The sequence below is a fragment of the Aquila chrysaetos genome, chromosome 7, assembly GCF_900496995.4.
Source record: "Aquila chrysaetos chrysaetos chromosome 7, bAquChr1.4, whole genome shotgun sequence".
Classification (NCBI taxonomy): Eukaryota; Metazoa; Chordata; class Aves; order Accipitriformes; family Accipitridae; genus Aquila; species Aquila chrysaetos.
Window position 1 is genome coordinate 12543118 of NC_044010.1, and position 141275 is coordinate 12684392.

The 141275-nt window shown below is 42.6% G+C and overlaps 5 protein-coding genes and 1 long non-coding RNA gene across 15 annotated transcripts; 5 read left to right on the forward strand and 1 right to left on the reverse strand.

Moving 5' to 3' along the window:
* The first annotated feature begins 2084 nt into the window (after window positions 1-2084).
* TMPRSS7 (transmembrane serine protease 7) lies at window positions 2085-32937 on the forward strand. Of its 4 annotated transcripts, none has more exons than XM_030020591.2 (18): window positions 2085-2190; window positions 6451-6649; window positions 7419-7549; window positions 9954-10021; window positions 10837-11030; window positions 12026-12064; window positions 14428-14656; window positions 16045-16175; window positions 18035-18147; window positions 19775-19881; window positions 23947-24083; window positions 25231-25338; window positions 25988-26098; window positions 27257-27373; window positions 28640-28817; window positions 28997-29265; window positions 30289-30425; window positions 32699-32937. In XM_030020591.2, exons 1-18 carry the CDS (start codon window positions 2140-2142, stop codon window positions 32867-32869), a joined length of 2490 nt encoding a protein of 829 aa, XP_029876451.1. In that variant the 5' UTR covers window positions 2085-2139; the 3' UTR covers window positions 32870-32937. The 4 variants fall into 4 exon arrangements, with proteins under 4 accessions (XP_029876451.1, XP_029876452.1, XP_029876453.1 ...); XM_030020592.2 differs by having other exon boundaries at window positions 12029-12064; XM_030020593.2 differs by having other exon boundaries at window positions 2131-2190; window positions 6614-6649.
* A 1532-nt stretch (window positions 32938-34469) lies between these two features.
* LOC115343973 (suppressor of tumorigenicity 14 protein-like) lies at window positions 34470-58636 on the forward strand. 4 transcript variants are annotated; one of them, XM_030020596.2, is made up of 18 exons: window positions 34470-34584; window positions 34663-34772; window positions 35102-35270; window positions 35943-36067; window positions 36981-37048; window positions 37829-38010; window positions 38107-38145; window positions 38913-39132; window positions 41931-42070; window positions 43122-43219; window positions 44241-44353; window positions 45269-45402; window positions 49237-49344; window positions 50426-50545; window positions 51167-51350; window positions 52075-52346; window positions 53952-54088; window positions 56754-58636. In XM_030020596.2, exons 2-18 carry the CDS (start codon window positions 34692-34694, stop codon window positions 56910-56912), a joined length of 2349 nt encoding a protein of 782 aa, XP_029876456.1. In that variant the 5' UTR covers window positions 34470-34584; window positions 34663-34691; the 3' UTR covers window positions 56913-58636. The 4 variants fall into 4 exon arrangements, with proteins under 4 accessions (XP_029876456.1, XP_029876455.1, XP_029876457.1 ...); XM_030020595.2 differs by having other exon boundaries at window positions 34566-34772; XM_030020597.2 differs by having other exon boundaries at window positions 34566-34772; window positions 38916-39132.
* LOC121233430 lies at window positions 54195-56737 on the reverse strand. The gene is made up of 2 exons (XR_005932814.1): window positions 54638-56737; window positions 54195-54368 (listed from the first exon to the last, which is right to left on the reverse strand). It is a non-coding gene; the product is annotated as an uncharacterized LOC121233430 (long non-coding RNA).
* A 41-nt stretch (window positions 58637-58677) lies between the features above and the next one.
* On the forward strand, window positions 58678-69896 carry C7H3orf52 (chromosome 7 C3orf52 homolog). 3 transcript variants are annotated; one of them, XM_030020985.2, is made up of 8 exons: window positions 58678-58932; window positions 59034-59249; window positions 59897-60760; window positions 63673-63796; window positions 64372-64505; window positions 65387-65457; window positions 67363-67562; window positions 68590-69896. In XM_030020985.2, coding segments are annotated over exons 3-8 (699 nt in total). In that variant the 5' UTR covers window positions 58678-58932; window positions 59034-59249; window positions 59897-60592; the 3' UTR covers window positions 68592-69896. The 3 variants fall into 3 exon arrangements, with proteins under 3 accessions (XP_029876845.1, XP_029876842.1, XP_029876841.1); XM_030020982.2 differs by having other exon boundaries at window positions 58678-59249; window positions 60542-60760; XM_030020981.2 differs by lacking the exons at window positions 58678-58932; window positions 59034-59249 and adding an exon at window positions 59258-59691 and having other exon boundaries at window positions 60542-60760.
* A 17706-nt stretch (window positions 69897-87602) lies between these two features.
* Window positions 87603-97492, forward strand: CD200 (CD200 molecule). The gene is made up of 5 exons (XM_030019451.2): window positions 87603-88137; window positions 89757-90092; window positions 95236-95547; window positions 96084-96229; window positions 97154-97492. Exons 1-5 carry the CDS (start codon window positions 88047-88049, stop codon window positions 97256-97258), a joined length of 990 nt encoding a protein of 329 aa, XP_029875311.1. The 5' UTR covers window positions 87603-88046; the 3' UTR covers window positions 97259-97492.
* Window positions 97493-115850: 18358 nt separating this feature from the next.
* LOC115343507 (OX-2 membrane glycoprotein-like) lies at window positions 115851-132567 on the forward strand. 2 transcript variants are annotated; one of them, XM_041124759.1, is made up of 6 exons: window positions 115851-116170; window positions 116778-116859; window positions 117645-117971; window positions 118513-118779; window positions 120638-120754; window positions 132356-132567. In XM_041124759.1, exons 1-5 carry the CDS (start codon window positions 116102-116104, stop codon window positions 120748-120750), a joined length of 858 nt encoding a protein of 285 aa, XP_040980693.1. In that variant the 5' UTR covers window positions 115851-116101; the 3' UTR covers window positions 120751-120754; window positions 132356-132567. The 2 variants fall into 2 exon arrangements, with proteins under 2 accessions (XP_040980693.1, XP_040980692.1); XM_041124758.1 differs by lacking the exon at window positions 132356-132567 and adding an exon at window positions 129401-131907 and having other exon boundaries at window positions 115852-116170.
* Window positions 132568-141275: the final 8708 nt, after the last annotated feature.

Consider the following 141275-nt stretch of genomic DNA (forward strand, 5'->3'; position numbering starts at 1 on the left):
ACTACTGATTTGGGTAGTGGGAAACAAAAAGGCAAACATTGAAACAACACTGTTCCTCCCCCCTTTCCAGACTCAACTTCATTTCTTCACTCACAACTCCTCCACTTGCTCACCCCCCAAACCCTGAGTAGGACAGTGGGGATAGGGGTTATGGTCAGCATACAACAGCTTCTCTCTCCTGCTCCTTCTTTCTCACTCTTTTCCTCTGCTTTCCATGGGCTGCAGTCCTTTAGGAATACCCATCTGCTCCAGTGTGGTATCCTCCACGGGCTGCAGCATGGATCTCTGCTCTGGCACCTGGAGGACCTCCTCCTCCTCCTTCTCCATCATTTTATTTTTAGCTTCATTTATTTATTTCATGCAAGCGGCCCATATGCACCTTCAGTGTGTGAAAGGTGTATAATAACGTTATTTACCTCGTTGAAGGAATGGAAGTAACTTCCACGTCAGCCTTTCTGTGTAATCTAGAGAAAATAGCATATAATTTTCTTACCAGCTTTAAAGCACACATTTAATGCTATACTTTTTGATTGACTCTTGTTGCTGCTTCAATAACAAACACCATGGTTATTTTTACCTTCTCAGGAGAAAAATATGTGAAGTTAAACAGCTGAAGGTAAGTGAAATCTGGAGGTGATAACTGCTGCCTCAGAGCATAAAGGACTTATTGAATAAACATGCAAAAGACTTTGATACAGACAAAGGGAAAGTATTTTTATGTACAGTGCTCTTTTAATCTATGGGCCAGCTTCTGAAATGCCATTTGTATCCTAGTAACTCCCTGTGTACAGGATAGTGGAAGGCTTTGGGGAATTACATGGACACTTTAAGAGAACCACAGTAGTCCCCAAAAATTAAAGTATAATTAAAAAAAAAAAAGTGGGAGTTGGAAGCAATTATATATAATAATATGCAATAAATTAATAGATTTTCCTATGCTACTAAAGCATTAATAAAGCCCCGAGCTTAAAGTATCACTTCATGTGATTAAAATATGTTGCAGTTTTAGAACAAATAACAATGACTGAGGACATAAATATTGTGCTTCAAGGCATAAGCCAAAGACTAACACACAGATAAGAAATATTTTAGTTTACAAGTAAGTTATCTAACTGTAGGATTTTTTGCCTTGTAGCTGAAGTCATCTATTGCTGGTTACTCAGATGGAGGATCATACCTGGAGCTCACCTTTTATGAGGTCTGACTACCTCTTTTCTCTTCTATACCTCTACACCACTACGTTGCTGAAATTTTTATGAATGTTAGTCTAAGTTTTATATCTTCAAAGATAAATTAATAGAAGGGTTTTATTTTTTTAATAAAAAGTTGGCATTTCTCCAGTGCCAGTTCTGAGGTTGACCCAAGAAAGGCACTGAGGTTGTTTATCACTTAAAAGTGAAGACAGGTCTATACTTAGCATCCATTGAGGAAAGTACTGGTTTACATCCTCTATAAATATTTAATTACCAAAGAAAATAGGATGGAACTGTTATGGTACAAGTGACTTCCTGCATCTGATTACAAAAAGGATTCTCAGTTTGAAGCCTGATCTGTTTTAACAATATGAAATATGTTGCCTAGAGCAGCTTATTTTTCTGTTAAAATAAAATAACCGAATTTGAGTGTTCAAAATGTATATTATGAAATTCTGGGAAAGAGTAAAAATACTATTCTTGGTTTGCAATGGTTATCTGCTATTTGCAGCACTCTTACTCAAGGTGCTTAAATTTATTTTCCTTCTTTAGTTGCACGATTTTGCTCTCATATTTACATTTTATTTGCTACTTTTCTTGTTTATGGCAGCTAATTTTGTGAAGTTTTAATGATATATAGATTTAAGCACTGTGATTTTGTTTCAACAAGTTGGAGTCTATTTCAGCTTAAAAAGACTATGGAAAGTCTATTTATTCAGTCCCACTTTGATGTCTAAAGTTACTTGATAGCATCCTTCTAATATTCACCAAAGAGCAACAGGGCAGATGAGATTACAATTGGAAACTCATCAAAGTAAATTGATGCCTCTCTTGGTCCTGGACATTGCTGTTAGTGGTCTTCAGCTTCAGAAGTAGGAGTAGTGCCTGGGAAAAGGTGCAAGGCTCTTTTGCAGCTGGGACAAGCAATAAAATTAATTCTGCTGGAATGGATGAAAAAAATGATCACCCAGCAGCTAAACCTGAAGATGAACTAAGTGTAAGTAGGTGACTTAAGTGTTCTTGATTTCATACGCTTCTTGACAGTATTAGATCTCTTATTATCTAATTCTCAAGTATTAAACTTAACATCCCAGTTGATTTGTTATAACTTTCTGGTTTATAACTCAATCTGAAATTGTCAACATATGTTTGCATATCTTCAGATTTGCTAGTAACAAGTATTTTCAGACAACTGAAATGATGGGAATGTCAGTGTGACAATATAAAAAGCTTTTATTGGCGTCATGGCAGCACATTTTCCCAAAAAGAAATCAATTTCTAGGCAAGAAAGGCAACTTTTAAAGCAGGTAAAATGTTTTGCTTTTCCCTGAGAAGATACAGAAGGGGATTACTGCATGAGTGTTAACTCTTGACAAAGAAGTAATTAAATATTTAGTGCATGGTGATAGTCAAATTGCAGCTTTAGCTGGAAACCAATTCTAGAATGCAGGAACTCAGTTGCAGTAGAAAGGAAAGCTGAATTAAGAGCTGTGATCCTTACTGAGGGAAGGAAACAACTTTGCCCTTGTTTTTCGTACTATAAAGTGTTTATGGTAAACTAATGTAACCTTGGGAGATATTTAAAATGCAGAGCATAGCATTCAATATTCCTATGAATCCTGTGTAACAGACAACTTTGCCATGCAAGCCTTGATTCATGAAGTGAGTTTTTTAAAAATAAGTTTAGAATTGCAGTAGATGCAATGAAAACATTATTTGTTTCAAGTGCATCCTTATAGCCCAGTGATGTCAATCTTGAGCAGTCTTTAAGAATCCTTGATGGGAACTTGGTATCTAATTTTTAAGAATAAATCTGTCTGGTTATCTACAGCTACAAAAAGGAATGACATGGAAAAACTCAAATATAAAATATTCTTGGGGGAATATTGATGAAAGCAGAAAATGTTCCCATTGATGCATAGTGGCCCAAATCTCAGATGTCAGAACTGAGCATTCATTGGGCTCTCTTAAGCTGTCCTGAGTGTATAAGGGAACTTTACATGACAGATCAGAGCTTTAAACAAATAGGCAATTCTGTTTTCATCCTTACATAGAATTGTACTCAATACGGTTTTTAAAAAATACAGAAGACGGACAAATGGAGTCCTTCTTGAGAACGTGCAAAACAAGTGCAGTTAATTACCTAGATAGAACATATGAGTTTGAGATCTTCTGGTTCAGTGTTTTCATGTTTTCTTTGAAGAAATTGTGAAGTGCACTACCGGGTACACAGAGCTCTTTTATTGAAGGCATTGTCCCACTGAGTTTTGAATATCTTCAGGGATGGAGGTTTCCTGACCTCTCTGGGCATGGCTCAGGTGTATGGCCCTCATGGTTAAAATCCAATTTTCTTTTTTTTCTTTTCTCCAACCCTCCCCTCCTCCAGCTGGAATTTCCCCTGTTGCCATGTGTAACTGTTGTGGCTGTCTCTTCACTGTGCATCAGTGAGACAAGTGGGGCTCTGTCTTCTCCATAACCCACTTTAGGTAGGGAAATCTATAATTAGATTTACTCACTGACTATGCCTTCTTGTCACCAGCTAAATAACCACAGGGATCTCAACTTTTTGCTGTACATCATATCCTCCAGGCCCTTGCCTCCTGGTGGCCCTCTCCTGGAATCACTCCAGTTTATCAACATCTCTGTTATACTGATAGGCCCAAAACTGGATACAGTACTCCAGATACAGCTCTAGTAGTGTAGGGCAGAAGGAAACATCCACTTTTTGTAGATTATTTCACAGCACTGCTTTTGCTAATGCCTAGTAATTGTGTTTGGCATTTCCTGGGCATCAAGCTCCATCAGCGCACAGTTTTTGTAGCCTCTGTGTTAAACTTAGCATCCCATGTTGATAACTTGGAGTGCAGTTCTTAGCTGGGTACTTCCTGACTTTCATAGTCTTCTCCCTCCAAGTGAAATACAGTTTGTAGGGATGAAAACTGAGCCTTGTGTCCACACCTTTTAGTCTACATCAGGCCACAGGCTCTTGCAGTGTACCTTCTGAGGCTTCAAAGAATGAAATGATGGTAAATAGCCTGGCAGCTGGTTGCAGCCTTTCTCCTCGCTGCCAACCCCTTGTAGCTCTGCAGAGGCTAAGAAGGGTCTATTGAGTGTAGGGAACAGCCAGACCTGCCCAAGTCAAGGTCTGTGCTGTTGTACGTGCATCCGTTCTGGTGTGGTTGTGAACTCTTTGGTGTGTTTCTGTGTGGGCGCTGAAAGGGATAGGTGATGGGACAGGGGTGTGTCCCTCAGCAGAGCGAGGCTATCTGCACCTCGAGAAAATCATACGTCAGTTATCGTTGGTCTTTGTCAGAGATTCCTGACTTGCATTGCTGAGAGATGACGTACCTCCGAGTAGGTCCTAGCCCACAAGTGGCATAAAATCAGCTGGGGGCGGGGGCACCCACTTTGGAAATGCCCTTGAAAGGAGTTAAGCTATTCCAAAGACTAAGACCAAAACAAACAAAAAAGCTTTTTCCTTATATTTAAGATGGTGAAGTTCAGATTTATCCTTGTATATATGAGGTCCTGAGCCAGGTCTTTTTGTCTCAAAGTCTGTTTTGTGCTTCATGGAAGACTTTGCACTAAAACTCTTGCTGCAGCTTGCTCACTGGTGTTTGTCAACACCTCCAGTCTTGGAGAACCCACAACATCCTAAGGCAGCCTCTTGAGAGCTTCCATCTCACTAGCATCAACATGGTTTTGGAATATTGTTCCTGAGCGTTCCGTATTGATGTGGCAATATTGTGTAACTTATGTTATAGCTGTGATATAAGGAAGACAGTCAAGGGTTTTTTTTATAGTTCTAATTCTGGTGCAGCTGGGTATCACAGCTATGCCTCTGTTCATGCCCAGTGCACTTGGTCATTAATGCCCTGAGTGGTCCAGGAATTTGCCAGTTAACCTCTGCAGAGATGAGATAATGAATTGACTTGAGAAAAGGTGATTGAGCCTTTAGCTGATATCACAACAAAGTATTTGACTGTCACGGAAGATCTCCAAGAGGGAATTTTATGAAGTCCCAGAGATTTCCCCAGGCACCTCTTGCTGTGCCTGCAGTGACTGATAGACGTTATTTGTATGCTTAAATGCATGGATTATTTCCTGCAGAGGAAAATGCATGGGGGAGTGTCTGGTACAGACTTTCCAGAACAGACCAAAGTGTAGATAGATATGATACTTACAGGAAGGAGCAACTGCTGCTGCAAATACAGAAATGGCCACGTAGTAGTCTTTTGTACCTAGTTAAGATGGTCAAGAGATACTTTGAATCTAGCTTTAGAAAATCTGGCACTGTAGTTCAAAATAAACTGTCAAAGGACTGGATAACCAGGTGAAGACCTTGTCCTTGTCCCATCCCAGAAAGACTTGTGCTGTTTCCTCCTGTTCAAGGGAGGGAACTTCCCACAGGGAGCTGGGCATGCAGGAGGAGGCTGTCCATACCCACTGCTCCTCATCCTCAAAGGAAGTGGAACTTTTTTTCTGAGAAATGAATGGATTGAACCCACTCATATTGGGACAGTTCTGGTCTGAGAAGAAAGTAGCTTTTTTAAAATTTTTTTGGGGGGAACAGCAGTGTCATGTTGACCATGAGCTGGAAGGTGTGCATGTACCTGTCTCCTGGTTCCTTAGCAGGGAAGTGACAAGCCATGCTATTGGAACAAGGATTGACTATTTGAATATCGTGCTAATCCCTCCCTCCCACTTCACACAAAAGGGGGAATGAATGGCTGAATGTGTGTCTGCTTCTGCACCAAACTTGCATAAGCATAGCAAAGGTTTGGGTCATGAGACACCTTGTTAGGTTATGTTACCCAGCTGCTGTTGAAGAGCTGCCGTTCTACAATACTTGTCTGTGTATACATCTTGGCTGCAGACAGTGCAAGGTAATTCAACGTTGTCTACCCTCTGGTCTAAAGAGGGAGAGTTTACTTTACACTAATGAGGTATGCACAAGGATATCGGTGTTCATTCATATGGTTAATGCTGGGTAGCTGTTTCATATTGAGCTGTTATCCCAGGATATGTTGTGTTTTTACATCCTTATGCAATAGGGACTGACTCTGTGTTACATTTGCAAGTGTTTGGAAGAAAAGGACCTTACTTTCTGACTGGAGTTTTAAACAACTACTAAGTTAATTATAGTTGTGTATATGCAGTAACAGACAGATTTATGTGGGAATCTCTTCTAGCTGTTGCTCAGTCAATTGCTCTTAGAAATGTTCCACATTTTTTGTTGTCTTTCACCTTATTTTAGGTAGTCAACATCTCAGTCCAAATGGTAGCTGCAGAAGATAAGTTGGCAAAGAGGATTCTGGCAAGGAAAAAACATGGCAAATTGAAAATGAAGAAAAAAGATAAGTTGCTGTGGAATTTTCAAAACAAAATAATACTCTTTACCCTCATTCTATTCATTTTAGGAGTTGTAACCTGGACATTACTGTGGCTTTTCATTGGTGAGTTGCTGAAAGCTCATGCCAATTTCATACATCACTGTCCCCAACAGCACTTTCAGTTGGGTTTAGGATCTTGCTTGTCCTGAAGGCTGTTTCTAAAATAAACATGGAACTTATTCAAATGGGGCCTGAAAGACTTTTGTGTGCCTTTGTTAAGACTTAACAAGCAATTATAAAAGCAGGCAGAGCTGCCGGCTTTAGGAAGTGTGACTTTTTTTTTTTAAGTGTTATGCAAAACATTTTTTTATGTGCTAGCTAATTGCAGAGACCTGACAGTTCCTATGAGCTTGATTGCTCAGAAATTTTGACTTCCACTGTGTTTCTTGGCTTGCTGAAGGTCAGGTAAGTCCTTTGTCTCTCATGCAGAATAGATTTAAAGGCATTAAAAGGGAGTAAAATACAGATGTGTCTAATTGGGCAATAAAAGCTATGTTCTCCTTTTTAGAACCCTGATGCCGATACTGGCTAAGATTCCTTAGGGATGCTCCAGCACCTGGATGTTGATATTGCCTTCATTATGCCGGTTCATTTGTATGGTGATATCTTACCTTGTATGCGGGGAACAGGTGCTCAATTAACCTTCATATTGTGGTACTTATCTAGAATGGTTTAGCTGTGAAAACGTAGTGTTCTTTTGGTAGTTGTTTCCACTGTAAGGCCGAACAGGTTAATTTGGTTTAGAATTTAATCACAAAAAAAGTCTCTTTGTTATTTTAATAAAAAGTTTAAAAAAAAAAAAAAAGCTAACTGACATCTTTGTTTCTTGCAGTTCAGGCAGAAAACAAAGATGCACTGTATTTTGTTGGACTGTTTCGTGTTGCCAACATAGAGTTTCTCCCAGAATATAGGCAGAAGGAGTCAAAAGAATTCCTCTCCATGGCACAGAATGTGCAGCATGTGGTAAGATGAGTGGGCTGCTTGGCTAGCAAAAAGATCAGGGCTGTGAACAAGAGGTGTGACTTTCAGGTGTCATTGAGTCTGCTGTGGTGTTCTGCTCCCCCCCCCCCCCCCCCTTCTTTTTTTGCCCCTCTGGAAGACTATGTACAAAGGGTGGCTATCTGGAGGTAGGAAGGAACTGACTGCTTACAGTTTGTTAGTCACAAACTGAGTTTTGAAAAGGTCTGTTTGACTTTTACATTTACTGAAAATTGTACATATTTCCCCCCACAAATTGGGGTCTATGAATAGAACTCTACAAAAGCCCTTCAAAACTTAATTGCCACTTTTGAGACATTATACCAATGAAGTCTTTTGCATTTAAATTGGTATCTGCTGCCAGTCTTCTGCCTTAAAGCATCTATAATTACCCTAGAGCTCTCAAACATATTTACATTTACATTTCCTTCTGATGCTAGGTATTCTAAAGACCATTATTATTCCCAAACACCTTGCATCAGTCTAAGCAGTTAAGGCTGCTCTACAGTGGGAAGAGAGGGGTGGGAATCTTGGTTAAAAGGGAATTTGACTTTAAAGACATTTGGTGTAAGGAGGAAAAGACATTAATGCCAGGAAATGCAGCACTGCCCGCATAAGGATTCAAGCAATAGTACAAAAACTGCTGAACAAACAAAAAAATAACAACCTCAGATGCAACCAAGAGATTTTCGAATAGCTGCAAAGTTTTTGTCATCTTATAATATGAACTCACATTCCTGTTTTCCAGTTCTATCTTTTTCTCTCCCCCCTCTAAAAGCTGAAGCCCTCACAAAGGACTTGAAAGCAGACAGTCTAGTTTTCCTAGTCCTGCATGTTAACAACTGAAGTGCTTCCAGGCAGGGGTGACAGACAACAAGCACAAGAAGTGTCCTTTTCCCACTCTCCATGGAGCGCCTCTAACCTGCCCTGAGCCTTGTGTCTTGCTCTTGTCCCAGAGCATCCTGCCATTGTCACACATGGTGAAGAGAGGTGACAGACAGCAGGTGTGAACTGCCGGTGTCACCACCTCCTACCTGAATGTAACTTGGAAATTGCTTTTTTTGTCTGTAAACTTTGCCTGAAGTCACCAATGGATTTTACGTTGAAACTGAAACTGCACTTCTTGGTGACATGACTGTTGGCTAAAATTGCTAGCAGGGATGTGGGGGACTGGGGTTTTTGTTTGGTTTTCTCCTTGAAACCCTTTTGTTCGTGGCTCCTGGCCCAGAGACCCCCTGAGTGGTAGTAGAAGAACCTCTCAAGATAGGCTCCTTTCCCCTTTGATAGTAACAGTAATATATAAAATCCCTTGTAGCCTAATCTGGAGAAAGACTGAGCTCCACCCATTTTATTTAGGCCCTTAAAATAATTGTTCAAACTTACTGTGTCAAATACTAAATGTTAGGGACTAATATTAATGTGATTTTTTTACAGCCTTTGCTTCAAAATAATCCATGTTACAGTCCCTTGGGCACTAATTTTAACTATTAAGGAGCAGGAGGAGGTCTGAACAGCTTGAGGTACATGCCACCTTGTGGCTTTAGAAGTGTGCCTCTTTGAACAAGAGGAGTGAAGGTTATTGTCACCATCACACACATACAAAAAACTGGTGGAATTGAGAGCTTGCTTTCCCCGAAGGCAGTCCCACAGCATGAAATGAACAGAGTTTTTCCTTCTCCACATATATTACACTGTGTATTGGAAAGAAATATGTTAATATGAAGCTGTTAGTGAAGAAAATAGACACAAACTGAATTGAAATGCAAGAAAATTCCACATAAACATTAGAAAAGCCACTTTGACTGTAAAGGTGATCAAACACTGGAGCAGATACTCAACTGGACGTGGCCCTGAGCAACCTGGTATAGCTGATCCTGCTTTGAGCAGAGGGGTTGGACTAGATGCTCTCCAGCAGTCCCTTCCAATCTCAGTCTTTCTGTGATTCTGTGGAAAAAGCTCTGATATGTGCTGTTAACTGCACCTTAGTACCAACACACAGTATGTGCTTATTTCCTGAAGACTGGCCCTAAGTTTCAACACCAGGATAGGGAAGCCCTCCGTGTTTGGGGTTTGCTGGGCAAAGAATGTGCGCTCTTTTAAAAACTCATTTATTTGGGAAAAAGCATTGCTGTACACGTCAGTGGGCCATGGGCAGAAGATTTGATGTTTCCTGGGAATACTGGACTTGTTATGTGTCCATTGCAGAGCTGGTCTGTTCTTGTCTGCTGCTCTGCCTATCTTGGCTGCTGTATGTCTGGAAATGTGTGCAAATTGCATATTCTTGGTGGAAAAGATGATGTTCCCAGGAAGCCTAGGCATATAACATCTCTAGGTATGGCTGATTTTCAGAAATGCTAAATCTTCATTGGCTTAATACTTTCTCTTTCAGATGAACTTGGTCTACACAACTTCCTCTTTCTCCAAATTTTATAAGCAGTCTACAGTTTCAGAAGTCAGGTAAAACTGTAGTTAATGTAATTGTATTTCTGTTGGGTAGTATATAACGTAATGAGCCCACAAGAGAAACTTATTTTTGGTGGTTATTTAATCTCTTTGCTATGCACTTGTACTAATAGCAAAATACATTTATAACCTGTACCAATTCACTTCACAAAAGTAAGGGCAAACTGAAGTCATATAAGCAGTTCCTTGTCTGCCAGGAGCATAATCTAAGGTAAACAGAAATAATGTCCCTAAAGACGTTTTGTGATGCTTTGGTTGATAGGTCACACAGAAGTTTAACCACTTAAACATGCTGTTAGAGCACAACTCTGTATTATTGACCAAGTTACATGTATTTTATAAGTAACGTTATTGGTAGAAAACTCTTTTCCACTGACACAAGAAGGGGAAAATCCCTATACTGCAATAAAGTACATTTACTCTAATATTATGTATGCAATTAATGCTAGAGGATTAGTTATTCCAATCCAGTAATCTCTAGAAGATAATCCAGCTCTAATTCAAGTAGATATGATGATTTCCATAAATCTCAAAAGTCAGGAGCCCTCAGGAAGTCAGCCTAGTGAAGATGCCCAACTGGCTGTGAGGAGTGCATTTTGGGCTTGCTTTGTTTGGGTTTGGTTTTGTTTGTTTGTTTGTTTTTTCTTATTTTTTTTAGGAAAGAAAATACATTCAGGGTGTCAAAGCAACAAGGCAAGATGGAAATAAGCCATACTCTTCTAAATTTGTACTTCAGAAGCTTGTGTTGAGAGTCCAGCCTTAAGAAAACTTTCAACATGATGGTAATCTGTAGGACCTTTTTATTTCAGTAACAACAACAATGGAGGCCTCCTTATTCATTTCTGGATCGTATTTGTGGTACCACAGGCGAAAGGCCAAGCGTTGTGTGAGGATTGTGTGGCTGCCATTTTAAAGGATTCCATTCAGACAAGTGTCATTAACCGGACCTCGGTGGGAAGTCTTCAGGGCCTTGCGGTTGACATGGACTCCATTGTACTTAGTGGTTAGTATTAGCACATACCCATATCCTTGAGGAAACACTTCGTGAAGCACACATTTTTTCTTGCAGTAGCAAATTCTAGAAATAAACCAAAATCTTTACCCAGCATCATTAGCTTCTAATACTATAATCATTAGGGGGGGGGGGGGGGGGGATTAAAAAAAAAAAAAAAAAACAAAAAAACCCCCACACAAACAAACAAAACCCAACAAAAAACCCAAACAGATTTGAGGTCAAATCAAGGTACAACGTATCCCTGTGAACATCCATTGCAAAACTTACTTTACTTGGAGTGCTTATGTTCCAACTGGGGAGCTAAGCCTGATACCTTGTAGCCAGCTCAGATTTGGGTTAGTCTGTGGCTTTATAAAAAAGATGAAGGGCTAAGGTTTCCACGTGGACGAAACTTTTTAGCCCCTCCATTGAAAGTGAGATTCTTGCACCCCTTTATTAAAGATTAAGAAACAGATTATAAAGCTGCCTATTCATTAAACAAAGAAACAGATTATAAAGCTGCCTATTCATTAAACAATTCCCATGCCATTCCTGTCTGGGGAAGAAATTAGCAATGTAGGATTCAAGTATTTGTTTAATATAATTAGCTACAAAATGTTGTATGACTTTTGAGCTGTGTGAACAAAGGACAGAACAAGCTTCCTTTGAACAACTCTGTCCAATTGAAAGCTGAAAAAGACTCTGGTGAAGGGTGAGAAAATGATCTCCTGGGTACCTCTGTCTCAGTCCTTCAATTAATTTGACTGTTTAATTGACATGCAGTCCCTTCTTGCCTCAGGTGCTAAGATGCCTGGGAACATGATACTTCAAAAGCTGCTTGCAGAATTTGGAGAAATTAAGGGGGCTTGGGCAGCCTCCCTCGTTGAGATAGCTGTTTTGTCCTGCGTGTTTAGTGTTATGATTAAAGAAGTGTGATTGAATTAAACTCTGAATTCTGGATTTTGGGTAAATGAGAAGACTCACACAACTGTCTTTCTGTGTAGCAGGTCTTCGGTCAGATTATTGGTCAACAACAGGAACAGGTAATTCACCATTTTGGCAGCTTCCTGGCAGAGGAGAGGTGGAGAACAAAGCTTTTAGTTCATGTCTTAGACTCAAAGATACTGTTTGGTGTTAATTTAAGAAGGTTGAATTCAGCCTTGGCATTTATGTCCTGAGGTGCTGTAAGAGTGACCAAGAGTCTTGAGTGCGACAAATACAGAAAATCTCTGCGTTTAGTCTGACTGGTAAATTTTTTAGGTGTACCTAGTGGCATGGTAGGAAATAAATATTGACATTAAGGCTTTTTTAGGACTTTTATGGTATCTTTGACACAAAGGGAGAAGGGTGACCTGCCATATTCTAGACGTCTTTCAGAGACTTAGTGTAGTCAACCACAGGTAGCAACTGGTATCTGAGAAGCACGGTGCTGGTATGCAATGAAGTTGCAGGGGAACAACGTGGATTGCCACAGGAGTTGAGAAAGTCTTATATTTGTTGTGGTATCTTGTGCTTATCTGCGCAGGACCATAGAATATGGTGCAGAAGTGAAAGTGTTAATGCAGCAGTGTAGAAGGAAGGTGCATCGCCTGGTTGTATTTTGAGAGCAATGGAGTTACTTTGGCATGAAGATGCACCTAGTTATTAGTTCAGGTACAGCACTGGAGTGCAGATTTATTGAAGATTGGGTTGGAGAAGGGATTTGTAGAGTTTCAGCTACTGCGAGTGACTGGCATTGCTATGGTACCTGGCTATGCAGGGTCTGCTTGGGTAAAGACTGTATCCAGCTTTGGTTTCAAACTGGTATGCTTGCATTACTTCTAGTTCCAGAGCCAGCTCTAAAATCTCTGCACCATGCTCCTCACCAGCAGTGAGCTCATCACGTTATTAACTACTTAGTAGAAATGATTGCAGTCACATAATTCTAAAGATTATGATCAAAGCCAGCTTTATTAGAAGCAAGTAAATAAGCACAAATAACTATTACAAAGAAGAATGTTATTGGGAAGAGATAAGAACAAGAAGGAAGAGCAATGGCTCAACCAAAGCTTTAAATAGTTATAACTGTAATTCAGTTGAATGGTATGTGACCCTTACAGATTGTTCATGAACATTCATAGCATTAGTTTCAAGACTGCAAATTAGAAGTGGAAGTCAGACAAAGCCTGCCACTTCCTGCCTTGATTAACTGCTGGTTAAAAGGCCAACATTTACTTTGAGTCAATAATCGACAGTGAACTTTCACAGTGCTTTAATTGGTGTTCCATGATAGTAACTATTTCAGAGACTTGTCTTTTTAATAGGCAGAAATTAATGCAAATATTTACTTTGGATCTTATTATCCTAGTTTGCATTTTCCTCCTCCTCACCTTTCAAAGAGTTATGTTAAGAGTTTTAGATATGACCAAACAAAAAAATCCCTAAGCTATTTGCTGAATAGGAGCTGCAACATTGAATTGAAATAAAGACTTCAATATGTTTGACTTGAAAGCAACAATTGTTTCAGCTTAATTGGAAAATTGGGTGCAAGTAGGGTAATTTTCTGGTGATTCTTATCTAAATTATGACACAGCCTTTTTTTGCCCCCCTCCCTTTTTTTTTTTTTTTTTTTTTTTTTTTTTTTTTATTTATTTATTTAAAGAAAGTGGCTTGTAGGTTAGTCTGTATTGTTTACGTTTCACAGTACTTCCATTTCTAACAGTGACTTCCAGTGCTGCAAAAGTTTTCAAGACTTGACAGGACAAACTCCTGGCCTGAATTAATTTTGACCCTGCTTTGAGCAGGGCATTGAACAAGAAAGGTCCTAGCATCCCTTCCAACCTGACTAAATTGGTGAATCTGAATTTAGTGGTAGCACTTACAGCTCATTTCACAATAAAACATTGAGAAGCCTGATGTTTGAAAAATGATCTAAAACACCCAGAGTAATAAAAAAATGTAGCTTGATTTTTATTTTGTTTTATTTAGTATAAATTTCCTAATCTCTGTAGGGGTGAGCAGTTGATTTCTGCCTTGACGCATGTTTCCCAGTGAACAATTATTTGATTTAAGTACTTCATCCTCTGGGGGCTCTACAGATCTTTAACTGAGAATACTTGTACAAAATGGCAGTGCTTTTGTGCAGATACCCTACAAAGACTTATTTACAGCACTGTTTGCAATGTTCTGTAGTTTTATGAATAGACTTTTCCTTGACCACAGACTTGTAACTAAGATGCAAACAAAGAGTGGCATACACTACTTTGTTTTCACGTTTAGCTATGCTTTCATACGTTGCTTTAGTTTAAAATTATTTCTAGGTGGGGTTTTGGGGGGTTTTTTCTTTTTTTTTTTTTTTCCTCTACTCAATGAGGATTTAACAGTTTTGTAGTGAGTGTCCAGTGTTGAAAATGTGACATTTCCACAGGAACAAATTGTATGTATGATCTGTATGCTGATCACCTACATGAACACTTTCCTCTGGATATCCACGCTACCTCAGGGGGAACGATCTGCTATTTTAAGCTGATTGCATCAGTGGGCCATCTTATTCGTCTTTCAATAGTATCCCTTCAGATTGAAGCAGACAACTGCATCACTGACTCGCTAACCGTTTATGACTCTCTGATGCCAATCAAACATAAGATACTGTACCGGTGAGTATAAATTTTTCATTGAGAATTCATTGACAATCATTTGGGTTTTTTTCCTATAGATTTGTCAACTGCGTTTTTGTTGGGTTTTGGTTTGTTTTGTTAAAAATACTCTGCTTTTCATGCATTATGCACACACCACCTGGCAAACATTTTTTTCTTTTTTTTTTTTTTTTAAGAAATGGAAAAGTTGATCTTGCTAATAAAAGAAACAAATATTCTTTAAATCCTCATTTCTTCTTCAACTGCAGTTCATCTTCACCTAGCTGCAGAACTATAAGAAGTTCACACATTACTGGGCGGAATTTTCTGTTTCTTATCAGGAAACAGATGCTAACTAAAAGAAAATGTCAAAATTTCCTCCCCTAAGCAAACTCTTCTTCCATATGAAGATTAGTGCTCTTCATATGAAGACTGAAGTTCTAAAACTAAGTCTCGTGATTCTTTGGATACTTACCACTACTCACCAGTTCAGCGCTTTTTTTAGCTGCTCTATTTGAGTAGCTTAGAGGGTTGTTAAAATCTGGAGTTGAAGCTCTAATGGGTTGAGGGATGTGGACTTTTTTCTTTTAAAAATTATTTTCTATTTTTTTTTTCCTCTCTTTAATGATCCAGTAGGCTTGTTTGGGGATTTTTTTGTTTGAAATTCCTGGTAGCTAGTTCCATAGGTCTCTGTCATACCAAAAGGTGAAGGCAGCATGTCCATCGAGTAGACGAAGAGCTCAGTGTTTTGACCCCTGAAATCCTTTTCTCTGGCCTGTCAGTGTGTGTATAAGCCTCAAAAAAGAGCATTGGCTTTTCAGTCCTCTTCGAGAGCTGTCCTCTAGTAATCTGAATCACTCACTGACTTGTCTATAAAACAGCAGATGGTGTTGACTTACTTGTTAGTATTTGTAGAGGACTGAGGAGATCTGCTAGGTAATGCATATGGAAAGTAACATTTTTTTAATGAGACTAATTGATTGGTTCAGGTTCTTAATTTCTGACTTGAAGAATAACTTGCTTGTCTTTCCCAGTCTCCAACCTAAATCTGTTGGTCTAATAAAATAAATTTTCTTCTTTCTACAAGCCTTTCTTTACTATTGGCTTCATTCATTTTTGCTTGGAGTGAAGGCTGAAAGTCAGTATTATCTCCTAGAGCTGACCATCTTCCTTTTCATGTTTGCAATTTCTTTCTTTTTTGTAAGAAGTGACTTTCCAATACTGTTTCTAACTGGCCTTGTAACAGGTACTCCTGTGTTTAAGAGCATAGAGCTTTTACTAGCCTTTGAAATAGGTAAGCTCTGCACCAGTGGAAAACTTATGCACAGAATGAGAGCGATGTAGTGGGTTTTTGATTGTTTGTTTTTTACTGATTGCTTACATATGTACTCTCCTTTCTTCCCCCTCAGAGCTTGTGAACCAGCCAATTCATTGGTGTCACTTGTGTCCACGAATAATCTCATGTTGGTAATGTTTAAGGCAGCACAAATAAAGGAATGGAAGGAATTCCATGGCTATTTTGAGGTCATTACACAAGAAAGTAGGTTTGTTCTGTGTTTTGAAATGTGTTTATTGTATTGTTTCTGTCGAAGACCCCAAAGTGGCTGTCATATTCCTGAGTATGGAGAAATGACTCCTGTATCTCAGTTTCTTTTTTTTTTCTACATGCCTGTCTCTTTCCTTCATCTCCTCTGGATTACTGATGTCTGCCTTCCTCTTGAGTAATTTAATCTGTGCAAATTAGCTGTTCTTAAGTGAAATATGAAGGTAGAAGGCTGAAACCAGCACTGACTGAATCCAGCTGGTCAGGACTGCAATGTGCCAGTAGATGGAGTTGTTATTCCAGGTGTAGCACTGCTCTGGCCTCTCTCCTGGTTTGGGACTCACTGATGATGTTAAAGGTGGAAGGAGTTCAGCACTAAAAACTACTTTCAGAAAATAAAACTTCAGTAGCTTTGTCTGCGTTTTCTATCGGTCCCTGCCTCCTCATTAAGACAAAGGAGTCAGTTAGTTATGTTTGTCCGTCAAGTCCATTATCTGTTTTTTATTGCTTTAAGCTTTAAGAAGTGGTTAGATCATAATCACAAATAGTACAAGGGACATCACGCTAGTAGCACAAGGAGAAAAATCTGACACAATCCAATGCAAGGAAATTCCAGCTGCTCAGAAAGATGCTGTATACTTTCCATGTTGAGAGTAATTATATATTAAAATACCATCATAAAAGCATGTGATATTCTCCATCGTAAGTAGCTTTAAATTCAGGGCTGTTATTTTTGGTTGCTTGGTTTAAATTCAGGGCTGGGGTTTTGTCATGGTTTAACCCCAGCCAGCCAGCATCTAAGCACCATGCAGCTGCTTAATCACTCCCCCCGATCCAGTGGGATGGGGGAGAGAATCAGAAAAAAAAAAAAGTAAAACTCAGGGGTTGAGATAAGAACAATTTAATAGAACAGAAAAGAAGAAATTAATAATGATAATAGTAACACTAATAAAATGACAATAGTAATAATAAAAGGATTGGAATATGCAAGTGATGCGCAGTGCAATTGCTCACCACCCACTGACTGACACCCAGTTAGTCCCCGAGCGGCGATTCCCCGCCCCCACTCCCCCCAGTTCCTATACTAGATGTGATGTCACACGGTATGGAATACCCCGTTGGCCAGTTTGGGTCAGGTGCCCTGGCTGTGTCCTGTGCCAACTTCTTGTGCCCTTCCAGCTTTCTCGCTGGCTGGGCATCAGAAGCTGAAAAATCCTTGACTTTAGTCTAAACACTACTTAGCAACAACTGAAAACATCAGTGTTATCAACATTCTTCTCAATGCAAACTCAAAAACATAGCACTGTACCAGCTACTAGGAAGACAATTAACTCTATCCCAGCTGAAACCAGGACAGTTTTCTTTGTTGGCTTTTGTGTGTGTGTGTTGTTTTTAATGAATTCTCTAAATCCATTGAGCAGTCATAAAAGAAAGTTTTGGCTTCCAGGAGGCTGATTAGATTAGCACATTGTCCATTTCTCTTCTAACTGGCTGCATTTTAAGACTAGAGATCCTCATGTACTACTGCAGTGTGGATGTGTTGATGAGCAACACTGTTCACTGAGACTTGTTTGCAGAACTGCCTTCAGTGAAATAACCGATATAAAACTTCACAATGTTTTCTCCTGGTCCTGCAGAGCCCAGCAAGCATTCCTAGTTTTTTTACATCCCTTGTCTGTCTGTGTGCATCATTGGGAAGGGTATCTTTTTACAACATGAATCCAGATAAATATAATTCCTAAGCTGCCCTATTTTGCAGTGGAAGACTTTTGATAATTTGGATGCTTAGCCCACTGAATAGCTTTGCTGGAAGCATACTAAGGTTTACCAACTTTTGCCTCCTTTTTTTCCCCTAGGGTGTGGAAAAGCAATAGTGACAAAAGAGAAGATTGGCTATGAAGGGAGAATCACAAGTCCCTATTACCCAAGCTATTATCCTCCAAAATGTCTTTGTGTATGGAACTTCCAGGTAACACGAATCTCTTTCTCTCTTAGGCACTGTTGCATGTTTTGGGCACACAGAGCCTGTAAGTATAGCAGACACAACTGTGTAGGGAGTAACCTGCACCCTTACACACGTGGCATTTTATAGACATGATATAGCCAAACAGCTGGCTGTGCTCAGTTTTTTTTGTATTGTTTTTTTCTTTTTTTTCTGTGCACTTATTTTTAACAAAGAGAACATAGTTCCTAAGCTGGCCTACTATAACGGTGAAGAGCTGAGGTAAGTTTAGATGTTTAGCCTGCAGAATTACTTCACAGCAAAGAATGTAAGACTTTACTGGTTTTCATTCCCCTCTTCCCACCCCCAATAATTTGGAAAAAAATTATCTACAAAATATTCCTCTAACCTAGTTATTACAGTCACTTCTCTATGCTTAATAAATTGAATTTTTCTTCTAAGATGGTCTGTCCTATCAGCACAATCCCACAGACAGTTTTTTCTTGGTATCCTTTTTCTGCATCTGTTCAGGTACTTTCCTGAAAGCAAATGACTGAAAGTTTACATCGGTTTAAAATAGTTTTGTCATGCCTTGTCTGATGACATTAGTGTTTTCTTATTGATGCTGCTAAAATATGATCTTTGACTTATGGTTTGCCCTTCAGTATTTTCCTCTCTAAAGAATATGGTTATGGATACAATGCAGTCCACTGTTTACCCATCTTTCTGGTTATGCTGCTTATGTCTGGTGAAGCTAGTGGTTGCCCACATTGAATCACACCAGTCTGAATGGAGTCCAGCTAGTCATGACCTACAGCCCCTTTCTCTTCTAAAAATCGAAGGCAATTACTTTTTTGCTAAACTTCAGGTCTTCAATTCACCCTGGACTTCTGAGGGAAAAGTTTCTGGACACTTAATATGGGCAACCCCCAAGACTTATTTCTCAAAACAGTTTAATTTCCCAGTAGTTCAATGCTGAAACTTCCCTTATTTCGCATATCATGTTTTCTGTAAGAGAGGAGGAGAAAAATCTCCGTTTCTGGATTCTTGTCCTGAACCAGCCTTTGTTTTTAAAGGAACACTGCCTTGTCTTGCAAAAAGGTTCTGTTCCTTTTGATAAAGGAAACTCTAATTAATTATGAACCCTCATGGTACTGCTGGGTTTAAAAATCTTTTGCAAAATGCTAAAGAAAGCTTGGCTGAGCAGGTGCTAGCAGAAGACTACAATATTGTGGTAGAAGTAACTCCTAACGTTACAAAGGTGACACAGGTATTCAATGCAGTGTCTTAGCTAACAATCCGCTGGGGCAGTGTGTCCCCGCACAAGTAAATTTGGATGCGTCTGAGTGCTTTGATCTTGATGCAAAAGCTGCTTTCTATGGCCAGTGGCTTTTTGAAGGTGAAAGGGTTGTTGGCTAGAGGGGGAGAAAGCCTGCAGCTGTGGCGGGGCTTTGCCAACCTTTGCTTTTACTCCAGACTGAATAGCTGGCAGGTGCCTCAAGCGCTGGCTGTTGAGCTGGTGAAGTCAGCACAGCTCCCAGAGCATGGCATTGCCAAGCACCGTAATTGCCGAGATAAGTTTAAAGACTTTGGTGTACTATGTCCACAAAAGGAAAAAGATGACTGTTTGCACTGTCTTTCTTGCTCACAACAGACTCCACAGAAGAGCCTTGGTATAGCTCTGAAGTTTCATAACTACACCATCAGTGAGAAGAATATTAAAGGCTGTGAACGAGGATGGTGGAAAATTAATGAACACATGTAAGTACTTCTGCATGGGTTATTAAACTAACATTACCAAAATAAACCTTCCCATCACTACTGCAGCTCACTCAGTTTCCATGAAGACAGAGATACTTCACTGGTGTCTTTTGCCATTCTTTCACTTTGGTTGATGATGTAACTGAATCTTTGTAAAAGACGAAAACAAGAGCCTTTGGTCCTCTCTGGAGAGAAAGAAATGGGAAGAGTTGGGTGAAGGCAGATGTCCTGTGAACCCTAAAATAATTCTGGGTTTTCTGGGATCATTGAACAAGGTCTGTTAAAACCCTTTTAAGTGTAACTTAATTCTATGATTGCTTATGAGGACACAGGACCTAATTAACTTCTCAGTGAAAGCTATTACAATGAGATTATTGGGAATAGAAGAGTAACTGCTTCCGCATTCCGGTCACTGGCTCTTGAAAGAGAAACCACACAGATTGGCTGCAAAGGTACCACTGTATTTCTTAAGTGTTTTTTATTAAAATGTTGCTGCTTTTTTTTTTATTAAAATACTGCCGCTTTCCCATGTGCATAGTCCACCCACTTTTTCCTCAGTTTTTTAAGTAATCTTTTGATCACGGGATGATGAGGCAAGGTTAGATTTAGGATGTTGGAATTTTTTTTTAATTTTTTTTTTTTTTTTTTTTTTTTTAAAGCTGTTCAAATGGAAACCTCAGTAAGATCAGACTTGAAACTGAATTTCTGAACTTGCTAGTGAAACTGAGAAAAGTCAGTCAGGCCTTTAAGAGTGTAACTGAAATAATTGCAGACTGGAGAAAAAACTTTCTGTATTCTTTGATACCATGTCATACTTAGAGAAAATTCAGTTTGTCTGAAGGTCCTAAAATTGTGCCTTGATGGGAATTCATTGCTGGACTAGATGGGCACATAAAAACACCAGTCAAAACAGACAGCATTTGGTGTGTTTGTGGGGATTTTTTGTGTTCTTTTTATGACACAATTGGAAAGATCTGAGATATTAGGGATGGCTGAGGTATGAATCAAATAAAGGCAAAATCTGGAGAAAAAATTGTTGATGGGTTCATATGGTAAGGACTCTTTATATGAAAGAGCAGCTTTTAAACAAGCTTACCAATTATACATTCCACAGAATCAAATGTCAGAGTATGACCCTCTAGAAATGCACTCTGGGTTACTTTTGAAGTACTGCACAGGAACACATGCTCCTGCTTTCTGTTGCAAGTTGCTGATGATATAAGTAGACCAAGACAAGTTTTCCTTTTAAAGTGTCTTTTTCACTAAAAATAAGGCTTTTGATCCTCTCTGACTTTCTGTTCTATGTGTACTTTCCATGGAAAAAGTATGATTTAAAGCATGAAGCATTTTTATATTTGATTCCCCCTCCCCCAAATTTTAATGGTTAATGAAATGGGGGCAGAGGGGAAACCCACCTTTTCAGGTTCCTGCAATTGCAGCTTATAGTATGCATATTCTGCTATCTTAGGTAAAAAGGGTTAAGAAGCTTCAGGAGACTGATCTTGATAAATAAAGACTGCTACCGTGAAGATGGTGCCAATAATGTTCCTTCAAACCTCTAGGGAAAGCTTTATCTAACCAGAGACGCTGAATGAAACCATGCACTTCTCCCTAGTCCAGTGGACATGCAAATGCTTCTCTGCCTAGTTATAGGAGTCACAGCTGATGAACTGCTTTTGCTGAAATTCTCATAGGCAGAAATATCAATGAGTCTCTGTGAGCAGACTGTTAGAGGTTTATGTGAGCAAAGAGGTTGCCAGTGTTTTATTTTCCTTAAAGCCATTGGTGCAACATCCCATTGTCTCTGCTACAGGATGCATGTATCTACTCATCCCCTGAAAAGGTATCCTACTCCCTGCTTCAACATATGGGACAGGATCCCCTTAATTATTTTCTTTCCATAGCAATGGCACAGAATTACAGATGGTGCCTTGCAACCTCCATTTGTGCTGGAGAAATAGCTAGTAAAACATCAGTAGAAGGCTCCCAAGGATCTGTAGCTCTGTCTTACAAATCCCGCAAGCATATGGTGTTTCTCACTCTGTACAGGAGATAGCTTCCTTGGTGTAGCTGTCTCAGCTCTTCCACAGGTGGGCAGGAGCTTCCTCTACTTCTGGAGAGGTGAGGTTGTTTTATGTGGCTGAGAAGTGGTTAATGCAGCCTGCAATTTTTTTTGAAATGGTGCTAAGGTTTCTTGGAGGGAAGTTGTCTAAGTCACTGACAGAAGGAGAAATGTAGAAAATGTATGTGGGCTAACTGAAGGGAATCAGATGGTTAGGTGGCATTTTGTTATTCACTTTGGCAGGCTGTTTTAGGTTGGGAACATCGACAGAGACACTAAAATGAGTGAGAAGATGACTTCCTGCAGCAGGAAGTCTTCACTCTTAGCCCTGATAGTGTTATTTTTTTTTTGTTTTTTTTTTTTTTTGACAGTTAACTTTACTATAGCAGAAAGCTGTAAATTAACTCTTTTTTTTTTTTCAGCTGTTTCCAGGACGTATAAGAGGAGTTTATTTTTTTTAATTTTTTTTCTTCATTTATTTTTCACATTGCTAGAACAGAATCTCCTAGGTCTGTTAAAAGGATATTTCATTTTCATAGGATGAACCAAAGCACATATGGAAAGGTATGAATGAGCATGGCCATTCCCTATGGCGTGCTTCAGTGGGGTGCACAGGACATCCAGACACATCTATCCACAGGGAAATCACTGACCAATTTCCCTGCATTCATTGACATGAAGAGTAGTCCTGGTGCAATGCCTGGTGTTGCCAAAATAAATAAGGGAAATATTTACCTCTTGATAATAGTCCATTTAACAATACAGTAATCTATTTTAACGTTCTTCCTTCTAACTGCAGCATATGACCTTACACTGCTGGTCAAGCAAGGGTGTGTGCCAAGTGTGCTAAGAATCAATACAGCTGCTTCTGCTTTTAAATCTACTTAGACTGATAAGAACTTTTCTTGACAGGACTCTTAAAGCCAGGTGTTTTTCTCATAAGTGCCACATTTTTGGGGCATTTTAGTGGAACTGAAGAGAGGGTCCTTATTTCTACTTCTAGAGCAACCTGTACTGTCAATGTTCAGTGGTTTGCTACATTTAAAACCAACTCCAATTTTCAAAGCACGATCCAGCAACCTTTCCCTGTTAAAGATTTGTGGTGGGGTTTTTTCTGGGGGGGGGGGGGGGGGGGGGGGGGGGGGGGGGGGGGGGGGGGGGGGGGTTGGGGGTTTGTTTTGGTTGTGGGGTTCTGTTTTGCTTTGTTGCCCCCCCGCCCTAGCTAGAGTAACATCTAATGCCATTTGCAACATCTTTGGCATCTTTGATGAAAGAGGCAAGGGAAATGCATTAGCAATGGATGGATTAAATGTTTGCTGGCATCAGGGAGCATTTAGGTTTCTCTGAGTTAAGTGGCACCTAGGCAGAAGTCTAAGCTCTTTGCCAAAATGACAGCTTAAAGTAGAAGCATGTCCAAGGGATTTTTTTTTTTTTTTAATCTAGACTAGTTATTTGAAGACGTGACTTTCAAAGGTAAAATTCCAGAATGCTAAAGGTGGTTGAAGGCTGGGTGACTACTTAGAAATATTTTCAGTTTCCCTAAATCTATTCCCCTCTGCCTTCAAAGTAGTTGGACCAATTTTATCCCAATGCCTTTGTGCACTCTTCTTTAGGGGCAATCGTCAAAATCAGAGCAGCTAAATTTGCTCTCCACTGTGCTGACTGTTTCCCTCCCACCAAACTTACTTAAGTCTTCCCAAAAATCCAAATCTTTTGAAAACAGATATCAGAAGTGGTGACAAAAGTACCCATGTTTGTCTTGATAAATTTCTTCATTACATCTCCATTCCTCTAGACTTTCTGTCAAAACATTCTGCTTGCATGTGTGTGGTCATGAAGGATTATGATCAGTATTTTGGGGAATTTATGTACCATTTCAGATTTTGGTTCTTAAAGTATGGCAGCTGACTGTATTACTGAATTTCAGTGATGTTGACATTTAAATTGTATGTAAGGCAATTTTGATTTGAAGGCTGCTCTAGAACTCCAATGAACACTTTTAGGTACTGCGGTTACTATGTTGATCACCAAACAGTCTTCCACATTGCAAGTTCTGCTGTCAACATCGAGCTTCAGTGCAGTTCGAAGGTCTCAGAGAAGCCACTTCTGGTGGAGTATGGCAGCTATAACATCAGCCAGCGTAAGATGGATTTTATCTTTTTCAACCCATCTTTGTATTTCAGACCTGTGAAGCAGCATTTTTCAGGCCTGGTAGGACTTAATTGGGTTCACAGAGGAAATTCTCTGTTGGGTTTTTGTTTCTTTTCTTTTCTAATCTTACCAAGTCAGGTAACTAGCAAACAAAGAGCCTTTTCTAGTTCGTCAAGGCTATGCAGCTAAAGTTTGTGGGCATGTGCAGCATGCTCTGGTTTCCTGTACGCACGCAGCCTGCTCTGTTCTGCACAGTCCCTAAAGCTTCCTGCACGGCTATGGCCACGGTGCAGTCAATTGAAGTCTGCTGTTCCTGGCTGTTTTCACTCCAAGGTTCTGTTTGCAATGTTTCTATTATGACAAAGGCTTCCAGGTAACGAACAGAGGGTACCAAATGTACAACTGCCTGTTCCAGTATTTCTATCAATTTAAATACTTGGTGTGCAAGTAGAAATCTGAGCTGAAAAACTTCTTAAAAAAAATGATAAAACAGTCTACTGACTGCAAGTCTTTTCAAGTCCTGAAACAGTTTACCGATACTTTTTCCCCTGTTTTAATCTCATACGTTCATGTTGTTAAAGTAGTAGAGAGGCAATGGTTTCTAGTCATAGTTACTTATCACATTAGAGCAATTTTATGCATTGCATATATGTGGAGTATATAAAAAGATGGTAACTTCATGATTTTATTTTAAAAGGCAAACATTTATGTAATTCATAAGTCACCTCAATACAGGTGACTAACCAAAGTTGCAAAGTGCTGCAAATTTTGGTTATTGAAAGTGAGAGTGTCCTTTAAAAGAAGATGGCTGTCTTGTGTTGCACCGTAAACCACTGGCTGATTTGGTCCAGTCCTAGTGTAGAGTCTGCAGTACAAATTACAGTAACAGCTGAATTGGAACATTGGAGATGTTTTTTTCTTCTTTTTTTAAATCTCACTTTTCAACATCTGAACTCAATTTAAGTGCTGGTAATGCATACAGACTATTAAATTTAGATCAACTTTATCATTCCTTGGAACAGCTTAGTGACTGTAAATTGAAATGAGCTGGCAATATTTGGGAAAAAGAAACTTTTAAGTTGTGTGGGTTGTTTTCTGTTGGTTGTTTTGTTTTGGTTTTTTTTTTTTACCTCCAGCATGTCCACCTGGACACTTCAAGTGTTCTACTGGTTTATGCATCCAGCAGATGCAGCGCTGTGATGGGATAAACAACTGCTTTGATGAAAGCGATGAGCTCTTTTGTGGTTTGTATTCACTTACTAGACATCTTGACTGGAAAACCCAATGCATGTATTCTCTAGTCTTAGAAGGCAGCTGAAACAACATGAAATTTTTTTTTTGGGGGGGGAGCGAAGTTTCCAGCTTCCTTTATATGTCAAGGTACAGACCATCAGTCAGTCTCTTGAGTGCTCAATTCAATTTAATTAATTAAATTTAATTAGCAAGGGGAAAAACTGAGGATGAAGAAGGTATGGCACTGGAAAGCAGGAGGAAGAAAGTTAGATGTGCAAAAATAGCCATAATAGGCTATATTTTAGTTTTTCCTCATGTGATAAATGCTGGTAATTATAAAGTTTTGTTCTATTTTGAGATGAGTCATTTTATTTTCATCGGGGAATGACAAATTGGGGTGAATAGAGTAGATGAGAGTGATAATAAATGTCCATGGTGAAAGAGGATTAGAACTTGGGCCACTTCACTTGGGGCAATTTGTGAACTGGGATAGGTCACTGAACTCCTTTGTGCTTTATTTTCTCCACGCATAATGTGGCACTCTTACTCATCCTTGTATTGTGCAGTGAAGGTATAAAAGTGGTACCTGGGCATAGTCAGAAGGGTAGTGTTAACATTACAAGTACCCTTTGGTAGCTGATTTGACTTATGTTTTTAAAGATGTCCCCGAGTGGAACTGTAACTCCAGCTTCACAATACAGGATAACCTGCTTGCCTGCAATGGAGTAAGTGATTGTGAGAATGGAAAAGATGAGCAGAACTGCACCCACAGTAAGGTTACTCTCTTGATTAATTTTTTTCGCTCTTCTATCATCTATCCAATCCTGACTTGAATACTGGATGCTGTATTCAAAGAGTTAAGAAGCACTATCAAATCTAATTCAGGCCATACAATTCTGTTCAGTTTTCTGATATGCTTATAAAGCAGTCATTACTGATTTAAAACTGTTTCTTTTTAATGAGCTCATGAACATCTGTTTTAGCAAAATACTGGCAGAAGAATTAAGTAGTCTGGGTGCAGGATGGGGATCTAGGGATTTAAAGCCTAAATCCCAGATTTTCTCTCTTTAAAGCATAATCTGTGCAAATTATTTCCTGGATCTCTTTACCATCTGTAAAATAACTATAAAAATGATAGTTTCTCTGGAGCAGTTTTCAGGGTTATAAGGTTAATGTGTTTAAAATGCTAATGAAGCTATAAATTTAGCGTTAGGCACATGAAAGTTTTGAGTCAACCATTTCTTTAATTTTTTAGAATAAATGGACATCATGACATATGAAAGGGAGCACAACTAGGAAGTGCTACAAGTAACTTCTTTTTAAAAGAGAAGTTATGGGTTTTGACCTGCTTGACTAAACAGTCTGTGTAAATGGTTACAGGATACTTCAGTGTGTTGAAAAAAAAAAAAAGATTGGATTTGAGTGGCCTCATTTGTTGTGAGCTACAGGGAAATAGGAAAATGCCAAGGTTGGGGGTTGCAGTTTAACTGAATACATTACAATTAGTAAGACTGCTTTCAGTATGATCTTTCAGTTCATATTTAATACTGAAATATAAAGGAGAGCTTTTTTCCAGAGTACTGGATGTTTTCTCTTTCTAGCCTAGCACTTGCTTTACAGCGAAGTTTTTGCTACTATATCCATGTTCATTAGTGCTATGGGAAAGGATGGGAGGAAATCTTTGTTCAGACTCAGCCAACTTGATGCAAGCCTTAGTACAGATGCAGTCCTACTTGAATAGTTTATTCTACTTGGAGATTGGTTTAAGCCATTCCAGCCAACATGCTCTTTTGCTATGTTCACTCCTATCTATTAATACATGTATGAATCTTTTATCTGTGCAGGCATGTCTTCATGTGTTAAGCTGAGCCAATAGTCTTTTTTTTTTTTTTTTTTTTTTTTCCCCTCTCCCCTCCACAACTATTTCAGGTATTCCTTGCACCAACCACACGTTTAAGTGCAGGAATAACATTTGCATTAGGAAACAAAACGCAAAGTGCGATGGGACTGTGGACTGTATTGATGGAAGTGATGAAAGCAGCTGCAGTAAGTCCCTCTCAAGTGTTCATCTTTTTGAACTTTGAACTTTTTACACAATAAAGCCCTTTATTTTTTCCTTTTTGGAGTGGGTACAACTCAGGCAGCAGGTATTGAGTTTTTATTGCATACTTTCAGTGATAGTGGGGTAATGATCCACTATCACTTTACTTCAGGTCTGGTTGCAGAATTTCCTAATTTCTTGTGGGAGGGCAAGTTTACTGTTATGGGGAGTCTTAGACTGTCTAGTTAGGTTCTCATCTCTAATCTTCCTAAAGTAACCTCTGTACAAGCTTTTCAGTTTGTTTTGCTGTAGTGAACAGGTGATGGTTACTGCAGTAGGGTTAGCATTAGTTGCTTAAATAGAATATTCTCAGGTATTTCTGTCTAGCCCTCCACTGTTTCTGGCGTGTTACCTGTATGTCAAATCTGCCAGCACCTGTCTTGGATCCAGTAGGACTTCTTAAATGACTACCCATATGCCTACTTGTGTTTGGAAACATTAATGCTGCTTTTGACTCCTTGGCTGAGTGCTGGAAAGTGCCCAGAAGCATTAACACCTGTGTGTGGGAGTGTGGGACTAAAACTCCTGAGCAGAGGCTTTATGTGCATGATGGGCACGAGGCCCTACAGAAGGGTCTTTCTTTCTTGCTCTTCAAATTACAGCGTGCAGCTTTTTGTGCTGAGACATGAATTCTTCACCTGTGAATTAGTAATATACATTTTCAGACTTTCAGTTGTTTCCATGCAAATTAATAATTGGACCACCAGGTTTCTGAAATGATAAATGACCAAAGTCCACATATGTGGCTGCTACTATAAACATTTTTCTGGTATCATTCCCACTGTTTTGGCAAGAAATAAGTGTCCTGATGATGCTGAACTTCCTTACTTCCTGATGGATTCCTTTCAGTTCAGGGCTGACAGTATTAAAAAGAGATGAGGGACTGTCTGTTTTTATATATTCATTTTGATGCTTATTAAATCAGTGGCTCCTTTGACACTTCTGACAAGAAATATTTAGAGGCCAATTTCTGCAGCAGAGCTAGAAAAGAAACTGAATGTATTTCCCAGGCCAGTGCCTTTTCTTATGGAATCACCTCTTGTTTCAGGAATATAGCAGCCAAATAGAGAAATTTTCTGATTAGAGCAGGGCAAGGAAATAGATTTCAAAACATTTCAAAGTGCAAGACTCTTTCATGCCCTATGTGGGAAGCACTCCCATTAAAGGAAATCACTGGGGATGGGGATTATAACCTGAAATATCCCTTGCAGGCTGTGGCAGCAGCAAGAGCAGCAATGCCATCTCTCGGATTGTAGGCGGTACGAACACTGAGGAAGGCGAATGGCCCTGGCAGGTCAGCCTCCATTTTGTGGGAGCTGCTTACTGTGGGGCTTCAGTGATATCAAAAGAATGGCTTGTGTCTGCAGCTCACTGCTTTCAAGGGAGCAAGTAAGCAGCCTTCCCCCGAACTCTATCCCAAACATCGCCAGCGTCCCCAGACGCCTTTAGCTTCCAGAGTTTGAACGGCACTGAGGCGGGACGTGTCCCCCTCTTTCGCCTGCCCTGCTGTTGGCAGGCGTTTTGGGGTACGTTTTTAAGAGATATCTTGTTTGTTTGCTCCCAACCAGGCTGGCTGACCCCAGAGCGTGGCGCGCTCACCTGGGGATGCAAACGCAAGGCCGTGCCAAGTTTGTATCTGCGGTGAGACGGATCATAGTCCACGAATACTACAACAGCAGGAACTACGACTACGACATTGCGCTGCTGCAGCTGAGCAAGCCGTGGCCGGACACGATGAGCCATGTCATCCAGCCGATCTGCGTGCCTCCCTTTTCGCACAAAGTCCGCAGTGGTGACAAGTGCTGGATAACAGGTTGGGGCCAAAAGCAGGAAGCAGGTGAGTTTTATAGCTTCAGTTGAGCTAATTTTGTCCCCAGGCGAACAGCAGCCTTCGCAGCTGTGGGCGAGTGTGCAGGACACCTGCTCTTCTTGCACGGCTGAGGTGTGCAGAAAATGATAATGTTTTGAATTTACTGTCCTATGGAAGTAAGTTCCTGCATGCACATACCTTCATAGGCTCAGGAAAATTGGCTGCTGGTCCTGTGGGTCTCGAAGTCCTGTGTGCTCGTGTTGTTAGCTGAGACTTGCAGGGGAGCTACACTTACTCCGAAATAACACGGTATTGTTTTTCCCCTTTGTTACTCTTGGAGGTGTGTTAGCATGCCCAAACGGACCCTTTGCTGCTTGCCACAGGGAGATGAAACTGCTACGTCTCCTTCCTCCCGCCCTCAGCCTCTGCAGGCTCAACAGCCCTGTAGGGCCGACCCCGGCCGCGAGGTGCCAGCTCCGTCTTCGGGGTGCGGCTTGACAAAATGGCCACCCCATTGACAAAATGGTCGCACCTGCAACTGTGGGCTGCCCCTTTCAGATGGAGAGGACCAAATTTTGAGATATGTCCAAGTTCTTTTTGCTGCCAAAAGAGCAATTTGCATTCCGTAACTCTGACTCATAATCTTAATTTTGGATCGCACGCCTTCAGATGTACTGCCCTAATTGCAAATCTGTCTTGTCTATTTTACAAATACCTTTGTAAAATCTTGTTTCCTTTTAAAAATAAAAAGAGAACAGATTAAGAAGTCTTGAGACATTTTGCAAAAGGCATTAGAAAAAGCTTTTTGGCCAGCCCTAGTGATTATGCCATTTTATTTGGTGTGGCCAAAGGACCAAGACCACATTACACGAATGCCCGATACTTAGAAGAGGCTTTCTGCATTATTGCAGTTAGTTGTCTGGAACCTGGAATACCTTGGAGGTTAAAAGTATCTGTGGATATTTACTGAAAACTTCTTGGTTTGTATTTCAATAGATGAGTAAAATGCCAAGCTCTGTTGAATTATCCTTCTTTCAATTTGTTTTCCAGATGATGAAGGTTCAGCAATTCTTCAGAAAGCAGAGGTAGAAATTATTGACCAAACATTATGTCATTCCACATATGGGATTATCACAGCTAGGATGTTTTGTGCTGGACTAATGTCTGGGAAAAGAGATGGGTGCAAAGTATGTATCTTGGCACACTTTGCATAGAGTTTATCTTGTCTTTCATTGTTGCATGATGAGATGTAAGAATTGACCGGCAGACCACTTTGTGGTCCATACGTTTCAGTTCTGAAAAACAGCAATGCAAGAGTTCTCTATCAGCACGTCTGTCATCTGGGCGTTTTCACAGTTTTGCTGCTTTATGTGCATGAGTAACATCACTATGTTTCAGCTGCAGGCCAAGGGTCAGTCAGTTTCCAAGTCCCAATAACAAGTTGAAGTCAGGCAATTTTTGGCACAAGAGTCTCTCAGTTCACAGAAAAAACTGAGAAACTTGCTTGTCTCTTTTCAGGATCCCTCCCTGCCAACTTGGAACTACAGGGCTATCTGATGAGATGCAGACAACTAGGCACAATTTTTCAAATGTATAATATTTCTGATCTGGAAATGCTAAAAGATAAATAAACATGAAGTTCTGAATTTACTTCTAGTGTATAGTGGTAAAGCTATATATATACACACTATATATATTTAATATATCATAGTTTATATTATATATGTTATATAATATATACTATATTAAATTATATAGAACTTATATAAAACCTATATATTTACTACTAAAATAGTAGTAAATTTACTGCTAAAATAATAGTAAAACTACCAATTTTTTTATGATGGAGATGATCTGGAATATTCAAGATGTTCTAGCATTCACTGGTCTACAGAAAAGTGAGAGAGACCACAATGGCTCTCAGGGCAAGGAATGTCTGAGGGCTTTCTGAGGGAGTATAATGTACCAGCAGCTTTTTAGAGATTAGCGAGATCATTGACATTAAGCACCATTTTCACTAACTGGAGAATTTCTGCAGTTATCTGTATGGCCACTCAAGATTTGGCCAAGGAAAGACATAATCTACAGGTCTTTTGGCTGCATTTCTGTAAGGGCAAATGATTTGTGACTGTGTCTGGCAATTGCTGGAGCTGACCAAAATATGGGATTTCTGTTTTTTGAAAAGTGTTGGTGTTCTGCTTTTCTTTTGTCCCAGGAGTTAAAGAAAAAACTTGAAAATTTGACTCTCTCTAAATGCAAAATCTTAACTGTCAGGGAAGGAAAAAAAATTACCTTCCAAGATATATCTTTAACAGTTTTGTGAGGCAATTCAGGATAATTCTACTTTGAGCAGCAGGTGGCTTTGCTAGATCATCTCCTGACATCCCTTCCAACCTGCATATCCTAACATCCTATAAAGTTAAAGCAAAATGCTTTGCTATATCTAACAAAATAAATGTCTAGAAGGAAGGCACTTCTCTTGCAAAATATTTAAATTTTACAAACTCACCTTTTGCTTTTGGAAGTTCTTTATTGCATCCAATGTTTTGGTAAAGATTGACTTGCTACTAGCTGTCTTTTTCAGAGATGTGCGTACAGCGGAGTCTTACAGGAAAGTGTAAGCTTTGTCCAAGAAATTGTCCCCAAATGGTGGCACTTTTTTTTTTTCCCTGAACCTCTGCCAATATATTTCTACAAGAATACCCTATAAAGGAAGAGTACTATTTGCTTTGTCCTGTATTATGGAATTATGCCATCCTGTATAAAACTTTGAAGTCTTAAACTTCAAACTTAGACTTCATTTTAACTGCTCTAATTACAAAGACATTATGTGTTCCTAAACATTACATCTACTAGATGACAACATTAGGGTTTTTTTCCTTCTTTAAAAAAAAAAAAAAAAAAAAAACCAAAAAACAAACAACACCAAACAAAAACCCCAAAACAAATCAGCAAATCAGTTGAGGGATTCAATCTGTTTCCATTTATCTTTAATTTGAAAGAAGTTATATCACTATTAAATATTGTATTTAATTTATTACATTTATTTTATTTTTGATTTTTTTTTTTAAAAAGCTTACTATTTTTTGGAGTCCTTAGGTGTGTAACCTATAAATGAACATAGATATTAAGTAGCAGATTTGGGGTTTAGCTGTAAGTTTGAGGCTAGGAAACAAAATGTGAATTTCAAATCTAGTCCATTAAAAGTAATATCTTTATTAGTGTCTTTAAAGATTGAGAGCTAGCCCTCTTTCCTGTGAAAGAGCAAACTTTGGTACAACTGTGTAATCCCATCTACTTCAAGAAAAAAACGCCTGTTGACTATCTGATGGTTTGAACTATGTGAATGGGAAAATATAATCACTGTTGGAATTACTCAGGCAAAATATCTCCTGTGGAATTTTGTCCCAGTTTTCATAATCCGTATTGTAAACACATACAACCCATATTTTCTTTTTAGGGTGATTCCGGTGGACCATTGTCATGTCAAAGCAATGGAGGTGGAAAATGGTTTTTGACTGGCATTGTTAGCTGGGGTTATGGATGTGGAAGACCAAATTTCCCAGGTGTCTACACAAGAGTGTCAAATTTTGCACCATGGATTCACAAATATGTGCCTTCAGTCTTGTAACTTGAAAACTGTTTTCCTGAAATAAAACATGTCCTGGATATCTTAATTAAAAATCATATTTGGTAAAACTGTTCAGTGGTGGAATTTCTTTGCACGTCTTCCTGCTGATTCTGGAGTACACGTATGGAAGTAACAAATACTCTTCGTTCAAACCTTAGTGAAAGAGGAAGACATTGTTCTTTGTGGTGGTGGTTCTGTGCAGATGTCTGGAAACACAGGAGGAGGTGCAATAATAAACTTCTGGCACTTTGTGTTCATTTTCCAGGCACCAGCTAAGTGCGTATGCAATCAGCTGTCAGGAGGCTGAAGATACAATTGACCACCTACAGACAGAGCTTAAGTCTTACTCAGTCATCTCCTCTGAGATATTTATGGCCCAATACAGTAGTAACTGTGAAGTAGCAATTAACTGTTAGTACTCTTGCAAATACTACTCCCTACCTCCTCCACCAAAGGCAGCTGACAGAGAGAGAGGAAGAGGAGGGATTGCAAAAAGTGAACTCAATCCTCTCAAATCTATAGGGCCTTCATTTTTGGAGATCAGTTCTGCAGTTAAGCATGGAACAAAGCATTAGTCTTATTCCTTCTCCAACTTTCAGTTTAATTAACTGCATGATTTGGAGCTACTACCTCTTTCATTTCCTCATATTTAAGTTCATCCACTTGAAAATTTGAATTCTTTATCTTCAGGCAAACTTAACAAGATAAGTAAACATGGTGATGAGTGTTACTGCAATGATCTTGTCCTTGCCTAAGTAAAACTGATGCTTCTACCCTCTGAGAGGTACTGCTATGGAATTGGGCTCTCTTGAATGTATATAATTTTAAAAAAATCCTGTTACAATTTTTAGAGATGACACAAAAGATGTTTTATTTTCTCTAGGCTTTTTCTGTGGGTTTCTTTTCTATGAAGGAAGGGTCAAAGCATCAGTCAGTCAGCAGGTTGTGTGTGTAGCAGCAATAGGCTGTTGAAAAAAAGAGGACTTGAACAAAGCAGTCTGTCTACAGTTGTAGTTTGTGTTCCTGAGCTGTGAGGATTGCCTTCCAGTTAATCCCTTTTGTAGTCTCTGTGTGATCTGTGTTGGGGTTGGTTTGTTCCCTTTTTGTTTTCTGGGGCTGAGGTTTCTTGGGCTTGTTTTGGTTTTTTTTCTAGGTTTTGTTCTTTGTGCTCTCTCTCTCTCTCAACATGTATAAAATACGGTATTTCCCAACATACATCCTTGATTTTCTTATTTTACATGCAGAATACCCCGAACTTGGTTTGCTGACCTAAAACTCTCTTTAATTTCAAACAGGAAATGTGAACATGAATTGCTTTGCAATTGCAAAAGCAAACCACGTTTATTCTGTGGTACCGGCCTGAGGCTGGAAAATTCCGGTGGTCTGTAGAACTGCGCATTTCTTCTCTCTCATAAATATTTCTGTGGATTCCACCAGGTGTTTGTTAGAAGCTGCCTCATTTACCTTGCTCTGGGACTTTCTATCTGTAAATTGCTTGCATGTCCTTTGCATTGTGTCATAAATTATTTCCTACTCTTGTATTTCTGAAAGAAGCGGGTGATCTGTTTTCAAATGATGGGATCCATACCCTACTTAGAGAGTTAGGAAAACAAAGAGTTACAGTGATGGTAACTTTTCCTCTCCACCTTCTTTGATCACAGATCAGCTGGCTCCAGCTTCAAGCAGTATGGCAAAGGTGAAATGAGAGAAGCCTGGTATGCGTGGCAGGGAGAGCACCATGCTGTTCTGGGTTATGTTTAAGAAATGAGGTTCACTTAGGATTTTGTTATTAGGTTTGTCAAAAGGCATTTGTCAAGGCATCATGATACGGGCTTTCCCCTCCAGCCGGGTTTCTGTGTACAGCATACCAGCTCCATACGACTCTGAGCAGACTGCAGGGCAGGTAAGAGATACCAGCTAAACTTTACAGTAGGAACACAGTAAATGATCTCTCTGCCCACTCTGGTGTGTATTGACCTCTGTTCTTCATGTGCAAATTGTTCTTAACCAAAGTGATAACAATTCCCCCCCAATTACATAGCTTGAAATGCATGGTGCAAACAAGCAGCCGAGAAATATGTAGGTTTCACATGTGACATAGCTGATAACATGGAAGATATTTTCTCAATTTAAACCTCTTTAAAAACTAAAAGGGTAAATATACTAAAATATGGTACAATAGCTCTTCTTTTGTTGTCTTACTAATTGATGCCTTCCCATGTCTTTCTCTAGGAAAGTCTGCGTATTCACTACTGCCCATCCTACCGAGAAGGCTTGTGTCAGAAGTACTGTTTCTTCAAATGGATGAGGTTGTTTTTCTGGAGAAGATGGCTTCTAGGAATGTTACCTATAGTTTTTTTAATAGTTACAGTAATCGTGCTAGTCCTGCACTATTCATTCTGTAAGTGTTACTCCCCAGCATGGTCTGGATGGGATGAGTATTTTGCACTGTGTGAATGATCAGTACGAAAAGCTCTGCACTAAGCAGCTAAGCACGTAATGCGTGTATAAACTACTGACTTTCCCTTCTCCTTAACGTGTTTGCTAAAGCAACAAAATGCACAATAATTAGCAGTTGGTAGTTGCACGAGAAAAACGAAGGTATGTATTTTATCTCTAAATTTTTTGTCTCTGCTTGTGAATACCATCATTATTATAACTGTCATCTTTCCCAAGAACCTATAGGAATTAACTGTCTATCTTCTATTCAATTCCCCCAAATGGAATGGGTACCTAACTTTTGTATGTTCCTTCCCAGATCTCAACACAGCCATTAAAACTGTATCTCTTCAGGAGGATAGTGCTGCAAAAAATGGAAGTTTAGCAATTAAAGCTTCCTGGTAGAAATGCCTTTCTGAACCTGTACCTCATTCCTCTCTTTTCCTTCTGGGCATTATTCTGTCAATGGGACTGACTCAGCACTGTGGCTATTACTGCATGTTTCTCTTAAGAACTAATACCTATAGATGCCAAGGACAAATACATGCTTCTGCAAGCCTCTTGTTCTGGAAACTTTTCCATGATGTTATTAGGTGTGCTAATTTTTTTTATCCTTTTTTTTTTTCCCCCTCAGCTCCAGCTTTCTCCTATATTTATATCGGTGGAAGTGTAGAAATTCCTAATTTCACTTATACAAATGACCTCAATGATCCAAAGTCACAGAAATTCCTCCTGCAAGCAGAAGCAATCCAAAATTATGTAAGTTCCCACAAAAGTATAGCAATAATTTAAAAAATATTTATTACAGAATGAGACTGGGAATGAGGAGAAGACTCCAGTTAGTCACAATTTTTTTTTTCCTTCAAAATAATAAGTTTAAAGCTAGTAAATGCCTCAGTGGTGTACAGCTTTAGCAATGTAGCTAAACAGCTGCAGCTGTGTGTCTCACAGTAAGGACAACATTTTCTAGGTAATAAGCCTGGGGGTTTCAAGGTTATGGACAAATTGTTCTTCTTAAAGGGATTAGGAGTATGTTTTTTGTTTTACTTTACTCAAACACTCTTCCTTGCTACATTTTTCTGTTTGATTTTTTTTTTTTTTTTAAATTATAGCTCCAATTCAATGCTTAACTTTTTGTTTTGTTTTCCCTTATTCCCCACAACAATGCTTGCTTTCTTGCACTTCTTATGTGAGTTCCTATTTGTGAGATCAATACTGTTTCCTGGATACATGTGAACAGCAGTCTTAAACACAAAGCAGCTCTCTGTTACCCTGTATTTCCCCAAAGAGCTAATCTAGTGTCTCAAAGCTGCTTTGTGCACAGCCAATACAAGTTGCTTATGTCCAGATTATATGCTGGAAATGTAAAGACTGAAATAAAAATATAAAGGTATTCATAAAGGCTTCTTTTTCATAGCTGATTATCAAGAGCTATCTCAATGGTCTTGAAATGTGATGTGACTTAAAAATATTTTTTTTTTTTAGTGGAAATAAATGCACATTTATGATTCTTATTTGATACGTTTTGTGAAAATGATGGATAGTGCTTGTAATATGGGAGGGGTGAAGAAGAGGAAAGGAAGAAAAATTCAAATACTTTATAGCGTAAGAGATTATATTGTTACTAAAATCTAATGCTTTACATTTTCTTTTACCATTACTTAACTGTCAGTTTGCAGAAATATATGAGTCTTCCTCCTTGGGAAAGTACTACTTGAAGTCTGTAGTGGCTGCTTTCAGGTGTGTACTGTTCCAGCACATGGTATAAATCTGAGATATTCAGTTGTGTTTGTCTCATCTTTTCTTCATGCATTTTAAATTAGTTATCTGGCAGAACATGCAGAACTCTAACAGAGAATGAAAAGTGCAGAAATGCACATAAGTATGTGAGCTAAATTAATAGTGTGACTTCTGTCTTGCCCTATAGGATCAGTGAGAAAAATGAAGTCTGATTAATTGTTCCTTGGTTTATGGATTGCTTTGTAGTCTATTAATCTACTTTTGATTTTTGAAATCGCACTTCAGCAGGTTTTTCCTCTACCACTTGCAGAATCTTATTTGGGTTTTGTCTGTTTAAATGAGGTTCCTTTTTAACCTCTTTGAACTACTTAAGTAATACTTTGTATATGTACACATACAGATTGTTTACTTCAACAAGAGTTGTGTGAAATGTTGTACCAAAGTATAGGCATAAAATTAAATTGTCATATGGTGCTAGCCTCAGTTAAAAAAATATCAAGGAAAATGTGTCTGGAGCTGTAATATGATTATTGCAAGAATTTTCTGTGAGGTGTATTTTTCAGTCTCAGTGCATACCTGTTTAAGCAGCATATTTTCAAAGTATTTCTACTGTATAGAAAAAACAATTGTTAAACAAGAGAGCTTTTTGCCACCATGTTCAGCTGCAACACTTTGCACAGCAGTTCAACTGGCTATGAAACTGTGCAAGCCAAAAATGCAGACCAGTGGAAAGCATGTCCAAAACACTAAATAAAGCGATGCGTTTTTTTCCCTCCACAGTGAAGGAGAGTCTGGACTTCGAGCTTACTACTGGAATACATTCTGGGCACCACAAGATATGGTTGCCTCTCTTAAAAAGTTAACCCCAGTGGAACAAAAAGAAATCAGTAGTAAACAAGCATCTCAAATGTTCAGTTCTTCTGGGGAGGAAGATTTTGATCTTGTTGCAATGGAGCTTTTTGGTAACAATGTACCTGTCATTTAATACCTGTTCTGTCTATTTGTCTTTCTCCGGTTTGTGTCTTTGGCTTGCGTGGCTGATAGTTATTAAATTTCAGTTTCAGATTCCACAGAATATGATGTGATGCTAAAATCAGGTAATTATGCTTCAATCTCAACTGTTATCACTTTTGGGGAGAAAAATCCTGTAACAGAAAAATGGCAGTTTCCCAGTTATTCTTATACCTGTAGGGCTTGCAAACCAAACCAGACTAGGGATCTCCCTGGCCTGTGTTCCAAATAAAGGCTGGGACGAAAATACCTTACAGCTTTTATTCTGATATTCTGACTAGAATGGTTGAAATGTAATAGTTCCCGCTGAATTGCAATGAGCTGTGGCTCCTTTTCTTGGTATCTTTTAAAAAGCTACTATACAAAATTATATGTAATTTATTTGCCTTGTGACTAGATAATTTTGGTTATTCATAGTTAGTGATCAGTCATATACTGTAGAGCTTTAATTCCCTTTGCCTGGTTTCTCCGTATCAAGCACACCTCAAAATTGACTTCATATCCTTGGTGTTCTGGTTGCACGGAGAGGGGTGAAGAGAAAACGGCAAAGGAAGCAGTAGGTTTCAAGCAGAGGTGGTAGCAGTTGCAGCCAAGTCCCCTCCTGCTTGCCGAGTGTGCGATGAGCCGGTGGTGGTGATGAGGGATTGTGCTTCCTTGGCCAGAGCAGGAGAAGGTGATGCATCCTGGTAGGGAAAAGGGGATAGAGCTGGAAGGTAAGGGAAAAAAGAGACTAGAGCAGTCAAGAAGTGCGGGTAGGCAATTGTTGCCACCTCGTCTGAAATTTTACCCAATAACTTAATTTATCTTTCAACTTAACAGTTTTTCAGCCACTGATCTAGCTTCTTTTGTATAGCAGCATCCTTTGACCTGTATGCCAAGCCAGGTAACAACAGGACTCTAACTCTGATGAATCCCAAAAAGTCTTTTTATCAATGGAGGCTGCGAGTTCCTTCTAACTATGTGGTGAGACTGGTAGTTATCACTTTGCATGGTGTCACTCCAGAGAGCTGTGCATCACACCACTTATCAGCATATGATTTCCTTCTTCCTCTGCAGAACAAGATCATTACAAGGTATGATAGTACAGAACAAAGATGTTTTATTGAGCTGTACAGAAACTCTCTGAAACTGTAGCAATCTCAAATTGATATTAAACAGGCTTCCAAAAATGTAAGACTCCAAATACAATTTAATTAAAAATCTTGTATAAAGCAATAAAATATCTTCCATATTATTCCCCCCCCCCCTCCCCCCGTGAATTAGAATCATATAGTATCTTGAATTGGAAGGGACCTGTAAGGATCATCAAGTCCAATTCCCTGCTCCTCATGCAGGACTGCCTAGAACTAAATCATATGACTTAAGAGCGTCATCCATACGCTCCTTGAACTCTGACAGGCTTGGTGCCATGACCACTTCCCTGGGGAGCCTGTTGTAAATTCTTGTCGGTGTTAGTCTACATTATGACTAATTTTTAATGGTTTTGATTTCATACAATTACTGTCACAGCTTAAAAAGATACAGACTTTAGTATTTTTAGAGTACTGTATTCTATTACATTTAGAAAATACATGTTTTATAGCAGGCAAATCCCTGTTCATAACAGTGATGGTGTGTCTATGGAAGGCTCCATCCTCAGAGTCACTGTGTAGTCTATTTGCATAAGTGAGATCAGATGTTATTTAACTTTCAGTGGCCACACTGCTTCCTCTTTCCAGAGTCAAATTTCACATATGGACACGTTATCCACCATGAACATCTCTTCATTCACAAAATAAATAAACAAGTTTTAGAATCTGAAGATGGATGGTTTCAAGGAGGGAATTTTTTTTTTTTTTTTAAAAGAACTTTCAGGAAGAGGCTAGCTGAGCATGCAGATTCAGTTAGCAGTGTCTGAAACGCAGCTATTTAGTGGTGCTTTAACTTACTTGAGTGGGTGGTCCTCTTCAGCTCTATTAAAAGACTAATTTCTCTCCTTATGCAACAAGACACAAGAGCTTGCCATTGTTGGCAGACTGTCAGAAGGCCAGACGTGAAGTGAACACGGGGGTTTTGTAAGGATTTAGTCTCAGATTGTAGCATGGCATGGAGAATCCCGTTCCTGATGCTGGGCTGCATCTGCTCTGCTGCTGGTTATGGGTTATTGCTGGGACTGTTACTTGATTGCACATTATTAGCAATGGCTCGGCTTTTTAGGAACCAGAAATGTAGAGTGGGCCACATGCATGGAAGCACGTAACAAAACCAACACAGGTGTATGATGTAACATGTCCAGAGAACATTGAAGCAATCAGCTGTAAGACAGAAAGTTCAAGAATGTGCATTGATGTCTGTCTGTCAAAGAACCGGAACAGAATTTGGTGACTGAAATTATGTTAAAAGCCTGATGGTAGCTCAAAAAAAAATTGGCATTTTTTGGTTACTTTTATTGCCACCCTAGCAAATATGTGTGTTTGTATATGCCTGTTAGTTTTCTACTTAAGCATGTCACTAGCAGCTTTTAGCTTAGAACAGATGCAGTAGAATTAATAATAATATCTCCAATATTCATGACAGCCAGGAATTACTGTATTATACCCATTATTCCTTGACGTTCAGGTCTAGGATCACAAGTGGTGACTAAAACAATTCTCACCAGTTTCTGTCAACTGCAGTAATACAGCTATTCAGTGACAAATACTAAAGAGTGAGTGAGCCAAGATTTTGAGACCTACTGTAGAAGTAGGCGTCTCATGTGGACAACTCTTCTCATATGTGTTTGCCTTGCTATTCTGATGATACTGTGACAAAAGTTACAGCTAGAAGATAAGCCAGGCTGTTAGCTGGGTAGAAGATCAAGATGCTGAAAGATTTCCACATGGCACTGCAGAGGGGACTCAAACTGTTCATTTTATAAAGAATTTGACTGGAATTATGATAAAAAAAAATTAATAATGTCTGCAAAAGAGAGGTAAATCACAGATCTATTGTCTAGTGTCTCATATGGAATGGAAGCAGGGAATGACCTACTAAAGCAGAAGATGACTACTTTCAGTTTAAGGTTCAAAAATTTGATTTTAATACTGCCACTCTGGATCTCAGTGACATCAAAGAACTTAATGCAGGGCTGTGACGGAAATACTCTGTTACTGTGAGATGTGATCTTAATTGCTTTCGTTTGCTGTGGATAGAAACAGAGAAAACTGTCATAAATTTTTCACATGCAGATCTGTCAGTCAATGAAAAGAAATCCAAAATATGCTGTGGATTTCAAAATGGTATAAATATAAGAGTGAATTTACAGATGCAAGAAACAGCATCTCACATTACAAGTGGTAGTGAGTTTTCAAGCTTCAGGTTATAAATTAACTCATTATTTAAACAAAAAAAGCACAATAAGAAGAAATAGTTGCCATGCATGGGGCTTCACATCTTGTGTGACAGCTTTTGTGACATGAAACCAAGCTGAATGTTAATAGATTTCAAATGCTTTAGGCTTGTTGCATAGATGCTGCTCAACACCGCTGCACTGGCACTTGTTGCCTTTTTAATGTTACCCACGACTTCTCAGTGTCACTATCACTACTTAAGTACCGTAATCTGGCACTGCCTTTCTGATCCTTCTACAGGTCTGAGAACTCCAGGACACCTGTTAGGCAAGAACATCTGTGATGTTCACCCTGAGTGACTAAGCCTCAATGCTGGGGAAACTCTAGCATCTTGTGTCTTATCGACTGGGTGGAAGAATAAAAGGGAAGTGGTAGCCAGGGAAATACTTCTGAAACGCAGATGACAAGATCAGTGTTACTTCTGTAAAGTTTCTCAGCAAAGATGACTGGAATGTGGGAAATGTTTGGGGTTTTTTTTTAATGCAATTTTTGTAATATTTCAGATGGTGTGGACCTGGGGCCTGGACTCCTCCTGTTGTACGTTTAACTTCATCAAGTAATGTCATGTTGCTCACCTTCTCACTGGACCAAAGAGAAGAAAGCAACATATTAAAGGCTCACTTTCAAGCTGTTCCTAAAATCAGTAAGTAATTAACAGAAACAAGCATCCGATGTAAGCACACTTACTCCTGCTGTTGCCTCTAGAAAAGTTGATATTGCCTGAACGTATTTGGGGGGAAGGAATGTTGGCATATAAGTCAGGGAATTGTCACTCTGATCCACCTTAAAAAAAAAAAAAAAAGTCTGAGAACTGAACAAAGAATAGGGGAATATTCTTTGGTCTGGGAGATTTGTCTTCCTGATTACTACCCAAGCCATACTTCCCAGCCATTACTCTTACTGCCCGGGTAACACTCAGCAATGGTAGCAAAGCAGTCAGCATAAACTTCTCCAAAGCTTATACATTTTGCCTTATGTCTCTGTGGATGCTTCTTAGGCAAATACTCATCCCATGCACGTTAAAAATTAGAATTGCTTCATTGTTCTGAAGATGGGCATTCCAAATTATGTATAGCCCAGGTTTTGCTACAAAATATTGCTGTTTTCAAAATTGTCTTAATTTCTGTTATATTCATGTCTGCATTTACTATGTTATCTAAAGGGAACCAAACACACTAAGGACTGGATATCTAGGAGAATTCTTGGTGGAAAATAAAACCTCAAAGAGATTGTTCAAATGTGGCATGTATTTACAGACTGAGAACTGACACACAAACTTCCTGGTTTACATGAAATTAATCAGAGGTTTCACTTCATTGGGCTGATTGCTTTTTAACTTTTGAAAATGTCTACAGGAAGGTCAGAAGTAAATTGGAAGAGGAAAGTCTGTTGTGCCCACATTTAATTGCTGCTTCCACTTACCATGAAAGAACGTTTTTTAAAAAAACTTTGGTCAGAGGTGTTTTGTACTTACCCTTAATTGTAATTGGATCCAAAAATAAGAGAAATTCAGCATGCTGGGGAAGTGGAAGTTACGTAATTTTCTGTCAATACAGGCAAAACCTGAGTTTAGTACTGTCACAACCCATTCTTCTAACTCTGTACATAGAGAAGGGACCTAGCAAGTGAAGTAGGCTCTGTACTTTACCCCAGCTGAGATAACTGTGTTCCTTGCTGATATATTTCTCTCCCAGTGTGTGGTGGTCATTATATTTCCTGGAATGGGACACTGAGTTCCCCCTATTACCCAAGTTACTACCCACCAAACATTGACTGCAGCTGGATCATCAGAGTAAGTGCTGGGAACTCTTCTGAGTCACAATGACTTTGCTTTATGATATAGACATAAAATTGGGAGAAATGACTTTCAATGTGGGTGAAATGGAGGGAAAACCTACTAAGATCACTGCACCTGACTTCTCAGGCAGAGAAGTCCTGTCCTATGTAGAAGTGCTAACTATGGGAGGGAAACATTGCCAGCTTCCAAAAGTTTGAGTATTACTCCCGGCACAAACACAGTGATGGGTAAGATGACAACTCCTAGCAGCCAGAGAAAATTGCTAATAGTCAGAGCTTTGCTTCTGTGTTAGAAATAAAAAATGGTCATGTAAATCATGTCTCATATGACAGATACCACACTGTGTTTCCCTGAACTCTGCAGAAACAGGACCTTCTCTGGCTCAGAAATTCAGCTCTGGATTTCCAGCAAGCTGTTTGGCAGGACTTTAGAATCTGCTCATAATTTACACCAACTCCCTGGTGTGTTTATCTGTTGCTCCATTAAGCATTTAACTACTTCTTTTGCCTTTCCCTGGAAAAGTATGCTCTTCATGTCTATGAGTTAGTAACAGGCTCTACCTTTCACCTGCTCAATGAAAATTATTAGCAGCTTGTAGCACAAAACACTCATCTACATGCAAGAAAGGGAAGAAAAAAGCTTTCTAAACCAGAGAGGTCATAGCTAATGCAATCGAGTGACCAGCTTCCATAGATATCTTAAATCTCTTGTTTGACCTACTGGAACACGTGGCAGTACAAACGTAGCATGAACCTCAGATACAGTGCTTTGTGCTGGCTGCGGGAAGGCTTACACTCCTTTATCTGGCACAGTCTGGCCAAAGTTAGGTCTAAAAAGATTTCATATATGTTTAAAATAGCAAAGTTTTTTGGTCCTTCAGAGGTGCCAATTTGCATAATAAAAACTGCAGTATTTTCAATCTGATAATAAGTAAAGCAAGATTTACCATCTTAGAAGCACAGGCTTTTTCATTTTGTGGATGTGTGTGTCAGGATATTTATTCTTTGACTTTTAGGCACCATTGGCTGACTACAAGCTCTCATTAAAAATCCTCATAATACAAATTCAAGAGAAGTCTCCAGGGTCCAGTAAATGTGATAAAGACTGGTTAGAAATTGATGGGGTTAGGTGAGTAAATACACCATTCTCTGACATATTAATTTGCACTTCAATGTTCTGCGCAACATACCCTACTTAAGAAGAAACGTCTCACCACTCCCACTGCAGAAGGATACATTTCAGCAAAAATCGGCATAATTCCACTGAATTTCAGCAGAACAATGTTCTTAATCCTGCCCTAGTACCAAATATTTGTCATTATGTTAACTCAAGCATCCTGCCTTTTCTACGGTGGTAGGCATTTGCTTAATTTGTTGTTCCCCTTAAGAGCAATGACATAGAAAACTGCAGGATTTTAAGCAGCTGCAGTTGAACTGTAAATTCCTGGCAATGGTCTGAACACGGGTGAAGAGCTTGCATCATCTGAAGTTTCATTTTTCTATACCACTTACTCTTCAGTGATTGTAATTGTTTTCTGTAATTAAGACAAATTGCAATGTGTGTGCTTAAAACAAACACGACCACCATCTCCCCCCCCAAAACCCCCCATCAACCCCAAAAAACAGTATTCAGAGTAATTTGTCTCTTAGAAGGAGTGCATTGAAACCAGCAACAGCTGTTGGATTTGGCTGTATGATTCCGTTACTGGATTTGTAGCCTTTGGGTTTGCAAACCTAAATGGGAAATCTGAACTCAAGCATGCTGAAAAGCGGTTTGTATTTATACGGTAGATTCTGACATTGATCACCTTGCTGTATTTTGTTTCAAAGTCTGCTGGGCCCAGAAAAGTTGTGGGGTGGAAGGCATTTGTAAATAGGCTTTCTAATGCTTCCGTTGGGCTGTTTTAACACTAAAAAACAGCTGACCTTTATTGTATTGTTTTAAAGCTTTTTGGCATTGGTACCCTTGAGTAAAAGGAGAGGTAGCTGGATGGTAATGGTTGGTTTGGTTAGAAACTAATTATTCTCACTTTTGCCTTGTCAGATACTGTAAAGCACTTTCAGAAAACAACAGAAACAGAGAATATGGCTATTCTGTCACAATCAACTTCCATTCCGATGAACTGGTCACCCACAGAGGGTTTTATATTGAATACAAAGCCTTCAGTCACACAGACCGTAAGTGAATAAGCACGTACTTAAATTTTTAAGGAGAAACCTTTGAGAAACCATGCTTGACAGACCAACCATATACAAATCAACCTGCCTTTTTTTCTTAACCTAATTGTAAGAGGCGAATGTTTAAAATGTTGTTATGTATTTAATTCAACAAATAGATGTACAAAATTAGATAAAAGATGCTTTTAGAAGCATCTTTTAGTACTTATTTTCTAACTTTTAACAATACTTCTGTAAAATGGGAAGTGAAAGTAAAATTTCTCAATTTCTGTAGATCTAATTATTTGGCATTTTGCTAACATCTTAAAATAGCCAAACAGCAATATGAAAACAGTATGGCAGAGAGCCTCTAAGCATGGCTCGTCTGCCAACAGGAGTTAACCATGAATAGTTAGTCTTCTCTTTAAAGTCACAAATCAACATGCTATGGATCAGCTTCCAGGTTTAGACAAACTAAGTTTCCACTAAGAGTCAACGAGGACTCCCTGCTAGCAGCTGTTGCACAAATATGGGTTTCTTATAGCCCTTTCCTGACTCCCCAGTTTCTGGATCAGCGTTAGATTTGGGGGGGGCTTCCAGAGGGTGGAACAGAGATTTTCAGGAGATACATGTATTTACTTGTGTTATTTCTTAGAAAAGCTAGATCTGCAATATATTCTTTGTAAATACCTTCTCTTTCCTTTACCCAATTAACGTCTAGGTAGCTAAAGTTCCCTGTGATTTCAAGAGATCAGCTCAGTTGATGAAACCTCTTCAGATCCTCAGCTTGCTTGACTGAGTGTGGTTCTGGTCATTGCTGACTTAGAAGTATTTACGTATTAAGTTCTCTGGTACAGAATCTTGCTTCATGCCTTTCTTTAGAAATAAGTGGCAGATTTTGTGGTCAGTCATTCTATAGGACTCGGGTATTTTCAGGGATTTCTTTTTCCACCAATGTATGTCACTTTATACTGGAAAAAGTTACAAACTATACTGCGTCCTACGGTGACTCTGGTTACTGCTTTAAAACCAGTTCAGAGACGAGTCAAAGTGTAAGAATACCTTCTTTAACAGAGAAAATCCCCAGCCTTTATTGCGTGTACAAGTCTTTAATTTCTGTGTGCTCTGCTCTCTTTCTAGCGCTGAGCCAGCTATGAGCAGATGGCTCAAAGTCATGTAATCAATCCTTGGTCACAATCTTCGGGATCTGTATTAAGACTCACCAGGAGGGGTAGATTAGCTGTGATGTGTCAGTACCAAGTCAATCCAGTAAAGGTATTTGTGGAGGGCTATCAGAGAGCAGAATGTATTGAGTGCACTGGTCTTCTATGACAGCCTTGCCTGTAGCAATACTAACGGAGGGGGGAATAATTATTTTCTCCCAAGTCTTTAGTACCTGCAGTCACCCACCTCAAATTAACTTCTTCCCACTGTTGGGAGCCTACCAAAGCACAGTTATTAAAGATCACAGGCACTGCTATGAGTTGACCTCGAAAGCAAATGCTAGCCATCAGCTGAATAACTTCAGGGAGCGGTGAAGAGAACACAGAGAGACTCCTGCTTTGAGCTGGTGCTGGCTGTGCGGTGGGTGCTTTCCTCCCACCAGAGTCCTGTGCAAGGCAGCAAAGAGGACTAAATGACTCCAGATTGGAACTGATTAAATAAATGTGGGACAAATGTGTTTGGTTCTTCAATCTGATTTAGCTGCTGATTTGCCTGTGGTGCTAGTGGGGAAAAAAGAAAGTTAAGTCATCTTGGCCTGGGCAGAAAGAGTTTTTGGCTACTTATTCTTCCACGGTTCTTTTTTTTGTTTGTTTGTTTTTTCCTTCTGTCTGAAAAAGTAGAAGAGAACAAACATCATTGATATATTGCAAAGAAACACCGTAGCATCGATACTAGTTGTTAGTTTAAGTGAAAGTGAAAGAAATTCTTGGTGAAAGGCTGTTTCATAATGAAATTACTAGATTTGAAAAGTGTTTGATAAAGCACATATTCACATCAGACATGAAATTGGAGTGTAGTAGCACAGAGATTAATTTCTACAACATTTTAATGTCAGGAAATTTGTATTTCTAATACTACAGAGAATGCCTAGTTTTGACCTTTTTCTTCTCCTTAGATGCTTCTGTGTAAAATACATTACCTTAACAATTTGAAGAGGTGTTCGCTATCGGTAGTAATTATGTATCTGTGCTGAATCACTTTCAACCCTTAGAGTGAGGCAGTGAATGTGAATTTAATTCTCTAAGTCCATTTAGGTGAATATTGATTTATTTAATACAGGCTGCTTGATAAAAATCTTTGGCAGATTATGCCAAGTAAGATAGCAATTCCTTTTTTAACATGCAATTTAGTTTATAAATGACACTAGCTTTGGTTTTTAATAACCGTTTTAATATTTCTTCATGGTACACTCCTGCATTAATGCATTTAGACTGTAACAGCATTTCTAGTGCCATTAATTTCTTATTTTTTCTAGCTTGTCCTTGGATGTGCAGATAGAACATACATTCCTTCAAGTAATCAATCTGAAGGCTGGAAAGGCTGCTCAGAGGGTAGTAATGAAATAGATTGTGGTAGGGCAATTATTTCTTGTTTGTGTTCTCCTGTAAACAGTTTGTTCCAGGAAGTTTAGAGACTGGCTGAAATTATCTCGAAAATATTGGCTATCTTTAAGATCACATGAAGGATGTGGGTGAAAATCTAAAAGTCTGGAGAAGAGGCTGTGTAATTAATCTCTTTAAAGAGTGGGAGAACAGAAAAAATGAGAGGGGAATTTTACACCAATCTTTACAAGTTAAGCTTCCAAAAAAAAAAAAAAAAAAGCAACAAGTAGTCAAAGTGAACTATTTGTAAACACTGAAAAAGGTATTAAAAACCAGCATGGAGTTTTTAATTTTGTTTTAGCTCTCCTCTGTGAGAGGATAAAGAGAGAAGAGGTTATACTCTGACATAGTCTTGTGTGACAAACTTATCAGTAGTAACTAAAGGAAACACAGTGAGAAAAAAATACAGAAAACTGTTTCCAGAGAATGATTACCAATGACTCATTACCAAAATAGAAGGTTATTTTTATTGTCATTCTGCCAGTATCTGTTATTGGACATATTATAATTTTTGTTAGTGATCTAAATGATGGATTAGAGAAGATGCTTATGAAATAGGAAAAGTGCCACACAATAGAAAAAGGGACATATTTAAGAGGGATGTATTTATAAGTGATGCTCACAAGCTGGAGAATGTATATGGAGAAAATGATATTCCATTCAATAAAGACAAGAACTGAACTTAGGTAATCAAATACACATGTGGATTGCCTAAGTTGCTTTTCTGCTGAAAAATGGCTGGGGGTGATAGTGGCTCACAAGCTGACCTGAGAGTCACAAAGTCATACAATTTTGTGTGTTTTGTGTTTGTTTAGTGTTTTGTTGTTTGGGGTTTTTGTTTGTTTGGGGGTGTTTTGGGTTTTTTTTGGGTTTTTTTGTTTTTTGGGGTTTTTTTTAAGTGTCACACTAGGATGTAAGACAAAAGTTTGAAAAGATCTTCCCAGTCACCAGTAGGAAGGTTTCAGCTAGAGTACTGTATCCAAGTTGGGCACTGCACATCAAAGAAGATAGGGAACAATGAAAAGATGTCAGAAAGAGTGACCAGAAGGTAATCCAAGGTCAGAGAGTGCAGCAGAAATTAGGTAATGCAACAAGTCTCTCTGTCACTAGAGGCTATCAAAAGCAAGGTAGATGAATGTCTGGCAGACATGACACAGTAACATCAAGATGACAACTGGTAGGGAGCATAGCACATGGCTGCTAGCCAGCTATTTGGTTTATAAAGTATTTACAGACCTTTTTTCTTCAGGTTGTAATCCAGAACAGTTGAACTGTGGTGATGGGAAGTGTAAGCATCAGCATAAGACTTGTAAAGATTATGACAGTTGTGGGGAGGACAGTGATGAAAACAACTGCTGTAAGTATATACTTTCAGCTATTTTCCAAAAGATGGTGGAAGGCAGAAGCAAGAATATGCTTATTTTAATGGATAAATGTAGTATTTCTATATATTTTATAGCACAAAGCACAAGTTTTGTAATAGTGAAAACAAAACATGCAGAGTACAAATAGTTTTTGGGAGAGTCTAGACAAGAAATTAATGAAGCAAAATCCAAGATAACAGTGATTTTAGTTAGATGACCTAACCACAGCTTGCTGGTGATCCTGTTAGAAGAGCACTTTCTTTCCCAACTGCTGCCTGATCAGTACCAAATAATGTAAGGGAGAGAGATGTAATAGCTTTGGGACTTTTGCCTTTTGCCACATGCATGGTCTCTTTACTGTCGATCCACCATGGTTACAGGCATTGCTGGTACTACTAATGTCTCCCTAGTGACTTGCTGCATTTTGCCTTTATAATTTTTGCCTTGCTTGAATCTTAGGTCCTTGAGGTAGCCAGGGGTATGTCCTTGTTTGTTGAAAAAAAGAAAAAAAATCCCTCCCACTGTTTAGAAGTCACTGTAAGCAACTCATAATAAGAATAATAGTAATGGAAGCCTATTGCTGACATCTGTCAAGATTCCCACATAGTAAACTGTGATAGCCCTTAGCCAAAAACTTATTGGAGGGAGATGTAAAGCTCTTCCACAATTTTCTCAACTTCCACTTAAAAACAAAAAGGTTGACTTCCAGATGGTATCTGCTGTGAAGATTATAACTTGTAATGCCAGTAATGCTGGTGAAGGTAAAACAACAGATTTGACAAGCCTAGCTTGCTCACTTTAGAGTTAAGTAAAATGGGAGTGAGGACAGCTGGAGGCTCTTCTGTCTTTTTCCTCGTGGACAATGGAAACTGAAATTAGTGTGATCATTAATCAGAGTGGAACCTTCCTCCTGTCCCCTCTCCATAGAGGGACCAGTTTACACAGTACAGACTATGACTTCAAGCAGACTGGAATGTGTAGCTTTGAACAAGTAAATTGAACATGCAAGGTCTTTTTAATCATTTGAAACCATGGCTCCAAACACGTGACGCTATCTTCTCTCTCTTATTTCAGCCTACAAAAGTTGCTCCCCTTATGCATACAAATGCCTCAATGGAAAATGCTTGCTGAAACCAAATCCTGAGTGTGATGGGAAAAGAGACTGTGCAGATGGATCTGATGAAATGAACTGTGGTGTGGTAACATTTATTTTAAAATTAGTTAATGACTTGGGAAACTGAGTCAGGAGTTTGTGCTATGGTAAAGCATTATTGGATTAAGAATTCATTAAATCAGGTGTAAATTTAAAAAAAAATAATCTCCTGGTAACATCTGTATGAAAATATCTGTCTTGAATTTTGCACAGTGTCATTTTAAATCCACTGATCCATTCTGTCTATGATGACTTATGTCAAGCAATGCACACTTCCAGGATAAACTGGTAGGTCTTAGTGCTTGTTTAAGCTGAGTGAAATGCAGCCAAGGAGCTGTATATGTGAGGAGGGAAAAGATATGAAATTTTATTGAAGTGAACTTTTGGAAACAACCCAGCTTAGAATTGTGCTTAAATGTCTTTTTGAGTTACTAACCTCTTTAGAAAGCTGTGAGGGAGGATAGGCAATGATTGGTTCATTCCTGACCTGCCCATTGAGTGAAAATGGGCAAGTACCCTTACTATTTTACCAACTGCACAATAAGAAAATACTTTTCTTCCAACAGCTTTGAGGTTCAGGTATGAAAGTTTATGTATTAAGCATAGCAAAGTGCAATGACCTTGCGGTTTTTGTTACTATTTTATTTAATTATTTCTATTAGCTTGTGGAAGACAGCAGCTTAAGAAAAACAGAATTGTTGGAGGTGAGGATGCAAGATCTGGGAAGTGGCCTTGGCAAGCAAGTTTACAGATGGGGGCACATGGCCATGTATGTGGCGCATCTGTTATTTCCGATAGGTGGCTCATATCTGCTGCCCATTGCTTCCTGGATTCTGATTCTGTGAGGTATGAAGAAGTTATACTGTCATAGAGTATTTGCAGTTTAATAACCTTACAGTGTTGCTTTCAGAAGTCTGCAGTAGCTATTCCTTGTCTAGGTAAGCTGATTCAGGGTATAACTCTGTGACATGATATCACTACATGAACCCTCAATATTATATTCTGCTGGCTTCAAAAGTGTTAAGTATCTGAAGTAATTATTTTGCCTCCATTGCCAGTGATTCCTGCATGATAAAACACACTGTTTTGTTAGATTTAGGGTAAACACCTTTTTTTTTTTTTTTTTTTTTTTTTTTTTTTTAGAAGGCAGGGATTTTCTGAGTAGATGCTATGGCCTCTTCTCCCAAGAAAAGGACTATTTATTGATAAGTGGACTGTAAAACTCACCAATGTTCAGTTTAGGTAGTGTAAATTGAAAAGACATACCTTCTACGTGTGGCAAGGAGGAAATAGACTTTAATAATGCACTTTTCTGACTTCCAAAGCATGGTTCATTGCAAGGGATTGGTCTTATAGCATCAGGAAATTATTGTTTTCAAAATAGTAAGTAAAAACATTATGCAATGTTTTAGGAGACAGAGACTATAGTGCATCTATCTTCCTAAGTGGTATTCTACTCCATTCACTTTGGTTTTGATGAATCTCATTAAATACTGAAAAGTAGGTAAAATAAGTGAACTGACACTGCATTACTTTCCAGTAGGACATTCTAAAAACATTCTCTTTACAGATACTCCGTTCCTTTGGGATGGAGAGCATATATGGGCTTACATACAATTAATGAAAAGAGCAATCGTGTAGCTATGAGATCAATCAAAAGGATTATTGTCCACCCGCAGTATGACCAATCAATCTCAGACTATGACATTGCCCTGTTGGAAATGGAGACATCTGTATTCTTCAGTGAGCTGGTACAGCCCATTTGTTTACCCAGCACCTCTAGAATATTTGTTTATGGAACTGTCTGCTATGTAACTGGCTGGGGAGCCGTAAAAGAAAATAGTATGTTCATTTCCTGGATATACTTCTTGCAAGTTTGGATTAGTTTTAAACTCTAACACTGAAATATTTGTAGTTGTAAGAAAAAATACCTACGGTTTGCTTAGTAAGTCTATAAAAAGCTAGAAAATGTTCCCCTAGCTACAGTCTGTGAACTCTGAACGTTTGCCTGGGTGGCAGGTGATAAGTGACAATATGCGTACTCAGGTGTCACAGACCATTGAAAAGCAGATGACCGTAGATTTACAAAACTGTGCCCATTTTTATGCTCATGGCTCATTTTATCTGGTGAATAGGTCATAAGCAATCTTACAGGTAAAGAAAACAGCAACTTACAACTATTGCACAGAAAGAATTTGTCTCTAAGACTGTTTGATAATAGGGGGCTGTGAAATTGCAAAAAATATTGTGAAGGATTTTTGGTTTTTCTGTCTTAAACAAAGGCAACTTAATGTATGCCCCATGAAGAGTTCTGCCCCTGTGCAGCTTGGAGGAGCGTGCTGCAGGGGGAGGCAGGGAAAAAGCAAAACAGATGGAGAGGGGTGGTGGGGAAGCCCAAGGGATCTTGGCGCTGTCTCAGCATTAAATGGGAGCCAGCTTTGAAACCCGGGCTTAGGCAGCTCCTCAGCATTGCCGTGGTCCCCACAACTGCGCTGAGACCTAGTTCCTCGTGTCCAATCAGAAGTCATATGCTATGGTAATTCTCGCTTTCTTAATATGCCTTTTTAAAAAAAGATTTAAATCTAGATGATAACCTAATACCCTAATGAAGTGCAAACAGCTTTACAGTTGATGCCTTCTTACAATGTCTTGCTTTTTAACAAAATGATGTAGGTAATATTTAAAAGTTAATATAATGGCATGTGAAAAAAACATATTTTTCTATCTCACCCGTTTCATTCCCAACCCACCCTCAGAGTTGAACGAGCAAACAAACAAAAAACCAGTACTTCCTCCTATCATCCAGGTATTGAAAAAGTTACGTTCACTGTTGGGCCAAAACATGACTGAGGATATTTAGTTCACAATGACACCTTATGCCAGTACTAGAGTACAGAATTAAACTCTTAGCATCACTTGTGACTTACACGCTTGATTTTTTTTTTTTTTTTTTGATTATTTATTTTTCCCCTCTCAGCTTCATTCCTCAGCTCCTTCCCAGAAGTGAGAGGATGGAAAAGAATGTAGAAATTTCATTTAGTAGGACTTGGACAATGCTTGGAGCACAGCCGTAGTGTAAATAACAACAAAAAGCTTTGGGCATAGTTTGAAATGGCATTCAAAATTAGTCACGCTGTGTGGAATCTTGTATTTTAGGCATAATTTGCATGGCTTTTTTACTATTTTCTGGCAGAACAAGTTCATAAGGATAAAGACCAAGGAAATAGAGAGGTGGTGCATAGGGACCTCTATGTCTAGAGGGTAGTGTAGACAACAGCTTTCAAAAGCTGAGGGCAGGCAACGATTGAAGGGAGGGGAATTACTCTCCTGTCATCAGCTGGGTAGATTTTGAGTTTGGAGCAATTCTCTTTTGTTTTGACAAGTGGTATCTCTATTAGAAATTTGTACCGCCATAACCTCTGTAATACCATTTGTATTTTTTTCTAGGTCACCTTGCCAAAACCCTGCAGGAAGCTCGAGTGAGAATAATTAACCAAAGTGTTTGCAACAAGCTGTATGACGATCTTATCACATCACGTATGCTGTGTGCTGGGAATCTTAATGGTGGTGTTGATGCATGCCAGGTAATCTGGAACTTGTAGAAAAACTACGAAGTAATATTTACTTTCATTGGAAAACGGTTCAGAGTTGTCTGTTGTTTGTGGGTTGTTTTTTTTTTCTTAGTAATAGAGTGAGATGTCTTGAGTGGATGGTTAATTTAACATGGCAATTAAAGGCTTTCCAAAATGAGGAAGGAAATTTGGCATAGATAATCTCTGAATCTCTTGAGAAATGTTGCTTTGCAAAGTCAAGGGGTAAAATGTGTTGAAAAGAACTCTTTTTCCTCTTCAACAGTTACGTTTCCTATAAAAGAACAGAGCAGAGATGTAACGATAAAGGAATAAAGTTAGGGTCACCTGTGACTTTTGCTATTCATATTGATTTTTTTTTCCTTTTTTGATGTCTGGGTGTGGGATTAATAAAATACTGTAACAGTGTGATGAGTAATGTTAAAGGCAAAGGTAAGATAAGTTTGGTAAATGCAGTTGCAATGCTGCCTTTTAGTTTCAAATGTTCATTTATGTGTGTAATTACCAGTTTAGATTACATTGTGGTATCATAAGTTATATTACCTAGTTTATTTTCACACACGGTCAGAAACTGCTCTTTGGATGTACTTCAAGTGTCTTGACTTTGCCTTCTTTCTCCTTCTCAGTTATTAGAGTAGTTGTGTACTTTATCAGTATTTAAACTTATTATGATGAATAACCACTTTCAAAATCACAAACATAGTTGTTACACCAGTTACTGTGTAAAGGGAGAGAAACTTGTTACTAATTTTAGACTGCGGTAATTCGATAGAAATTTTGTGTAATATATAAATTCTACTATTTTAAGGTAATAGAATAATTTTTGCCAGATCATAGCTCGTAATGGGTCAAACTTATTTATACACAATAGACTATTCGCTGGATCTTCCTGCAGTCTCTAAGTTCTAATTCGATGAATTACTATTTTTCTTAAATTTGTGTAGTTTGTCTTCACAATTCCACCTTAGACTGTGGAACTGTTTTGCTAAAACATGTTGGTTTAGAGGCTTGATGTTCTTCCAGAAAGTGTGTTGCTTAAGCAATGCCCTTGAATTATTAGATGGACATTTTAACCAGTTTGGCTATATACCATACTGGTCATTCCAATTTCCAACATAATATGCAGTGTTTGAGTCCTAGCATGCTGGCCCTCTGGGCTCTTAAGTTCTTAGTCTGGGTAGCATCTTTGCTATTTCTTTCTCTTTTGTCACTAGTATATTTCCTGTGCAGTGCTAGAGAGGGGTGATGTCGGCAGTTCAGGAAATTCCCCGCAGCACCCTGAAACCCTTTTACTACGGTTCCAGACTTGCGGGCATCCTGATTTGTTTCATTTCTTCACAGACACGTAAGCTGTGCATGTACTGCACAGGTTCTGCGAAGCTTCCAAACACCTTTCATCTTTAGAGGATGTGATACTTACAATGAGAAATACAACATTTACTCTTTCAGACTCTGTTTTCTCATCACTCTAGGATGTTCTTTGATCTCGGTTCCTCTTTTTAGAATCCTTCCCCTCTCCACCAGCATACAGCCCCTTCGGTCTTTCAGAAGCGGCTGTGTAATTGGCTGGACTGTAGCCTCCTTTCTCAAGCCACTTTGAGATCAGTCTCTTGCATTATCAAAACTGCCAGTGTGACAGCAGCCAGCGAGAGAGGAACAACTGTTCTGGCTCCTTCACTTCTCTCTAGATAATTTTGTTTTGTTGGGTGATGAAGGCTTTCTATTGTTACTCTTTTTTCAGTACATGGCTTGCTTCTGACCTCTTCGATGTTTTAGCTCCAACTAGGAGCAGCAAACAAACCCCAGGGTCAACCTGGAGGCTGCTGATTGCCTTGTATGCATAAGGAGCAGCTGCAGAGATGAGCTGCATTCATAACTGCTCGGAGTTCCATTCACAGAAGGCATACAAGGTTAAAACATGAAGGGCACAAAGCATTTGTGAGCCCGAATGCATTTTGATCCTGTGAACTCAACTAAATGAGAATTTTTACTTTTCCGCATTGCTGTGCAGAGCTGCATTCTCCCTTTGTGAAGCCAGTTCTTACTTGCACATTCATTACTCTTTGTTCCTTCCTCTCCCTCTGTGAATGTAAACACAGTCTTGATTATGAAACTGCTGATAATACTTAATCATGCCTGGTTTGGTTTTGGGTTGTTCTGGTTTTTTGGGTTTGGTTTGTTGTTTGGTTTGGGTTTGTTTTGGTTTTGGTTTGGTTTTTTTTTTTTTTGATTGGGGGTGTCTGGTATCTTTCTGTTCTTTTTTAATACACGGTATAAGAGTTCTGCCTTCAACCTGAGAACAACTTACGGTCAAATGGTAGTAGAATTCCTACTCTCCATCCCTGCCTTCTCTTCTCCCCATTCAGCTTGTGATCAGTTGCTTCATGAATCCTGTAATGGGACATTAGCAATGAGTAATTTTTTAAACTTCTTGTCATTGCTTTATATTGACTAGTGTGCTACTTCCATAAGTTAAAATAAATTGAATAAATATGACATCTAGCTGGGTACATTCTATCCAGAAGTAATATTCTAGTATTAAATTGTAATTTGAGAAAGAGGGAGGCAGGTATTTACTGTCCTTAAACAACCGAACTTTTGTTACAGTGCTCTGTGTGTGTGTGCGTGCGCACTAATGGCTGAACTCCCTTCATTTCAGGGAGATTCTGGAGGTCCCTTGGCCTGCACAGGAAAGGGAAATAGGTGGTACCTTGCTGGCATTGTGAGCTGGGGTGAAGGCTGTGCTCGGCGCAATCGTCCTGGTGTATACACTAAGGTGGCGGCACTTTATGACTGGATTCGTCAGAATACAAACTGATGTGCCAAGGAGAAAATGCAGATCATCTCCCTTATAAAAGCTGCTTCCTACAGTAGTCTACCACGTCCATCTCTGATGATGTAACATGAAAGTGCCATTGACTGTTTCTTTGTGAAAGAATGCACTTTCTTAATGAAGAAACTATTATTTGTTGTTCACCTAGTAGTAACTGTTCAGATTCAGAGCAACTTCAGATTCCTTATGGATTCATCTTCCTTATCCCCAGCAGCAGAAACAGCACTGCCTTAAAACCAAAATAAAATGGGTTAGACCCTGTAACAGAAATCCAGCCAGATCTCTCTTCTGCAAATCTTCTCCCCTCCTTCCATCTCCCTTGTTATCTGTATATCCATATATGTTTCCACATACACATATCTGAATATTCACGGCTACATCCCATATATACTCATACATATTATCTTAGTGATGTTACAGGACTCTGAACACAATTATTTCAAGTTTCTTGAAAATACAAATACTATAATCAGTATAGTGTACAAAGCTGAGATTAATTCATTCTCTAGATATGCTGCCACTGCACGACTGTTCCTTTCTGGGCTGTAACTTTTGGGTTGTCTCCTGTGTTTTCCTAAAAAACATCAGATATACAGATCACAAATGTTAGGATGCAAGAAATTTTCATTAAAGAACTGGAAGAGCATCATTTAGGTTCTTTGGGATGATGTTTAAAGAAGAGGAGAGAAATACTCAGCTTTAATTAATGAAACAAAAGGAAACTTTAGTGCTTGCTTACATTCTCTTTACAATTTGAACATAGCTGTAGGGTCTGATGTTTGCAATATGTTACAAGTGTATTTCCCCAGCTCTGGCTCCGGCACGCTTTGTGAATTTTTAGCATGCTCCTGCTGAGTTTGCACTGCTTTTCCTGATGTCCTTGGTCTGCAGCAAGCAGGGTTTCAGGGTCAGGATTTTTGTTTTGTATCTTTTCCCGGGCTGTGCTCCCATGGCCACACTACATTGAAAGGGACACAAAAGGAAAAGGGGTTTATGTGGTTGGATGCATCCTTGGGGTCAAAGAGAATTGAAGAGGAGATGACAGCCACATTCTTTTAACTCTAGCAGTAAATCTAGCTTTGATAATTATAATCTCCTTATGAGCTAATCAGCCCAAATCTAGCTGATTTAAGGTTTCCAAAGCTGTTTATGGTACTTAAGAATGCTGGTATTCAGTTTAATAAAAGATATGTCTAGATGGTCTTAAAATTGTGCTCAGTATTTGGAAGTGTTTAGTTTTTACCTTTAACGTATAAAAATAAAATAATGAAGCTGGCAATTTGAATACCAGTCACTGCTGTCCACACAGCACACTTTTATTCTACAGTACATAAATATGCAATCCTTGTTTAGTTTTAGACCCACGTTAGCAGCATGTGGGGAAAATGTTGGAATGAGTTAGCACTGTAACCTGCATACAGTGAGATTCCTGTGTCTAGCACTGATACTGCTTTTCCTTCCTTTCTTGCACTAGTGTTGGGCATTTCCCTCCCCACAATGCTTGTGTCAAACTTACTACATAAGTTATACTCAAAGCTTATATTTGGGGGGGTGGGGTGGTAGTATCTTTAATGTCTAGTCAGTCATTCACATCTTCCTTTTCAATAAACACGTGCTAAAAACACAAGTGGCTATGTTTTATTTGTTTGATTGTGCCTCTGAAGCTCTAATTCCCAGGTGCAATCAGAACTGCATTTGTACCTTGGAGTTTCCTCTTTTTGTAAAGCTGAGCCTAACTTGCCCATTTTACTAAAGTGCACATTTCAGGGCACAAGTTTCTTTTCCTTATATTGAAACCAGAGATGCCTTCGCTACGGAAGAAAACAGTTTTCCTGCTGTTCTGTTTTAGATAAAAACCTAGGCCAGAAAGTTCAGATCAGTTCTCAACTTCCCGTTTTTTTTAAGAGTTTCTGAGCTCCATGCGTCAGAAGGGTCAGTTACTTCACGTGCAAGAAAGGCACCAAGTGTGGAGTCAGATCACCAGACGAAAGAAACTCAAGACTTTGTAAGGAGCTCCTTCACACATGTAAATAAAAGGACTTTGGCTTTTGCAGGGCGAGATCCATAATCATTAACTCACTTGACTTAAACCTGTTTTGGTTTCAGAAAATTCAGTAGGAAGGTAAGGTCTTTTACTGTGAGTGGAAATGAAATACATGAAGCTCATCTCAGCAGGAGTACTGAGAAACAGCAGGTAAAGGTTTTTCTCATGAAGATGTCCCAGGTAAAATTTTGTGGCTCCAGACACACGTTTTGATCTTGATGACTGTTCAGCTTCATCCTCAGTCCTCCGGAGTTTTAAGGATTCTCCAGAACCAAAAGGTGGGGTATGCAATTTGTATTTCTTTTTATTTGCTGAATGAAACCAAGCCGTGTGCTCAACTTCATGGAGTGCTTTGCCTGGATGGCTGTGACATGACATGGGGAATCGGAACCCCCGGGGAGTGTTCCAGGCATCGGTAGCCAGATGAGTTGCACAAAGAGAAAATGGGGGGGGGGGGGGGGGGGGGGAGAATTCTCAGCATTTGGCAGGAAAAAGGAGCAGTGCTGTGAGTGGATACTCAGCCAGCAGGGGAGGGAGCTGGAGAGAGAGGCTTTGTTTTCCTCTTAATGCATGATCTTCTCTGTGCTGGGACAAGAGAGTGAGCAAGAGTGCAGTTACTGGCTGCCTGCCCGACCCTTTTGATCCAGAGAGGGGAGAGATGCTCTGTGGGGAGGAAGGAGAAACAGGAGGATGGAATCAGAACAGGCGAAATGAGAGGAGGTAGGATGAAGGATACTGGGGAGGTGGGGGGACGAATCAGCCCCCAGCTGCAGTAAGTTGTTATGAGTGACTCTAAGTAGTGTGGGAGAGTTCATGCGGGAAGCTAGTGCAGACCAGACCTCAACTCACACCATGATTTGCTTCATAAAAATATGCCCTGTAGAGCACAGGCTGAAATTGAAGGCCAGCTTCCTCTTCTTTTCAGATCTGTCCTTCTGTTTTTTTGCATGGAAGGAGCTTCTCAGGTTTAGGTTGGATAGTATGTGAATAGACATAAATGGTTCTTTAACACCAGATGTGATTTTAGACTGCATAACAGCTAGAGAGAGGACAATTCATGGCATAAAGGTCAGTAGTGTTCGTTTCTTTATCGGCTATACAGGGAAACTAAAATTAGAAGTGTTGATGGATGTTATAAGTTCCCTTCACAGCCTAACCAAACCACAATCTATGTGATCCTTTACTCAGTTTGTGCTGTTCAGAACCACATCTGTTTGTTTAGCTGTGCAGATAACAGCAGTAGTATTTTACAGTTTCTGCTGACAGCAGCAGGGAAAGCAATCCGGTTCCTCTCAAAATTGCCACAGCAAATGACAACATTGCTGAAGGTTTAGTCACCTGCTTGTCAAGGGCTGGTACAGTCAGGTAGACAAACTGGAAAACCTAGTATTGCATAGCTGAGCGCTGTAGTTCTGACAACTAAGCAAATCGATACTTCCTCTGCCTCCCCTTTCTCTGTAGCTAGTGCAGATGACGTTATTTGTCCTTCCAAGTAATTCCCCTTATTTATCAGTGTTTTGAGATCACCCTTGTGAAAACTTATCCCAGCTCTCCCTGTCACCATCTCTAGCCTTATACCAGAACTGTTACTCACCATAACTGCAGCTGAAACCAGAAGGAAATGAGTTGCCTCCGTGCTTGCTTCAGAGACAGAGGTCCTCGCGCAGAGACAGAAGCTACGAAAAGGCAAAGCTCTGGTCAGGAGCATGAGATTATTGAATTACAACAAAGTAACGTGGAGGAAAGTGAGGCTGAGCAAGACAAGCCTCTAAATGCTCAAACAAGACAGGTAGGAATCTCACTTGCTCTCTTGATGCTTGCTGTTGGGGAAAATACCACACAGCAAGAGAAATGACACTTTGCAGGAACATCTTGTAGGGAAGGTTTAATTTGTTGTTTGAGGGAGAGAGAAAGGTTATTGACTTGAAAGTAACGGCTGAAAACCTGTTAAACGTATTTCTTTTCTTCTTCTCGATGAAGTATTCTAATACTGGAGCGGGATTTTAAGCTTTTATTTTTTGTGCTTGGCTGTTTATGAACTTTAACTTAGGAAATACAGTTGTAATTGGTACTCCCAGTTTTGCTTTCTCTTCTCATTTGCTGTCAGTGGGATTGGGCTCAAAACCAGAAAGGAGAAAATTTGAAACCCATATTAAAAACAGGCTTCCCTTCAGAACAAATTAATCAGAAAACAGCGCTGCCAAAACAAAAATAGGTTGTCCTGCAACAGTCCATGCTGGCTCTTTTTATCTTTAAGTAATTTGCAGTTGCTAACAATTTGAATTTGTATGAATAGAGTGCCCCAAAGCCTCAGTTAAGACCAGCACGTGAGTCCAGACAGATAGCTCCCAGCATTTAGCTTAAAGCTATGGAACAGACTAATGCTGGCAGAGGAGTAATATATACTTACAGGTGACTGTTGTACAATGATTTTCATTACTTACTCTAGAGCAGAGGGACTATCTGTGGCAGAGCTAAAAAGTTTCCCACTTTTCCGTACGGATGGCCGAGCCCTCCTGAGAGCTGGTCCGTATTAGTCACGCCAGCCCTCCCTTCCCGCTCCTGGCACGGCGACAGCTACTGCTTCCTTGTGTGAGTCCCGCTGATACCTCCGCGGGCCCACTCATTCCAGGGGCTAGGCAAAAACCCCATTGACTCTACTATATTGGGGGCCAGTTACTTCTCCTCCGGTCTGGTAAGCTGAATCAGCTTGCTGCAGGGTCAGACAATTTCTAGGGAGGTGCAAAGAGGAACAGGAGAGGGTGGAGGAGAGGCAGGGGTGAGCTAGATCCACTTGGCTATCTTGAGAAACTTCACCCTTGAGTTTCTGTTTAGCCTTCCCCTTCCCAGAACTGAGTTTTCATTTGGGCTGTATTTCTGCTGATTCTGGTAATTGGCTTCCTGTCCTATAGGGACTGCTGGAAAATTATCATGCTCTGCTTACTGCTCAGGTGGCAGGTTAACCAGAAAAACTGCCTTGCCCACCGGGGAGGGATTTTTTCTGCTGCTACTCCCTCCTGGCAGTCTTCTGATGTATATGGGTAATGGCCAGAGGGTGCTGGGGGTAGTTGGGGAGCTGAACGTTTACTTGAGATCAAGCCAGTTTGCTATGCGTGATTAAGAATTACACTTTTGTGATGGTCTAAATAATGTGGCTCAATTGAAACTTGGGCTTGAGAGCTGTCTGTCTCAACTCATGTTACTATGGCTGATGTCATAGTTGTAGTCTAGGCAGTAGTTAGTGGCTTTTTTCCTTTTTCAGTTACAAAATGATATGCTAGTGTCAAGTATTAAACTGAAGCTTCATTCTCCTAATACATTTTAAAACTTAAATAAAAAATATGCATACGTAAACACGATCACACCTGAAAGCATGCTGTAAGTGAATCCATATTCAGCCTTTGCCCTTCATCCTCCACCAAAGCAAAGCTCTGCATGCAGGGGTGTCTGCAGAGAGCGCTTCCCCTTTCTCTGCCCCCGCTCCTGGAGAAATGACTCTTGCAAGATCTTTCTGTGGGTGTCTGTTTTCTCTCCCTGTTCATCTGTCACCCCCAAAGAAGCTTTAAACCAGCTGGTGGATGTCAATTAAATTCAGTGAAAGGCTTTCTATTGTGCTGGGTTCTTAGAAAGTTCAAAAAGTAAAGGAAGGTAATGTGGGTTAGTGCCTCCAGCCAGCAGCTGATTGCTGCCAACCTGCACATGCGTGGCCCAGACAACCTACAGCGTGTGCTTTTCCTTGCCTGGTACTGATGTGAAAAAGGGGATGGAGCTTACTGCTGGGTTTGTGGTGGATGGGGAGGAGGAGGAGGAGGAATTAAAAAGGCAGCATGGTCTACTTGTGAATTCATGCCCTTCCTTCAGTCTTCTGGCTGTGGAACAAAACAGTTGGAGGGGTTTTTTATAATAGTAGTACTGCTGGGGTAACTAATTAAGAGACTAACTTCTGCCATGGTCTTAAATCTTATTAAAAAATTAAATGAAAGGCAACTGTTGTCCTTTCTCTGCTATATGAATGTACATGCATGCACAATTGCTTTGAAGAGAGTTTCCTTGTGATCTCCTAGAACAGGTGAGATTTGTAATAAGCTTTCTGTTAAATGTATTCAACAGCCTTCAGGTTTCCAATCTTCTGAAGAAACAGGGAGTCAGCTGTAAAAGTCCCAATTATTTTATGGTGTTTTTTAATGCAATAGTATCTAATTAATAGCGGTCCAATTCCTTTGGGTGCTGGCACCCAGGAGCTATGCAGATTGATATCATCAATGCAGAGTTGAATGATTCTGGAAATTCCTCCACAGACACCTTTTTGGTCGGGAGAGATGGCAAACATTAAAAGGACAGTTTGTGGAACATGCAAATCAAATTGATGTCGTTTTAAAAAATTTAGAAGCTATGAAAGCACCTTTGTAACACCTTTAACTTTATGGGCAATTCAGTAGTTGGAAATTCTGCACAAATGGGAAATGATACGTGTCTCTTTCAAGTAATAGCTTGCCTGTGAATGTCCTTTGCCTTCTGCAGGTCTATGTTCCCACCTGCAGCAGTAGTTAAGGGTGGGAACCCCTGGTGTAGGGCATTGCTTACCAGTGAGACTCTCCCATCTGAGGGGGGGTTGTTTCTAAGTGTGACAGAAGAGACATGCTTCAATATCTTTTCCTGCCTTATTTCATTAACCAATATACCCTTTGCTTTTATATCTAGGAGAGAGATCACTGGAAATCATGCAGGAATGTAGTTTTCTGGAAGTGTGAACTATGGATGGTTATAACTACAATTTTTCTAGTATTCTTCCTGGTCATTGTCATCAGCCTATTTCTTTATTCTAGTAAGTATTTCACTCTTGGTTCATCCTCTAATACAAATGTACAATATGTACAATCTAATATAGCACAAATTGAACAGTAGCATCCTTCAAACGCCTTCTGTAAACTGCTGAAGGGACTGGGATGCTGACTGCAGAGGGTGGTATGTTGAGCAGTGGATGTGAAGGCTTTTATTTTAGCAGGCAGCAAGCAATTTGTATCCTAATTAGATGGCAATTCCAGCTTGTAGCTAAGTGAGAAAATGTTTTGAGAACAGAGTCGGGGATGAGGATGGAAATGATGCTCATGACATTACAACAAGTGCAGTGGATCACTTCCATCCCCTCGTGTGGTGTCAGTGCCTGTCAGGCTCCCAAAGCAGCTGACTTTCACTAATGGGGCAGGTGATTGACCTCCATGTGCTGTCACTTTTCTTCAGCCGACTTGCACTTTCTTTCTGTCACTTTGAATCAGTCATTACCTAGGAAACTTGTGAGAAAGCCACCCTGGAGAAAGCCAAGAGGGGTTTTGGTTTTTTTTCAATACTTCTACTAACTGGAACTTTTTCCTCACCTTTCTATCTCCTTTTGAATATTAGATGTTTACACAGATGAAGATGACTATTGGGATGCTGATGCACTACTAAGTAGTGGAAATCGTTGCAGTTTTTCGGGAACATTAGAGTTAATGTGTGGTCTCCCACACCTTTTCTCTGAAAACATTACTAAGAGGGTATGTGCTGATGTGGTTCTTGGCAAAGCTGATTCTGCTTGTAACAGAGATACAGTGTTTTCCCTTACAAGAAGTTTATGTTTCTCTGTGTAGCAACTCAGTCATTTGCAAGTCCACAAAAAATTCTGAGTTGTACTTTTTCTAGTATAATTTTAAGTTCTGATCTAGAAAAAAAGAACTGTCTGCTTTTAAGCACACAGTTTAAATTGATTTTTAAAAAAAAAAAAAAAGCACCTGATTTTTTTTCCCCAAATTTGAGTAATGGTTGGGACATGGTCTTCACCTTTTTCATGGAATCATTGAATAACTTAGGTTAGGAGGGGCCTGTGAAGGTCATCTAAACCCAATGCTGGCTAAAAATCCTGTGTGTTGCATTCTCCTGTAAGTACAAGACGGCAGCCTGGGTTTATAACTGCCATTTCTATTGAGCCATCACAGCTCTGAGTTATGGCTGAAATAAGCTCAGCCGGCATGGCAGTGCCGATTTAAGCTTATTGTGGAAAGGGAGTCTCAGCAGAGAGACCCTTCCCTCTACTGAGTAAGAGTAGAAAGGCTTTTTGGTACTAATAAAAACCCAAGCCAAACAACGTAAATTGGACATGGCAACACAAGCACATACTTTTAATTCACCCTGAATGACTCCATTGTGTTAAGGTAATATAGTAACCACTCAAACACACAGATTAACTTGTCTGTCAAGCTAAAAGGGATTGTGTGCCTTTTCCAGGGCAGATATTTGCTGATATTAGGCCTTCAGCACCTGTGTTTATGCCCCTTAAAACACCTTGTAAGAATGATTTGTTGTACTTTCTTTTACGGGGAAAAGAGAGACTGAATGGAAGAATTTTTTTTTTCTTTTTCCTTTCTTTTTTCTCTCCAAGTTAACAGATGTCTACAGTTCATCTCCAGCTCTAGGACGCTACTTTAGGTCAGCTCAGGTGGTTTATTTCAGGTAAGCAATTTCTGTCACCAAAACTATCTGAAAATTCCGGGCTTTTGATGAGACATACATGTGCCTATGTAAATATGCATAACATTTAAATCTGTGAAAAATAGGTTGTTTGGGGGAAAGTTACACATATGGGTAGTGAAAACCTCCCAAAGGATCCTCTGCTGTAAATGGCAAATGCTGTTAATAATATATAATGACAGTAACATTTTGTTGCTGTTATTATTGTCTCTGTTGTCTTTGGTCCCAAGTGCAGCCCTTAATAAACATATTGAAGGATATTTATTAAAAGGAAAATGAGCTGCTGGAACCACTTGAGACTGACATGGCTTAAAGAGCCTTAAAGAAATAAAACAGGGTTCACGAGGAGGGGAGAACTGTTTTGTTCCCAAAAGACCTGAAGGCAACAGGGACGTAGAAGTCATGAGAGCCAAAACGGTAATATTGCATTGCTGGTTTGTTTGGACCGCTTTTCCCCCTTCCTTTATTTTGGACAACAGGAGCAAATCTCAAAGCAGCAGCATGTTGGAGAGACTGGTGGAACAGGAGTAAGAGGCAGAGCAGGTGGCAGAGTGGAGGCTAGGCTAGCCTGGGTGGGAGATGCTTACACGTGAAGAAGAAACTCAGTCACCAAAGGCTGGCGGAGCCAGAGGAGTACCAGTGGTGGGAAGAAGGGGAAAAGCATCCAGGCCTGCCTTGCAGAGGCAAGAGAAAGCCTTAAGCTGGAACAGAGGGAGGAACTTACTCTCGGCAGAAACCGTCACTGGGGGAAGGCTAAGGAGTTTACTGTGTTTGAGACTGTAAAGTTTTAATTTATGGAGATACCACAGATTTACGACAGGAGGGAGGCTGAGCGGCGGAGGGAGAAGTGGGGCTGGAGAGATCAGCTGCAGCGTGGTCCTGCCATGGAGAGATAGCAGAGAGGCAAGGGAAGGTGGTCAGAGAGCTTCCCCAGGGACTTCTGAAAAAGCACTGTTACAAAAGGGATTAGAAAGGCAGGAGAAAATCAAGGGAAGTAGATTTGCAAAGTCCCAAGGCCCTTGAGTGAGCAAGGACAGAGGAAGACCCCCCTTGGGCTGCGGCAAGGGGCAGTCCTGAGGGCACTTCGAGGAACGTGCTCCCCTGCACTGCCAGCCTTGGGCATGCCGGCTCTGTTCAGTGCGTGAGCTCTAGCTCCTTAGCCTGACGGGTAAAAATTATGATTTAGACCATCGAGTACAAAGCTGTAGTTCTGCATACATATTGACTAGCTGATCCCTCCCCCCACCCCCCTACTTTGTGTATGTGTCTGTCTCTCTGCCTCTTTCTCTCTCTGTGTCTCCTTGTCTTTTACCCCATCCAACTACTTTTTTGATGTTTTGCATTCTGAGAGCACAAAACGTAACTGTCGAATTGTAGCCAGTGGATTTGGCAGACCACAAACAATGACATGTCCAGAGATGGACTCCAGTTTGGTGGTTTGCGTAACCCACTCCAGAGCTGAGTTAGGAGCACAGCTGGGTGGCCCCACGTACTGCTAGCAGGAAAGCAAATCTTTCTGCATGTTCTCAGCTAACCTATGCATGAGGTATTGTAGCACCTCTTATCATTATGTACTTGTGAAGCAAGAGTGCTGAAAACCTCACCCCATTAGGACACATGTCCAATTGCCCTTTGTGCGTTTGAAAACATCTCGGGTTGGCTTCAGGTATGTGCCCAGTTTCTGTTAATGTCAAGAGCTGTTCTAAGAAGGGAGGGGGAGAAGGAAACTGGAATCTTTGATGGCAGTTTTCTTTTATAATGCTTTTCTCTAGAACAAGCTTTAAAAAAATCCAGGCCAACATTGATATGAAAATTCAGTCTTCTCAAAAAAGAAAAGATCCAGTAGGGACATGAAGGCATTCATACTTGACTTTTTTTGTTTTTCAGTAATGAAAGCTCCACTGTATTTTATCAGCTAGAATTTTCTGTACCACCATCAACAGAGGGGTTTATGGAAAACACAATGAACCCAGATTTTATAAGGAATGTTTTACGTCAAAATATTTATGATGAAGATGATACTTTTAATCCCGGGACATCTGAATGTAACAGGTTAATGCTTGACCCAACTTCTCTCACATTAACATGTAAGTGCTGTATACTAGAGAGATTGGTTCTTTACAAAGAGCAGAATTATTTACTTGAAAGGAGGGAAACCTTTCTGGAAAAGTGTTGAGATTTGTTAGTAAATATATTTTGCACAACAGTATTATGAAAATTGTAAAATATTCAGTCTTCAAGAAAATCTTGCTATGCTTAGTTTATAATCTAGGATTCACTGTTTGGTCCTCTGATGAGAAAGGGAGTAGTGGCAAGACTGGTTAGCTACAGACTCCAACCAAACTTTTCAGATCTCTTGCATTTTGTGCATACAAAGAAAATCTCCTCATATGTGTGTGTACCATAATGGGGAGCCAAATAATTAAGAATGTTTCTCCTCATTCTGTATTCATGTCTGAATGCTTATAAAACAAATTTTAATCCAAGTAAAACAGGATAAGTAATTTGGGAGTGAATTTCTGTATTTTTTGGTGTTTGGTTTTTTTTTTTTTTTTTTTTTTCTCTCATGGTCAAGGATGAAAAAGCCTCCAGATTTTTGTCTTTTCAGAGTTTTGGGGAACATTTATTATGCACAGAGAGACCTTTTAAAGGAACCAAATGTTCATTCTTCCAGGTTTTCTAGGTAGTGATTCCAATGACTACCAGTGACTAGGTAGTGATTCCAATGCATTTAGATATTCCTTGATTGAAATGTCAGTATAAAAGTCCTATGCGCTTTGCAGTTTTACTGAAAACAATGCATGGAGCTGCTTCCCCCCACCCCCAACTTACTGAGCCACACCTACGTGCTTTCAGAATAATTCTAGGCTAACAAATCACCATACAGTGTATATAAGTAAGATTTGTGATTAACTTATATTGACTTTTCTTGGTACTCTTATCAAGGGACAAGAGAGCAACAAGTCATGAGTTCCAATTCTCAGCATCATTTTGTTCCTTATATATTGACAGGATTCATAGAAAATGCATCATAAAAGGGACAGGAAAAAATATGCTGAAATATCTAACTAAAGTTTCATTTTAATGTTAACAAAGTACTGTTTTAACTTTCAGAGAAATGATGGAAATACTCCTCATCTTCCTTACCACCTAGAAGAGATGGCTTCTCCTACCTGTTAGTAATCCTGGGGTAGGGAGCTATTTGTTCAGTAGAAACACTTCTAAAGATGTTGTCCTGCAAATACTGTCTGTGATGCAATATTGTAAATGGAAAATGTGGTATAACAGTGTTATGCTCCTATAACACCGCTACCTCCTTCTTTATTGTTGTCTTGATATCTCAATAACCCATTTCACTCTTGTGAAAATCACGTATCTTGTCTGATACATGCTTTGTTGACTTTGAAACCTCTGCTTTGTCTTGCCTTACGATTAAATCTGGATTCTCTGCACGAGCTTTAAAAGCAGCCTTGCACATGGGTCCTTTCTTCTTCTCTTGGCTTATCCAAAATTATCTGCACAGCTTCATCCTTAATGCTCACTTTCACCCATGCTCATGTCTGTTACTTTTTTCCCTGCTAACTTCATATGCCATGTTTCCCCGTTGTTCTTTTCTCATAAAACAGCCTGAAAAATTAAATATCCTCTCTATTTTCTTTAATTACATGAAGACCTTTACACTAGCTTCTTAAGTGAGCTTCAACTCTCATCATTCCCTTGTTCATCCTACAGTCTTCCTGGATAAGGTGGTATCTCTTCTATTTTTCTCTTCTGTAATGTGAAATGGCTATGAAGAAAGAAACATCAGGAAGAAACATGTTTTCTTCGCTAACGCATCTGAATGCCACAGGAATCTTTCAAGGGTCAAATAGCTGTTTGCTTTAAAAAATTAGCTACTGGTACTAGTGAATAGACAGCTGTTTGACCCGCATTTGTAAATTCAAAGAGAATCTAGTCTATACCCTTAATTATACTCCCTGTCCCAGCATTGGGGAGAAAAATGAACAGGCACAAGATATTTGCCTTAATAAGGCAGCAAATAGTTGTTCTCGTTGACAAGAGATCAGATGAGACGGACCAATGCCAAGAGCAAGATGCTGAAGCAGACCATGTAGGCCAACGTGGCATGAGAGTTATAGCTATAACTGGCTATAACATGAAAATTAAAAATCAAGCATTAACTTTACGCAGAATGGAATGGGTTCACTACCATGTTAGCAAAGTGTAGCTTCTTGTCATTTGTTTATAGCCAGTGTAAATGTTAGTACTGTTGGATAAACAAATTTATTTTAAGAAAACTCTTGTATTGTGAGAAATATGTTATGGGAAATTGTGTTTTCCTTTTTCTAATATTACTAGTTTATTTAAGGAGTAATCTGACAATTTTACTGTGCATTAAATTATTTATTTTTACTCTTAAAGTGATTGTTTTCATTCTTCAGCAGCTCCAGTCTTTCAGCTGTTTGAGTTGGAAAATAACAGTCGGAGTTCTGAATGCTGAAAGCTGTATGAAGCATCTGTCTGACACAGCTGTGCAGTCAAACCCATACTTGTTGTTGCCTGAGTTTTACCTGAGCTTGGGAACCAGCCGGGACCAAATTAGTAGTTCACATGGCACTCATATTTGTGGTTAATTCACACCCCATCTTGATTTGTAAGATGTAGAGTTGGCCATAAGAACCATAATTTCTCTTGATGCAATATTCTATGCAGCATAGAACTCAAAGAGATGTTCCTTCTGGTTCTTACATTGGGGAAGGATAAAATTCATGGTTTGTGTTGTTTGTCCCAAAAGCAGCAGGCTATGAAAATACCAGCAGCAAAGAAATAATTTGCCTTTGAGATGCTGCTTGATCTTACTGCTCTTACTAAGATGACTGAATCTGCCCTTAGACACTTCTTAATCTTGATTCTGTTTCTAAGAACTGAAAAATAATACCACAATTATGCTTCTTTATAGTGATACCCCATGTGCATTAAGAGTTGACAGAAAAAAGGAGCCAAGCATTCTTTTTTTTTTTTTCCAACCACTCTCCTCTGCCCCAGTACCTTTAGCCCAGCAATTCACAGGAAAGAAGGAGGTGAAGTTGTAGCAAGATGTTGTGATATTCAACAGAAAATATCTGACTTCACAGTTTACCTCCAGTCAAGCTTTGAACTCTATTGAAGGAAATGTCAAAAAGTGACCAAAAAGTGGTTTCTGGTTTTATATCTTTGAGGTAAATGGATCACGTAAAAGAAACCAACCAAGTGAATTAATTATGACTTCATCCATTAGGGACAGAGCAGTGTGAAAACACATTCTTTCATCAAGTTAGATATTTTGTGTGAATGCTTAATGTTACTTTTTATAGGTGGACTGTGGGTAATACTTCGATAACTGAGGCAAATGAGACACTGTTAAAAAGGAAAAGACAGTTCTGACAATTCAGCTTGCAGAGTATACAACCAGCCCTATAAAATCCCATGGCAGGTAGTCATCTGTACAAATTTTGGGCAGATTCAGCTGCCTGTCGCTGCAGCGGTGCCTGCAGAGCGCTGCCTGCGCCATGCCGGCAGTGTGTCTGTCCACCGCTGCGTGCAACCATTCCCCCGTGGGACTGCCCCCGGCACCGAAACTGCAGGTGGGAATCGCAGAGAAAGCCAGGGCTGTGGCCAGCGATCACATACAAAGGAAGATTTAAAATCAGGAAAACCGTTCAACCGTTTCTTCCAAATTGTTTTATTACAAAAATGGAGGGAGCAAAAAAACATGCTTAAGCAAGAACACAGGCAGGTAATCACTTGATGAGCACTGGTGAACAGTTGAATAACTGGTTTCGGTCCTACACGCATGTCCAGAAGTGCTGCTTGCAGAGGGATGGTGGGTTATGAGGAGGTTATGCTCTGGCATAGCAGAGAGGCGAACCTGAGACTCCAGCAGGAGTGAGCTGGAAGCGTTGTGTCACGGGCAACACCTGGGAATCTTCTACTGAGAGGTGTGCAGCTACCGCCTGTGCAGCATCGGTTTTCATAGTCTTCTAAGGGGCTGGAATTTTTGGTTTGCCTGCAGCTTGTCGCTTTTTTTTATTCAATTCCAACTTTGTTAAGACTTCACTCTAAGATAAGTAGTATTACATTAAAGCCAGGGGAAGAGGGGTAGCAATTTGAGAAATGAGTTATTTATTAAAATTATACGTTGTATAGTGGTATATATAGGCCAGAGAAACTTTGGAAAAGAGTAAGTGCACCTAATGCAGGCTCTATGCTTTCATTTAAAAAACAAAGACACACACACCCCCAGCAAACAAAAACCCCAACAAGAGGTGTTATTATTGCATTTGGGGGATTTCTATCAGTAGTTCTGTAAGACCCCTTTTTAAAGAAAAGAACTGTAAAAGTCCAGAAAAATGCACACCCTCAGTTTCTTCTAGGAAGAAAGCACCTGAATTTCTAAAGTGAAACGTTGTCTTACAATGGCAGTTGCTACTGATTCTGCCTGGTTTAATTGTCAAGTCCTGTACCCTGTCCGTGTCTCTCTCTGATCACCTTTTCATGCACAGATTGGTCTCATTGGAAATGACTGGCAGATGTGTCCTAACGAGTAAGCTTGGTAATGAGAGAGAGATGTTTGTTTGAAGACCTGGCAGCAGGGGTAGGATGGTTAGCAAGGCTGCACACGTTCAAGTAAAAGGGTGCCTTGGGAGCAGAAAGTCTCCCTTTCTAAGTTATCAGGACATAATCGTATTCATGGTGCTCTTCAGCGCTGGCGATATTTTCCTTCTTGGGCACTTTGACAGCTGCATATTCTGTCTGATTATTGCTGTTAATCACAGGGGCTTCATGTTTTACATCCTGGTTGACAGTAGAGTACCACAGTTCGCTGGAATTCATAAAACCTTTTTTGGCAAAATGTTCCTGAGGGGGTGGGAGGGAGAGAGATAAGCTTCAACATGATTATACCCTGAAGAAGTCTGCAACGTGAAGAAATCTGGTATAGCCTGTGCGCTCATGTGGTCGTGTTGACCAATATAGATAGTACCGAGAACGGTTTGCAAATCCGCGTTCATTTCCCTGCTGTACAGGCAGTGGGGGGACACCAGGAGCACCCAACAACACGTGAACGCCTGGTACGTGTGGAGGGTGGAGGCCTGACTCTTGTCCGGAGGGTGGCACTGCTTAGTGGTAGGTTACGTGATAAAAACCTCGTCACCACGCACAGGAGGGAGCACAGCAGCACAATTGCAGGTGGGGAGCCCAAATCATCCCCTGCCCTGGCTCCCCCCAGGGCTGTCTCAGGAGAGACAGCATCCCGGTGAGCTCACGGTGATATCCACCCAACGAGTGAATGGGATAAGCTGGGGATGGAGGGGGAGTTACTAAAGGTGTGGGATGTATTATCGATACATGTGAGGGGAGAGAATTTGGGGTTTGCACAAGACTTAACGTGGGAGCTAAAGGGATGGGTCAGGGTGATTGGCAGAGTACAAAGCAAAGGAAAAAAAAAAAGGAATAAAGGGAGGGCCAGGACAGTCACGGCCAGCTGCCAGAGAGACCGTAGAGTCTGGGAGTCAACTAAAACCCCGAGGTGTGTGCATGCATGTGTGTCTGTGCATCAGACACACTGTCCTGGAAGGGGCCCTGGCCTCAGGGCAGACGCAACAATGGCTAACCCCCATCCTGGTGGCCCTTATCTAATGCTCTCCTTGAAAACAGAGGGAGGAGGAGTAAGAGCCATTAATGAAGGAGGAGGTAAGACCGTGTGGGTAAATGCCTTCCCAACTCTGTTTAGACTTGTCTCTCCTTTTGCCTCTGAAGGTGTTTGCTAATGGGTCGAGGGTGATTGTGCATCTAAATAGCTAGCAGGATGACTAATTAAATCTAAAGGGACAATCTGAACTGATTAAGTACTTGGAGCCAGGAGTTAAAAACTTGTTTGCCCTGGTGCTCTTGATTTGAACCCACTGGGTAATAAAGCCAGTAAGTACGGGCTTTATAGTGGTATCTGCTATTGTCTGCAGCAGAAGCAGTATTTTAATTGGGTGTTACTGAGTTCATGCTGATACTTGTAGCTACTTTTCATACTCTGTAAGAGAAACAGAGGTCTCTGCTCCATGGCCTAATAAACCTAAAGGGTTCACTTTTATTTTTCAAGCCTAGAAGTAAGAAAGAGTTGTTAGAACATAATTCCTGCAGAATCTGTCTCAGATTTTCCCAGCTTATATAAATCATTTTGTCTGTTCAGATTCTGCTTGGTGTGAAAGATTTCCTGACCTTGAGGACACTTCACTGAAAATAATTCCTGAGTTTTCATTTGAAGGTTTATAAAATTTTGAGATTTAGAAATTCCAGAAGTTTTAAGGAGCAGAGCAGTCAGGGTGGACTTTCTTAAGAAAAGGAATTTCCTACCTATCTGCAGGGGCATGGCACTCTCCTCCCATAGACACTATTGCAAAGAAGTGGGAGGGCAACAGTATTTCTCCTAATGTGCCTGCCAAGTGAGAACAGGTAGGCTCTTAATTTTCATGAGTGACTGGCTCCAAATCCACTGAGTGAAGTCTGGAGCGCCTCTTGTCCCTTCCAACATGGCAGGTCTACCCAGGACTTGCTCACAGCCCTATTTTCCAGAATCCTTCCAGTCTACAAGTTTTGAAAGGCTGTTACCATCAACCTTCTCTTACCAGTGGGGAGACTGAAGTGCAGCGGTGGAATGATTTGTCCCACACCCTGATGGTGCAGGACAAGCAAGTATGAAGACTCTCGAGCTTTCGTTTGAGTCCTTCATTATTCACGGGCCAAGTTTAATAGTCCGAAGTGGCGTCTCTCCTATTGCACTAACAACTCTCCCAGGACTGTCTTCAAACCATACTCTGGGATTTTTACTTGGGACACCAAAAACTCTCAAAACTAGACAGCTACTTGGCAAGTTCCCCATTACAGTTCCACCCCCTCCCCTTCTCTTCCCCCACAGTCCACCCCACGCTCACATGTACAAATGATGAGCTCATTTAATCACACCCTTTTCTGTCACCTTGCCCACTTTCTTCAAAATTTTCTGCTAAACACCCACATATCTGCCGGGCATCAACTTTTGGTTTACTGATGTCATCTTTATATATAAAAAAACTGAAAACAACGACGTTGGGCTGCTAACTGGCAGCACTTTGTTCTGTGGTACACAGGGCTTCTGGTGATCGTTCATCATGGGTGACTCAAGAGGCAACTTCACTTACTCTCTGTTGAAAGGAACTATTTACAAAGCAGAGGTAGCAAATCACAGGGACTCAGCTGCTGCCTCCCAGAGCTCAGTGCATTAACACAGCCAAAGAAGTACACAAGACTGTGAAGCACATCAGTTGAGAAGTGGCTGCTCCCCCACCCCTGCCTCCAGGACAATGAGTTTGGGCAGGGGAGCAGGGCACACACCAAGTTATATAGTTATCTCTTAAATTACCTTGGGGTGCATTGCCAGAGCTCCTGAATCTAACCCCAAACGGGGAAGGAAGATGAACTGGTCAATGTGTTTATCATGCCAGTTTTTCCTGGGTGTCCTCCCCTGCAGCGCAACTATTTGATCCATTCTGGTTTATAAGAAACTAAATGTTCAACCTGACAGTACATGTTTGGGGGGTTGTTTTCCCTTTTTTTCCTTCTAAAGGCAGTGGGACATTGCAAAGGGAAACCTTGTTCTGTTCCAACAGAGCCTTAGCCATTCATTGAGACATCCGCTATTTGTTTACAATGGAAAGATTAACCAAACCAAAACCTTTTAAGCCTCCAAGTATTAAATCTCCCTTTGTCTTTCAACTGAAGACTTCTTTTATTACTAGGGCTGGTTGGCAGTAGTTCAATTAAATGGCTTTTTATTAGAAGACGTCATGCTGAAACTGAAACGTTTTGTGGGAACACGTCAGTTTTGATGAAACTGTACGCAAGAGAGGTTACGCTGGCTACCAGAAAACTGAGGGGACAAGGGAAGGAAGAGGAAGGCAGAAAAGTATCCTGCAGCCATAAGTTGCTCAGTGGCTGGGGACACTCATCTAGGATCACGATCATGAGGTTCAACCTCCAGAATTGTCTGATTTGGGCCAGGCACCATTACACTCAGCCTCTGAAATCAGGAGTGAATGCTGCAGTCCATTTGGCCACCGGCTGCCCAAGAGTGGGGCTGTGTATCACTGTTATACTTTAGGTACACACATTTATTTCATACATAGGCTTAAACTGCTGGTTTTCTGCATCCCAAGCCCTGGTTACGGGCTTTTGTCTCTCTTGCGGGAATGTGATAGACACCTTGTCTTCCTGACACATGAATGCTTTGGACTCAGTTGCCCCAGAGAGCAGTAAAAAACATTCACTTTTAGCCATTACCTTGACAGTACTTGGTGGATAGCTGTAGGTCTGCGCTGTGGAAAGAGGAAGAAAACACATGGGGTTGTCATTCTTTGGTGCAGCAACAGGACACAAGGACATTCTGCAGCACAGGATTTGCTCAGACTTAGCTACAGACTGAGCACAGGCTGTGCAAAAGTGTGAGCTAGTGTGACATTAGTTGGGGAAAGGGTTGAATCTCTGAGGGCTAAATAAATCTGATGGCTTTTTAAGATTTATCTTTTATCTAGTTTATCATGCACTTATGTCATGCAGCACTGCTCGTTGACCTTAATAAAACCTAGATGCGCAACCTTTTGTTTGGTTTTTTTTTTTTTTTTTGTGGGTGGTTTTGTTTGCTTTTTTTAACTTAACCGAAATCAGTTTTACATGTTTCTCTTGGAAATTGCTGTTCTTGCTTGCTTGTTCCCTGACTGTATTTCAGCTTTACGGTCAATGCAGCCTTAATTCTGCCTGGGATCGCCGACTAGGCGCTGGGGTGCAGAAGCACTACGTAATGTGCCGCGTGCCTGAGTGCACACTGGGTGCCTGTGCACATGGGTTTGGTGGGCTTGAGCTTTTCTGGAAATTTGTGTCTCTGTCCCATAAGCATCTAAACGGCAGAGGGTGGTTGTTTGTGTCACCCTTTCCCACAGCTTTATTTTTATCTGCCTAGCTGGTTCTTGTTATGAGGTTGATTGAACTACTGATTGCTCCTGTAAAATTTCAGAGCTGAGCTTTCAGTTTTGCTTACGATAACGGGTTTTTTTTAAACATACTTGTTTCGCAATTTGACTGAAGGAAAGACATTAGTCTTTCAATATTGCATTAAAGCTGCCATCTTAGAGACCTTGCAGTGTTTTCAAACATTACTGTGCTGCCTTGACACTGCCATGAAATTGCCGATGTACACAACTAACACACTGTTCCTCTCTAAGCAAATACTGCAGCTTGTGAAAGTGGTAAAAGTATTATATCATCCCTACATGAATGGCTTTACCCGCTGCTGGAAAAGGTAGCAGTCTGATTCAAAACAAAGACCTCGTGATTCACGTGAACACATGTGATCCTGGCTGCTGTGTGAGTCTTCCCTATTTGTGTATCTAATATGCAGAAACTATTTTATTAGGAGAATACCTCATACTGACGTCAGTTTAGAAAAAGTCCTAAACTGTGTCTGTCTATGGGGAATGGGGGCTGGCATGTGACCAAAGTCAGGGCGTGCTGTGCCGTCACCCCCTTCCTCCTGCAGCCCCCCCTCTCGTTTGCAGGGGAGGAAGCAGGGGTGCAGCAGAGGTGCCCCACGGAGCGGGTGCTCCCCTGCTGCGGTTGAGGTGCTTGCAAAGCCTGTGGGTCCAGCTGCGATGTACAAAGGCCGAGTTCACCATCGCAGGTGATGGCTGAGGCACACGGGGTTTAGGAGGCTGGAGGGGATGGCCGCCCCCTCGCGCTGCCTTCTCCAGAAACAAAAAACCCAAAGAGGTCCCAAACAATCCAGCGCGGTGGGGCAGCAAGAGGGCAGGTACCCCCCACTGGATGCAAGGAGGTTTCCCCCAGCTGGGATGCAAAATCCCTTGCTCCGCCTGCTGCCCACGGCTTTTCCCGTGCCTGCTGGCTGCCTCCGCAGTGATGCTGGGTGCTGGCGGAGGGGTCCTCCACACCCCCACCCACGCCACGCCACACCACCCCCGGTGTGCTCAGGGAGCCTCTTTACTTACTTTCCTTGTGGGAGTATCTTTTTCTCCTGATGGGGACGCGCACTTTCCACCTAGGGTATGGAAATAAGGGTGGGCAGGTCAGGTCTGGCGCTAGTTAGCCCTCGCTCCCCACTGCCAACCCCTCGGCACCGGCGGTCACGGAGGGAGATCCCCTCCACCAGCTTTTCAGACAAGTCGCTTTTCTGCAGCTTCTCTGCCTCTGCCCTCTGCGCCTTTCCCCTGTCCTCCCCGGGGGCAGCCCCAGGCACCGAGCCGTGCCCCGGGAGCTGCAGGAGCAGGGGCTGCCCCAGGCGAGGAGAGGCACAAATCACAGGTCTGCGGATGGAGGGATGGAAGGGACAAGCCAGCACCTGATAGCAGGTGTTACGGCATTTAGCTGTTCCTGCAAAGTACAGCCTCTGTCCCCCTGGGGAGCCTGGCAGTAGCTCAGCAAAGTTTGTGGTTTTGAGGAGCAATCAACCTTTCTGGGCTTGGCCAGAGTAAATACTTCCAGCTGGGTGAGTGAGCAGTAAATATGGGGAAGAGATAGGAGAGAACCACTGCCCCACCCCACCCCCAATTATTGACATCAGTCTACCCTCTGGCGTGTCTCGGTGAGAAGCAAAAGGAAGAGAAACACAGCAGTTGTGTAACAAACTGCAAACCCACGGGTGAGTGCAAGGCTAGCGGACAGGCCAGTTCCTGACATACCTAATCTCCAGCAGCTGAAATCATATTTGCTATTTCAAGCAGAAGACTATACTTCCAGGTTTAAGTCCTGAAATTATCTGGCAAATTTAAGATCCTTTAAATTACGTCCGCGTTGCTGTTATCAAGCTTTTTGGTAATAAGAGCTAGGCTTGCTGGAGCGTGCACTATTGTTTATAGTTTACAATTCTGTGCTTGTAAAACACCTGTAGAGTAATTTACAAACATTTTGCAATGTGGTATTAATATTTATATGTTAGATCTACATATACAATAAAAATGTGCTAAGGGAGTGTAAAACTGCAAAGTCGTACGAAGTTGGGAAATGAGCCCAGCTTGCTGGTGGAGGTGCAGTATGAGTCAGTCTAATTGCATATGCTTTTTCTTTCCCAGGACTGAAGGTAAATAGGTAGTGTCACCATTCTTTGTTGCTGTTGATACTTTCCTTGCCAAACATGTGCTCTTAGGTGTTATTTCTTTTATGTATTCCCTAAGTTCGGCAACTTGCGTGAAATAATTTCTCTCTGCACGTCCCTGGTGTTCCTATGAGAGTAAAAGAAAGCCTTGCAAATATTAGTGAACCTCCTGACTTCCTGTTTAGTGGGAGAATTTAGAGTGCTTTTACTACAGCTGGGTATAAAGATAAAGCTAATCCTACCTCATTCCAGGTGGCCCACCTGGTTTTCTTTGAATTGTATATAGCATTTTGCCTATACTGAGCATAAACTCCTCTAGCTTAATTGGAGATGCCAGTGTGAATGTTTCATGCAATTTGGTGCTAGAAGTCCTACGAGATACATATTTTAAATGAAATATATATGTATTTCTTATGTATATTTATAATACATATAATTCACATTAGGAGTATATAGTAACTATCAGATATCATGAGTTTGATATAAGTATTTTTGTTTTCTGATCATCCATTTATTCCTTTCTTGTTTATATTCAGTTGGCTTCTGATTTTTTAGTCCCTCGCTTGGATGGAAAAGCTGTTGGGCTTGGATAGCTCTTCCCCTGGACTGTCAAAAGACAAATATAGCATATGTTCCCGTAGCAAATTAGATCTGTAAACTGCTGCACAACCCTTAGATAAATTCTTCTTACTTAGTCAATAATGCGTAATCCTGTGGGAAAACATGTCACGTGGTCTGAGAATGGAAAGCATTTTCACACTACAGCCATGCTGGCTCCTTTGAGGCAGGTGCCCAGCAGTTAGGGACCCCCACTTGCCTGCAGTTGGAGGGTTCTTGGGTGGGGGTTGGCTCTTGTTGGGGTTTTTTGGAGGCAATTCTAAGTACAGCTTTATCAGTGAAAATGCTGGGAAATAGTTCTGGCCAGCAGTCTCAAAAGCGGGGAAATGTGACTCAACTATTAAAATAAAAACAAAGGCAGAATTCATTTTCTTTGTTTCTATAGTTTCACTTTGCTGTTTGCAGAGCAGCTGTATGAGCTGTTGTACAGACTCCAGAGGCTGTCGCGCTCGGAAAGCAGTCAGGCAAAATACAGAAGTGCCACTAAAAAGTAAGCTCTCCAAATAGAAGGGATGAAGTGGCAGACTTGGGGATGTACAGCAAGAAGGAAGAGGGCCAAGAAATTAAATTCAGAGGAGGCAGCGGGGTCTGTGGATAAATGGTGGGGTCTGAAACCGTTCAGCTCCCGGTTGAAACATTTTCTCCCAGCAGCTGCAGTATTAAGCCGTCTGCTATTAAGATCTCGAGTTTACGTTGGGTCTGCTTTGGACACCTGAAACTAAGGTTGCCTTCAGTCTGATTTTACTTCCGACCCAGCTGCCAAAGGGCCAGAAGACAAGGCGGTGGATGCCCTTTCTGTCCCCAGAGGGGGACTTCCTAGGCAGAGGTAGCAGGACACTGCTGTTAAGGTGAAGCACACGTCCACCGAGCCACCTTTATAAGGGGTGATGCCAGCCTCACCTGCTTTCAGAAATATGATGCTCCTCTGATCCACTGTGGGACATGACAGCACTATCCTTCAGGAGGGAGGACCTTAATGGGGACCCGCTGCAGCTGTTGTCTCCATCTAACTCTCCGCAAGAGATTACCAGTCCAGAAATACCTGAACTTACCTCCAGAAATAGTCAGTTCCTACCTGGCTCCTTAAACCCACCACCTCTGACAAAAAACTGCCAAAAAATACCCCCGTCCGACCAAGCGAAAGAAATACCATCCTTGCTCTGTGGCTGGCTGCTTGACAAAGCAAGCCCAACACCCCATCACTTCAATACATTGCAATTCCTGCTACCCCTGCAACTACCCCTGGGCCCTCCTCCCTAGGACCCTGCCAGCCACAGCTGGTCCTCACCTACACATGGGCTGATTCACCTCAAGTTGATGAACTTTGCCTGCCAGTCTCACTTGAGTGATAATTTGGGATTATTTCCTCCACCTGACTGCCAATTTTCCCAAGCCTTGTAGTCACTTCTCCACCTGCAGGTGCCCATCTACTTTGATTTTTTCTAGATCTGGGTAAAGCCACTCAGGAGAGATGCTGACAGCTGGATGGTGTGATTGCATGAGCCTCATTCCCTAGGAATTTGGGTTTATAACAATATAAGCTATGGATGCAGAACAAAACGCTTTGTGGAGGATTTTTGAAGGTGGGTATGTGCCTAGGGTCTAAGACAGGAAACAGGGGTGCTTTGGAGAACCTTAGTGCAATTGCTATGGACTTGATCCCGCAGCAGTACTAAGCACCTTCAGGAACGCAGGATCAGGTTGGTGTGGATGGGCTGACTGCTATGAGATACTTATAAAGTTTTATGTCATAACATGAGCTTTTCCTTTAGCCTGACTGTCAGCCTGCCCTGTGCTGTGGAGCAGAGGAGCCCTTCCTAGCTGACCCTCAGTCTCTGCCTCTCACGCTGCCTGGTGAGCAGCGGTGGCTGGGGCTGGAGCTCCGCAGCACTGGGGCTCTGCAAGGATGCTGAATCACCGCACAGGAATGACAATTTTTCACAAAAAAAACCAAACGAAAACAAAAAAACCCAAACCTCATCATTTCTCCATTCCTCTGAACTTCTGCAAGGTCTATGATTTTTCAGAAAGTCACTGCTTTGTCAGCAATCAGGCGGCTCTGACTGAGGAGTGACGTGCTACACGAAACTCACGGCGAGCTGACACTGCTTGTCGACAGGAGCTGGAGTGAGATGGGTTGCACTTGCTCTCTGTCCTGCAAGGGCAGGTAGTTAATGCTCTCCCCGTGTTACCTCTCCTGGCAGTGGTTTATTAGAGAAGAATTTTTGAAAGTGGAGGAAAACAGGATGTGGAGCTGCATGAGCACAGGCTGTGACACAGCACTATGCCGGTGACGCCTTTTATGGCAGTGGACCTCCTTCCCCTCCCCTCTGATGGGGGACATGGGCTTCACATCCCCGTCAACAGCTAGCAGGAAAAGTCTGCTTTATGAAAACCTTGCTCGCAGTGTTCTGATTCCAGCTCCCAAAAAGCAGTTGGGAATGTTTTCAAAAGCAGCAGAAGTCCCATCTCTAAGTGTGACACAGGCAATTAAAGCGATGGGGATTCAGCAAGCTTGGGAGCTAAGAGCCTGGGGCTGAGACCCTACAGGCATGTGAGCTCATCGCTGCTCCTTGCTGCCACAGGTGAGGACCCACCAGCTTCACATGGATTTTGTTGGCCTTGACTCAAACTGCTTCTAAGAGCAAGGCTTCATGCTTTGGGGACTTTTGCCTTAAGGCTGGGTAAAGTGGTCACGCCTTAGACGTCTGGCCACAGACCTGCAGGGAGGCGAGGGATGCACTCGCTTCGGAAACAGGCACAACATTTAATTTTGGCAACAAAGAGCCTCATCTGAGCTCCTTAAGACCCAGTAAGCAGTCAGGGTACAGTACTCAGAGGCTGCACGACTTTTTCTTTGATCTACTAAGAAGACAATGGGAAAGAGAGGGAATTTTCCTCTCTGTGAGCCTTCAAGGAAATCATCTGTCCACACAGTGGTTTTTGGTTGTTCCTACTAGGAGACGTGTTACCCGGGAGCCCTGATGACCATACCTTGGAAGTACAAAGGCACAGACCAAGAGCTAGGACAGTATTTAGCAGAAGCAAAGCTGTGACACGAATACCCAGCAAAGCAACGGCCAGAGGGGCTGGATGTTACTCTGAAGCGGTGTTGCCTTTTCCAGGTGTCTTCCTATGCCTGTGGCTACCGAGGCCAGGCAAAACACCGCCGCGTACCACAACACAGCAAGGCTGGAGGGCGAGAGAGCCCCGAGCAGCTGCGGCACGGTGATGGGGTCCCCCAGCCGGGCCGGGCCAGCCCCGGACACCCCACGCAGCACTGCCAGCTGCGGTGCCGGCTCTCACCCGCTTGCGTCTGTCTGGGGATCTGCCTCTCACCTTCCCCACTTTCATAGTATTTAGGCACATGGGGTTAGGCACCCTCCTCGAAAATCCCACGCTGCCGTAAGATAGTACGTGAGTTGCCGTTTTCCCAGAGCAAACCCCCTTCTGTTCGTGTTCGTGAAAGAGGTCATCGCTTGAGCCAGACAGTTTTGGGTGGGGGGGTTCATTACTATTACTTAAAAATTTCCAGCTACATGCTTTACCATATCCAGCTAACAAGGAAATTCCTAATATAATTCCAGGTAAAAGGGAAATTTCTAATATAATTTGCCCCCTTTCTATGAGTGATGGCAAAGAGTGCTGCACTGGACAGTGGTGAATCCTGCCCCGGGGAGAACAGCGAGGGCAGCCTGTTGGCCATAGCAGAGGGGCAGCCTGGCTGGTGCCCGGTGTCCCTGCACTGAGCATCTCCGGCACAGACGGCGCCGAAGGCAGCCCGCCCGTCCTAGGTGGCTCATGCCGAGCGTCCCCTTCCGTCTTCACAGCTCCTTAGGAGACAATCTATTCCTAACCACTGTTGTACATACCTAGTATACTTATATATCCCACGTACAGCATTTAAATATATTGTATAATTTAATCTATTTCTATATAGTGTATAAAAAGCTTGTCTTTATGAGACACAGTGCCAACAGGTAAGAGATGACAAGGTGAACCTCTAAGTGTAGTTCTCCTGCCTCAAAACTCAGAGCAGAGGACAAGTACGCTCCGCTTCTTGCGTTCCTCACCTGTAACACCCTTCCTCCCTTCAGCAGGCTCCCAGTGCTGGGAGCCTACAGATGAAGTCAGGTCTCTAAAAATCATCCTGAGGCGATACTCTTTGACTTACTAAGAACCATATTGTTCATCTCAATTTGCTTGCTAAATTACCTTTGTTTAATCAAGAGGCTCCTCATGGTCCCTTAAGGCTGGTTCATTACACGTATCATTGCTCCTATTTTTCATAAAATCACTCCCTTAGCCCTCTTGTTTAGTAATTAAGTATAAAATGGTATTGAACCTACCTCATTTTTGGTAGGCAGTTTCCCATCCTTCCACGGGATCTCTGCACCCTTGGGTAGCCAATTTTGGTGTGGTTTCTCTGCTGGCTGAATTGTTTTCTGTACTGGCTGTGTTACAGAATGAAGCTCAGTGACCAAAGAGGCTCATTATCTCCCACACAGTAAGTGTATGCAGCACCCAGATAATGTGCACCTAAAAAAAAACCAAACCCCAAACCTCCACCGCAGACAAGCACTGACGAGCGGGGGTGGGAGAGGAAGAGGGGAGGAATGGATAAATGACGTGGCTTCCTGGCGTGCCGGGGCTGCCAATGGTGCGCTGGTGCTGGTGGCTTCCATGAAGAGGCTAATGGGTTGCAGCATGGCCTCCTTCTAGGATCCCTCAACTGAAATAGCAACGTGGAGTGCTCTCAGCAAGAGGAAACCACATGCCTGGCCATCTTGCTCTTCTGAGAAATGGTGCGATGAACGGAATAGTAAAAACCAAACCTTTCAAACCCCAACAAAGCACAGCCTTTGTAACTGAAGCTTTCCAATGCAATCTGGTTTTGCTTCCTCCTCTCCTTTTCGTCTTTTTTTATCCCTTGTTCTTCCTCCTGAGCAACAAGGAAGAGGAAAAATAGAAGAACCAGAAACAAAATTTGCAGGGCTGATGGTTCAGGGAGTAAGTATTTTAATTCACGCATTGAAGTTGTGGTACCTTGCTGGAAAAGAAAAAAAGTCTCTGTAAGACTTCAGGTGTCTGCAGAAATTTCATCAACACACAGAGGTGAAAAGTGACAGGTGGTTAACTGGACAGTGCCACAACATGTGCTGTCCACCAGTAACATGTGGTTTTGCAGATAGATGTACATCACCGCAAGCTAGATCTCAGCTAAGCAGCCTAGCTCGCCTCCTTCATTTCTCTTTTGCACTTCACTAGGCAGTCCCACACCAGATTTCAGCACTGGCAGCTGTAATTTGCAGTCCTTTACTGCAGCCGATGGCAGTGTGGCAGCGGAGGGAGGGAGCCCAGTTTGGGAAGAGATCACAGATCAAATACCTCCAAGTCAAACATGACCAAGGATAAGCTGTGTACAAGCCACCCTTGTGCCATCTGATCTAAAACTTGTTCACAAACATGACACTTTTAGTCTGTAACCCTGCCCAAATGAGCATCACCTGGTCCTGCAGCATCCTTTGGCTACTGACTGCAGGTCCTGCGACAGCCTGCCCCGATGCGGCGACACAGGCTGGAGTGTACTTCAGTAGATGCAGCTACTGTCTTTACCCCAGTGTAGTACAGGTCTCCGCATCTAGCCGAGATGTAGAGGGATTTGCTGTATGCCGGCATTATTTACAAACATGTTATAAAGTGCCAGGCTTGTTCAATCGCATTTGACAAGCTGCTTCCCTGTAGTGGTACCTACTACTAGTACTGATGGACCAACCTCCAAAAGTCACTACAATTCAGCAGCAGATGAAACCATCTCCCTCTGTTTGGTCTCTTTACAGGCATTGCCTTGAGAGGTGGCACTGAATCCTGCTGCCAAGGTAGGCAGCTACCCGGTTGTTACCCTGGGTTTGGATGGCTGAAAACCCAATGTTTTAGCTTGATGGTTGACAAAATAATGTTTTAGACTACAATTGTGCCTGAGTGGCTCCTGTTGGCAACATTTTCCAGAAGTTCAAGTGTGTGATTTATCAATATTATTAGTCACTTGGGCTGTGTGGAAATGTTGTCATTTAGTGACTGTGCAGTTAATTCTTGTATGTCCTTTTTTGTTTTACTGGGAACTAGAGAGACCATGCTAGTGCAGCAGAAAGGAAGGGAAGAATGTGAATCACTGGGCTTTTCAAGCAGTGATTGCAGTACTATCTTCTGCCTAATTTATTCCCCATCTTATACTGGCTTTGGAAAGTGCCTGAAGCTCAGGCATGGTGTGCAGTTGTCAGAAATGAAGCTGCTGTGCAGCTGAAGCAGGAGAGCATGGGAACTGACTGACAAGCAAGGAGGAGGTCTGTAATCCACCAAAAGTCTGTGCAAAGACAAACAGATCAGGAGCTGTCTGAATAAATGCACTGAAAGATGAACTCACAGAATAGAAATAAGTAAGTGGTGGGGTTAATGAGCGGACCTCACATTCCTGCCTGCCTTATGTTTTAAAGTAATGAATCAGCTGCTGACGTTGGCGGGTCCCTGGAGGGAGGGGGTCAGAAAGAGGTGCTGCAGCAGTCGGATGCGCATGCAGACACCCACGCACGCAGGCTGGGACAGAGATCCCTGCATGCCCAGGTTCCCTGTGGTGTCAGGAGCTGTCAGGAGAGAGGCAGAGCCTGGAAGGAGCAGCCAACGTACGTGGCTCTTTTTATCACCAGGAAGGGGATGCTGTGAACAGTTTAAAGTCAACACATTTTTCCAACCGCAGCAGCCATCTCCATCCTTTGCTTGGATGTTGCTAAGGCTGAAGGTTTGGTCTTTATTGAAAGGTGTTTGCTGTAGCAGCACCCAGGTTTTCAGGGCTGTTTGGAAGGACTTTTGGAAGATTAGAGTGTTTCTGGCAGAAAATAAAATGGTTAAAGCCGACAAGAACATTTCCTATGAGCAGAAAAATACCTCAACTGGGTTTGCAGTTCTTTTTTAAATCAAGTGCAGTTCCGTTTGTGGTCGCTAAGTGGTGAAGTTCAGCTATAAGGACTTCATCAACAGTGTCTGCAAGCTTGTGGGAAGTTCTTCTGTTAATCTTTTGTTTCAAAATTGTAGCAGGGCTAAGGTGAGGACACCAGCAAAGCTTGGAATGAATCTCTGCGTAGCTCTTGTGCCCTGCCAGGAGGCTTTGGTGCAAAAGGACGTAGTTTCAGCAAATCTTCAATGTTTTTTTCAGTTTTGGAAGTTCTGAGATGCTGACAATCAGAAATTAAATGTTTGCTGGTGAATCTCCATTTCAAGGTTGGCAGTTTCCTCTCTGACTTGGTCCAGAGCCTGTTGGAGCTATTTGCATTGCTTAATAGCTGTAAAATGGTCTGGCAAACCCCACAAGAACTGTTTTTCATTGAGTTCACTTTTTGGTCAGGCCAGAATGCCCTTTGAGAAACCTTGCAGGAAAATGCGACTAGGAAAATAACTCAAGGAAAGGAAAATGAGATGTGATACCTCAAAGGAAAAAGACAATAATATGAAGCAATCGCAGTTTGCAGAGTGACGGGAATGAATGATTGAACCTACTCAAAAGCACATCTGAAATGTTTCTTTAGAGGAATACTGACACTTGAGCTGTTTCTATTTTCAGATAATTAATTACTACTTGGTAGAAGAGAAGGAACTGCGTATGCGTAAGCATGTCTGAGAATTTTTTTTTGTCACCTTATGATTTGGGCCTGTTGGCTTCCCCCAACCTATTTGCATGATTCAAGGTTAATCTGTGCAGCAATTCAACTAAAAGAAAACATTTTTAGTGCAATCATAGTCATTTGGAGTGGTAAGACTTTGCAAAAATGTACGCCACCTAATCAGAAAGCTGAAACATGAAACACGGTTTACCAGTACAAGTTTGATTAGCAAATGAGGTCTCGCTGCCTGGTTATCCCACTGCGCGGTGCGTGAGGGACCTGTGGGCTGAGGGCTTTGTTGGTTTCAGCAACATGATCACAGCTGGCAGAAAAAGAGAAACGCAGACCTAAAAATGACAAAGCAAGAAGGCACAAAAACAATGACTCAAAATGGCTGCGTGAGCTATTTTTATGTTGCCTCAGGTGAGGGCAGAGGGGAAGGGGTGTGCTTGCAGGATGGCAGCCCTGTCTTTCCAAGGAGCAGGGCTGAGGAAGGAGCATGGGCATGTGGAGATGGGGGCAACCTCAATGGAGGAGAGGGGAGACCAAGGTTCTGCTTTTTCCCTGAGGCGACATATGACCTGGGTCCTGGGTTGGGTGCTTGGTTTCCTCTGGTCTCCTTACCCGGAAAAAAAGTTGTGTTACAGCAGCATCAGGAGCTCCTGGTTTACACTTGGGGTGCAGATCCCCAACTGGGTCCTCTGAGTTACATACTGGGAACATTTGTACTACTCGTTACAGCGTGACTATTGACCTGGGCTCCTTTCCCTGAGCTCAGGTCAGGGCCAGGGTGGCCTTTCCTCCTGCGCCCCGCAGATGTTGGGCACTCAGCCAGCTTAGAAATCTGGGCTTGTATTTAGGCACTTGCAAAAACCTAAGCTTAGGGAAAAGGCGCTTGTGAAAAACCCAGCCTCATAACCCGTTAGCCCTGTCCATCTAGCAGCCCAGCTGGGAAATCTTCAGTTTCTGGCTCTGACATTTGTTGTCATGTCCCCTGAAATTTTTGTTATTCAGCTAAGTGCCAGAGGGGCAGGAGGTTTTTACGAGGTGCCTCTTACCGTACGTGAGGGAGGGGGAATGTCCCTGCAGTAAGAGCAAAGTGTATAAAAAAGGGGAAGCCGCACTCAATGGATCAGTCGCTCGCTCGTCTCACCGAGCGCACAGCTAAGATGATGGTCGCTTGTCTGCTCCTCTTCAGTGTCTGGACCGTTGCGTCAGGTAACTCCCTTGTCTGTCTGTCTGTATCGTTATCGTAATGGCATTAGGTGCTGGGGTGCATTAGGTGCTGCCGTCCCCAGCTGGCATCCCTCCCAGGGCAAGCCCAGCGGTGACAGGGCACTTGTGGCACTGCACACGACAGCACCGCTCGCGTGGGGCTTCAGACGTCTCACTGCTGGTTGCGTTGACAGCATCCTCTCCTTAATTTACCACTAGTGTATTTATAAGTTGCAGCCAGGTGTATGAATTTATTGCAATTTGCAGATCATAACCCAGGCGAATGTCCAAATGCTTCCAATGACCTGTATGACTGAAGTTTGATTTCATCTCCTGTTGTGGCTGGGATTTGGGTCAGAGTATGGCACTGGTTTGCTTTAGCCAGGACAGAATTATTTGTAGCGATGGACATGGTGCTTGTAGGTCTTTGCTCAGGCCACTAAAAGCGTGGGTATGTTACATTTGGTTTTGTAATTAAAAATCATGTAGAAAAGCCTGAATTTGTTTCAAACTAGCTTCCATGGTCATAGTTTGTATTCTGACTATGGCACTACTGAGCTCTGAAAAGCAAAATGACTGGCACAGCTTCACAGCTGGCTTCTTGGTCTCCGGCGGAGATCTGTCTGGCCATGGCCACAGCCATAGAGGGGGCAGGACCTGGGAGAGCTTTGTCGGGCGGGTTAGCCAGGTGTATCTCGGGAACTGCAGACAGCCTCACTCCTCTTTAAGGCCTGCAAAGATATTTCCCTTTCTTGTAAATTGAATTATATGTTTACAGTGCTATAACTGTCCCTGCTGACATCTGCCTTCCCATGCTGATGTACACAAATAAACTTTAAAAACTATTATCCTAAGAGGACTGTGGAGCTGAGCTGTCAAACCTGGGAGCATCCATTTTGCTTGCCTGTCCCCTTAAAAGTTTTTCCACGTGTCTGTGAATTGGAAGAGGAGACTGATTTTATTTTTTTTTTCTTTTCCCGGGAGATCTTTAATACCAGGGCATTTATGCTATGAAAGTTTTCCGTCTGTGGACCTTCAGCAGGGTCTCAGCTGCTTCCCAGCTGCACAGCCTCAAGCCTGAGATAGGAGGATGGATGCAGTTTGCCTCCCCTCCTCCCTACCTTGCTTTTTCCTTCTGGTTTTCTCTTCTCTTGTCAGTCTCTGACAAGTGTGGGTGCATGATGTGTAGTGATACACGTAATAATTTTTAGCAGCTTTACTGATTTGCTTCTCTCTGCACCGCAGGAGGACTCAGAGAGCCGTCTGGTTATTAGCATGGCTGAACATTTAGGGAACCTCTCCGCAGGTGCCTATGGGATAACAGTCTTAGCAGGCAGAAATCAATTTCTCCCGGCACCACAGCTGCCTTTCTTGGTGGTGCTCTCTGCAGCACAGATACCAGGCATGCAAGGTGCTTTGTGTGAGAGGTGTCAGGTCCAGCAAAAATCTCAGGGCAGTTCTTTGGAGCTGTGTTTTCACTTTTTCCCTGCATGGAGGGGCAGGGAGACCCTCCAGAGCTGCTCTGCTCAGGAGTGAGGGCAAAGGGCTGGGGGGCTTCTGCGGGGGCTGGGTTGCAGAAGGGTGGTGAGAAATGCTGAGTGTGGCACCTGCTTCTCCCCCAGGCTCTGTGCAGGTGATGCACAGAAAGGTCCAGTCGGTCCAGGCAGGAGGAAACGTTACTTTTTCATGCCAGTTGGTCAAAAAAGAAGATGTGCTACAGGTGACCTGGCAGAAGGAGACAGACGGGGCTGAAGACAACATAGCGACTTACAGTACGATGAACGGCCAAAAGATAGCAAAGGGCTATGTCGGTCACGTGAGCTTTGCCCACACTGAGTTACAAGTCTCAGCCATCTCCCTTCATGGTGTCACCTTCCAAGATGAAGGATGCTACAAGTGCATCTTCAACACGTTCCCCTTGGGGGCTGTCTCTGGCAGGATGTGTCTCAAGGTTTACGGTAAGGCATCATAATTGCGTACGGGCTGTCATCCGAGGACCAAGTCATTTTCCCTGGGAAAAACCTTCCCTGACCACTGGTCATTGCTAAATTGCTGCGGGAAAGGTGGCTTAGCTTCCTCTCTAGCTCTCCCTCCCTCTCTAGTTTTACCTCTGATGGTAAACCAGCGTTCAACAGTTCTTTAATTTTCTTCCTCTTTAAGTCAACAACAGCAAGATCCAAAAGCTGATGTGTAACCCATGACTTCCTCCAAGTTTCCCTGGCCGTGTGCTGTGCTGACAGCTGGCCTGCCGCAACCATGAACGCCATGCTCCTCTGCTTCCTCTCACTGCTGCTTTTGCCTCCTAAGCCTAGAAATCAGGCACTTTTTTCTTACTCTGCCTTTGGTCTTAGAAAAATTCAAGGTATTCAAAAGGCAGAGAGGCATATGTATGACCAGCATATCTGGAAGCTGATTTTGAAGTTATAGTAAAAATGACAACAGTTAGCCTGGGCTCAGGAAAGGGTTGCAAAAAAAAAAAAAAAGGCTGAAATACAGCGCAGCTTGTGGACTTTGCCGCATGAATATCTTGTGCAGGCCAGCATCAATTAGCTTCAAGAAGAGAGTTAAAACAAACCATGAGTCGAGGTAGCAATATTTGACACCTCCATACAAAATCATCAGCTAGCAAGTACAAGCTGAAATATAGACAAATAGATGAACTCAAAAGGAGCAAGAGTGAAAAGCTGTTTATCTTCTGAGAGAGGCTCTTGGTTTTCTGCCAGTGAGAAAGCTGAGACATTAAACATGCCCTAAGGACACCCTGTTGGCTCCTGACTTTCTCATCAGTGACTCTGCTGTGGGGATGTTGGCCAAAGATCACGTCCCACGTGGAAAATATCAGTGTCTGGGACCTGCTGCCGGTGGTATGATCCCTGCAGAGTATTTTGTTTATCCTTAGTACCTTCTGCTGACAAAGACACAGACGCATATGCCCGCACACATTCCCACATGCCAAGAGTCCTCTGCGTGGAAAACAAAATGTCCCTGGCTTATAGGGGAAAGATGACTTAAGCAATAGGGGAAGGAGGGGAGACGGAGGGCAGGAAATACAAGGGAAAACCAAGCCTGGAACAAAAACTCTTTCTCCTCTTTCTTGGGAAAGCTCCCAGAGCAGAAAAGAGAAATTAGGGGAAATTCACTCAGTATTTCAGATATGAAGAGGAAGGTAATCCTTCAGCCAGCCAGCCATTCAGAGGGTAAATACTGATTATACATTACAGAAAAATATGGAAGTGCCTTGTAGAGGGATCCCATTCTTGTTTATCATGAAAATCTAAACACGGCGTTAGATTTGTTTTGTTGTTTGGTTTGGTTTGGTTTTTTATTCAAGTGGGGGAAATATTTCCCAAAATCACCAACCTTGTGGCTATGATTCATCCTTTAGCAGAGCAGTACTTTAAAAAACAAATGTTTTTCTGCTGTTACACACATTCCCATTAGCATCTCTTCCTGCATCTCAGATGAAAAATGCATCATCTGAGAAGGGTTTCACTTCTATCAGGTAGGCACGAGCCCGCTGCTCCTGCTGCCCCAGCGTGGGCTTGTAGGCCACTGCCAGGGGCTGGCTGACAGTGGTCACGGTGGCTTCCCTGAAATATGCTTTCTCGAACATGTCCTGGAAGGTCACCGTGAATAAACTAAGTGTTCAGCACTGTGACAGAAGATTTCAGTTAACGTGTGGTATACTTCATCGAAGCTAATTTATGCAATGCTACTTAAAAGCCACAGTCTTACTCCCTTATTCCCCAACTCATAATGATGGGAACAACTTGTCTGAACAAGCCCAGAGGACTCCTGGGATGGAGTGTGAAGCCAGCAGGAATCTCCCAAGGCTCAGGGATTCAGGGCAAGGTGAGCAAGTCAGAGTCACCAGCTGAAAATGAAACGCTACCATGTCTTTGCCCTCAAGAGGGGACTGCCAGGGGGTTTACACGCTGGTAATTGCCCGATTACAACAGCCTTCCAAGAGGGGCTGTTCCAGGACAGGCACTGTTGCTGCGTAATGAGGGGAAGTGAAACAGCGTAAGAACTGGATACAACACTGTGAAAAAAGAAACAGGTATGACTGGAGGAATCTCAGACCTGCCTGGCTGAAAACACCAAACCCAAGAAGCAGCAGAAATTTCCTACCCTGTAGCAAAACCCATTTTGGAACAGAATAGTTTCAAGTGTGCTTGGCAGGTCTCTTTTGAACAGCCTGCTCCCCTTCCCCCTCCATTTTGCTTTGGAAATGTTTTGCCGACCTTCAGCACCAAAGATGACGAGAATGACACCCAGGAAGGGGATTGACTGAGCAGGTACGGAGAAAGGGGATGTGCTACACGAGAATGGGCAAGACTTGCTGGGTCACAAAATTCCCCGGGCATTTGCTGGGCCGTCTTCGGAGACTTTCTGCTTTCATTGTGGATGGCACCATTCACCTGGAAGTCTCGAGCACAGCGGAAAAATGCCATCGCTATTTCTTAGAGAGGGAAACCGAGGCACCGTGTTGCTAGTGAACACCCATATGGTTGGAAAAGGCTTTCTGTCACCACAAGGCATCCTGTAATTCCTAACATTTTTTATCAGTCTCTCTGAGACCACTGTCAAGCCTTTAAATGTAAAAAGCACATCATGACCTGACAGTCCCCCTTTAATTACAGAAGGTCATTACAGATAATCAAAGGTGATGTACTTCACTAGAAAGTCCCATTTTCAAATACCTGGGAACCCTGCCACAGCTTGAATTCGGGAACATTTGCATTACTGCTCTGCAAGAGCTACTAAAGCAAGTACTTGCGCACAACACCCCTTGTAGGTACTTTTTCACTGGAAACAAATATTTTGATGAAAGGCAAAAGAAGCAGTTAATTTAAGTGTATGCATCAAACATCAACAGTGGGCACATGCTAACAAATGGTGTAGCAGGACTTCACTGCAAAAGCAAGTACTTACAGGTTTTGACTGCATCTATTACAGACACTTGCAAAGGGGAAGCTCAACCCCACAGGGGTTTTTTCACATGATACTCATTCCTTGGGGTCCAATGTGAGAAGACAGGACTGCTTAGTCAGAAGAAGAGCAGATGTGGAGTGTGTGTGTTTCTGCCAAGATACTAAGCAATTTTTCTCATCCCCTCTGGAAACATCTGTGACAGCTTTCCTTTGCTGCTTTTGGATGTTGCAACCTAATATTTGGAGTTAATGCTGGGGGTAGATATGTTATTTTTATGCATCCCGTGAGTGAAAGAAGAAGTTCAGAGATCATTTATTAATCAAAACATAAACTGCTTGTGACACTTGTCTTTTCATACATGGGAGATTTTGAGAAGTTCCAGCTGAAATCCCCCTACACGCTTTTCTTGTTGCTTTCAAAGCAACACTAGCAGGTTTCATCAGCTCCGTGGGGTTTGAGTTTCTGTCTATGGGTGACACAAAAAATGAGAAATACCCACTTGTGTTTTTTCTTCTAGGCAGGCACAACCATAGTAAATAAATAAGGTTCAACCATAAAAAAAAAAAAAAAAAGAAAAAGAAAAACTGATGGTATACAATTTCTTGCTTCCACCCTCTGGCAGTTATGGCTTGGAAGATCCAGACAACCTCGTGAGATGCATCTGGAATTGTACCAAGAGGTTATAGGCATCTGGCACAAGTCTTTTCCCGCTTTCGCAGGATCATTCGGTGTCTGCTATACCGCATTCGCTTCCAAATATTCGTTTACCTCCGAAAAGGAAAAAGAATCATTTTTTCCTAAGAAGAATAAACAGATTTTTTTTGTTGTTTAAAAGTAGGATCACTAAATGATAGTGATATGTTTGCTAGTGTTGGGACAATAATTAATTTCAGCATCAATATTGTGCCGACCATTGTTATTTTTGCTATATAAGTAATAATATACACATGGAGTACTGCTAAATAGAGTAATAGATACTTTTTTTAATCAGACGGCATTCATATTAACTCAGACTTGCATGAAACTAGAATTGCTACTGCACTTAAATGGTTTTTAAAAAGTAATATTCTCAGAAACAGGGACCTAGAAGTAGAGTGTGGTTTAGACCCCTATACCATCAGCACATGTACTGAAGTTGAAGGCAGGCTGGTGAGCTGCTCTACAGAAACCTGTGGATCGCACTCTTAGCCTGAGCAAACTGAACTAATTAGACTGGCTTTGAGCAGGAGTTTGGACTAGATGACCTCCAGAGGTCCTTTCTGACCTGAATTATGGTATGATTTTATGGCTGAGGAATAAATAGGTGATTTTCCACAGGGAATAGACGTGTCCTTATGTGTTCAGATCTCCCCTGGAGTTCTACCCAGGTTGAAAACAGCTTCCTGCACTCCTCCCCTTTCTTTATTCATTGCAAATACTGTTTGTATAACTAGGAATCAACAAGCAGGCTTCATGCGAGTGAGTAAGCATGAATGAAGCCTGTAATTCATCCTTCTTGCTGACTAAGGCTAAACGTGATAGCATCCACAAATCTTCTAGGGTGAGAAGGAGTTCAGAAGAAATGATCTTTAATGAAGGTTTTGAGGGATATCGTGAAACCCCCAAAACCCAACAGTAGAGGGAAGAAAGTTGTACAAGCCCAAAACCTCCACAGGTGAAATCCTGTGGCGTAACCACATACAAATTCACTCTTACTGTCTTGCATAAATAGATGCATTTAGTCCTTTGGTCCACAAGCGTACACATCTCAAACAGCAGTAAAGCTAATCCTGCAGATACGTGTAAGGGAAAAGAACAAGAATTTTGACTCATTGAAGCAGCTCAGCCCTTTCAGAGGAAGGAGGACGTGTGGTTTCATGGCTTGACTCCCTGTTGCTTTTTACTCGTTCACAATCACCACTTCTCAGTTGGGATGCTGCAGCGCTGCCGTTAATAACAGAATTAAAACACGGATGCTTCTATGTTCTTGTCCTTTGTTTTTGCCAAGCTCTTCATTTCCAGACTGCTGCCTGATCACTTCCATGTTTATTTGTCACTGCCAGGGCTTTGGGGAGGGGGAGGCAAGATTAGATATCAAGGTTGTTCTCCAAGATAACGGTAAATACAGATGCTTTTTGCTCAAACGTGAGCAGAAAGTAACAGATTTTGTCTCTTTGTGTTTTACAGCCATCTCGGACCCCAAAGTGGAGGCTAGGCTCATATCCAGTCCAGACAAAGCTGAGGACTCTGAGAAAGTGGTGGGGATGAGCTGCTCAGCAACAGGGAAGCCAGCTCCAAAAATCACCTGGCACCTTCCCAGCATCCTGCAGCAGAAACCAAGGGAGTACCACATCAAGCTCGGCAACGAGACTGTGACCGTCATCAGCAATTTCACCCATGCCCACCCCAAAATCCTCCAGGAGTACCCCATTGCCTGCGTGATCCAACACCCCTCTCTAAATGTGACCCTGGTCCTGCCGACGGACAGCCTGGTGCAGGGTCAGTATGTAACCCTGCTCCTGTCCTGCAGTGGGGAGGAGATGGCGAAACACCTCCTGGGGTAGATCAGGAAAATCCTCAGAGGGTTGGGGGCAGGTGGGGAAGGCATCTGGAAAAGCAGCCGGGGCTGGGCTTGGGAAGTGTGGAGTGAGGTGCCAGGGAGCATCCAGACACCCCAGGCAATGGCATACAATGTCTTACAGCTCATCACATCCCCTACACGCCATGTGGTGCCCCAGCTTCCCTGCGTCTGCCAAGGTCTTGCGGGGTTTCTCTGTCACATAGCCTGACACACCAACAAGATGTGTCGACTTTGGGTAGCTTGGAGGGACTGGGTGTCGCACGCCCAACCGTGGCATCAGACCCCAAGCACAGGTCTGCTGGCAGTGCCGCTTGTGTGCGTGCTGGCGTGTGCTCCCAGTGTCCCTGTTCACCCCGTCTCACCGCGGGGGACTGGCCAAGGGATGTCTGAAGCGGGTTAGGGGTTGGTTTATCTTCTTCATGCACAAGCTGAGTACCCGCTGGTTTCCCCACAGGTCCAGACAGCAGCGTGGCACCGGCCATTGCCATTGCAGTGGGGGTGCTGGTCACCCTCACTTCCCTCCTCCTTCTCGCCTGCCTCCTCCGCCGCTGCCTCAGGCACCTACGTGACCCAGAGAGAAACCCAGCCCGGCCGTGCTGGGTAGGTCTGCCTTTCCCCGGGGTGCTGCAGGGCTCGCCCCCACCGGTCACAGGGCTCAATGCTGGGACCCGGCTCTGCCCGGCCACCCCAGGGCTGGCTGCATGCTGCCCAGCCCCAGCTGCACCCGGGTTGGAGGGGGACAAAGGCATTAACCCCCAACCAGACGGCTGGGTAGCAGCACGCTGGGAAGGGGAAACCTGAACACGCTTAGCCAGGCCTATAATTGCCCGGCAGCGATGACAGAAAACATTCCCAATGACAAGGCGCGCTGCAGAGGAAGCGTCGCTCTGTTACTATATTTATGCACAAAATAGTTGTGCAAGCAGTGGCCGTACCCTTGCACCATTCTTCTGCATCTCCCAAAATAACCTCGCTCCGGCACAGCCAGTGCAGCTTGTGGAGGAAGCGGCTTCGAGGATGTGTCTCACACAAAATGGGGTCTTAGAGGAAGAGCGTGCCGCTGTGAGGAAAGCCCAGGGTGCCACGCGGCAGCAGGGGCTGAGGCGCTGCCGGTTGTCCACTGAGGCCGTCCTGATGCAGGGAGTGAAGGTTGCAAGCTCGAGGCGGGGGTAAACTGAGTGAGGTAGCATCGTCTTCAGAAAATCACAGCCCAGTTTTGTGCTGAAGGCACCGCAGCCTCCTTGTGGGATATGCCTAGAGCATGCACCCTGACTTCTGATGAGTGTTTTGGAGAAAAAGCAGCAGTGGAAGGAAATGCGACACATGTCTTCCACGGGTGCCATGCCTCTAGGTCCAAGCTGGAGCCTGCTGGGGGATTGCGAGGGGAAAACTTTAGTCTCCCCTCACACAGAGAGATGCAAGGACCCATTTAGTAACACAAATGGCCCGTATCTTTACCCCCACACTTAAAACATCCATGTATTTTGAAGAAGAGAAAAAATCCAACAACCTCTCTTTTGTTAGGTCCTTCCTGCCTGTACTAAGGCCAAGAAGTGCGGGCAGTATGGTGCTGCAGGCAGGCAGGCTCCTGCAATGCCCCCCAGCCCCGGCCCGCTGCTGAACACCTGAGCAGCTGCCTGCCCTACACATGCAAGAGAGAAACGTCTTACAACAGTACCTTGGGCTCCAAGCAAACCTGCTGTGACTCACTCCAAGAGAAATACAAAAAAGGACGATTTATAATAGATATTTATTTATTTTGTTACACTATAATATTCCGTTTTGTAGAAAAAAAGCTGTAAAGTATTTATTTGAGACTCAGGCTGACTGTGTGGGTCTGCATAATGAAACTGATGTTTTGTATTTTCTGGGGTTTTGAATGTTATGTTTATTCCTTTCCGATATTTTAACGTTGCAAGCTTAAAACCGGGTGGGGGATTGTCTGAAAGAGGGCAGCATTTTGTAGGGGTGATGGCCTGGGTGGTGTTGCTGATGGGCCAAAGGAGACCCTCGCCAGGAGCCGGGGTGCAGACAACCCACGGAGCAGCCTAGTACGCTGCTGTGAGCTTTGGGTGTCTAACCTGTTCCCCAAAGGGCACGAGAGATCAGGCCAAGACTGCAGCCAGCCTGAACTTGTAACCCAGGAGCCAAGAGCGACAGGCTTCAAGCCAGGAGTCATCAGGCATGAGGAAGTTACCAACTCCAACTTTCACCAACCCTTCCTAGAAAGTAATAAAAAAAGCAACAGGCAAATAGATGTTCCCTTCTTCTTCTGTGGTTTCCACAGCCCCCTTCTTAATTTCCCTAATCCATCACAGCTGCCTTGTGCTTCCAGGTTTCCCACCTGCCTGCTGGAGGCAGTAGGGAAATAAAAGGGCAGTTGGAGGGGCAGTAGGCTGTCTGGTGAATTCTGTGTATGTCATGGTGTGGTGCGGCGGGAAGAGGGAGGCTGGTGTGAGCAAGGAGGTGGGTGTTGCATGTGGGCTGATATACGCCAGTGCAGGGCAACAAGTGTTACCTATTGCTAAAATTCATTGCTTATAACCTGTAGGTCAGATCTGAGCAGTTCTCCTGTAATTCTCTGAATACCACCCTATGCCCATAAAATCTTTCCTTGTAGGCCCAGGGAAGGAGAAGTAAACCCACCTGGCTGGTGTGGTCTTGTGGGCAGCATGAAGACAGCCAGTGCCAGCTGTTTCCTCTCCTCCTGGCTTCCCAGACCAAGTGCGTGTCGTCTGGTTTTTTTCCTTGCCCATCTATTTCAAATGTGCATCCCAGATGAATTAGGCTGAGCTGTAGTCAAAAAGCCAAGTAACTTAAAATGAAAGCGAGTGGGTGAGTTGAGAATTAATAAACCCAGTCCTTGTCATAAAATGCACTTTTTTAGGCTCCTTAATGCTTAGTAATAGCACAGCTGGTGAGAGTGGAGAAAGGGGAACTGGCTGCAACTGTCACAATCAGGAATTTTTCTCCTGAGCTCTATAATTGTCAAAGGCGGAAGCCGCGTTTTGTCCAAGCTTTCCCACCACTGCAGCATAATTTCCTCCTCCCCTGTGAGGGAAGGGGCTGGGGGAGAAGCAGGTTTTCCCCTGGGGTGGGTGGTTGGTGGGGGGCAGGATGCGGGCAAGGCTCAGCCCCTGGCCCTCCTCCGGAACAGGCTGTGCAGTGTCAGCCCTCACCGCTCTGCAAGGTCCACGCTTGCGCTTCAGGGGGGGTTTGGAGAGGATTTTTTGAGTTTTAAAAGAAGGTTTCCACTAATGTTTAAACTAACGGGGGGGTCTTTTTTTAAAAAAGAGAAATGAGTCTCTTGCAGAAACAGGGAGTCTGGACTAAGGTAATGAAAATGATTTTCAGAGGGAAGAGAGAAAAGCACAAAGCTGGCAAGAAACCTTTATAAACCCAGGAAGATTGCAGAGATTACCTATTGGTATTTTCTACAAGCTGATCACCTGGAGTAGGGGAAAGCAGGGTTTGGAGTCATGAAAGTATCTGCTTACGTGCAGGACTGTAATTTGTTTTACTATTTAGCTGAATGTTGAATTGTGAAAAGCTTTTGTAGGTTTCTGCTTACGAGCACGATAGGACTAGGACTAGAGACAGAGTGAGAGAGGAGGATGTGGTAGCTTACAAGCAAAATGCTGTAAAAGAAAGGAAGATGTTACCAATTTATTTGTCTTTTGCAGTACTGGAATGAGAATAGCAAATGACATCCAAAGGCAGAACGCTTAAAACCCATACATGTATTTGCCTTCTTGCTATACAAAGCCAGCTACTGAATTGCAATGCCATAAAATGCTATATGCTAGTGCTGTGGAGTTTGGCTTCATATAGCAATGAAATGAATGTAAGCAGACAGACTATCTACAATTAACTGGCTGTTAGCTGGAAAAAAAAGAGCACGAAATAGATACAAACCACCTTTCAGGGAACAAAGAAGCGCATGACTGAGGGGATCAGAAGTTTTTACTGTGGGTGAATAACATCCTAACTGCTGTTCTGAGGTTTCTTTGTGATTATCTTGTGCTTGTCTGTCCAGTTATCTCTGTTAACAGTTTGGCAGTAATTCTTTGGAGATTATATTTCAGATGGGTTTAAACAGATAATTAGTATTTATTTTAATAAGTAGTATTTAGGCTGTGAAAAGTGGCAAATTTTGAATAGGTCTTGAGACCTAAAAAATAAAACTGGTAAGAAATTAAAGTGGAATGGACTGCTCTATTTTGCTGCTCTGATATGAGTGTTATTGAAGCAGGTTAACTTTGTAAGTAAATGGAAGCAGAGCACATTTTCAAAGTTTACTCTACAGGAATGTTCTGAGCTGCTATTGCTACCACCAAAAAAAGAAAAAGCAAACCACAAAAAGCCTAGGTTTTTGCCTGTCTTGTGGCTGGGCAGTTGTTGGTCTGACCCAACCCTGCCTTCGGCCACCTCCTGTCCCTGCAACTTGTCCAGCCCAGGGCAACAGTGGTGTCAATGCAGGGCATTGTTTTTTCCTAATAGACAGAAAGAGGGCAAGCCGCAAATGCCACCCTCCTGCTTGCCTCTTACTTCGGTAAAACTGGTTCTGGGTAATGTGTTTCCCTCTGCAAAGCAAATGGGACTATTTAGCCTGTACCTCTTGGCTCTGGAATCCTTTGATCTTGACATTAGCCAGCTAGGGTTAAGTGTTTAACTCATGTAGGACCTTAAGACAGTGTCCTTTTAGACAGTGTATTTTATATTTATATATATTGGTATATAAAAAAAGGGTCCTCAGGCTGTATAAAATGTCCAGGGTCCTGTTTGGGCATGCCAGGCTGTTTCAGAGATGTACTGTGTTGGTATTTTTCTCTGCCTGGGTACTGGGTTCCTGGTTCTAAGAGAGCAGTAAGGTGTAAAGGAATCGACCCGACAGCTCTGGCTGAAGATGTGACTTTGAAATGTAGCTGAAATGCTGCCCTTAGATGTTTTACAAGTCACTGACTGAGATAGGAAGAATATTCTTTTTCTGAAACCACTGTTGGCAGAGGCATAGGACTAAATCCACACAGTGAAAAGGAACTTTGTTTTGGTGATAGAAGATTGAAAGCATCACTCGTCATTCTCCCTTGTGTGACCCTGGGGGAATGATTCATCTACTAAATACCACACCAGTAAATTTTGTTATGAACTCAGACATGGAAGAAAATATAAACTATTGTTTTTCATTCAGTTTTCAGCACTGAGCCCCTGCAAATCAGCTGAAATAAGAGAATTTCACTAATTGAGTGCATTTTTCTCTTTCATAAATGAGACTATCGAACCACGCAGATAAAAATCAAGCATATTCTTGTTTTCACTCTTAGTATACCAGAAATTACTCATATTCTGGAAGCCATACAAAGGGCCCTCTCATATCTCTGCTGCTTTCATCTTTGCTTATATAAAGCTGTGTGTGAAAGAAGCACTGAACTCTTGTCCAAGCTGTTTGTGGATGGACTCTGTTGTAGTCTGCTCAGCTTTGAAAAAGGCCACCTGAAATTTCTGGGAAGCCTGAGGGAATCCTTGGTCTGAGACCCACACACAATACAAACACAGTTTTGACTTCCCTAACTTGTCAGAAGCTGCAGTCCTTAATCATCCTAAGGAAAAAAGAAGAAAAGGCAACTTGTCTAGTAAAAGAGCACTTGAAATTGTACACAAAAGACTAAGATGTAATGAAAATCTTGTAGGAAAAAAACCCAACACTTTTAGACTAAAAATTAGAGGGTTTTTAAAATCAGAATATTTTATTTTATACTATCCTTCAAATAAATTACAGAACATCCAGCATCTCATCATAAACACCAAGGGTTATATTTTAGGCTTAAAGAAACCAATTTGTCTTGAGCTTGCCTTGTCTACAGGAATGTAGCTATTTTCATAAGTGAGATCGTGGTGGTTTTTTAGCTGCCCTTCAGCTGAGTAAAAAGAAATATCCTTGCTACAGGTTTTTCTCAAAATACCAGAGCCTATACACGAAGAGGAGAAAAGGAGGAATGTCCTAGTATAGTTTTCTGAAGATCTTTGCATATCTATTTCAGAACAGTTTAATTTTAAGGGTATTAAATGTAGGCTGTCTCCTTTCTAGAAAGGATTCATTAATAGAAGCAAGGTGTCAGTTCTCTACTCAATGCTTCTGTATTTATTTATATAATGTCAACATTTCCTTCTGAAAATATTTATTGTAAAGATTTCTGGCTACGTCAAGACAATCAGAAAGCATTCCTCAGAGTCTAGCTCAGGCTGCACAGGGAAACCAAGACCTCGCTGCATCACCAACAAAGTGCTGAGCTCCCTGCAGACTCCTCTGGGGTGGAAACCTTCTGACTAGTGTGCAAAAGAAGGGGGGCTGAATCCTGGGTCAGGTAATAACATCCCAGACTGAAGCGGGGTAAGGCACCAGACTCTCCAGTGGGCTCTGGCCCAGCAGAAGGAACTTGTGGTCATTATGCAGTTTTAACTCATCTAGTCTCAGGTTTGTGACTCTGGATCATTCTGCTGTGGAACTGGCAGACATGGATTTGGAGGCCAACTTGGAAAAACTGAAGCCAGAAGCTGCCAAGAAACAACACCAGTCATCACTAGAGGGACAGATGCTTTTCCTGAAAGGTGAGGAAGAAGGTCTGTGGACCCTCTACTTGATTCTCTACAGCTTCCTTCATTCCCTTAGCACATTTCTTTTTCCTTCGCTCTTTTTCTTGTCTGTGGGATCCAGACCCGATATTGTACTATCAACCAGTGCAACACCTCTGCTGCAAACAGCAGAAAGTTTGTCCTTTGCTTTGCTGTTACTTGACCCAGCCATGTAGTTTGCCTCTCCTGATCTGAGGTTGTTTCCTCTCCCCGATGTTATTCCATCTCATCACACCTTTGAAGATGCTGTCCTTTTGACTGGATCACCCCTCCTCTGCTGGCACCCCTTGCCCTTCCCCATCCAGGGTTGTCATGGGGCTGAGCTGGGAAGTGGGAGTTTGGGAGGAAGGAGGGAAGGAGAAGGCACCAAGGCAAAAGGGAATATGCAGAGCCTGAGGGCAGTGGAAGGGGCTCTAAGCGGAGCCAAATGGGGGAATGATTTCCCCAGGAAATCTTTCAGGTTGGCAATTTGTTAGAAAACAAGTCCTTAGGACCTGGCTGCTTCCAGGAGAAATACTTCTCACAAGATTAGCTTTGCAATGAGAATGCTATCTGGGATTCATACCGCTCTGTGGCCTCTTACTTCTGCAGAGCATTAGCAGACTAATTGGCCTGAGAAGTTTGGTCAGTTTGACAACCAAGCCACAGAAAACACGTGCCAAGAGCCTGGGAAAAGGAATTTGAGGAGCGCTTGGAAAGCGTACCACTTAAGTGCATGAGCAAATGTCCTGTTTTGCAAAGTCGGCACAGTTAATTAGCGATGGCTGGTCTCTTTTTGCCCCTGGATTGGTGCTGGCTGGTGTATGACATGAGACCGGCTACGGCTAATGCAGCCAGGGGAGGAGAGGGCTGGGCACAGCAGGGAGCTGATGCTGTGGAAGGGAGGTGGCACCGGGTATTGCACTCCACGGTCCCCAGTTGGTTTCTGATCAAAAGTATAAAATCTCCAGAACTTCCTAACTGAAGTGAACATGCTACCAACAGGAGACAAGCGGGGTGAACCCTTTCAGTGATAACCTGCTCTCAGAGTGTCTGCACGGCATTTGCCGGGCTTATGTCTGCCCCTCTCCGCTCAGCAGCCGGCGTATCTGGGCTTGCAGCCAGGAGTGAGCCGACATTTCCCTTCCTCCTCACCCTTTCATCTACAGGAGCAGGGTGCCCCTTGGCCTCCAGCAGAACTGAGAACAAGAAACATGAACCAACAGAAAGGGGGAGAAAATACAGTGCTATAAAACTGCTGATGAACTGTCTTTCTTTTCATTAATAATTCTCCTCTTTGGCATCGGTGGAAATAGCAAAACTAAAGCCTGAAAAAGAGAGTGGCCCCCAGAAAGTTGTCTTTTCAATTTAATCCTAGGGCAATTCTGCAGACTTTATGGGGTTTTTTTCTTCAGAAAATAAGAATTAATTAATTAAAGTCAGACTCTCCAGTACTTACAGTCCAAACATGGTGCTTTATCTGAAAAGTTGAAAGCATTGAGGTCTGTCTTGGACAGGCAGTCCTCCGGGATAGTTCTTTTTAAACAAACAACTGCATCTTCCAGGGCCTTTGATAAAATGCCTGAATAAAGAAAACCAGCCAGTTTCTTTCAGTGTGCAAAGTTCAGGAACCACATAAAATAAAGTAAAAGTTAGGGAGGAGGGATGTGGGAAACAATGTAAGAAGTTGAACAGATTCTGGTTTGATAATCTGACTTGTTACCAGGACCTTTTAGAGGTGCAAGTGCTATTTTTTCTGTTGTTATTTTGTATGTGAGCAGGTGGGAGCATGTTTTGCCCCACAGCACGCAATTGGCCAGTAGGATCCTTGCCTGGATAAAAAAGCAGTGAAATTCAGGAGGTAAAGGTTGTTGCTGTAATAAAAATACACAAGCCCATTTTGCTGCCTGGATAATGAAGAGTTTCTAGAAGGGGAGAAGTGGGCACAGTTTAAGATGATTGCATGAACCTCCCCTCCCACATAGGAAAGAAACTGAAGATATACCTCCACAAAACTCTTTATGCGTGTGACCCTCTACTGGTGCCTGCACATGGGTCTGCTTTCCCATCTCCAACCAGGCTCCGGACACCGATGAGAGAGGAGCAGATCTGCTCTGCTCTGTCTACTGTACCTTGAGTGCAAGATCCACGTTGCAGCGATATCTGTGTTGGCTGCTTAGCATTAGCGAGGGCTGGGTGTTTGCTTGGGGCAGCGAGCTCGCATCCCCATGCAAACGCCCATGTGCATTGAGCATATTCACTTCCACTTGCTCTTTGGCCCTCCTAACCCAGGAAAGTCCCCGTGTGACCTCCGCAGCATTAGCTGCATCCTCTCTTGTCCTTGCTCTCCCTTTCTTGTCTCGAGTTGCTTCTGCAAGAATCTCCGATGCTTGTTTTTGTTGAATTTTTTTAGTTTGTTAATAAAGCGCCTGAATTCAGTTGGCAATTCTGACCCTGGGAAAGGGGACATAAGTGAGTTGCCATGGCCTTCTCTACTACGTGCCGTAGAGTTTGCTGTGGAGCACCACTCATCAGGCCCCTGGGGGCTCGCTCCGAGTCACAGGGAGGTGGGTCCCAAATGCTCCTGCCTGGCTGCTCCCCTGGGGTAAGACAGCCCCTTCTGCCCAGAGCAGAAGTCTGGGAAAGAGGAGACTGAGATGGGAGCTGGCATCTTGTCGTCCTGTCACACCTCTCTCTGCCAGATAACGTAGAGCTTTGTCGTGGTTACCGCACCACGGTGCTGGGTCTGTTACAGGAGCAGACACCAGGATCCTCTCTTCACAAAAGGCTACCAGGTCTGAAGAGAAACCTGAGAGAGAAAAGAAATTGCAGGCACTTGTTTCCCGAGGGAGCAGAGAACCTGAACAGCGACGTCCACGCCGTGTTTGAGAGGGGATCTGTTGGGTTATGCATCAAGGAGCTCGGCTGCACGCCCGTGAAGGCGGACAGAGAGGCAGCGGCAGCTGGGGGGGTCCCAACAACACCGCTCCCCGGCCCAGCGCAGGAAGGAGAGCCGTCGGCCCGCTACAGGCCCGCCTCCGCAAGCCTGGAGGAGCTCAGGGGCCCAAGGGCAGGCGGGGAGCCCAAGCTAAGGACTCAGAGGAAGGGGCACCTTGTCCAGGCCCCTCCCAGGGCTGCGCCAGGAGATCCTCAGCCCCAGGATCTAGGTGCGAACCCATCCAAAGGAGTCATCAGTGGAGAACCTTTCGGACTGAGGGGGGTCACTGCCTAAAGGGGTGCGGACACATGATGAGATGCGAGGGAAGAGGATTTGGGGATTGTGCAGTACTTGTTATGGCATGCTTAGGGGAGGAACCGAAGGTGAGAAAGGGAGGAATCAAGGGGATTTGGGGATGAAAAAGCCTGGGGAAATGGAGGGATAAAAGGGCCTGGTTGCACGTATGCAGGAGACTGGTCAGTATGCCTGTCTGGCCATGCCCAGCGTCCGGTCACCACGATCTGTCCTATCTTCTCACTAAACTCCATTTCTAATGCTTTTCCTGGGTGAGGGACTGCCTAGCCAGTGTGCGTGCGTGTATGGGGGCCTGGTGCCAGCAGCTGGGCCAGGACCACGGGCCAGCGGGTGCATGTGCCTGGGTGCCAGCGACCGGGGAGACATGAGTGAGGGAAACCAAGTGCCAGCCACCAGCACGGACCAGAGTCACAGCCTGTGTGTCCCTGGGGCAGCACCTGGAGCAAGTGCGGGTGAGCATGTGAGCGCCAGCAAGGATCAAGCCAGACAAGCCGGTGCGCAGGTGACGTGTCCTGGGACGTCCTTTGATGTTTCACAAGTAATCAGGTGGCAGGATCTCTGTTGCAGAGGCAGCAAGACCCACAAACTGTACCAAGACCGGTATTTCAAAAAAAGTTATGTTTTTAAGGGCTTGAGCTGGGAAGCTTCCCCTCCAGCTCTCTGTATCATTACACGAGGTATGTTAGAAATGTCCTTCCAATGTATTTGCCAAGGCCCTTCTAATACCTTGTGTCACTGTGCAGCCTCGGCGCAGAGCGCTTTCTTTTATAATAGCAGAGTACCCTCTAGTGGGAGCGATCATGAATGGAAGTGAAAACGTCTCCAGTGAGTCTTCCATTAAATTAGTAACCCACAAGTGCTATTTTTTTCTCTTTAGACTTTCAAATAGCCTTTTGGTATCCAGCAACCCTATCCCAGGTATCAAGAAATTACAACCACTGTATCGAAAGACACTCAGGAACAACACGACGAAATGACTTTATGAGGGTTGTCCAGCAGCGGACACTGTGGTTGCTGGAAAAGAAGGTACTGAAAGGGACTGACAGAAGGAACTGGGCAGTCAGCTTCAGGCCTGCCTTGCTCTCCTGGAGAAAGAGCTCTTGCAAACGACCAGGGAAGGGAATGTGGAAATGTTCCCAAGTCTGCTCTCCAAGCTGCCAGGCTGGCCTGTGACAGATAAAAGAAGGTGTGCTAGAGGACAAGTGGGAATGGCAGGCATTTGGCAGTAACTGGGAAGGCACCTAGGCTGCCCAAATCCCTCTGACAAGTTCTGCCCAGGGTTGCTCCCTGAGAGAGCTGGATTTTCTCCAGCTAGGCTTCTTGGTCAGTGGACCAAAGAAGTTGGATTGGAAAACAGTCTCAGGCTTCTTGGCCAAGGGACCTTTAGAAGTCACTCTCGAGCAATGTTTTAACCAAGAGTTGCTCAGCATTTAAAGGGCAACTGTGCCCTGCATTCTGAAAATCATGTGCTGATACAGCTTGCTTTGAAGTTTGTCATGCCACATGCATGTAGGTTACAATATGGCATTCCTCAAATGAGAGTTTTCTGAGATTAAATGCTCATTAAATTTTTGGGGGTTTTGCAGAGAAATTATCTGTGTTTTTTTCCATGATTGTAGTGGACACATATATGATCTTCAGTTGTGACTATGACTGGAAGCCATCAATATATGTGTATAAACACAACAACAAAAGAAGAGGCAAGTGAGTTTAACCACTGCTTTTCAATGATAACTTTTTGCCAGGAAATGGAAATAGGCAGAAAAAGTCTCAATTTTTCCAGAATGTCTCACTTGAGGGCTTTTTAAAAATAGTCCAGTACTGGATTTCTACAGGGCAGATGACCTGTTTTTCACTACTCTTCAGGTAGGCGTTTCAAAATGCTCTTTGATTCTTCCTGATGAAATGGAATTAATTGTTTCTTTTGGTCCTAGTAACTGTGGGTTTTCCCTTTCAGAAGAAAAAAATTACCAGTTTTAGAAGCAAAACAAAACAAAAAGCTGAGACCAAAGCTGTCCCAAAGGCAGCTGTTACCATAAGTCAGCACTTCAGAAACTCTCCAAGACTCAGTTTTGGAGTTTTAGAAAGCAGGCATTCTTTATTGCAGTGCTGGGTACACAGGGGATCGCTCCACTTATCGTATACACCAATTCTTTCAACAGTTGAGATTATATACAAAATGGATATACATATTCATGATTTTTTTCTTGGAATTAATTAACATATTCATCTAAATTCCAGGAACTCATTAATATATGTAAATGTCCTTGGCACAGGCACACTTGAGATCTTTGGTGGTCTTCAGGGGTCCTCTGGTGGTCTTCGATAGTCTTCCTCACTTGTCCGCTAGTTCACCCTCTTCTAGTGATTCTGTGCAGTGGGACATTTTACAGGTTTTGATACAACTTATTCTAAAGAATGTTCATTAGTAACTCTAATACTTACCTTTTCTTGATTTTCATTCTTTTAACACAAGCCACTCTGACGCTTTTAAGCTAAATTATCTAAAAAGGCCTAAGGTTCTCATCTTCCCAGGGAATTGCAAGGTCGACCAAAAGCAATTTCCTCTGGTATCTTATACATTTTGCAACATACAGGTTTTCTTATCCACCACCAGTCAGTATAACAAGGCCACTCTGTTCTTCTCACAACGCAAGATGTAAAGTATCTTGTATCAAGCCTCACTAACAAGACCCAGATAACATGCCCCAGCTTGCTTTCTTTTTAGTGTCCCCGTCCCAAGAGCTGAAGAAGGCTCTGTGGGATGGCAGAAATGAATATTAAAAAATTGTAATGACTGCCTCACCTTTCTTTTATGAAATATTCTTCTTTCCTGACTGTCAACCTGATTTTCTCCCAGGTACTTATCCCTAGGAAACTAGGATTTGCACTGTCTGGGGTGCAAGTATATTTGTTAGTATGTGTAATATGCAGCACATTTCTGAGAGAGTCCACACAACCAGTGATATCCGCAGCCCCTGGCTGCCAGGATGCTCAGGCATCATGCAGAGAAAAGGCACATAAATGAAGATCAGTGAGAGAGACATGAACAGTCATCAACACAAAACCCCAACAGATTTCACTGGAAAATGAGAGAAGGGAAGAGAATGTGAGCTTAGGCATGGATATCTTCGAGGTACCAAAGACGCACGGCTGCGTGATGCCGGACAACCCCCACTCCTGTTAAGTCCATCTAACAACAAACCTCCTTGTACAGCAAAGTTTAAATTCAGGTGTCTTCCATTTTACACAGCTATTCTAGAGCTGGAAAGCAAAGCAAAATGTAGAACATATCCAGCCTTTTCTTGCCACATAAAGGGACCCCAGAACTTTTCTGTGGTTTTATTCCCACCCACATGGTTAACTTTATCTGCTGGGAATCCCGGTGTAGTTTGTACTGGAGAAATGAGCAGGATCTTAAACTTAGCATTTGCTTGTTTTACAGAAGTTTGAGAGAGAGAAAAGACATGGTCACATGGTTGAATCACTAGCAAAATGACAGCTGGTGGCAGTTCCTCTGGACCAGGCTGGACCTCTTAGTAGACCTATTTGAGCATTCATGACTTGAGGAAGCATTGCTTGAATATGATGATTAAGGGTGATATGCCAATTTATATGACCAGAGCCAGAAGGGAGTTGAATCAGCAGAGCCTAACACTCCTGTTGTAAACTTCCAGCAGGCAATATGCCCTGTAAAACTTAGTGGGTTTAGTTTCACTGGAATCTGTGTCACTGACTCCAGTCACCCTCTAAGGCTTCTTTTTTCTTTCCCTGTTAAATAATGGCAACTTGCATTAGCTGTATCATATACTTTTCCTTAAACCCATACAAGTTTCACTGGTTATTGGCTCAAATTATTCTGCTTAAAAGAGGTCATTACTCCAGAAATCAAGGTAAGAACCAAGAAATACATTAACAGCAGAGTGTGTCCACCCAGAAGGCAGAGGGAAGAATAAAGAATAGACCTCATTTGTGACAGAAGGGATTTCAGATTGCCTCTTCCACCAGCACGGAGGGCGTATTGCAGATGAAGAAATAAAAGGAGAGGAACAAAGAACTCTCTGGATTTTAGGACAAGAGGTCTCTAATTACTCTCTCACTAACTTCAAAGGCTTTGTCACACTAGAGAGTTGGTGTCAGCTTGGCCACCACCAGTTCCAGAGAAGGTGATGTACAAAGAACCTTGCAAAACTTGACAGAGATTGCTGAGCTGAGCCAGGTCCATGTAACAAGAAACGGTTGATACGAGAACACAGAATAGGGCAGAAAGGGATTTTCGTGTCTTGTTTTTCTATGAATGTAAAAAGATTTTGAATTTTCTGCCATTGCTGGTCTGCCTGGAGTACTTTCCATTTGCCTCTCTCTGCCCTGAGGTTACCTCTGGTCTTCATCTACTACTTCAGAACTATCCTTTCCTTGCTCAGCTCTAGTTTCCTCCCTCTCTTCCAAAGAAGCAGCCCTCTTACTTTCCAGATCCTTTCATCATATTCTTCTTTCTTCTCTAAGTTTCCCTAACCCATTGAAGGAGGAGCAAAACTTAGTAAAAGTTCTAAATATACAACTTTTCCACCTTAGTAGATGTCAGTTACAGGGTGAGCTAATATAAAATATCACTCAAGTCCCCTTTATTTTCATGAAATAAGGGCAGGAAGATGTCCCTGGGACTTCCCTGCTTTTGTCACTTTGATGGCACAGGGCACTTCTGGATAAATTTATTTTAAGCTGTGTAGTCTGCATTTCTCTGGAGTTCCCTCTGAAATCCCCTCAACTATAGTGAAGGCAGGTGAGCACAGGAGAATTGCTAACACATTTTTTATCATAAAAAGAAAAACATGTGTGAAGGGTGTAGGTACATCAGCCTCAAACAACAAGTAGTAGGTTAGTTGCTGGAGACCTGACCTGCTTTAGAGGGAACCCATTCTCTAGTCAGAATAAAAAGGGGAAGGCTGGCAGAGGGAAATGTAAGTGGCTCGAGATCTACTCATCAGTCCTAGGAGACAGAAGAAAATGTTGAAAAAAAGGTAGTGGTGGAGCTTGGGCTTTGGTTTCTTAGTTGGCAGAGGAAGGGCTCCACTAAATCGAGCTCGGTGGTGGAGAAGATTTTTGGCCTCTTCAAGGCACTGGTTGAGAGAGTCCCCTGGGAAACAGTCCTGAAGGGCAAAGGAGTCCAGGAGAGATGGACATTCTTTGAGAAGGAAATCTTAATGGCTCAGGACCAGGCTATTCCCATGTGCTGCAAGTCAAACCGCCAAGGAAAACGACCGGCCTGGCTGAACAGAGAGTTTTTGCTAGGAGTCAAGAAAAAAAGGAGAGTTTATCATCTCTGGAAGAAAGGGCAGGCAACTTGGGAGGAGTACAGGGATCTTGTTAGATCATACAGAGAGGAAATTAGAAAGGCAAAAGCTCAGCTAGAACTAAATCTGACCCCTTTTGTAAGGGACAACAAAAAATGTTTTTACAAATATGTTAACAGTAAAAAGAATCCGAAGGAGAATATCTATCCTTTAATGGATACAGAAGGGAACGTTGCCACCAGAGATGAGGAAAAGGATGAGGTACTTATCCTCAGGGTATTCCACGCCCTGAGCTGGAAGGCGAGCATGAAGAGCAGAATATACCCCCCTTAATCCAGGAGGAAGTAGTTAGTGACCTGCTACACCATCTGGACACTCACAAATCTATGGGACTAGATGGTATCCATCCAAGAGTACTGAGGGAACTGGCGGAGGTGCTTGCCAAGCCACTCTCCATCATCTATCAGCGATTCTGATCAACAGGGGAGGTCCCAGAGGACTGGAGGCTTGCCAATGTAACACCCATTTACAAGAAGGGGCAGAGAGAGGATCCGGGGAACTACGGGCCTGTCAGCCTGACCTCGGTACTGGGGAAGATTATGGAACGGTTTGTCTTTAGAGCACTCACGTGGCAAGTCCAGGACAAGGAGGGGATCAGGCCCAGTCAGCATGGGTTTACGAAAGGCAGGTCCTGCTTGACCAACCTGATCTCCTTCTATGAGCAAGTGACCCACCTAGTGGATGAGGGAAAGGCTGTGGATGCTATCTTCCTTGACTTCAGCAAGGCCTTTGACACTGTCTCTCACGGCATACTCCTTGAGAAGCTGGCGTCTCATGGCTTGGACAAGTGTACTCTTCGCCAGGTGAAAAACTGGCTGGATGGCCGAGCCCAGAGGGTTGTGGTGAATGGGGTGAAATCCAGTTGGCGGCAGGTCACAAGTGGTGTTCCCCAGGGCTCGGTGTTGGGCCCCGTTCTGTTTAATATCTTTATCAATAATTTGGACGAGGGGATCGAGTGCACCCTCAGCAAGTTTGCAGGCGACACCAAGTTGGGAGGGAGGGTCGATCCGCTTGAGGGTAGGGAGGCTCTACAGAGGGATCTGGACAGGCTGGATCGATGGGCCGAGGCCAATGGCATGAGGTTCAACAAGGCCAAGTGCCGGGTCCTGCACTTGGGTCACAGCAACCCCATGCAGCCCTACAGGCTTGGGGCAGAGTGGCTGGAAAGCTGCCCGGCAGAAAAAGACCTGGGGGTGCTGGTCAACGGCCTGCTGAACATGAGCCAGCAGTGTGCCCAGGTGGCCAAGAAGGCCAACGGCATCCTGGCCTGCATCAGAAATAGTGTGGCCAGCAGGAGCAGGGAGGTGATTGTCCCCCTGTACTGGGCACTGGTGAGGCCGCACCTCCAGTGCTGTGTTCAGTTTTGGGCCCGTCGCTACAGGAAAGACATTGAGGTGCTGGAGCGTGTCCAGAGAAGGGCAACCAAGTTGGTGAGGGGCCTGGAGCACAAGTCCTACGAGGAACGGCTGAGGGAACTGGGGCTGTTTAGTCTGGAGAAGAGGAGGCTGAGGGGAGACCTTATCGCTCTCTACAACTACCTGAAGGGGGGTTGTAGTGAGGTGGGTGCTGGTCTCTTCTGTCAGGTGGCTGGTGACAGGACGAGAGGAAATGGCCTCAAGCTGCGGCAAGGGAGATTTAGGTTGGATATTAGGAAAAAATTTCTTTATTGAGAGGGTTGTCAGACATTGGAATAGGCTGCCCAGGGAAGTGGTTGAGTCACCATCCCTGGAGGTATTCAAAAAGCGCGTAGACAAGGTACTCCAGAACATGGTTTAGTGGGCATGGATGATGGTTGGACTCGATGATCCTGAAGGTCTTTTCCAACCTAAATGATTCTATGATTCTAAGATGTGTCCAAGGACAGCTGTATCCAGCTGGAAGATCCACTGCCCTGACCCCCAGCCTCCAGCAACAGGTCAGACCTGATCTGGTGGGGGCAGGGGGGTGCTTTCTTTTTTCGTAGCTCAAAAGGCACTGCTTTGTGCACTGAGATACTGAGACCAGTAGAACAGGCACAGTTAACACAGGGGTGAGCCTGGGATGACTCAGGAAAGGTGCAAACACCACCCCATTCCTTAAGACAGTTTAATAGCAGTGCTCCAAACATTCTCACACATCTGTGTCTTAAATAAGAAAGGGTTTCAGGTTTTATGTGGGCTCTTGGCCACTATGTCGGCATCTTTGTCAATTAATTTTGGCAGGGGCTTGAAATTGTGTCAAATCTGATATTTTTCCCTGTGAGCAATGAAGTTTTAAAACAGGAGACCTTCTAGAGCCTTGCAAGAGAAATATTACAACTGGTATGAATGATGCATGTGCGTGTGCAAAAGCAGGTAAAGAAAGAGCAAACACCAAATGTCCTGTATTAACTACAAAGGATGCTGTTTCTAATTAAGCAAATTGAGAAATAGGTTGTTTCTGTCAAGCCTGGGACAAGCCTGATAAAACTACAACAGAGACAATTTGTCCGTGGAAGTTCCTGTAGTCTAAACACAGGCAGATGGCAGCGAGATTGCCCTGTATCACTCGTGCTGCCCCTTTTCCTCTCAGCATAACAGGAAGGTAGCAGTGAAAACAAAAGACCACTCCTAGTGATATAAGAGAGATATCTCAAAATCTTTTTCTTCTCAGAATGAAGAGGAACCCAGAAGATCCTGGCTAGAGCGCTTGAGTGCCTGCAGCTTGTGAGTATGAAACTGGGCATAAAATCAACTTGCCTGGAGATTTTGTACAATAAAATGACCTTCCCTTTCCATAAGATCTTTCACTGAATTTTTTAATGCTAATTTCCTACAGCCTAACATCAGAAAAAAAGGTGGTGTTTGTTTATCTGGGCTGAGGATCCAGAAAAGAGGCCAAGCCTTGGTCTAATACTCAGAACTTTATTGCTGACTATTGCCAGGCTAGTGACCCGCAGTTAATTATTGCGGTTAGTGGTAATTAAGAAAAAAACAATTACCAAGTTTAGCAAAACCTTGGTACATTTGTTGTGCAACGGCCAGTGACACCTTACAATAAGTAAGTTCAAGAAATTGACCTGGTCTGAAAAAAAACCAAAATACTTTCTGGAACACTAAGTATTTGCAGTTCAGCATCTGGACAGTGAATGTCACAGCTCTTGGCCATTATTGTAAATTGATTTATTATTATTATTACATTATGTTCCTGCCATTGCATTCTAGTTTTAGTGTTTTATGGTAGCACAGAAGTCTTTAATAAAAATTAATTGTTGGCGTGACTGTCACTACCCTTGAACTGAAATCAGGGAAGAACGTGGTTTGAAGACAAAAGCGATTTGCCCTGTCGCAGGCTGGAACGCAACCCACAATTTCTTAGAAGGTAGTTGGGGTTTATGCCGCTGATTTCCAAAAGCAGCGCGATCATCCTGCCCAGAGAGCTGCCGCAACTAACTCTGTGCTGACGGCCTTGTGTTACCGAAACCTCGCCGCCTTTCACGGTTCACCGTGCTCTTGCTTGATCAATTTGTTAATTTGGTTGACGTTAATAACCCTTGGGGGAAAGAGAACAACGGGGGGGGGGGGGGGGGGAAGGAAGCAAGCCAGCTAGCTCTTTGCAGCCAGTTCCAGGGGCGAGGGAGGGCCGGGCGGTAATTAACACCTCCGCAGCCTTCCCACCGGCTGAGCGGCCCACGCCGGGGGCTGCGCTCCTTCCAGGCGCTCGCTGCTTCGCCGGTGCCCCGAGCCCCGGGGGCCTCTGCCCGCTGGGACAGCAGCCGCGCCGGGCGGGGGCCCGGGGGCCCGCGCTCGTCCCCGGCGCCCGGGGGGCGGCCCGGAGGGTGGGGCGGCGGCGGGGCCTGGCCGCGCCGCTTCCGCGACCGGGGCCGTCGGGCGCCTTTGCTCCCTCTCTGCAGGTACTTGGCCGCGGGTAAGCGTCCGTCCCGCCGCCGCAGCCTTGCCCCGTCTCCCCCTCCGGGGCGCCTCCGCAGGTTTGAGGTGGGGGTTTTCTGAGGGGTGTGGGGGGGCGGGGGCAGCCTGCCGTCGCCCCAGCGCGGTGGGAGCCCGCCGGCAGGGCGGAAAGCTGGAGTGACCGCCCGAGGCGGGGGCTGGGCGGAGAGGCCGGTGCCCCCCGCCCCGGTCACCGGCGCCGAGCCCCCGCCCGGAGGCTGGTCCCCGCCGGGGGGAGGTTTGGCCGCCGGGCGGGGAGGCGCGGAGCGGCTGCGGGCGTCGGGGGCCGAAGCGGCGGGCAGGTGTGGTGGCAGGGCGTGCCCGGGCCTCCTCCCGCCTTTCCTGGGCGGGTTGCTCTCCCCGAGGCGCCGGGTTCGCGCCGCGGTTGCCTTCCGAAGGTGCGTGAGGCCGGGAGGCAGCAGGGGCGGGTGGCGCCGGGAGGTTGCTGGGGCCGGCGGCCGGGAGTCTGAAAGGTTTTTAGCAGCCGGAGGAGTTTGGCGGAAGGCGGCGGGGGACCGGCGAATCCAGCAGCGCTGGGCTACACTCGGTGGCTTAGGGGAGCCCCGAGGCGCGGTTTGGGAAGGTATGGCACGGCGAAGGATTTGCTTTTTGCTTGCCCTAGTCTTACGCGCCGCTTTCCACCCCCCGCGAATACGGTAGACTGGGGGCTTGTGACCCAGAGGGACTTTGGGGGGGGGAACTGGTATAGCTACATAATGGCCTGGTTCCTCATTGTATGAAATCTTGTAGCTACGCCGGGTGCGAGCAGTGGTGTGTTAAGGACTTTAACGGGTATTAACGCAGTGAGATAGAGGGCTGTTATTGAAAGCTGTGCTTTCCTGCAGGCACGGCACATCTTTCACTGGTTTGTAAACACTTCTGTAACTCGAAATTTCTCGCTCACTTGCTACGCTGGCCCTTGGTTTTTGCATGTTTTTAGGAACATCTATCTGAATTTCTTGGAGCCACTCTTAAGTATCTGGCTACACCGTATTGTCTGGGAAATTCATTGTTCTTTGGACTTGTTGCTGATGGATTCTTGTTTTCTGATTTTTACACATAAGAACTCGGTCTGTATTCATGCTCGGTAACTGCAAAGTTGTATCAGGAGTTTTAGCACAGTGCCTTTAAAATTTAAAGGCAGGCTACTGGTTGTGTGCGTATGCGTTGTGTGCACAAATTTGCAGGGAACTTGTTTCTTAAATAGATTTATTTTTTCTCCCTGTATTTCATTTACTCATTAGCCTCCTTTTTTAAGCTGTAAGATAACACAGAAAATGCTTTACAGTTGACTCTTTCTTCTGTTTTTTGCATGTTGTGAAAATCTATAAAAAGCTGGGCTTTGCTTATGTTCATGACAGAAGACACTCCCAAGACACATCAGCTAGTTTTGAAGACGCTGGCAAAAAGCTCAGATGTAGGTGATGTGTGTTACGGAGGTATTTTATGCAAAATAATGTTTCCACTTAAATACGACACCAGCTTCAGTTCCAAGCAGGTCTACAATTCAGTTCTATTGTTGCAATATTAACTGGTTAAGGGAACAGGAAGCAGGTTAAGTTCACTAGGGAAAACAGCAACTCAAGCATATTTTTGCCCCTTTCCCACCTTGGAGATATATTTTTATGTTTCAGGTGCAGTATGCCCCAAAAGTTCCTCGATTCACGCAATTTCGGACAGATGGGGAGTCCTGAAATCCTCAGAGAAGCTGTTTTCAATTTATCCCTTGATCTCAGAAGCTAACCCTACCTCTCTGCCGGTGCCACAGCTAGTCCCGGACAACCAGTATGTCACGCTTCTGGTGGCTTAATGCCTTTCTAACTTCTGTCATGCAATTTTTTTCCCACATTGACCAGAGCACTTTCTGTGTTGTGTAATGAGACCTGTCAAAATGCGCTGTCTGCCCCCAGAACTATGTTTTTCTCCGGTGACAAAGCTACCGTTAATGTTTGCACCCTGGAGACGTGATATCGCTGGAAGATGGTCTGTCATTGAGTCACCCATCTTTTCTTATCTTTCTTCAGGTGAAGCAGATTTTCCCTTCCAAAATGACTTTTCGAGCTCTGTTTTTTTGTCTGGCTTGTGCTGGGCTTGGAAAGGCAAATGGTAAGTTGAATTTCCTAAAATCTGCCTGAAAATGGTTGGGGATCTGGTTTCTGATGCCTGAGGCTTCAACAGTCAGAGTAAGAGGCAAAAATAGGTGAAATACAGATTGCTCGTGCCATTTGACGTACGTTAGATGGCTGAGGCATAGACATGGAGTTGGCAGGTGTGACCAAGACCTCCTGGAGCAGCATTTGGAGATCGGAGGGACATGCAGCATCCTGTATCTACAATGACAGTGGACACTGTTGCTCACCTGAGTTCACAACTTCCCATAGCGGATCGTCCCCTTACGAGCAAACCTCTCTTTTTCTTTCCCTCCCTCTCAAATGCACTGCAAACTCTGAAGCTACATAGTCCAGAAATTCTCTTCAGCTCATTTTGCTGCTCAGTTCTCTGAGGATGGCTTGGTGTGCACTTCCCTTGTGCATTCAATCTTCCTCTAGCTTTTAGGAAATGAAAATTGAGTCTTTGCTGAGAACGGGAAGCCATGAGCTGATGTAATAAAAGTGAAGTGGAAAGTCTGCAGGGATGGGTACAGAAGTATGGTATGTCTTTTTCTTTTAAATATTTAGAAGAAAGCCAGAGCCTCAGCCAATGTAAATCAACATAACTTCATTGATTTCTAGGAGGATGCAGGAGAAGGACGTTTTGGTGGGGCAAAACCATAGAAACAATATGTAATTGATGAAATTGTTGTGTCTGTGGGTAATCCAGGCCTTAGAATCAGTATTGGGCTTCTGAATATGTGGTGTATCTGCCCATTTCACTATTTCATCTCATTGCAGTGGTTTCACAGGCTGAACACAGAAATGTGAAGGTGGGCGACAGCGTGACTCTCAGCTGTGCGCTGACAGAACCCAAGGACGTTCTGCAAGTGACGTGGCAAAAGGACTCTGAAAAATCACACAATAACATAGCTACGTACAGTACCATAAAAGGATTAAAGATTCATGAGCCCTATCAAGACCGAATGAATTTCACGAGCCTGGTACTCAATGAGACAAGCATCACTTTTTGGGACACTAGAATGGATGATTCGGGGTGTTACACGTGTCTCTTCAATGCTTTCCCTTTCGGCTCCTTCTCAGGACGTACCTGCCTGAGTGTTTCTGGTGAGGTTCTCTGCAGGGATATGTTGCTAGTGGAAAAAGAGGTGTTTTCTCACCCACAGCATTTCCTTGAGCAGACTCAGGAACTGCAGTGGTAAAAAGCAAGGAGTGGGATCTTTGCTTGTAAGCCCCCGAGCAGTCCCAGCTGGAACTTGGGCAAACCACCATTGCCTGTTGCATTTTTCTCTTGGTGCCAGGTACAACCCCAGTACTGTGAGCTGCTGTGCTGAACCCTACCATTGATAGGGAATTAGCAGGTAGGAGAACAGCACGAACCAAGAAATGAGTTTACTTTAACAGATTATTTTAAAACCTGGGATTTCAGGTTGTGTGAAACCTTTGGGGTGTATAATGTCAGTATAAGGGAAGGAGTATTGAATCATGGAGGGGACGTGACCCAGTGAACTCCTCTTGCATTCCTGTGCCGTGGGGCTCAGTGCGAATCCAGAAAGCTTTGCTCTGATTGATAATGGCTAAACTGCTATTACTGCTTATGACCAGGTGCTTGTTGTGGTGATGGATTGTCTCATTTGTGTGTTGGAAGGTCTCAATGCGTCTGTCCATTACAACATTTCTGAAGGTCATTTGATAGCTACCTGTAATGCTGTTGGCCTCCCAGAGCCCACCGTCACCTGGAACAACTTGTTCAATTCTACTCCTACACAGGAGACAGTCAGGTACACCAATGGGGTGGTGTCCATCACCAGTAAACTGGAGATCAACAACACTCGGAGCATCAGTGTGCAGGACTTGACCTGCAGAGTAAACAACGTGAATGAAAAAATAGAATTGCCTGTGAAAATTAAAGGAGGTAGGTGAACTATACAAGCTACTTGGTAGCGTTCTCTTGGCCTCTGTGTTTTGCAATAGCATGTTTGGATAGGAATGTGCTGGGAAGAGGAGGGAGTGAAATGTTTATGTGCCAAGTAACAAGAAAGGAAATCCTACTTTGTTTTCATTGCTGTCTTTGAGACAATAACATATTGAGGTCCTCTCTAAGAAGGGAAAAAAGCCAAACTAGTCAGCTAGGGAGCTGGTGAGTATTAGAGGCACCATGCATTTTGTAGCAAGTCGGACTTCAGTTTTCGCGCAGGCCTTCATAGTTTCTTTGACAGTCCAAAGATAGGTATAAATATTTGTCACCTGATATCTATCTAGATGAAGTAAAAATTCTGTGGGTCGCTTAATGAACACTGAAGTGGAAGTTTTGAAATTAATAGTAAACTATCTCTGAAAAAAACAATTAACCAAACATTTCAGTTAAACTTATTACGTGTTTAGGTACAGTTAACCTGTGTGTTATGTTTTAGTTTCTCTGACACTTTTGCTAAGACACACGTGCGTTGCAGTAATGGTCAGGGAGGAATAGTACTTTCAAGCAGACAGGAAGGTGATCAGTTGAAGATACTCACGTTGGTTTTATGGGGAAATCTTAAATACATCAGCGTAACATCTGAATACCCTGTAGTGCTAATTTATTTCTTCCAATATTCTGTTCCGCTGGAAAGACTTTCACCCCAGCTTTATAGATGAGAAATAGAAACATTAGAAGCTGAAGTACCATTCTCAGTTCACACAGGAACATTGACTTAGGTGATTTAAAATTCTCATGGCTCCAAATCCAGAGCCTTAAAAGGAAGACCACTTCAAAATTAGGAAGACAAGAAAAGCAGCTTGGGATTGTGGGTTAATACCCAAATTACGTGCTCAAGAAGTGATTATTATAGGAATGGTAGTAAAGAGTGAGATCTGACTTTTAGTGTCTTCTCTCTAGAAGTTCAAAAGCAAATTAGTTCTTAATTCTGAATGACACTAATTGAAAAGCATAATAAATCTTTTTGTCCTGTCTCAAATGCAATATTCTTTTGGGTTGGCCTTCTAAAAAGGAAATGTGTGTCTCAGCAGGAAACTAAGACTTGTTATTTCTTGCTAGGAGAATGAAAAATCAGCTAATAGCTTGTAGTTTTAACAATCATGTCTTAGAGAAAGAGAAATTCAAATGAATAGTTCAACCGAGCTTTGTTAAAAGACATGATAGTTTTGGCTTGATTGAAATAAATTTTAATTCAGAAAGCTTTCCAGCTAACATCAGTGAGCATTGAAATGAGCCTTCATATTATCATTTTGATTAATGGCAGTCAAATGAAGTGGCTAGTGTCTAACCAGGGAGGGACATTATGCTTAGAAGTTGGATGGAGTTACTTGCAGGCATCAAAAAATGGCTTGTTGTCTTTTCTGAAAGTTAATTGAGCCTTTGCGACAGTAATAAGTGTTTAATAGTAAAAGGAATAACTTTGGTTTTACAAACAAAAACCTCAAATTCTGGATGAACAAAAAAACTCTTCAGAAAGTGTGAAGACTCATATAAAGTTCTGCTTATGTATGTATGCCAACTACCATATCAGGTATGGGAATGACAGTTTTCTTTGCCGTGAATGAACATGAGCACATCTTTTCTTCACAAAGCATTTTCTGTAGGCAAGTAAGTTTGTTTTTGAAAGTACATATGTTCACTCTCTCTTTTGAGCAATTGCTGCTTTCATGTAGCTTAGCAATAACTTTCACAATCTCAATGAGGAACAATTGTTGTTAATCAGACATCCTCTTGGCTCTTTTTCCTATATAAACTAGCTTAGTTTGGTGTATTTTTTGTTGTTTTCTTTTCACAGAGGAGGGGTCCTCGTTGCTTTTGCTGATGATTACTGTGCCTCTTTTAATTCTCATCACAGTTATAATTCTGATTATGGTGTGCCGGAGGAAGAGGATATGCAGGAGGGGTTGAAGTGGTGAGTCACTGATGCGTTGAAACCAACGGTTTTCATAGAGCCCTAATAAGGTCTGGTCATCTGCAGAGAAGAGTTGAGACTTTGTTGAGATACCGTTAGGGGGTATGAGACTCATATTGGACAAGTAAACTTTATAATAATGTGTTTACAGTTATTAAAGGTTGCCTCAGTTGCATGTAATTTTAAGAGCTGTTTTCCCACTGCTACGATACAGGACTACAAATTGCGAGGGGAGGATCCAAGTAGAGTACGACATGCTGCTCATGGTTTGCTTTCAGGCAGAACTGTCAGCAGAAGCAATTCGCTGGTCTTTTGCATTTTCCTGGAGGGCCACAAAAGTGTTGAGTGTAAGCATGCTCAGAGAAATTTTGGCAGAAAAGGTATGTGGGAGAGAAACCCATTCATGCAGTCACATGCCCTCAAGGGAGCGCTTTCTTCTGGTCACAGCACCTTCTTTGTATTTTTAAGACAAACAGCGTAATATGATGGAGAAGTGCGTTCAAACTCAGCATATGAGTCTGCTTCCTAATGATGGGTGCTTTCACTCTGCTTAACTAGTTCAAAGTGCTGTGTCTGCCTTTAAATTCTGCTATATGTTCAGAAACACCAGCACACATCAACTCGGTTCCTGAATATTTAGATACTTGCTTCATGATGATAATGTGATATAAGGTAAGGAAGTGTTTCCAGGAGTATCAGACCTATCAATTGTGAACTTAGACCTACAGCATCTACTGTTAAGAGGGGTTGATCTCGTAAATCTCCTACTGCCAGAGACATGAAAGTCTTTACTGAGAAGAAAGAGAACTGAACACTTCTTACAGCCCAAATACAACTTCTTAATTGTAAAACATATGTGAGCTTTCCATTGATCCTATAAACAATTCAGAAGAGAAAATTTCTGTTGAATTTTCAGGCCAATCTGGAAGTTAAAGGGCAAGAACTTGGTTCTTAATTGGTTTTGTGTTTTTTTTTTTTCTTTAAAGGATCAGAAGAAAAAGGTGAAATGCTCAAAAGAAAGATGCGTCTTTATTCTAGAACAACCATTCCAAACACAAATGAGCTTGTACTAAGCAATCTTGAAGGAGAGACCTTGAAGCAGAGGTGACCTAGCAGAGGTCTGGGATCACTCGCTAGAGCAGATCAGAGGGTGAGCAGGCAAAGAGAGTGCTGAAAAGTGCAGGTGCTGCCTTGCAGAGTTTTGAAGCCCCTTCATTGCATCCCAGATGAGGAGAACCATACTGGGATGCCGTGACTGCACTAGTGCCTGAAGCAGGAGCAGGGTCAGTCTGTGAAACATTGCTTGACAAGACTAGGTTGTTCATGTTTAGACTAGGCTGTGGTTGTTAACATATCTCCTGGCATGGTTCTTGCCCTTGGATATTAGCAGTTACCAAGGAAATGCCTGCGTGTGTTTCCAGAGGTAGCTTACAACAGGACCATCCCCAGCAGGCAGTACGGTTAGCTTCACAGCAGGTTTCCTGTGCCCTATACCACCCGCTAGGTATCAAGCTTAGAACCCTCAAGCCATTTCACGCATCCTTGTGCCATGTCGTGGGTCATGCAAGACATGATTTCTTGCTGCAGAGACACTCCTGTGATGTACAACAACGGAGCCTACACATTAGTTTGGACACTTTGAACAGAGCACCTTTCCCCTGTTTTGTACGTAAAGCATAAGACACAGAAAAGCATGATATATTTAAACTGAAAGTGCTGTGCCCCTTCTTCCTTAGCTAATGGCTCAGAGCTTGAAGCCCCTCTATGTCAGCAAGAGAAGTGGGGTCTCGTGCCCCACTGCCTGGGAGGACATCTAGATTCCCAGCCCCACGCATGTGCTGGCGTGTCACAGGGTCGAGACTTCAAGTAAATACCTGTTCAGCGGGGCAGAAGGGCTAAATTAGACGAGCAGTGTTTAGCAGTGGGTGTAAGTTGGTTGTATTAGAGTATATCAACAAAAGCAGGATTTGAGGGACTTTGTGTTTCTTCCCATTTATTGTGGGTTTTGATTAACTGTGATGCCAGGATGTGACTTCTGCAGAGGACTTGTAAGTTGCTCAGTCTCTGTTCTTTTAATGTAGTCTAGTTTTTATCAGTCTTAGTCTGTATCTTTTCAGTTGCTTTTTGGTCTTCAGTTTTGAAAACGTAATGTGCTGACCTGGATCCTTTTCGCATAAAGGCAGCATTACTTTATCCAGAGTCATTTTGACCAGCTGATCCTATTCCTTCATACAGTGACCAGCTTAGGAGAATGTGTTTGTCCATCTTCCTAATGCACATCTGTTTTCCTGAAGACCTCATTAATTAGTTTGTTGTGAAATTCCAGTATTGGTGCAGTTTGATCGCTCTGCCACCATCTGATTCCCCCCACCACCCACCCTGGATGCTCTGCCTGTTGCTGAAAGTTACTTACAATTTTCCACTGTCACTTTCCTCGCCAAATCCTTAGAATGCCAAAAACACTTGTGGAGCTACGGTAATTTTTAACACTATGTTTAAAGTGCATTACCAGTCCACAAATACCACGTTGTAATGAGGAAATCCCCTACACTTCCTTAGCTCCCATCTGAGCAGCACACTGTGGACCCTAGTCTGTTTTTGCGGTGACTTGTTTTTTCCCCAATCATCTGTGAAATCTCTTTATGCTCTTTAAGGCATTGGTTGCAGTTGATTCACCCAAAAGAGAATAACATCTTGCAGAAAGCCCTTTTCTGGTTTTATCCTCTATTATCCTCCGATTGTGTTGGAACGAGGAGCAGCACCTACGTACATATTTCTGGACATGCTTTTTATAATGTCTCATTAGAGAGCTCATGGTGCTGGCTGGAGGATAGCAATGTCTGTCTGAGGTCATTACCTCGGGCTTCAATACTTCTTTTCATTCTGCACTAGATAACAAGCAAAGCCTTTCCAGTCTTGTCAAGATGCCCGTTTTTTAAAGTAAAACAACAGGTTTTTATCTGGGTGGCTGGGGACCCTTCTCCGTCAAAGTTTCTTCTCTTCTGCTGTTGAGAGGAAGGTTGGTTTTTGCTTTGCTTTTATTTTTGTTGTTTCCCTCCTCTCCGTGGTAGCTGCTTGGGAATCAGGTGAAGAGCTGGGGCTCAAAGTTGATGTCACATCCCTCAGGCATTTGCCTTGTGTACCAGTTACAGAGCATATGTACGTTTTGGTTCTCCCTGAAAACATCCGAAGTGAAACGTCTTCACAATGTTTGGCAAAAAGTCACTTGTTTGGAAACAAACTGAGCAGCCTTTGTAGCAAGAGCTGATGCAAAAGCTTTGGAAAACTCGCATCTTCATCCTCTGCCAAGCAGAGAGGCAAACCTAGCTGTGCGTATCACTCTAAGTGCGATGAGCAGGCTGCAATGAAATCGCCAGACATAACTTCATCTGTGCTGGAGGTTTCTCAGTGCTACTCTTGTGGTAAAAAGTTACACCATTTCCTGCCTGGGTCAGCTAGCAGACCTTAACTGTAGACTACACCAATGTAAAGCAGTCCAGTTAACAAGCCTGGATGGAAGCAAAGTAAAGGCTATTATTCTGAATAAATTCCTGTGACTTACCTATTGCATACATGGATCAACCTGAATGCTTTCGACAGCATCAGTTGTTTGTTTCAAGCCTGGCAGGGTACTCACATTTCAGCTTGGCCAGTTAAAAAGCTTTATAGTCAGTTCTTAGGACTTAGCAGTCTGCAGGGGGATAAAATTACACACAAACAGTTTTCTGGAGGCTTCTGGTGGTCTGTGAGGAAGGGCTATTTCACAAATGGGTGTAAAGGTCAGCATGTTTTTTTTTTTTTTTTTTTTTTTTTTTTTTTTGAAGCATTGGTATGTTGATCTCTCTTGGGTAGCTTATGCATGTTTTGCTATGTGGAAAGTTTAGAAATGGTCAAATAGTATATTTGTGTTTAAAAAGCTGTAACAACTGGACAAAAAAATTTCTTGGAGCTTGTTATTGAACAGATACGATGTGACCTAAGAAAGCTGAGCAAATTAGGTAAACCTGGAAGAGGAAAACTTGAAAGAGTCATAGAAGAACAGACTAGGACAGATCAAAAAATCCATTCCACAGAAAGCGCCAACATAGCAATGGGTGTTTCCTGTTTGGAATTGAAATGTTCAGGTTTTCCTGCAAGTGGAAATTTTACAGAACTTAGATTAAGCAGCATTAAAGTCTTTGTTTCAAGAGGTTTGTGTCTGAATACAGCCATATAACTGTATTTCAAAGAGATGCTGAACCTCAGTGTACCTCAGATGTTACACAAGTGCTATAAAATACGTTGAAAATACCTCTTTGTTACCAGCTAGAGATCATTTAATACCCTGAATAGGAATTTAAGACACTCTGATTATTATTTTTTGAAGTTTGGAAGTTGCTACAAATAATATAGATTCAGGTCTGTTAAGCTGTTATAGCAGCTTGGCTGATCAGCTATAATATGTGGGTATCAGAAACCTAAATTTTCGTGGCCAAAGATGTCCTGAAAGGTTGGGAAATATGGAAGTCCTGTACAGGAGATTCCAGGTATTTGGAAAACTTTACAAGAACAAGTACTTGCACACACTTTCCATTGCTTTGTTTATAGTAAAGTTTGGAATTATTTCTGGAGGAGCATTATAGCAGTATTCTCTAGTGTTTATTCAGTTTGGGGAAGGCTGTGTTTCTAAACTTTGGCTTAAAAATTGTGACCATTCTTCTTTTATCTGTATGACTTGGCTTGTTTCTTCAGTGTAGTTGCTTTGACATGCAGCTGTTTTTCTTAATAGTGAGAGACTAGGTAGTTGAGAACAACATAATAGATGCTTGGTTTTAGGAGACTTTTCAGAATAATTTTTCTTGAAGTGACAGCTAAATACCAGCCTTTCAGATGATAAACTGAGGACATAACTCCCTCTTTCATAAGGCAGATGGATATAATGCACCCTGCTCACAGAGGAATGGGTCTCTGGTTGTCGTGTCCCAGCTGGGGAAGCTCATTTTAGAATTGTCCTGGTTTCCTCTCAAGTGTGGCTTTATTGTGAGCAGGAGATTATATTTGTCCTATTTTGGATTCCCCAAAATAGCAAAAATATGCAGTGGTGTAAGTGAAAGTTGTTTTGGTTACAACAGCCTCATTCCTTTACCCTTCTTAACACTACACTAAAAAAACCCCCAACCCAAACCCAAAAAACCACAGCATAAAAACATTGTAGCCAAACAGACCTAAACAGAGCCAATGAGGGGAGAAAGGAAGAAAAAAAACCAAACCACCAAAACAACCCCTTACAAAAATGTCAGCAGAGGAGTAATTCTGCTGTTAGGCTGCCCATCAAGTTTTCTGCAGACATAAATATTTTGTAACCCAAATTAAAATGTTTTCTGGGTTTAATCACACACTGCTTCCAGACAACTCCTGTTCCCTAGTAAGTCACTTAATTTTTTCTTCACAGAAACGTGCCTGGCAGTACCTTCCAGTCTACATCATATAGAAAGCGAGCATGGGCGCTCTTTCCAAGCTTTCCATGATTTAGTGCTACCTGTTTTCATTGCGAAGGACAGGGACGGCTGGTGCTTTGTTCATTTTCCCAGCATGTTTTTCCCCCAGCATATTTTGCTGGGGCAAGCATGCTCCTCATCCTGCTTTCCATTTTGGAGAAGAGCTGGGAGAAGGAGTAGCAGAGGAGGAAGGAGGGGAAGGCGCGTAGATGAATTCAGGTCTCCTGGGGCATGGTCAGGGGTTTTGACTGGAAGGATGAAATAAATCCTGTTTGCTACCGACAGGGTGATGGTAGCAGTGTAGGAAACATCTCAGAGCTTGGCCTGCCCATCTAAAGGAGAGGTGTCGAAGTGTAGCCTACTAAAACTGAAGCCCTTTCTTTGCAAACAGGGAGGCCTTTGCTGCGTGTCATTAACATGATTTCTATCCTGTGCATCGTATCTGTGCTCATATTTCATTATGAAGTAATTTTCCAGTCCTTCATTCTCCTTTTCATTCCAACAACAGGGCTTTGTAGATAACCAGAAAATAAAATGGCTGGCAGCTGAAAGGGAGGAAAAATAGCACTTCTGTGATATACAAATAGTTGCCTCGTTGTTTCACTTGCTCGTTTACTTCCTTGGTTAGTATCATTTGTGTGCTCAATTCTGAAATGTATTTCCTTTGCAAAATACTTTGGCTGTATGTAGGGTTATTAGATAAGGAGACGGAAACTTTTTTCTTACTCTTCTATATGAAAAGTAAGGATGCTGTATATTTTATTATTCTTTTCAAAGCCACATAAAGGTTGTGTCATAAATTGGGTCTCAAATATCAGAATGACATTCTGAAATACCAAACTATTTATATAGTCAACAAATAACCTTATTTATGTATTACTAACCAGGAAAGTTGGTTTGCTTTTCACAGTTTATAAATCCATTGAGGGTTTTGTATAGTCCTTATCTCACTGTCATATTCTGAATTCTGCAGTGTGTGTGGTTTCCAGAATTAAAAAAAGTATTTGGTTTAGTAGTAGGTATGTAGTAAGTTGTTTGGTTGTTTGGGGTTTTTTTTTAAATCACATAATCTTGTCTTCAGATCAATTTTTTTAAAAATCTGAAATATTGCTTGAACAGGTGTTGATGGCCTTAGTTTAATGAAAACAAAGTGTAATAACTTTTCTAATTTATTTGGTATTGTATTAGTAGGAAATGGTGAATGCCTTTTTTCTTTTCTTTTTTCTTTTTTCCTTTTTTTTTCAGTAAATCATTCTTATTATATGCAAATAGATTAATATTAATTCGGAAAATTTGTCATGCCATATTCCGTGTCTCTTGTTTGGAAATGCCTTCTTATTTTTTTCTACCGTTTAAATCTGCAGTAAGACTTTGCACTCAGCTGCCAATTTCTACATTCAAAAGAGGACATTAGAATTGTCCAGTTACTTTCAAGGTACCTTACTAAATTTTCGGGAGATGCAAGCGAGTGAATCTCAAGCCATGCTTACTGTGGGGCAGAGGGCGAGGTGATGGGGTGTGCTGTGTAGCAGTAGTTCAGATGGCTGCGGTCGGGTTAAGGGCTGGCTGACGGTGCTGTGCAGCACGAGCAGTGCCACGACATGCTTGCTGCTCCAGCGTTTACCTGAAGGCAGGAACGGCTTTTAAGCCGATCTGTCCAAATTTCTACCATATGGGTTATGGTAGGATGTGCAAACTGCATCCTGATGTGTGTGTAGATCTCCTCCAGGTTTCTGAGGAGGGCTGGCTGCTGTTTAAAGCGACAGGAAAGCGAAGGGCAGAATAACCAGCGAGCTGGCTGAAGGCATGCTGCTGCCCGTCCCCTGGGAGTGCTCCAAATGCCAGTAGGGCAAAAGCTAGGAGTCTTTTTTAACCGCATCTCTGCGGCCCGTTGTCTCTAGGAGCTGTAAGTCAGAGCTGTAAAGTGATTTAGGATAATTTTAGGGTGGGAAGACAATCTTTGGGAAGGGGGAGACCAAAAAATCTAGCAGTTGTCTTTTATAGAATAGTGTAAGCTGTATATAAAATTGTAAATACTGATTTTTAAATCTTGGTGACTGAAATCACCAGGCAAGAAGCTTTGATTTAGATCTTCCAATGTAATTCTGTTTTTACCTTCTCAGTTTTCATTAGTTTACTTAAAAATACACGTTTATTGTTGTGGTTGTACTGTAATAACTGCAGGTTTTACTTCAGTGATCATAAACCAAAATTGACATGTAAATTGGTATCTTGTGTAATAGAAGCTACCTGGGTTTTAAAACACCTTTTTCAATAGTGTACTTTCTTCTACACTTGTAATGTCTTTTGGCAGCTACTGCTGAGCAGGATCACTTGGCTTCCTCCCATGGTAAAATGGTTTGTAAGCCAGCTCCTGCCCTTCTGCTGGTGATACATAGGTCTGAGTGGGGTGTCGGCAAGCTGGGTAGTTTTTCCTCACCCAAGGAGAAACCGCTGTTGCATAGTGCATAGCATGGCATTTTCATAACTGTTTTTTTCAGGCTTTCTCATAAATGTGCTCCCAAAGGAATTTCTGTTCCTTAAGGACAAAAGGGGAGGAGAAAAAAAAATTTTTTTTTTCCCACCAGTTTAAGGCTATTCCTCTTTGGAGCATAACAAAGTAATGAGGGAGCTGAACGTTCCTCAGAGTATCGCTTTTGAGAAGTGGGGGGTGGAGGGGATGTTGTCAGTGTGGGGCAAGCTGGATGGTGTGAGCGCTGACCGCTGGGAGCGGTGCCGCCTGTGGCTCTGCCGGCCTCCCGCGGTGCTCCGGGCAAGCGGTGCTGGGATCGGGTATTCTGGGTTTAGGCACAGACCTTTCTACGTAATGACACTTTGTGTGGCAGGTGCGCTTCTGTGCTGCTAAAGATAAGGTAGCTTCTTAAATTTTAAGGTAAGGTATCATCTGTAGTGAAGAAAGGAAGCAAGGGGGAACACAGGCTGAAGCCTGGTTTTGTTGTGTTTTAGAAAGATGTGCTGCTTGTTGTACAGCAGGGAAGGTCCTATGGTTGTTCACCAAAGGGCAGTTTTATGACTGTTCATGCCCACTTTCCTCACTGTGCATTTCTCCCCCGCCACCCCAGTGGCAACCACACCGCTCAGCAAGACCCGAGGCAGCAACACAGTGGCCACCATTCATCCTTTAGCCTGTTTTTTCTTTGTTTTCTAGGATCCTAGAGGATTTCTGTTCACCTACCAAATCATTACAGCCCAGCAGCCTGAAGTCAACATTACAAGCAGTGACTTGACTGGCTGGAAAGAAACAGCAATAAAAGGGAAATATATCACATACACTACTCTATCTAGACGCCGAGTTGATTGCTGAAAAGACTAGCACAATGTTTGTTATCCGGTCTAGACGCTTAATCATAAAAAGTAGGCCCAGAGGGACCACTTAGTCCACCCCTCTGCTGCCAGCCAAAATCTATTTTGCTTGTGCCACTCTTGGTACTGCCAGTGTGCAAAATGCATTTGCCTTCCTCCAGCTGCGTTTTGAAAACGTCCATAGATGGAGGCTCTGCAAACTCTCTGGGGATCCTCTTCCAGTGCCTAATTGCTCTCGCAGTAAAGAGGGATTTAATTTTTACCAACATCTGTCTGCAATTTCACTTGCAGCAACTCTGCGTTCATCGCCCTCTTCCTGTCATCTGGTTTTCCTTCTCTTATCCAGCTGATCCAACTCCTTTTCCTCAGTGAATGTGTGAATGTGTCAACGACTGTATTGCTTGACTCTCTCTGGAGAGACCTACCGGACTCAAAACCACAGGACTCAAACCACACCAAATCTGCCAAAATTATTGGGGAAGAGCAATAGGGCTCCAAGCAGGTGACAGATTAGAGGCAGTGGCAGCCACAGTTGGGAAAGAAGAATTACAAGTAATTTATTTTAGTGGGCTTTTCTTACTAACCTTGGGGTGATGGCTTTTTTTTTTTTTTTTTTTTTTTTTTTTTTTTTAAATATATAAGCGAGGAGGAAATGGAAGCGAAGTCCTGTGTTTCTTCTGAAACAACTCTGTTAATACCCCAGCCTGCTCCTTACTTAGCTGTCAAAATGCATGGACTAGGTTTGTCAATAGTTCTTTTCATGGTCATCTTATGCACTGTTCGGAATAGTCTCCCCTTTCTTCATCCTTTTTTGTTGTGTCTTTTTAAACACAGACAGATAGCTCTGCTGGCCAAAAGCCATTCTTGGACCTTGTTGTGTGGGATGTTACACCCTGACCTAACTATCGTGTGTCACTACTGCAGATGTAACGGTATCAGCGGGGAATCTTGCAGAGGCTGAATTTACTGCTTTGCCATGATTTTGGTAGCAGATAATGACACTGTGCTGCTCTTACGAGCTGGGACCTAACTCTGCTCCTGCCCCAGGTGGGATTGGAGCTCTTCTCCCCCCCGCTACCCCCAGTTGCTCCTCGCTGCCTGCCCAAGCCTGCTCATCTGGCCGTTTCCAGGCTTAATGCTCCAGTTGCCTGTCCCCACTTCTTGCTGTGCGGGAGCAGGCTGCTTTTGAGAGCAGAGCACTCCTGGGCATTAGCTTGCAGCTCGTTGTATTTGTGAGGGGTCGGAGCCTCGGCGTGCCCTCTGCCTCCCGGCGCCTCGACAGGGCTCTGTGCCTGCTTCATGGGGCGAAGGTTGCTAAAAACAAGCCTACTTCTGGGCACACCGACTTTGTGGCCCATTTAACTGACAGAATAGACAGGCGGGAGGACTGCAGGGGTCTTCTGGTGATTTTTGTTCTGCTGACAAATGCTAATGTTTAAGGTGTTTCTCAGTCTTCCTTCTGTCCAAATATTTGTCACTGTATTGGGATCACTACCAGTATCCTCTTGTCTTTTGGGTTTGATTAGCATTTGTTTGTGCATCTGAAATACTCCATCTTACTAAGTGCGTAGTGTTTTGGATTGTGCTTTTTATGTCATATGTTTACCAAGAGTACAAACTGTCAATCAAAAAAAAAAAATGAACAGAGAAGATTTAGTAGATGCAAGACTTATGACTAAGTGTTCAGAACTGGTATTTTGTTGGTTCTAAAACAGTGGCCTCTCTAGAGTCTGGCAAAAAGGTGTGCATGTGTGTATGTGTCTGTGTGTATTACTGAGGATGTGAGGGACGACGTTTGCTGTTGTTGTTGTGGGTGCAATATGAATTATTTATTTATATATTTCACTTTTTCTAATTTAATAAAAAAAAAAATACATCTGATCCGGCCCAAACACCAAATGGTCCATATTTTATTTTTCTTTTTCTGCTTGTTTGGGATACCAGAAATGCTTCATTGCAAGTTGGGCTTTTTTGTAGTTTTGATTTACACATTGCTTCATTTCTGTACAGAAAGTGGGACTTCAGGGGGTTTTTAAGGTGTTTTGGTTTTGTGGGTTTTTTTGGGTTTTGGGGTTTTTTTTTCCCAAAAAAATTTTGAGCAAAACAACTTTTGAGATAAATTTACAGAAGTATTTTTGACCACAGCAGCTGTGGTTTACTTCAGATTTGAAAATAACTTCAGTCAATCAAAAAATTGTATTTTATATTTTTAGAGGTATTGTGTGTGTGTGTGATGTTCATTGTTTAGTTATTCTTTATCTGAAGTTACATGCTCTACTGATGTATTAACTGTCCTGTTTTCTGTATTTGCCTTTGCTGAAAAGAAGCTAAATAAAGCAACTTTGAACATAAGGCCACATGATTCCTTTCATTTGTAGCATGCTGCTTGTGAGCTTTTACAAATCGATGAGAGAAGCATCACACATGAGCTCTAAGTGCATAAATAATTCCTTTGGGAAAGGCAGTAGTGACCTGGTGTATTCTTTAAGACATATGACCTTTTGAGGTGAATTGTGATACCACAATAATTTTTGTTTGTCATGGCATCAGCTTCCACTTTTCTGATTAAAAGATGTGGTAGTGAGAAACTTGGATCTAGTTAAAAGGACATGGCAACACTGCCATCTTCCTAAAGGAGGTGAGTGTTGTGGGATTATGTCCTAGGTCTTGCAGTACCAGTGAAAGGCAGCAGTTTATTGCTGTTTGACCTCTACCAGTTGGTAGAATAGAATAGAACAGGCAGTGATTTCCAGAGGTTTTGAGATTGCAACATAAACTCCCACTCTTGATTTTTTTTCAGGAAAACAAATGGTTGCTACTGATGGTTTCTGAAGAACTTCCTTCTAGATGCTGGCCAGAAGTGCAAGTCTCGTTGCCAACACAACCTCACCCTAAGTGATGGGAGTTAGTAGTTTCTTCTCCTGGGAATTTGATGCTCTGAGATCAGCCAGGTCACCTCTCCATGCACAAAGGGAATGTAGTGAGCCAGCAGCACCGCTGCCTTGAGCACGGTGCAGGGCAAGCTGTGGTTTTCTCAGGCAGAAGAGGAATTTTTACTATGCAGAATAGCAAAAGGGCTGCCTACTGTGGCCCAGGAGCTCCCGACAGAGCTGGGTCAAGTGTGGCTTGGCCCACCAGTCGTGAGGTGAGTTGTGCTGGCAGAGCAGGGCTGGGGCGGTTCAGGCTGGGGCTGAGGTACCATAGCAGGGTTGAAAGACCTGAGAGAAAGTAGATTGGCCACCTTTAACTTCACAAAAGGTAAACAAGTGCACAATGGCAGGTTTCCTCAGGGAAACCTCAAGGTTGCTGTAAAACCTGTAAAAGGTTGCTTTTTTGGCTGACAGCCTGCTCCTCAGAACCAAGCCAAGATGTTTGCTTTTGTTTTCGAGTCACAGTGAATTGTTTAGTTCCTACAGCTGTGTCCTCTCTTTGCTTTTGTCCCTGGCATGCTCAAGGATGCCATTATTCTTAGTCTTGAATTGTGCTGACATACAGGACAGGAAGGTGAAGTGTCTGCTGGAGATAACAACTTCCATGCATGGTGATGGAAAGAGAGGGTCTTCAAAACCCCAGCAGGCAGGGCTCTGTTTCTAGGAAAGGGGGAGTTTGCAAAAAAAATATCACTTCTGATGGCCGTATGAGGAGGGCTTCTTCTTTTTGCCTCGGGTGTTTTCTCATTGCCTCACCACACTGTCCACCCAGCTGGAGGTTGGGGCAGCTGTTCCAACTGCCTCTGAAGAAGTGGTGAATGCGTGCTTGGGTTTTCTCTTGAATCCTTTCCTCATCCTTCACCAATCCATGAATTTTGCCTCTGCACGACATATTTCCAGTTTCCAAGTCTGAGAAGTAGACTTTCTGGATGCTTCTGGGTGACTTTTTCCATTGTGTCATCCCATGTGCCTGCCTGCTTCACTCCTGTGTTTGCCTGGCTGCTGCCCTGCTAACTAAAATGCTGTTTGCTTTGAAAGCATGGCACCAGCTGTTCTCAAAGTCTGCTGCATAACAAGATGTCAAGGAAGGAAGTGCAGGATAATTTTAGAAGCTAAGAGGTTGTGTGGTGGGGGGTTGTCTGGATTTGGTTTGGCTTTTTTTTTTTTTTCCTTAAGATGGGCTGAAGTTAGCAGCAGAATCAGCACTGGACAAGAATTTGCATGTTGATGACCAGTATTTATCACCTAGAAAGGTTTAAAAAGCCTTAAAGTTGAAGGCACTTAAATGTGTTTTTCTGAGACCATGTGCAGTGAACAACATTCACTTCCCGCATATGGGTATCACCTGCTGCCTCCTCTCCAGGACCGCATGCCATTTTGCATTCTGAATAGGGTGTTTTTATTTCTGTGGCCTTAATCCCATGACATCTAGCTGGAAACCTCCACAGCCTTCTGCAGGTCTGTTTCTGCACAGTTAGCTGCTTAATGCTGTGCTGATCACTTTGTGTGCCAGAAGAAACTCGCTTCGCGGTGTTTCCGGCGTGTCTGAAAGCTCTTCAGTGCTAGTGCTGGCGTAGCAAGTGTGCCTTCTGATATTCAGCAGCTTTCACGTGTCATCTTCAAAAAAATCTGCCTGGATGGAGTCTGAGGCAGGCTGTCTGCCCTGTCTTAGTAGGAAAATGCGTGGTAGTGAGTTTCTTAGTCAGCGCCCCCAACTGCTGAAACCCTCGTGCTGAAGCAAGAGAGGCAATCTGCAGCTTCCACATGCCAAAAAGATCGGTATCTCCCCCAGGGACCGAGGGTCCTTTTGCCATGGGATACGTAGGGATGGCTTGAAGGAGATGGGAACGACAGGAGCTTGGTGCTTTGAGTCACTCTACAAGAGGGAAGTGTGGCTGCCTGGATGGACAGAACTGGGCAGCAAAGAACAGGATTGCAGCCCTGGCCTTGCTAACCTGGGTTTCCTTAAGGAAACGGAGGAGATGGATTTCCTTACTAATTGCAGCCTAGTAAATCACTTCTGGAAGACAATGTAGCTGAGTGTAGTAGGGTGACAGGAGGAAGCGGGGTGTTTCCCACTGCTTACTTGAAACAGGGTTTAAGCAGATCACTCCTTGGCTGATGAAGTATGTATCACACAGATTGCCTGTTCTGGCAATAGTTAAACTATTAGTTAAAGTATTTTTTTAAGCAAACATACTGTGAGAGAATGACAGATTTATGTTTGATTTCACCCACTCTTAAAGTGTTTCTGATTTCAACTGCTTTCTTCCTGATTATGTCCTTCCCTGTTCGGGCTTCCCTGACCTTTTGTTCCTCTTGGTCCTGGACAAGTCCCTTCCTGGTCACTCTTTTGTCCTTTGCAAAGGATTTTGCCTAAAGAGTGCTATTTTCTTGTTTATCTGGACACACTCTCCATCTGACTGCTCCCTTTCCCTCTCTGATACCCAAGAGTTCACAGCGGTCGCTCCATTACGTGAAGGTGTTATCATCTCCCTGGGTCACAATAACCACACAGGGAGAATAGCTCTGGTGAAAGGTCGTCCTTGTTTCCAAACCAGAAGGCAGCCCCTCTGGGAGAGGCAAATAACCTGGACACCAGTAGACAGACCTGGGAAAAATGGATGTGACTGTCTGTCTGCAGGAGCTCTGCAGAGCCCCGATCCTGGGCACACACTGCCTGAATCTCATGTGGAGCCCACTGACGTGTCTTCTGCTCCGTTGCTAGGCTGCATGCTTGTCCCATCAGGATGCATGGAAAAAAAAGAATGTGCAACCATGGGCCTGACTGAGTAACGTGATTGGTGTTTCACCATGGAGCAAAAGGGAAGCGTACTCTCACCACTGTTGCACTAGTATTAAGTTTGATTTATATTAAGTAGCTGGGGATTTCAGCTAACTGACCTTTATGTAGGGGTGATAAATATTGGCATTGTTCTGCCTCCTTTATCACGGTACAATCTAGGATAAGAAATCAAAAGGTAACTATGAAATCCACTTGGTAAGGCTTGTTTTCTTGCTGGACCAACAAGCCTGGGAGCAAGCACTCTATGGTGATGAGAGCAGCTCTAGGAAAATGCACAAGGCTTTGATGGAAACACTGGAGAATGTTTGCTTGGACAGCACGGAAGGCATAGTGATGGGGATGAGAGATGGGATGTCTCAGGGTGAGAGGAACCTGCCTTGTTTCCCTGCCAGCCCTGAGCGTCCTGGCAGGAACCTGCATGAGACTAGTTGCGCTGGAAGAGGTGAGAGAGAGCTCGTGTGTCCTGCTCTGCCTCTGAATCACATTCCTGGAGTCAAGTAGCTGCTTATGTGTCCTCAGCTGTGCTTTCCTCTTGTCCTGACTGCCAAGGGTGCAAACCTGCACGTGTTGGGCAGCAGCCCAAAGGACTACCTGGTGGCCACCATGCTGCTGCAGCACGTGCTCTGCCCTTCCGCCTCCAGGCAAGCCCAGTGCCCTCCCCTGGTGTTCCTAATTCTTCCTTAAACCGCTGTGTTTCTCTACAGATAGGGAGATGTGAGAAGTGATATATTAAACATTTTCTAGTCTATGTGGAAGAATGGGATTGGAATTCAGAGTTAAACAAAGGTAAATTCATCCTGCTTGATCTGGAGTGATGGTAAGAACTCAGACGAACTATTCAGGAATACTTTTGCACTGAGCTGCGTAGTGTTTACCGGGAGCTGAGATCAATATTTTAATTTTAGGATTTTTAGGGAGTTTGTTGCAATATTATCGCTGATAGGGTAAGAGTGCTGTTGACCAGGGTTGTTCTGTACTGAACAGCACTTCTGTCACCCTGCCCCCATCACTGCCACCTCAGTGAAGCCCTTCCTAATTTGCAGCTGAGAATCCTACCTTCTAAACTGATTTGGGCACCCGAGGGGCTAAATCTTATTGCAACTTGTAGTAGTAACTAGGGACTGAGATCCTTTTCCTGTCTGCTTCACTGGAAGGAGAAATTGTTAACTCTGCCCGTGTTGACCAGCCATGTTTTGGTTTGGCTGCCTGGCAGAACTGCAATGTTTGAGAAGGGGCAGACTGGCCACTTGAGAAACTGGAAAATTGGAATTGGAGAAATTGGGATTCTTGAGTAGGCTGGCTGCCTCCTAAGCAAAAGTTTTGTTTTCACTGGAAGAGCAGAAATCCCAGTGTCAGGGAAGATTAACAACACAAGTTCATGGGGTGCATGTAGGAGGTGGTTGGCAGTCTACCAAGAATGAGAAATGCGGACGGGGAGCCCCTCCGGTGTGGTCCTGTCCCCTCCGAATTGGTGAGGGAGCGGAGGCGGTGTGAAGCCCTGTGACTGACCTACAGCAGCAGGCTGCAGGAATTACTCAGCATGGCCTTGTTTAACACCCGAGGTTGAGGGTTTTGCAGCGGTCTCCCACTTGTGTTTCCTACGAAATGTTTTTTGGGACTGTGAAGAATTTATTTTTTGAGTGCTCAGCTGGCCTCAGCTGTTCAGGTTCACTCGAGATCTGGACTCCTGAGTCTTCAGACACATTTCTGTTAGTGCTGTGCAGGCCAGATTTGGGTGAGAAACTTTAATCTGATGTTGGATTTGGAAAAGATAAAACTCTCTGCTATGGGATAAACATGGTGCAGTGAATATAAAGAGCTCATTATGCCTTTATCTTTTGGCATGTAAGCAGCACTCCCATCTATGGAAAAATCTCTCAATTCCCACAGGAGTAGGAACTGTATCTCTGCTAGCCAACCCAGATATTTTCCCTCTCCCTTCTGACACAGCTTTGCATATTAATCTCACCAATGTAAACAATCTAGGGGTAAAATTAGCCCTAGAAAGCAGTATGGGCACCCCAGCATCTAGCAAAACCGTTACACTAGAAGCAGGGAAGAAGGAGCCATTGCAAAAGATCAGACGTGGAAACCTCAAATGGTGTAAGCAGCTAACTGTACTAACTAGAACAGATTTCTGGTTTCCTGGAAGCACTCCTCAGGACATTTTCCCCTTGTGTTTGAAGTGAGGTTTCTGCTGCGAGGTCTTCCTTCCTCAAGCTTTTCTATATTAGCTGAAAGGTCGGTATTTTAATATAAGAGGGGATATATTCCCAGAAACTGCACAATTGTTTCTTCTGGTCTTTATGACTTTTTTTATAAGTCTGAAATTTGAGGGGATAAGTGGTAAACAATAGGCATGAACTCATTTGCTATCAGCCTAATTTGTATTATGTGGATAATAGGACAAACTATTCAACACGAGCTGTAAATCCTCTGCTCAGTGGTTTTACTCCACTCTTAGGATAGTGCAAGCAGACTTAATTTAATATCCTTGTTTCGTTTGCTTGCACTGTGTACAGAACGGCTGTTTTGATGGCATGTGTGCAATCCATTCCAATACAGAGTGGGTTTGGGCAGGTACAGCTTTCATATAGTTGCATGTTTCATATGTGTACCTGATTGTATCAGTATGCATTTGTTAGACTTCTCTGCTGAAATATTTAGGAGAGAGTTTTGAGCTGTGTTTAGAATTTACAGGCTTTTATATCCTTTAGAGAAAATAATTAGCGTGGGGCTGTTTCTCAAAGAGGAAGTGCCCCTGAACGGGCATTTAGGAGAAATGGGGCTGTTGATACAGCCCTGTCCCAAAACACTGTCTGTCTGAGTTCAGATACTGTATGACTTAGATGTTTACAAATCATTCTTCTCTGCTGGCATGCACATATATGGTGTATTATATTTTTAAAATAAAGCATTTTTATTCATCTTGTCACAGTATAAATAATGTTAAGTCAAAAAAAGAAAATATTACTTCACTGTCTTCACTGCCAGAAGTTTTCCTTCCAAAAATAGGGTAAATATAAACAATTGCTTTTTTTGCCTTTCCCACTGAAATGGTGGAAGGTACCTTCAGTGGAATAAATAAATATTTTCTAAGAGAAGTATTTCAAGGTTTAATAAGTCTTTAACTTAAAATGTTCCATAACGTTTTATTTTACCTTTATAAGTTACTATGAAAATGTTTTATGTTAAGGAATAGATAGCTTGTGAACAACACTAATTAATGTAAAATTCTACACCACCTGACTCTGATTTCCTGCTCTGGTTGAAGTTAAGAGACTACAGAAGAGGAAAAAAAGAGAGCAGTGATTAGGATGCACAACAAACCAAATAAACTGTGCTGAGGCTTCAGGTGGAAGTTGGATTTTTTTATGAATCTCCTTTCTCAGTGGCCTTTCCAAACCAGTAGCAATTTGTAAACGGAGTTGCCTCGGTTTCTGTTACCTTGTGTGAAGAGGAATTGTCTTAAAGGAGTTGCTGAGAATGACCTCCACGCTACTCTGTGTCTTTGTCTTCAGAGCACTGAAAGACAGACGATGGTGGAGCAAATCCCCCCGGGCAGAGGAAAGATCCTGAACCTGCTCCGTATGACATGGGATGCCATCAACACTGGGCTATAGGGCAGAAGAGGAACTACGGCAAGAAGCAGACACAATTGCAGGAGTTATGGAGGATTATAGGTGAGAGTTTAACTTTGTGAAGAGGAACTTAAGGAGGCCACTTCTTTGTGTGATGGAGTGGGTTTTGAGGGGAGTGCAAGTCAGAAGCCAGCTGCACTTTGAGGTGCAATAGGAGAGCCTCCTCTCTCTGGAGAGCCTGTGCTTGCAGAAACCTGACATGGGCTTCTTCAGATTTTTGCTGCCTGTATGAACTCGCCTGTTTCCAGGAGAACTGCTCTAATACCTAATGCTGGTGGTTTTGTTGATTGGCTTTTGTGCTAAAAAAAACCCCAAGACCCATGCAAATTCTCACGTTTACATGATGATCTCTGTTGATATAACTTAGTTTCTAGATATGACTTTATTTCTAGGTAATAGGGTCAAATAGAAATATGTGGAAATACAGATGTTAGTTTTCATTCTTGCAGAAAACCTTGAAGAGTACTCCAGGTTCCTCATTAGGGCACACGTAGTCATATTTTATCATCTGTTTTAAGATGAACATGCATATGTATGTACAACTAGTACTTAACTTTCTGTGCAATTTTCTGACTTCTGTGATGTGATCCCAAGATGATTCCAGCTTTGAGGTTACTCTGAGTAGCCCTTCTCCCTAGAAAAGATCTTCCACTGAAAAACAGAATGACTTTTAAATTCAAAAATGTATGTTTGGTTAGTATCTAAACAAGGAGCCTTCACCTTCTAGAAAGAGAAAATTGAGGTGACAGACAGAAGTAAAGGGCCTGTGTACATCTCGTTCCCACCTTGTGGTGTCCTTGCAGGCAGGTCCTTGCTTCCAGGTTTGATTTCAGACAACTCTGTGTTTTTCTGCCTTGCATCAGATTTTGCACAGTGCCTTCTAGTCGTTCCTTGTCTGCTCTCAGCTCCTCATGGTGCTTTCTTTAGGGGATGCAGGTCCTGGGCTCTTCGCTGGGACTCTCCTTCTATGTAATAACTTCAAGGCTGGAGCTTTCTTTTCTAGAACAGATGTAGTTACTTCCAAGAAAAAGAGTACTTCTCCTTTGCAAGTGCTAACTTGAACCAATCACTCCCTTTCTAAAGACACATGCTGCCCAAATTGAAAAAAAGGCAGGCCCAGACCCCCAAAAGGCACATCAAGAAATTCACTTCTCTAATAAGACAAGTATTTGGACCCAGTGGAAGACACATCTGCATGGCCTGGGACCATCTTAAAGGACACCCAATAAGCAGCTACTGCAGTACAGCTACCCCTGTGCTGCACAGCAGCTCTCTGTGTGTGCAGCGACTCCAGCTCGTCTAGGGTATTGTGACTTCCAGGAGGGAAATGTCTGATTTTGCTACATACCGGAGATTTTAATCTTTCCTTGCAGGCAGTAGGGAAAGCCTCAGTCCACTGATTCTTCTGGGAGGAAAAGATTTGAATGTAGAAGATGCAATACTAAAAGTACTGTCAGTCTCCCTATGGAAGAGGGAAATGTGACATAACCCAAGTGTGTAAACTCAGTGGGTTTAGGCTGGAAAAAAATCTCTGGGTATTAATGCGGAGATCTAGCTCTTCTTTCTCATCTTATTTGTGCTATATATGACTGAAGCAGTGTAGTGCAGAAAAGAGAAAGTACTAAGAATGACACTTCTCTGCCCTAACTTGGAAGAAAAATTGTTTTGTCCCATGGGGGCAGGAATTAAAATTTTTCACTGGATCCTAATTCTGAGTGTATATTTTCTTTCTGCTCCATAATCTCCAGAGAATGAGCTGCCTTGGCTTTCCCACATCCTGAGAAAGTTCAGACTACTTTCTTCACAGAGTGTCTTTTTCCCTTCCCAAGCAGTTGTGCAGGAAGAGGTGAGACCCACCAGTTTGCCTTGCTGCGTGTGAGCAATGCTCTTGATACGATGACCCAGTCCGGAGTGGGAGCGGGGGGGGAGGGCTGAACTCTTTTGGTCTTGTAGCAAAACTTTCAAAATGGTTAACTCCCATCCTTTGTTTTTTCTAAAGGTTTCTGGTGGCTACCACTGATTTCCTACAAACAGAGCGCTGCGGAAGGGAGGACAAGATATGTACGTGTGGGGGCGGGTTGGTTGCTGTGTCATTTTCTTATTTTGTAGCATTCACTGCTTGAATCCAGGGAATGTGTCTGAAAATCACCAGGGAGGAACAGAATGTGCAGGTGTGAGTTTTAGCTCGCAAGAAGTGATTAGGAGGGGAAGGGGGGTGAGAGCCACAGCAAGTTGTTGGCATAGGTAGCATAGGAACATGTACGGTGACCTTAATGGTGCAGGTTCACAGAGAGGTTTTCTCTATCTTCCCCATCTTGTATCTTCTCTGTTCTTGTGTCTTAA

Coding starts and splice junctions, on each gene's coding strand:
- TMPRSS7 (XM_030020591.2), top strand. CDS start 2,140: ATGGATGAAAAAAATGATCACCCAGCAGCTAAACCTGAAGATGAACTA. Junction 25,339..25,987: donor AAGCGATGAGCTCTTTTGTG/GTTTGTATTCAC, acceptor ATGTTTTTAAAG/ATGTCCCCGAGTGGAACTGT. Junction 27,374..28,639: donor AAGTGATGAAAGCAGCTGCA/GTAAGTCCCTCT, acceptor TATCCCTTGCAG/GCTGTGGCAGCAGCAAGAGC.
- LOC115343973 (XM_030020596.2), top strand. CDS start 34,692: ATGATACGGGCTTTCCCCTCCAGCCGGGTTTCTGTGTACAGCATACCA. Junction 35,271..35,942: donor AGTCCTGCACTATTCATTCT/GTAAGTGTTACT, acceptor TTTCCCCCTCAG/CTCCAGCTTTCTCCTATATT. Junction 49,345..50,425: donor CAGTGATGAAAACAACTGCT/GTAAGTATATAC, acceptor CTCTTATTTCAG/CCTACAAAAGTTGCTCCCCT.
- C7H3orf52 (XM_030020982.2), top strand. CDS start 60,593: ATGAGTTGCCTCCGTGCTTGCTTCAGAGACAGAGGTCCTCGCGCAGAG. Junction 60,761..63,672: donor TAAATGCTCAAACAAGACAG/GTAGGAATCTCA, acceptor TTTTATATCTAG/GAGAGAGATCACTGGAAATC. Junction 64,506..65,386: donor CTGAAAACATTACTAAGAGG/GTATGTGCTGAT, acceptor TTTCTCTCCAAG/TTAACAGATGTCTACAGTTC.
- CD200 (XM_030019451.2), top strand. CDS start 88,047: ATGGATCAGTCGCTCGCTCGTCTCACCGAGCGCACAGCTAAGATGATG. Junction 90,093..95,235: donor GATGTGTCTCAAGGTTTACG/GTAAGGCATCAT, acceptor TGTGTTTTACAG/CCATCTCGGACCCCAAAGTG. Junction 95,548..96,083: donor GACGGACAGCCTGGTGCAGG/GTCAGTATGTAA, acceptor GTTTCCCCACAG/GTCCAGACAGCAGCGTGGCA.
- LOC115343507 (XM_041124759.1), top strand. CDS start 116,102: ATGTTCATGACAGAAGACACTCCCAAGACACATCAGCTAGTTTTGAAG. Junction 117,972..118,512: donor TACCTGCCTGAGTGTTTCTG/GTGAGGTTCTCT, acceptor GTGTGTTGGAAG/GTCTCAATGCGTCTGTCCAT. Junction 118,780..120,637: donor GCCTGTGAAAATTAAAGGAG/GTAGGTGAACTA, acceptor TTCTTTTCACAG/AGGAGGGGTCCTCGTTGCTT.